Source organism: Rhinoderma darwinii, chromosome 1 (assembly GCF_050947455.1).
Source record: "Rhinoderma darwinii isolate aRhiDar2 chromosome 1, aRhiDar2.hap1, whole genome shotgun sequence".
Classification (NCBI taxonomy): Eukaryota; Metazoa; Chordata; class Amphibia; order Anura; family Rhinodermatidae; genus Rhinoderma; species Rhinoderma darwinii.
The window spans coordinates 324,141,481-324,285,659 of record NC_134687.1 but is presented as its reverse complement, the minus strand read 5'-3'; the positions used below and the strand labels follow the sequence as shown (position 1 = coordinate 324,285,659).

At 41.9% G+C, this 144,179-nt stretch overlaps 2 protein-coding genes across 2 annotated transcripts; one reads left to right on the top strand and one right to left on the bottom strand.

Annotated features, from left to right (window-relative positions):
* Positions 1 to 33,516: 33,516 nt before the first annotated feature.
* Positions 33,517 to 81,676, bottom strand: TSTD2 (thiosulfate sulfurtransferase like domain containing 2). Its single transcript, XM_075825631.1, has 10 exons — positions 81,533 to 81,676; positions 74,494 to 74,734; positions 70,945 to 71,267; positions 61,890 to 61,998; positions 60,566 to 60,688; positions 53,266 to 53,371; positions 51,496 to 51,611; positions 49,627 to 49,785; positions 43,618 to 43,756; positions 33,517 to 37,740 (listed from the first exon to the last, which is right to left on the bottom strand). The coding sequence occupies exons 1-10, from the start codon at positions 81,556 to 81,558 to the stop codon at positions 37,511 to 37,513; spliced, it is 1,572 nt and encodes a 523-aa protein (XP_075681746.1). The 5' UTR covers positions 81,559 to 81,676; the 3' UTR covers positions 33,517 to 37,510.
* NCBP1 (nuclear cap binding protein subunit 1) lies at positions 81,601 to 129,257 on the top strand. The gene is made up of 23 exons (XM_075825629.1): positions 81,601 to 81,840; positions 83,266 to 83,354; positions 83,605 to 83,705; positions 89,393 to 89,549; positions 91,167 to 91,274; positions 100,461 to 100,582; positions 100,894 to 100,963; positions 101,059 to 101,274; positions 101,954 to 102,051; positions 110,054 to 110,117; positions 110,238 to 110,348; positions 115,265 to 115,329; positions 115,682 to 115,744; positions 116,319 to 116,393; positions 117,344 to 117,447; positions 118,481 to 118,603; positions 118,727 to 118,829; positions 118,955 to 119,048; positions 119,206 to 119,309; positions 120,662 to 120,776; positions 128,243 to 128,365; positions 128,459 to 128,572; positions 128,667 to 129,257. Exons 1-23 carry the CDS (start codon positions 81,807 to 81,809, stop codon positions 128,778 to 128,780), a joined length of 2,367 nt encoding a protein of 788 aa, XP_075681744.1. The 5' UTR covers positions 81,601 to 81,806; the 3' UTR covers positions 128,781 to 129,257.
* Positions 129,258 to 144,179: the final 14,922 nt, after the last annotated feature.

The window sequence follows — 144,179 nt, the reverse complement described above, 5'->3', positions numbered from 1 at the left end:
AAACTGACGTTGCAAAGATTCGGCTTACCAATCTCTTTTATAGATAAAATAATAAACTCGATAGTGTTCCGAGGGGCGATAGACTGTGGAGACTGAACAACACGGTCCTAAGTGATCCTAAGCATTCCTCTGTGATACAAGAAAATATTCAGAATTATTTTTCACATACTGTAATTCATCACCAGAAATATCAGATAACTAATACCCCAGGTATTTTTCATTATTACTTATATTTGCTTCTTTTGGACACAGCCGGGTCTTTGATGCTGGGAGAGCATGGTGTGTTGTTGTTTGGCTTAGCAAGCAGGGTAGCCCGCTCTATGAATTATCAAGGGGTCACAAATAGGCTTCTACCTGGCTATACACGTTGCGCCTCATGACTTACACACTATCCCTCCATGTTTCACACACTTGCACCCCATTATTCATTTATTTTTATTGAGGCACTTTACTCATTACTGCCCCCTATATTTCACTTATATTATTACACTTGCACATACACTATTCATTTATTACTACACATCCCATGCACCACACACCACTCCCCTCAAGACTAGTGGGAGTGGCTATTATTATTTAACCCCTTAAGGTCGCAGCCTAGTTTGGGCCTTAAGGCTCAGAGCCCATTTTTTAAATCTGACATATTTCAATTTATGTGGTAATAACGTCGGAATGCTTAAACTTATCCAAGCGATTCTGAGATTGTTTTCTCGTGAAACATTGGGCTTTATGTTAGTGGTAAAATTTGGTCGATATATTCAGTGTTTATTTGTGAAAAATTGCAAAATTTAGAGAAAAATTTGAAAAAATAGCATTTTTCCGAATTTAAATGAATGTGCTTGTAAAACAGATGGTTATACCAGCCAAAATAGTTACTAGTTCACATTTCCCATAAGTCTACTTTAGATCTGCATAGTTTTTAGAGCATTATTTTATTTTTCTTGGACGTTACAAGACTTAGAACATAAACTGCAATTTCTCATATTTTTAAGAAAATGTCAAAAGCCTTTTTTTTAAGGTACCTGTTCAGTTCTGAAGGGGCTTTGAGGGGCCTATGTATTAGAAACCCCCATAAAACACCCCATTTTAAAAACTAGACCCCTCAAAGTATTCAAAATAGCATTTAGAAAGTTTTTTAACCCTTCAGGCATTTCACAGGAATTAAAGCAAAGTGGAGGTGAAATTTGAAAATTAAATTTTTCTTGCTGAATTTTAAATTTTATTCTATTTTTTTTCTGTAACAAAGAAGGTTTTACCAGAGAAACACTACTAAATATGTATTGTCCAGATTCTGCAGTTTTTAGAAATGTCCCACATGTGGCTCTAGTGCGCTCGTGGACTAAAACAAAAGCCCCAGAAGCAAAGAAGCACCTAGTGCATTTTGGTGCTTCTTTTTTATTAGAATATATTTTAGGCAGCATGCCAGGTTTGGAGAGGTGTTGAGGTGCCAAAACAGTAGGAATCCCACAAAACTGACCCAATTTTGGAAACTGCACCCCTCAAGGAATTCATTTATGGTTATTGTTACCATTTTGACCCCGTAGTTTTTTCACAGCGCGTATTTGAATTGGGCTGTGAAATTAAAAGAATGACAATTTTTCCAATAAGATGTAGTTTTGGCTCAAAATGTCTTATTTTCACAACGAATAAAATACCCCATTTTGTTGCCGAATTTGTCCTGAGTACGGCAATACCCTATTTGTGGTGATATACTGCCGTTTGGGCCCATGGGAGGGATCAGAAGGAAAGGAGCGCTATGTGTTCTTTGGAGCCCAGATTTTGCTGGATTGGTTTTCGGGTGCCATGTCGCATTTGCAGAGCCCCAAAGGTATCAAAGCAATGGAAACCCACCAGAAGTGACCCCATTTTGGAAACTACACCCCTCAAGGAATTCATTTATGGGTGTTGTGACCATTTAGACCCCACAGTTTTTTCACAGAATTTATTTGAATTGGGCTGTGAATTTAAAAAAATGTAATTTTTTCCAATAAGAGGTAGTTTTGGCTCAAAATGTCTTATTTTCACAACGAATAAAATACCCCAATTTGTTGCCCAATTTGTCGTGAGTGCGGCAATACCCCATTTGTGGTGATAAACTGCCGTTTGGGCCCATGGGAGGGATCAGAAGGAAAGGAGCGCTATGTGTTCTTTGGAGCCCAGATTTTGCTGGATTGGTTTTCGGGTGCCATGTCGCATTTGCAGAGCCCCAAAGGTATCAAAGCAATGGAAACCCACCAGAAGTGACCCCATTTTGGAAACTACACCCCTCAAGGAATTCATTTATGGGTGTTGTGACCATTTAGACCCAACAGTTTTTTCACAGAATTTATTTGAATTGAGCTGTGAATTAAAAAAAAATTAATTTTTTCAGATAAGAGGTAGTTTTGGCTCAAAATTTCTTATTTTCACAAGGAATAAAATACCCCATTTTGTTGCCCAATTTGTCCTGAGTGTGGCAATACCCTATTTGTGGTGATAAACTGCCATTTGGGCGCATGGGAGGGCTCAGAAGGAAAGGACCACCATGTGGCCTACTGGGAATTTTCTGGTGCTAAGTCATGTGTGCAGACGCCCCTGAGGTATCAGTACAGTTGAAACCCCTGAGAAGTGACCCCGTTTTAAAAACGACACCCCTTAAGGAATTCATCTAGAGGTGTAGTGAGCATTTTGACCCCACAGGTATTGTGTAAAAGAACATGCGCAACCGATGGTACAGAGTGAGATTTGCAATTTTCTATATATATGCCATGTCAGTGTCCGATATATTGTGCCCAGCATGTGCCACCGGAGACATACACCCCATAAACTGTAATGTGGGTTCTCCCAGGTATGGCAATACCCTACATGTGGCTGTTATTAGCTGCCTGGGCACACGGCAGGGCTCAGAAGGAAAGGACCACCATTTGGCCTACTGGAGCTTTTCTGGTGCTAAGTCTTGTATGCAGAAGCCCCTGAGGTACCGGTACAGTTGAAACCCCTGAGAAGTGACCCCGTTTTAAAAACGACACCCCTTAAAGAATTCATCTAGAGGTGTAGTGAGCATTTTGACCCCACAGGTATTGTGTAAAAGATAATGTGCAGCAGTTGGTGCAGAGTGAAATTTGCAATTTTCTATACATCTATGACTTTTCAGTGTCCGATATATTGTGCCCAGCATGCGCCACCGGAGATATACACCTCATAAACTGTAATGTTGGTTCTCCTGGGTACGGCAATACCCTACATGTGGCTGTTATCAGCTGCCTGGGCACGCAGCAGGGCTCAGAGGGGAAAGATGAGGAGGGGTAAGCTTTGCAAAGTGGATCAGAGCGAGTAAAACTGGGGTAAATTAAAAATAAAGGGATGGATGATAAATTTTAAAACACTCTTTCATACAGAGCTCTGGTTTTTCGGGACACGTGTCACATTTATATATTGTGTCCTTCCTTATCCCCCTCTTATAGCAGACTTTGCACCTCTTTTGACTTTTTCCCTTCTTGCCAGTTTGGGGAACTTCTCCTAAAAAGTGTTGCCCTGGTACGATGCGTGTGGCCTCGCTTCCAGAAGTACTGTAGGGCTTCAGGACTTGATCTGACAAGTCCACCCCTCCCATGTACCTATTGTAGTCCAGGATGCAGTCTGGTTTGGGGGTCTCTGTACTGGTACCTCGTACAGGTACATGGGTAACCCTGGTCCAGCAGTGGGTGCACCAAATCCCACACAATTTTTGTATTAACTCCCAGTAAGGGGGGGCATTCTGGGGGCTGAATACTGCTGTCCTTCCCTTCATATATCCTAAATTTGTAGGTATACCCTGATGCACTCTCGCACAGCTTATACATCTTTACGCCATACCTTGCCCTCTTACTCGGCAGGTACTCGCGGAATTGAACCGTCCCTTTAAAATGTACCAAGGACTCCTCAATAGAAATACACTTCTCGGGGGTGAATGCTGGGAAAACCGGGTACTGAAACGGTCTAATAGGGGTCTCCGTTTATACAAATGGTCAAAAACTGGGGCCATCTCGGGGTGGGCACGGCTCATTATCAGTATAATGTAAGAAGCAAAGTATTGCCACATTTTAATTTTATTTTTTCGTTTCCAGCTCAGTTCTGAAGTTGCTTTGAGGGGCCCATATATTAGACACCCTTATCAAACACCCCATTTTAGAAACTAGACCCCTCAAAGTATTCACAACAGCATTTAGAAAGTTTATTAACCCTTTAGGTGTTTCACAGGAATTTAGAGCAAAGTAGAGGTGACATTTAATTAATTTAATTTATTAGGCACCATGTCCGGTTTGAAGAGGTCTTGTGGTGCTAAAACAGTGGTAACCCCCCAAAAGTGACCCCTTTTTGGAAACTAGAGACCTTGAGGTATTCATTGTAGTTTTCTTGGGGTGCATGCGACTTTTTGATCAGTTTTTATTCTATTTTTAATAGGCGTGGTGACTAAAAAACAGCAATTTTACTATTGTTTTTATTCTATTTTTTTTTACAGCTTTCACCATGTGCTATAAATGACATATTCACGTTATTCTGCGGGGCGATACGATTACGGCGATACCAGATGTTTATAGTTTTATTTTATGTCTTATGGCGTTTGCACAATAAAATACATTTTGTAAAATATAATTTATTTTTTGTGCTACCATATTCTAAGACCCATAACAGTTTTATTTTTCCATCAGGAAAGTCGTGCGAGGACTTATTTTTTGCGTAACGAACTGTAGTTTCGATCAGTACCATATTTAGGTACATGCGACTTTTTGATCTCTTTTTATTCCATTTTTTGGGAGGTGAAGTGACCAAACAATTGTGATTGTGGTACGGTTTATTATTTTCTCTTACGGCGTTCACCGCGCGGGATAAATAACGACATAGTTTTGTAGTTCAGGCCGTTACGGACGCGGCGATACCAATTATGTATAGTTTATTTGTTTATTTATATATTTTTATTAATAATAAAGGACTGATAAGGGAAAAGGGGGGATTTTTACTTTTAGCACTTTTAAAACTTTTATTTTCTTATTTTTACACAACTTTTTTTTACTTTTTTACACTTTTTTTACTTTGTCCCACTAGGGGACATGAGGGCAGGAGGCTCTGATCGCTATTCTAATACACTGCACTACATACGTAGTGCAGTGTATTAGAGCTGTCAGCTGTTCGCTGACAGCAAGCTTAGTGGGTCCTGACTTTGTCAGGACCCACTAGGCTTCCGTCGATGGCGTAGCCAGAGTCCATTGTTAGGATTCTGGTTGCCATAGTAGCCATCGTGGCCCGCTATCGTGTAGCAGGCCGGCGATGGCAGCTTGACCCCTAAGAAGCCGCGATCGCTATTGAACGCGGCTTCTAAGGCGTTAATTGGCGGGGACCACCGCGATCGGTCCCTGCACACTAAGCTGTGATAGCCTGCTGTCGGAAACAGCAGGTATCACAGCTCAAACACGCGCCGGGAAAAGATGGCGCCGTGTTAACTCAGGTCAGTACTATTACTGAGCTGAGCGCGAACGATGCGCTCAGCAGGACGTAATAGTACTGACCTGAGCGCGAAGGGGTTAAAGCACCTGCTCACTCTCCTTCATCAGCGTTTCTGACCTGGCTGTGTCCATTTGTAAGTATGGCCTTTTTCGGTGTTTTTGTATATGTCCCCTTGTTTTTATCTGTTTTGTCTGCTTCAGACATTACCAATATGGCTACCTAAATTGTTCTTCCTGTCAGTGAGAAGAATATTTTCAAGCTTTCTATGAAACAAGAAGAGACCCAGACATAGGCATATACAATTGATTCATTCTGTCAAGACGGGGGGAATGGGATTGTCATACATTCATACGTATTACACCGCTAATTATTAATTACTGCAACATCCCTCTCAGTCTACTTGATATACGGAAGTAGAACATACTTTAATGTTGGGATGGGAAAAACGTGCCCTGTGGAGTCTCGCAAAAAGTTTGCACCTAGATCCCTTCTCTAGTGTTCTTCTGAAGCGTACGATACTGGTGTGGCAATACCTGCATGCCAAATTGAATTTGCTCAATATCCCTTCATTACACATTCTTTTAAATTTGGTTCCTTGCTATTTACACCAGAACTCTACATTAATACCTGATCCTTGGGATATCCCACATCACATTAAAGCCTCATCTTTACTAACTGACAACCCTCAGAGGAATGTCTCATTGGCATTTGATAAATTAGGGGTGAAGTCTCTGGATTTCCTCTTTAAACACACTTTTATAAAGAGTTGTGATGCTTTTCTCCACTCCTTGCCTACTCAGACTTCTCCTCAGCTCTGGCTGGATAAAACACTTTCTAATCCCGTTCTTCCTCGCAAGATCCTATACATCACATATAGCAACTTAATTTCCCTGATCTGCCCCCGACACCAGTTTACATGGCAAAATGGATGACAGACCTCCATATTTCATTGAAAGAATCCGAAACTAGATTTATATTGTCTAATGCATTAGGTTTTTCTTGGTGTACTAGAATACAGGAAAGCTCATACAAACTCTTAACTAGGTGGTATAAGACGCCTGTGGTATTGCATGCTATAGATAGTGCTGTTTCGGATTTATGCTGAAGATGCAATGCTTTACGGGGTACTTATCTACACATTTGGTGGGAATGTCCCCTTATTGTGCCCTTTTGGCAACAGATTGAGAGTAAGATCAACCACATATGCTCTATAAAGCTGCAACTAACGCCAGAGTTAATTTTGTTGTGGAAGCCCACTCCAGATTTTACCCCTAAGAAGCATTGCCTACCCACCTTGCTGATTACAGCGGCTAAATTGCTCATACCAGCGTTGTGGAGATCCACAGTACCTCCACAAATGCTTCAGTGGGAATCTAAAGTATCGGAACTGGGTCGGTTAGAGGAATTGGCGCAAATGTTGACTAGACAAAAATATCTTCGGATATGGCTTCCATGGATGGAACGTGATCTTCAACATTCTACTCCGGTTGTCTCACTCTTGAAGATATATCCATTGTTTCTCTCTTGCTTTTTCATGCGGGCCTGAAGTTCTGGGTGTTCATTATGCTTATATGCTGCATCATTCAGTGATGTTCGGATTTGTACATCTCAGCGGATACCACTTTACTGAGATTTTTGCACTTTTGACACTTCTAGTGTGGCAATGTAATTTGTTGAGTGCCTACTATTGTACTCGGAGTATTTTGCGCACCATTGCAATGTCTACAATATGCTTTGTACTTCTTATTATAACCAGATGTATTGGTAAGTAGCTGACCAGACTCTAGACCCTACTCCCTTCCCTTCCTTACTTGTCCTTACCCTTGTACCTTGTTCCCCATTTAAACAAAGAAGTTATGTAAACTTGTGCTTGTTCCAAATCATTTACTTGCCATAATGATAATTGATTTATGTCATTCTTCTTTACGCTTTCTCGCCTTGACTCCAGGTTTGGAGAATGTATTGATGTAATATCTATTCATTTATGCACTGTATGACCTTTATGTAACATGTAACATATGTTTGGCATGGATTTATATGCTTTTGGAAAATCTTTAATAAAAACAACTTTGAAATAAAAACAATTGCACCCATATAACATACCTAGGTGCTAAGTTAAATGGAGCCTACAAAAGCTTATTTGATTTAAACTATAAACCATTTATGGAAATGATAAAATCAGATCTAGAAAAATGGGACACGCTTCAAATTTCTTGGTTTGGAAGAAACAACATGATTAAAACTGTAATTTTACCAAAGATTTTATATATTCTACAGGTTCTACCCATAGATATCCCTCCGTCAATCTTCTTGAATCTCAAAAAAAGTATAACTAGATTCATATGGCAATCCAAGGGCCACAGAATTAAATACACGAGTCTAACTAGACATAAGAAATTGGGAGGCATTGGATTGCCAGATTTTGAAAATTACAGAAATGCGACCCATATCTATAGGGTGCTAGAATGGTATTGCACCCCTAAACAGAAATTATGGGTCGATCTTGAACTATATACTCTGGTAGATAAGATCGAGAAATACATCTGGATCACTCCATACAACAGATTCAAATTTTCGGATTTATTTAATCCCTTGACAAACCTATTAGGATTTGGCACAAATTAAATAGTAAACTTAAATTTATACCTAACATTTGTAATCTCACTCCATTTTCCTTTCTAATACCAAACAAATTTAGTTCATTATAAAAAAAAACGACCACACTGGATGATATGTACTCATTACAATCAGCAGGTACATTCTACCACAACAAAGAAGTGGTCTCTTTTCAGAAAACACGATAGCTACTCCCGAACATTTCTCTAGATGACCAATAGTATACAATATTAAAGGAAACGTTTACAATTTTTTAAACAGATCTACTTAAGTCTTAGTCTAAAAATGTTATATGGAATTTGTTATCTTTAAAAAAATTACTCCCCAAATCTGTTTCTAAGATCTACCAAAACCTGTTGTCAACCCCAGAAATACCTTTGAATATAGGTAAATGGGAAAAAGAATTAAAGCAAAGAGAAATAGTCAACAACATTCTTAAAAATTCCCATTCCTTCTCTTGTTCAACAAGAATACAAGAACTTAATTACAAGATTATTTCACACAGGTACAAGACCCGTGAACTGTTAAATAGAATTGATCCTAATTATTCTTCTACTTTCTGGCAGTGTAACAAAGAAGTAGGCAACTTAACTCATATTTGGTTTAATTGTGCTCAAGTCCAACCTTTCTGGGATAAAATCCAGACTATTCGGAGTAAATTCGGTGAGATCGGGGGGAGCCGTTGGTTCACACGGCTGCCTGGGGGTCTGACGAAGTCCCCCAGGTCCGACATCTTGGTACTCCTATGAAGCTCTGCCTCCGGCAGGGCTTCATAGGAGACTGTCAGAATCACGATATACTGCAATACATTAGTATTGCAGTATATTGTGCAAGCGATCTAACGATCGCTGGTTGAAGTCCCCTAGGGGGACTAATAAAAAATGTAAAAATTAGTTAAATAAAGCTTTTTTTTTTGTGTAAAAATTTTTTTTAAATTAAAAGTTTTAAAAAAAAACCTTTTCCCATTTTCCCCCTAGAGCATAGTAAAAAATTAAATAAACATAATTGGTATCGCCACGTCCGTAAAAGTCTGAACTATCACAATATATCATTATTTAACCTGCACGGTGAACGCCGTAAAAAAAAAAAATTGTAAACGCCAGAATCTCTATTTTTTGGTCACCTAATCTCCCACAAAAGTGAAAAATAAAAAGTGATCAAACTGTCACATTTACACCAAAATGGTATTATTAAAAACTACAGCTTATCCCGCAAAAAAATAAGCCCTTATACAACTTAATCGACGGAAAAATAAAGAAGTTACGGCTCTCGGAATTTGGCGAAACAAAATACATTTTCTTTTTTACACTTAGGTTTTTACTTGTAAAAGTAGTAAAATATAGAAAAAACTACACATATTTGGTATCACCGTAATTGTATTGACCCATAGAATAAAATTAACATGTTGTTTTAATTGTACAGTGAATTCCGTAAAAATGGCGCGCAAAAAACCATGGCGGAATCACTGTTTTTTTCATTTTCTACCCCACAAATAATTTTTCCCCGTTTCCTAGTACATTATACGGCAAAATAAATGGTGCTACGAAAAACTACAACTCGTCCCGCAAAAATCAAGCCCTCATAGTACTATATCGACGGAAAAATATGGCCTTTGGAAGGTGGGGAGGGAAAAACGAAAATGAAAATCTGAAAAAGGCCTGCGGCGTGAAAGGGTTAAAGACACTCTTACCATAGAACTTGTGCTTCTTAACGCATTCCTGCCGCAGCCCTTTTTCAGATTTTAATTTTCGTTGTTTCCTCCTCAGTTTCCAAAATCCATAACGTCTTTATTTTTCCGTCGATATAGTCCTATGGGGGCTTGATTTTTGCGAGACGAGTTGTTGTTTTTCGTAGCACCATTTATTTTGCCATATAATGTACTAGGAAACGGGGAAAAAATTATATGTGGGGTAGAAAATGAAAAAAACTGCGATTCCTCCATGTTTTTTTGCGCGCCGTTTTTACAGAATTCACTGTGCAATTAAAACAACATGTTAACTTTATTCTGTCGGTCAATACGATTACGGTGATACCAAATATATATTGTTTTTTCGATATTTTACTACTTTTACAAGTAAAAACCTAAGTGTAAAAAAGAAAACTTATTTTGTGTCGCCAAATTCCGAGAGCCACAACTTTTTTATTGTCCCGTCGATTAAGTCGTATGAAGGCTTATTTTTTGCGGGATAAGCTGTAGTTTTTAATAATATAATTTTGGTGTACATGCGACGGTTCGATCACTTTTTATGTCATATTTTGTGGGAGATGAAGTAACCAAAAAATAGAGATTCTGGCGTTTACAATTTATTTTTTTACGGCATTCACCGTGTGGGTTAAATAATGATATATTGTAATAGTTAAGACTTTAGACTTTTACGGATGCGACGATACCAATCATGTTTATTTATTTTATTTTTTACTATGCTATAGGGGAAAAATGGGAAAAGGGGGGTTTTTTTGAACTTTTAACTGTTACATTTTTTTTACACGAAAAAAACTTTAACTCATTTTTATGTTTTTTATTAGTCCCGCTAGGGGACTTCAACCAGCGATCGTTTGATCGCTTGTAAGATATACTGCAATCCTAATGTATTGCAGTGTATCGTGACTCTGACAGGCAACTATTAAGCCCTGCCAGAGGCCCCCAGGCAGCCATAGCAACCATCGCCTCGCGCCCCCCCCCAAAAATTGTGTTGCGGGGGGCGCGATGAGCTGTTAGAGGGGGTCATCCCCCCTCTTTCTAGCAATTTAAATGCTGCGGTCGCTATTGACCGCAGCATTTAACAAGTTAAACAAGCGGGATCGCGCTTGAGCGCGATGCCACTCCTTATCTGTAGTGTCGGATGTAACAAACAGCTGACACCCGCATCGTATGGAGTGCGTTCACTCCGTGAGCCCGTTCCATACTTCCCCTACCCGACATTGGCATATGGATACGTCAAATGTCGGGAAGGGGTTAATATAGACACCTCTTACAAAATACTAAATAGAAACTCAAGCGCTCCCTTCCTATTAAATGCTGCAAAAACCATCATTGCTAGGAATTGGAGGGAAACAGACACACCTTCCTTATTAGAATGGACAAAATAAGTTAATTTAATTCAATTGCTTGAAAAAACAAAATGGTCGATAGTTCAAAACATAGATACACAACAAAATTTGGGAAGACTGGACAAAATTTAAAGCCCCTTTAGTTTTTGAATTTATTATAAGGCAGGGTTCACACGACCTATTTTCAGACGTAAACGAGGCGTATTATGCCTAGTTTTACGTCTGAAAATAGGGCTACAATACGTCGGCAAACATCTGCCCATTCATTTGAATGGGTTTGCCGACGTACTGTGCAGACGACCTGTCATTTACGCGTCGTCGTTTGACAGCTGTCAAACGCCGACGCGTAAAAATACAGCCTCGTCAAAAGAAGTGCAGGAGACTTCTTTCAGACGTAATTTGAGCCATTCTTCATTGAACTCATTGAAGAGCAGCTCAAAATTTATGGCTGTCAGAGAAGCTTCGCAAAATGCGAGGAGGAGCATTTACGACTGAAACGAGGCAGCTGTTTTTTCCTGAAAACAGTCTGTCTTTTCAGACGTAAATGCCTGCTATCGTGTGCACATACCCTTATAAACACTAGAGATTATCAGCCGTCTCACATAGACTCACCATCTAGCAGCGATTAAACTTGTTGATGATTCTTGATTTAATACTTCTGTATCAGATATATCAATGTATACATATAATCTTGAATGCTTCATCAGAGACAAATATTTTATGTTCTCCTTTACTTTTTGTTGTTTGTAAGATATTTTAAATTTTATCCCAACCCCCCTTGCTTTGTATCCCCTCCCTTCCCTCCCTTTTATATTCAAAACTAAATAAAGAATTTATAAAAAACAAAACATTTATTGGGCTTCCCTGTAATGACATTTCATTGAAACCTGGGATATTTACACTGGCCCACGTTGCGAGCCCGGCTAAATGCCCTAGCCAGTTTTGCTGGACCCCTTGATGTCGTCCTACACCCCACTAGATCGGGAGACCCTGGAACTGGCCAGCACTCTAATTTTGTCTGGCAGCCTGGCCCTGCATGAAACCTCACTGTTGTTGGAGAGAGTGGGGGCCCAAGGGGGGTTTATACTTGTCCAACCCATAGAAAGGTTCGGTTGGTGGCCACCTGTGCTGCTTACCTGTGGGTCGCTAGCGCCAAACATAAAACCGGGGATTCCCGCTGCCTAACGCAGCCTGTACTGCCGTTTGGAAATAAGGCTGGCGGAGCTGTACTGTGGCTGAAAGGCCCCACTGTCCCGTCTCTGGACTGCATCTGCAGCACTGCTATTAGAGTTGTGACACGGCCCGAAGTATGTTGTGCCCCCGCTTCACCACTTCTAGCGTACACCGAAAATACGTCACTGGAAGCTTGGGGACCTCGACGCCACCACGAGGTGCATCAGCGGCTGAGTCTCTGGGCAAAGGGAAGGGTCTCGCCACCGCTGAAAGGTGATCAGGGTGAGGGGAGGAAAGATCAAGGGCCCCATTTCCCGCTCCCTCCCACGGAAGGTTGGTAATGGGAGACACTGCCTCTACCTCTCCGCCGACCCCTCTCCACACGCCGGGAATCTTTCTCTCTTTGGGACCTGCGGTCTACCGCCCACCACCACTCTAGCCCCAAAAGTAAAATTGAGTTGTTTTTTTTACCGGGCTACACTGTGTCTTTGTACCGCTTGCGGGCCATCATCTGGCAACGGGGTCTCTTCTGCAGGGGCTCCATCTCATCTGTTCTTGGAGTTGAAGATGCTGGATCCTTGATGACCTGACTCATTTTCCTTCTTTCTTGGGACTGCTGCAGGTAAGAAACTGAAACATTTCCGACTAATTCCGCTACCTGACTGCTATTTTTATGCTTTTAACTCTGCCCTTTCTTCCACCTCCACCTAACTCCCAGCCCCCTAAACTTCTCGCCTAAACTACCTGCCTTTCTTAACAAAAGATCTTTAAACCAACCTCTCCCTCTACCATGGCTTCCAGCACCATCTAAGCAGTCCCCTTACCTATACCTAACCCTGTTACCCCCTCAAAGACCCCTACTGGCTTTCTCCAAAAGACCCCTTAACAACCTCTTTGCTACCTTGGGTCGCATTGACCCCCCCCTTATGGTTCCTTATCTGGAGTTCCCCATATACATCACTCTTTGTTGATTGGCTATGGCTCAAGAAACATTATAACAAATCCTGATGTCCAAATGCTCCAAAAAATGTGTGCTCACACCTAACTATTGAAATGAAGGCTATAATCTAGGATTAACAGAGATTCTTTGATTGTAAACAAATGCTTTTTGGCATAAAAGGTCTTTTATCTTTGAAAGAACTTATCTATACTGATTGATTGATTTATTGATTGATTGATTGATTGAGTGTAGAACAGATGAACTTGATCTGAAACAACAGATTCTTATTGAGGCCCTTTTACATGGACCTAGGTAGACGAGCGTTCATACGAACGCTCGTTCCCGATTATTGCCCTGTGTAAACAGGGCAAAGAACAGCCGATGAATGAGCAAACGCTCATTCATCAGCTGATTGCATCTTTCATGCAGCTAAAAAAATGGTTGTTAGTCAGCAACACATCTCTGTGTACACATTCAAATGCATGCGTAGTAACAATCGTCCCCATACTAAACGATCGTTGCTCCATTTAAAGGGAGCAACGAGCATCGATCGACGAGCTGTATTGTAGATCGGTTCTTGATTTAAAAGTGGTAAACACGGGCGATATTTGCCTGTGTAAATCCACCTTTAGTCTTGGCTACAATGAAAGTTATCCACATAGTTATTATAATGACGATTTTTTTTTCTCATATGAGCTCCTATCAACACCAAAATATTTTGAGTGCCTTTGAAGAAATGCTGTGTAAACTGGAGGAGAAGGAGTTATCTTAGGAACATTGGGGCCAATTTTCCAATAAATGCCAGTTTGTGTTGAACGCCATATTTCTGAAGCCTCAGTGACATTTTGACAACACAAATGTGTAAAAAAAAAATTGCCCAGGGCTTCAGGGTCACGCCAACTCATTTATCACAGGTTTACAACATGTTTCCACTTAGTCAAGTACATCGTTTTCAGCCAACAGCAGATTCATCTGAAGGGAATGCATCCCGTTGAGGAATCTAGTGTATGCTGTTTGTACGGTGCATCGGTATTAATAAATCTCCCCTCTTTTCTCCTTGAAAAACTTTTAGATTTATAGCAGAGGTATATAAAAGAAATCACTGGCTTTCTTCCCTAAAGCAGGGAAATGAAGAACTTACTACACCCAAAACTTCTTGTTGATGGCAACACCAGAGGGGCCCCATATCATCAAGAGGCGAGGATGATTTTCAGGATAAGTGCATCAATCTTCAGATCTTTACTCCTCTACTTTTGAGTTAGTTAAATCACAACATAGCAGATATAGCTGAAAAGACTTGCATCTTGTGCCATTTACCCAGTGAAACAGCACATATTTCTGTGTATTGGCTATATAGAACTTTCAAATCTTAAAATGGATTTGAATTCTTAAAAAGGTATCAAACATTATTTACCATTACTCTTGCAGCACTTAGGAGTTGACAAATGTCCTTATGGTGAAAAATGCATATTACTCTCTATATTCTTTTTTATCATATGTTTTATTTTGGTTTTTCATATCTTGATTAATCTTTATTCTTTATTTATAACTTGGGTGTAAGAGGACATAGAAAAGAAGTGGAAGGGGTACAAGAAGATAAGAAATAAGTTTGTTTCTGCTGAACAATAAATTGTCATGTAATTAGCACATAGGTAAAAATATAAACACACAGATCCAGGTAAAAACATAGCTAAACACATCTTAAATGTCATTGTTGTAATTCTGGGGTGGGGAACCTTTTTTTTCTGCCAAGGGCCATTTGGATATTTATAACATTATTCACGGGCCATACAAAATCATCAACTTAAAAATGAGCCTACTATATTTGGGCAAACATTTAACCCCTTAATGGCCAGCCTATTTTAAACCTTAATGACCAAGCTATTTTTTTTCGTTTTTCCATAGTCGCAAGAGCTATAACTTTTTTATTTTTGCGTCGACATAGCTGTATAAGGACTTGTTTTTTGCAGGACAAGGTGCAGGACAAGTTGTAATTTTTAATAGCACCATTTTGGGGTACATATAATTTACTGATTAACTTTTAGTAACTTTTGTTGGGGCTAATAGAAAAAAACCCAGCAATTTCACCACTCTTTTTTTGTGTCCTTAATTTACGCCGTTTACCGTGTGGCATAAATAAAATAATAACTTTATTCAGCGGGTCGTTACAATTGCGTAGATACTAAATTTATATTGTTTTCTTATGTTTTACTACTTTTACACAGTAAAAACACAGTTTTTTCAAAATTATTTGTTTTTGTGTCTCCATATTTGAAGAGCCATACCTTTTTTTTTTTCCACCGATTCAGCTGTATGAGGGCTTTTTTTTTTTTGCAGGACGACTTGTAGTTTTCATCAGTACCATTTTAGAGTAAATGCTAATTTTTGATCACTTTTTATCAAATTTTTTTGAAGGCAGAATGCATAGAAAACAGCAATTCTGGCATTGTTTTTTATTTTTACAGCGTTTGCCGAGCGGGTTAAATAACATTATAGCTGTATAGTTGGGGTCATTACGGATGTGGCGATACAAAATATGTGTAACTATTTTACTTTATTTTTTTTCATAATAAAGCAGTTTTTTTCTTTGGGGTTTTTATAAATTTATTTAACTTTATTAAACTTTTTTTAAACTTTTTTATTAGTCCCATTTGGGGACTTTACTATGCGATTTCTCTTTTATAATACACTGCAATACTTCTGGATTGCAACGTATTATTGCCTGTCAGTGTAAGGGTATGTTCACACGACAGCGTCCGTAACGGCTGAAATTACGGGGATGTTTCCGCCTGAAAACATCCCCGTAATTTCAGCCGTAACGGCATGTGCAGGCGCTTGAACGCCGTGTCCATTACGGACGTAATTGGCGCTGCTATTCATTGGAGTCAATAAATAATGGCAACAATTACGCCCCAAGAAGTGACAGGTCACTTCTTTGACGCGGGCGTCTATTTACGCGCCGTCATTTGACAGCGGTGCGTAAATATACGCCTCTTGTGAACAGACAAACGTCTGCCCATTGCTTTCAATGGGCAGATGTTTGTCAATGCTATTGAGGCGCTATTTTCGGACGTAATTCGGGGCAAAAATGCCCGAATTAAGTCCGTAATAAGTGCGTGTGAACATACCCTAAAACTGACAGGCACCTGCTAGGTCATACCTCTGGCATGGCCAAGCAGGCATTAACTAGAGGCAGACCTGGGGGCCTTTCTAAGCTGCCATAGAAAGCACCAACACCCTGCGATCGCTATGGAGCGCCGCATCTAAGAGGTTAAACGGGTGGATTTCGATCCGCCCGCTCGAGCGACGACGCTCCAAGCTCTCAGCTACCAGAGGTAGCTGAGAGTATGGAGTTTTTCCTTTTCACTGCGCTGCTTATTTATTCTGATGCAGCGCCGTGAAAAGCCGTATGTATCAGAATAAAGGCCTTTAGTGGCCGCCGTGAAAAGTCGTATTGGCGGTTACTAACGGGTTAATTAACTCACTCCTAATGTGATGGTCAGAACTGCTTCTCTTTGGTGAGGCGCGTGATGTTAACTGGTATTGATGATGTTGCTACTGGGTCAGTAAGGCTGGGTTCACATGACCTATTTTCAGACGTAAACGAGGCGTATTATGCCTCGTTTTACGTCTGAAAATAGGCATCCAATACGTCGGCAAACATCTGCCCATTCATTTGAATGGGTTTGCCGACGTACTGTGCAGATGACCTGTCATTTACGCGTCGTCGTTTGACAGCTGTCAAACGACGACGCGTAAATTGACTGCCTCGGCAAAGAAGTGCAGGACACTTCTTTGCAACGTAATTTGAGTCGTTCTTCATTGAAGTCAATGAAGAGCAGCTCAAGATTTACGAGCGTCACAGACGCCTCGCATAATGCGAGGAGCTTTTACGTCTGAAACGACACAGCTGTTTTCTCCTGAAAACAGTCTGTCTTTTCAGACGTAAAAGGCACTTCTCGTGTGCACATACCCTTAGTCTGGAGCAGTCGACTCTTTGGTATGTTTTGAAAAGAACTGCTCACAGCAGAAAGTTGTTCCGACTTCCTTAACGCCAAGCGACAGATATATCAGTCGCAAGCAGGTGGTAGTTCCCGCATAGTGCCGGATATATACGTCGCTCTGATCGGGTTGGTACTGCCAGTGTACCCACGCGATCAGCAGCAGGAGCTCCAATTCCGGCAGTTAACCCATTAGATGTCGCTGTAAAAAGCGACAGCGGCATCTAATGTATTTGACAAAGGGAGGGAGCTCCGTCTGTCACCTCATCGACGCCCCCGCAAAGAAATCGCGGGGCACCATCGGGTTTCCATGGCAGCCGGGGGCCTAACAAAGGCCCCCAGGTCTGCCTTCAGCATCTGCCTATTAGGCCATGCCAGAGGTTTTACACTGACAGACAATAATGCTTTGGTATACTAAGTATACCAAAGCATTATATAAGCGATCAGCAGATCGCATGGTGAAGTCCCCGAGTGGGACAAAAAAAAAAAAAGTAAAACAGTTAAATAAAGTTTATGAAAAAAATAATAATAATTACAGTAAAAATAAAATAAAAACACTGTTTTCCCCCAAAAAGTAGTTTTATTCAGTACAAGTGTAGAAAAAAAGAAACACATACACATATATGGTATCACCGCGATCGTAACTACTCAAACAATAAAGTTAATGAACTAATTAATCTGCCGGGTGAACGGCGTACAAAAAAACCCAAAAAACAATAGCAAAATTCCTTTTTTCCTCCCATTCCCACCATAAAAATTAAAATAAAAGTTAATCAATAAGTCCCGTGTCCCCCAAAATACTACCAATAAAAACTTACACCTAGCCCCGTAAAAAACAAACCAACATATGGCTACATCGACGGCAAAAAAATAAAGTTACGGCTCTTGGAATGCGGCGAGGCAAAAACAGGACTTCCAGTAAAAAACAAAAATGTTTTCTAAAAGTGTCAAAATAAGTTATAAGTTACAAAAACAAAAAATGCTTTTTTTTCCTATAATAAGTCTTTTATTATAGGAAAAAAATGAAAATGTAAAAAAAAAGTACACATATTTGGTATCACCGCGTTCGTAATGACCCAAATTATAAAACTATAATATTATTTTTCCTGCACGGTGAACACCTCAAAAAAATAAAAAATTTTTTGGTCATCTCCCCTCCAAAAATATAGAATAAAAAGTGATCACAAAGTCGCATGTACCCCAAAATAGTACCAATAAAAACTAAAAACAGTCCCGCAAAAAACAAGCCCTTACACAGCTTTTTTGACTGAAAAATAAAAAAGTTATGGCTCTCAGAATATGGCGACGCAAAAAATAAATAATTTTATCGAAAAGTGATTTTATTGCGCAAAAGCCACAAAAAATAAAAAAAACGATATACATATGGTATCGCCGTAATCGGATCGACCCGCAGAATAAAGTAAAATGTCATTTATAGCGCACGGTGAACACTGTAAAAAAAAAAAAAGACAAAAAACATTGTCAGAATTTGTGTTTTAGTCACTTTGCTTGCCAAAAAAATCTAATAAAAAGTGATAAAAAAATCACATGTACCCTAAAATGGTACCAATGAAAACTACAGATTGTTCCGCAACAAATAAGCCCTCACACAGCTCCGGTGGAAAAAAAAAAAAAGTTCTGGCTCTCAGAATATAGTGACAGAAATTGTGCAGTGTCCAAAAGTGGATAAGATCGGGCGCCATTTATCAGTGCGACATCGAATTATTCATTTACCCCCTTATTATGCCCTGATGTACTCTGCCCAGCTTACATATACCCCCACATTATAAACTGAAATACCAGCAAAACCCCAAACACAACTATTACCAAGCAAAATCTGCGCGCCAAATGGCGCTCCCTCCCTTCTGAGCCCCACAGCGTGCCCAAACTCCAGCTTACATCCACATATATGATATTTTATATCCGGGAGAACCCGCTCAACATTGTATGAGGTATTTGTCTTCAGTGGTACAAACTGGGCACAACATATTGTGCATTAAAATGGCATATCAGTGGAAAATGTAAATTTTCACTTTGCACCATCCGCTGCGCAATAACGCCTTCGTGCACCACAACTTAATAGCATGTCGTATATGGAGCGGGCTCATGCTCCATATTCTGCAGGTGTCAGCTGTGTATTATAGCTGACACCCGGGACTAAGGCCTCATTTACACACGCGTGTCGTACGCACCTATATTAGTCTATGGGGCAGTGTAGACAGTGCGTGAATTTTGCACAGCGCGAGTGCGTTGCGTAAAACTCACGACATGTCCTATATTCATGCGTTGTTCGCGCATCACGCACCCATTGAAGTCAATGGGTGCGTGAAAATCATGCATGCCACACGGAAGCACCTGCGTTGGATGCGCGTTTTTCACGCATCACTTGTTATGTCCATGCAAATGACTTTATAAAACTGGTCCAAACAAGCACACACCAGGAAGTTCTTGAGTTTCCTCTGCGTGTTTGCCACAGTCAAAACTCCACCCAGACAACTGCAGGCATGCCGCGTGGGATGGACGTGGAGAGGCTGATCTGCCTTGTGCAGGAGAGGCACGAAATATGGCACACCCGTGCGGAGTCCTACCATGACCGCTCGGCCAAGGACGACGCATGGGCCATATAGAAAAGGCGCTGTTTAGCAGTGAATGGGAGAAAAGCAGGACCCGCGACCGCACTAGAATGGGTGAGTACATGTCTTTATAAACGATGCAATGTCACCCCTATTGAAGTAGTGTGTCCCTGGCTTGGTCTTTTGCTAAATGCCCAACTTTCGTTTTGTGTCGCTGCCGCATCACCGTGTAGAATGTACTTTGCTGTGTAGGGCCCGTCATGTAATTGAGGGTCGATTTGTTTGTGCGTTACCACAATGTGTGACCATGTTTTTGGTGTTCATCCTACAGTCCAGGATATTAAAACACGCTGGCAGAGCTGCAGGGACCAATTCCGGCGTGAGATGGGCGACAGAGGCCAAAGTGGGGATGGGGCATCCCAAAAACGGCCCTACATCTACACAAAGCATCTCATGTTCCTGAAGGATATCATGGAGATGAGATCGTAAGTAAATGTGCTATTGCCTGCGTAAATGTTTGTTTGCACATGTCATGTTCGCCATAAAGCATTTTGGGCAATGATGACTATTGGTTGCTCATTATATTTTTGCATTACAGAACTACTGACAATTTGAACGACACGGAGGAGGAGAGTGACCATCCCGAGTCCCTGCTGCATCCTCCCAGCAGTCGACTGGTGCCCCTAACCCCGGAGCCTACACCCCAGTAGAGTCGGCCCCTGCCGAACTCCCTCCGGCAGACAGAACCCCCCCCCCGCGCAACTACCAGCCAGACGCCGACGCAGTCAGCAGCCAACCGCTGGGGCCCAGGTTGATTCTCGGCTCCTAGAATTCCTGCGTCGAGCGGCCGACGAAGACGGCCAGGATTTTTTTGCCAGGGGAATAGTGCCACTGTTGCGGAGGGTACCAGTGGATAGGGTGGCACGCCTACACTCTGCCATTATTTCCCTCATTGATAGCGCCACACCCCCCCCCCCACAATCCTCACCACTGTTTCACTGCAATCGAGCAGTGGCGAGGATTCGCCGTGGCTTCCACAAGCTCCAATTACCCTGCCCCATACCACCCACCCCAAGCGCACGGCCACACCCATATCGACCTGGGCCTGCCTGTTTTTCCCCTGGTCCTCTGCCTGCCCGCGAGCAACATTTGCCACAATACAGCAGGGGTCCAGAACCCTTCGCTCCCCCTTTCCTTGGACCCAGTTACCAGGCCCATCATCAGAACCACTATGCTGGAGACGAACATCCTCAGCATCTCCATGGCCAGCATAGTGGTGCTGAAATGCCCGCGTACACTTCCCCGGGCCACCAATACCACCATTTATAAAAGTGGCTGTGGGCTGAGCCGACCAACATTCATGTTTGAATGCCTGCATAGTCTGCCCACATATGTTTTGCACCATGTTGGTGTGCCGTTTACTTGTTTTTGTTTGGTTCTTTTGCACCCCATTTTTGGTGTGCATTAAACATTAAAACGAAGGTGTTTACAGTTGCAATTGCGTGTTATTTTTTTAACCCCCTCATCAAAATGATTACCTAAAAAGTATATTACTGTACACTCACACACTGCTGAGCTTGGCCCAAAATAATTGCACACGTTCAATGAGGTATTAGTTCATCTGTAGGGGTTTGCCATTGTTTGTAACAGATGTGAATGTTGGCGTGCTGTGATGTGCCAATAGCCACAGAAAGGACAGTCGCGATTGGAGGAGAATTTAATTTTGGCGAACATAATTCATTCTCATGCAAACAGTTTCAGGACTGGCAAATGGCAAGTACAAACCCCAACAGATGTAAGCTCGCAACCCACGTCAAGGGTCCTCATGTATTGCGAGTCCCTAACACTACAAGCCCCTAACCTAAAACAACAAACACTGGCCACTTCGGACCTGTGGACACAATAAACAAAGAAATATGCGACCCTTTAAATGACATCAAGCCCCCATGGTGCGGCTCCTGATGGGCTCTCAAAATATGCAACCAAACTTTCCCGCACTCGGAGTCCGGATGTGAGAGATCTCCATAGTGGAATTGCCGGGACAGTGTTGCTTGTGGGTGCATGTGTTAGTATATATTCTGCATCAAAAGTTGCATCATGAATGCGGCAGAAGTTATGCAGAACTACGCACGCTTCTATGACACGTGTCACATTCTGCGGTGACAATTGCATTGTAGACAGAAACACCCGCCACCTGTTAGACATAATGCTAAAGGCACATTCCACACATCTTCGAGCTCGGCATAGGTGGAAATTGAACATGCGTTGACGCTCATCCAAGCCCCTACTTGCAAAAGGCCGCATTACTTGCCTTGTCAGGGCAAACCCCTCATCTGCAACTATGACATATGGGATTGGTGGGCCGCTGGAGCCAGGGAGGATGGAAGGTTCCGGCACCGCCAGTTGATTATTCCAAAGTTGTTTACCCATTCTGGATGAACAGAATATGCGGGCATCAGCAGAGCTTCCATACGAGCCTATGTCTACAATCGTGAAACAATAATTACTGTCCGCCAAGGCCAACAACACGATAGAAAAAAACTGTTTGTAGTTATAGTATCGCGAGCCACTGCGTGGGGGCTTCTTCACACGAATGTGCTTGCCGTCTAAGGCACCAATACAATTCGGAAATTGAGTTGCTCGAAGAAATCCGTCCGAAATTCGAAGCCACTGTTCTGTCGTGGGCTGAGGCATGACCGTGGTCTTTAATCTCTGCCACAGCACAACACAGGTGGGTGTCACAATGAAGGAAATGGTGGTCACTCCCAAAAGAAATTCAAAATGTAACGAATGGTAACTATTGCCTGTGGCCAGAAATCTAAATGCAAGATAAAACCGAAACAATAAACAACACGTTATGGCGGACTTGTAAAACATACAGCGTCCTCGAAGAACTAATTGCAACTGCACACATACCTCAAGGTCACAAGCAGTCGTTCCTCAGGGGAAATGCAGCGTCTCATGTTGGTATTCTGGTAGGTGATTCAAGTTTTTCGGGGTGACACCGTAAGTCCTCATAGAGTGTATGAAAGTGCCCTTTGGAGGTTCATTGGGCCACAAGTGGATGAACCCAAATCCGACGACTTCTACGCGGCTGGTGCTGCAGCATGGGTCGCCGTTCGCCAAAACGATGCAAAATCATCCACGCAAGCAGCACACGTGCCAGCGACTGAGAAGGCATAAATGTGGCTTGCAAGTCAAAACACGTGTCAACAGTTTAAACACACACTGGTGTTTCAGCAGAGGCTGCAATAAGGCGCACAACCTGTTCACCCAGCAAGCAGGGGTTGGGCCAGCCTGCCTATTTGTAGGCTGGCCTCGCATTAACTACCCCTGCGTTTTTAACACGCGTTTTAAACGCAGGTAGCGCGCGCGTTAAAAACGGAGCATATGCGCATGCCAAACGCAATTGCAACGCGTGCAATACACTGCGTTTTTCACGCGCGCAAAACGCACACGCTCGTGTAAACCAGGCCTAAAGGACAGGAACATCGATCGCGCTGTTACAGGAGCCTGTAAAAATGATATTATACTGCAATACATTAGTACTGCAGTGTATTGTACCAGCGACCTAATGATCGCTCGTTCCAGTCCCCTAAAGGGACTTTTGGGAGGTTTCCACGGTTTTGGTACCTCAGGGGCTTTGCAAATGCGACATGACACCCGAAAACCATTCCAGCTAAATTTGAGCTCCAAAAGCCAAATATTGTTCCTTCCCTTCGGAGTCTTGCCGTGGGTCCAAACAGCAGTTTATTACCACATATGGCGTAATCAGGACAAATTGCTTTACAAATTTTGGGGTGATTTTTCTCCTTTATTCATTGTAAAAATTAAACATTTCTATGTTTTTTCAGAAAAAAGTTGATTTTCATTTTCACGGCCTAATTACACTAAATTCAGCAAAAAAAACTGTGGGGTCAAAATGCTAACTATACCCCTAGAAAAATTCCTTGAGGGGTGTAGTCTACCGGACTTCAAAAAGCTAGAAATAAGAACATCACAATATTTGGAACAACTGGATAAATCGATTGCTGATATTAAAAAAAACAAATTCACGAGAGATATGAATGACTATGCCAAAAATGAAGTGTACAACTGGAATCAACGGGATTACAGCAGACAAGGAACAAAATCCATTCTTAAAAAATCAAGAAGGTTTAAAAGACGCAATGTGAGTCCCCATAGAGTAAGCTTCAGCTCAACAGAAATGGAAACCTCGGATGAAGCCATAGGAGGATTGGACGTGGACTTTCCAGCAAGCCATTACACACAAAGATCTAACTACAGAGAAACACTAAATATGTCAAAAAACGGGGAAAAAGGGGGGGCAGGAAACACAAATCCAGCGGTAAATTTCCCACCTCGAAAACTGAGGAATCAGAAGTACTAAAGTCTACAAACATGGACGTTATTAACTTGTCCTCTACTGTACTTACAAAGGCCCAAATAGAGGTACTGACGCTGGGTCTCAATTTCGTGCCGACCAGAGATTTTGACATCTTTACTACACTATTGGATATTAACAAGTTCATCAGGAACCTCACAATAAGGAGACATTTTACATCTCAAGTAGAAACGGACATACTCTCGGCAGCACCAGATGTCCCCCTTACAAAGAAAAATCCGAATGAATATCGACAATTCATGTTCCAAGAACAGATGACGCTTATAAATCTGGAAGAACTTGCATAAAATACTGTAAAAGAACCAATTTCAAAATTTAATAACTTCACGACATCCAATTCAGACTATTATCCCATCAAATCAAGGACTGAGTCTATGGACAAATTTCAAGCCATTATAGAAAAAGAATTATTACACTTACAAGAATCTATTAGAGGGGGCCAACATAGACACAATCTATCCATTGCACAAAAAAAAGCCATCAAGTCACTACAGGATAACAGGAATTTAGTTATACGCATGTCTGACAAAGGGGGTAGCGTGACAGTTTTGGATACGGATATATATGTCCAACAAATTATGGAGCTTCTTATGGATACAGAGACGTATTTAAAATTAGATCATAACCCAACCCAAACCTATCAGCTGGAATTAAAAGATCTACTAAACACTGGTTTAGATAAAGGGGTTATCTCCAAAAAAGAATTGGATTATATACTCACCGAGCATCCCATTATACCTATATTCCACGCACTACCCAAAACTCATAAGGGTATAGTCCCACCCCCTATGCGACCTATAGTGTCGGGCATTGGGTCTCTCACCGAGAGACTCTCAGAATGGCTCGATCTGTTATTACAACCCCTTGTGCAGAGGGTCCCTGGTCATCTTAGGGACACGAAAGACGTTCTCCAGATATTTTCCAAAAAAGTATGGGAACACAATTATTCCTGGCTAAGTTGCGATGTGATCGCACTATATACAAGCATACCACACACAATTGCGGTCAAAGCTCTCAATTTTCATCTATTAAAATATGGCACACATGATAAGCATTTACAGGATTTTGCGAGAAATTCCCTTATTTTTCTTATGTCCCACAATTATTTCAAATTCAATGGCCAGTACTATCTCCAAAAACGTGGAGTCTCCATGGGAGCTAAATTTTCACCATCAGTAGCCAACCTCGTTATGGCCTGGTGGGAAGAAATTACCATCTTTTCTATTTCTAATCCCTTCAACAAATACATACATTGGTATGGCAGATACATCGATGACCTCCTACTCATATGGGAGGGAGATGTATCTGCCATACAAGACTTTCTTACCTACCTCAATAACTTCAATTTGAGATTCACACATAAAATAGGCAGGAACAACATCAATTTCCTAGATTTAAATATAGTTGCCACAACTAACAGAGTGATACATTCTGAAATATATCAAAAACCTATTTCAGGAAACACCATATTACATGCTAGTTCGAACCATCCGAAACATACGATTACATCTATACCTGTAGGCGAACTCACAAGAGCAAAAAGGAATTGTAGCACAACACAGAGTTTTGAGAAAGAACAATCAAACATGAGTCAAAAACTGGCCAAAAGGGGGTACAAGAATTGGATGTTGAATAGGGCCAAGGAAATAGTTAGGACCAAGGATAGACACACTCTACTAATGGACAAAGAGTATGTAGCGACTAATACCAATAAACCAAACAAAGAAATTCCTACATTAAGTTTGCAATATAGCAATCAATTCTCCACCATCAGAAATATGGTACAAAAGTACATTCCACTATTGTATGATGACGACAAACTAGAAGATATATTAAAACAAGGGTGCAGAATTGTAGCACGAAGAGGACTAACAATAGGGAACACATTGTCCCCCTTACTACTACCATCCAATACAACTAAAACCACATGGTTGGAGCAATTGGGTTTTTACAAGTGTGGATCCCACCCTTGCAAAATATGTAATTATACGAGAATAGTCCAAAAATTTGAAAACTCTAGTGGACAACAGAGTTATCCCATCAAATCATACATTAACTGCAACAGTGATTTTGTAATATATATAATAGAATGTACCAGTTGTAACCTGAAATACGTAGGGAGTACCACCAGGAAATGCAAAACAAGAATCCTAGAACATCTTGGTTACATTAGGAACCCGGCAATTGTTAATATATCGAATGCTGCACGACATTTTATTACTTGTCATGACAGGAATACTACATACCTAAAAACATGCGCCATTGAAAAAATCAAACACACGGCTCGCGGAGGAGATCTTAAAAAATCACTCCTAACACGAGAAGCCTTTTGGATATTTAATTTACAAACAAGGTTTCCGCACGGACTTAATTTGAGAAGAGAGCTAATGTTCCTATATTAATCAAAAATTAAAAATGGATAAAGAAATTCCCTAAGGGTATAATAAACCGGAAAAATCAATTTAAATAATACATCCCTCATGACTTATAGGGAGACGAAACTTGTATATCATTGATTTTCAAATAAAGTGGGAGTGTTTCACGGGAGAGGGTGCACGCAATAAGGAGTCCTTCCTTCTTGCTCGACTGCAGATGTTCCATTGGAAAAGAGAATAAAAGTGGATGTAATTTGTTATACAAAATTCAGAGGGTACAGTTTTACCAAACTGAAAATATATTCAATGTATGTTGTAGCATACGGGATATGAGCTATTTTTAAGTTCATTTCTCCAATGGCAGGATTGTCAATTTCCATATCTCTCTATCTAGTATAGACTCAGTTCACATAACGGCTCCATATCTGTACGATAAACATACTATAAACATGAAAATCTATATATATATATCGCGTTCAATTAAAAATAACAGCTACTCATTAACAACTATTTCATATCAATCAAGTGATGGTCAATATTAAATGACAATTTATATAAAAAAAATAAACGTATATGCACAAAAATATTTAGGCAGCAACATTAAATATAAGAAAGATATGAATTACAACAAAATCATATATAATTACGCTTATTACTAAATTCTGTCCTATATAGCTACGTAAACATGACATAGCAATGTTCTGTATAGAAATCAATTTATATGCATATATAGAGTTTCTTCCACTACCTTACAAAGAATATCATGCTGTGGTACTACAGCAATAAAAAATATTAACATATTTTATATTCTTAGATGTAATATCTATGATATATTCATTCATTTTATTATGTTAGTTATCTTCAGATCCCAACATATCACTCGTTGGTATTTGTAAGCCCAATTTTAAATGTTTCTTTTTTTCTCATGTTTTTGGCTTTCCTATTTAGATTGATTGTTTTTATACATAATTGTTTAACTTTGAAACAAGATGTAACATCGGTATTAATTCATCACCCATTCACATACAGGCACTAAAGCCCTACTTCTATTCAATGTGGAGAGATTGAACCACGTTTTTCACGCGGTTCTGATGTAAGCCAGTCTGTTTTCCCCTTTCTCACATCGGGGTTCTTTTAAATAAAAAGATAATGCAGCAAAAGTGAAAACACAGCAACCAAGCTAATGTTGCTCGCATAATAATTCTTTTTTGTAATAACAACAGAGCAACTATTCAGAATTCTGTGTTTTCAATACAGACTGACATATATAATGATTTAAAAGACAGGACAAACTTTCCTGTGTTTTAGAAACACACAAGCTGTTCGCAATTATTCAATCCAGCTGGCCTCCTAGCTCCACCCAGTAAAACACAATATATAAGTCCATATCCCTGGGCCTTAGTGTGTGAATGGATGCCATGATTAAGAGCACTAGTCGTGCTTGAAACGCGTAGGCGCTGAATACCTACACAATACTGCCTTGATGCCTGAATGCACCTGATATCGAATTTTAATTTTTGATACAAATAAAAGTGGGACCGAGATCCTTTTTAAATCACATATCTGCAGCGCTGGATCAAATTCTTTCCAAATCTACTATTGTTTGCCGCGGACCGTCGCGGAGATCCGGGCGAGGCGAAGGTGTCGGGCGCTGGAACGGTGAGCTGGAGGCTTCCTCCCCTTTACTCTACAAAATGGGGTCACTTTTGGGGGGTTTCCACCGTTTTGCTCCCTCCAGGGCGTAGCAAACGCGACATGGCACTGACATGACATGGCAAACTCCAATAAATATAGAAGAAGACTTGTTGGGTCAAGATGCTAACTATACTCTTAGATAAATTCCTTGAGGGGTGCAGTTTCCAAAACCGTGTCACTTTTGGGGGATTTCCACTGTTTTGGCACTACAAGACCTCTTCAAACCCGACATGGTGCCTAAAATATATTCTAAAAAAGGAGGCTACAAAATCCACTAGGTGCTCCTTTGCTTCTGAGGCCGGTGCTTCAGTCCATTATCACACTAGGGCCACATGTGGGATATTTCTAAAAGCTGCAGAACCTGGGCAACAAATATTGTGTTTGCTGTTCGCTGGTAAAACCTTCTGTGTTACGGAAAAATTTTATTACAAATGAATTGCAGCAAAAAAAATAAAAAATTGTCAATTTCCCCTCTACATTGCTTTAATTCCTGTGAAACGCCTAAAGGGTTAAGAAACTTTCTGAATGCTGTTTTGAATACTTTGAGGGGTGCAGTTTTTAATATGGGATGACGTATGGGGTCTATCTAGTACATAAGGCCCTCAAAGCCACTTCAGAACTGAACTGGTCCTTTAAAAATAGCCTTTTTAAATTTTCTTGAAAATGTGAGAAATTGCTGGTAAAGTACTAAGCCTTGTAACGTCCTAGAAAAATAAAATATTAAAAAACTATGCAACTATAAAGTAGACATATGGAATATGTGAAATAGTAATACCACACAAAATGGTTACTATCTGTTTTACAAGCAGATACATTTAAAATTAGAAAAATCATAATTTTTGCAAATTTTCTCTAAATGTGTTTTTCACAAATTAGCAATGAATTTATTTAATTTTTCCACTAACATAAAGTACAATATGTCACGAGAAAACGATCTCAGAATCGCTTGGATAGGCAAAAGCATTCCAGATTTTCCCATTAGGGACATTTAGGACATATCCACAGGATATGTCATAAATGTCAGATAGATGCAGGTCCCACCTCTGGGACATGCACCTATCTCTAGAACGGGGCCCCCTAAACCCCAGTCTTCCACTCTGTAGGGATGCACAATGCATCGAAACGGTTTTGATGCCGTGCACCCTCAAACGGTTCGATACCGTTATTTTATGTATTTCGATACTAAGCTGTGCGGCCGCACAGCTTAGCATAGTAACACATGAATGTTAATGTGGGGCTGCAGCTGTGTAATACAGTCATTGCCCCGCTCCTGAGTCCTGACGTGTGTGCGCGCGGTCAGCATGATGTGATGCGACCAGCTCTGCACTTATGAGCGGCGGCACTGAAGGCAGAACATGGCGGGCTCACTGCAAAACACCTCTATGTTCTGTCTTCGGTGCCTGCCCGACGCTCATTAGTGCAGTGCTGGTCGCATCACCTCATGCTGACCGCGCACGCGCTTATTGTTAGGGGCGGGGCAATGGCTGTATTACACAGCCACAGTCCCGCTGTAACGATGGAGATCAGGGAAACTGCTCATCTCCGCCGCTATTCCCCTGAATGCAGCAATCAAAGCTGACCTTAGCATTCAGGGGAAAATGGGAAGGGGGGATGCCCTTTGGATCGTAACACAGGGATTTCCTGTGACGCGATCGAGGGCATACAATATATGGCCAGACAGCCCAGGGTCCATTGAAGGACCCCAGGGCTGTCTGACCATATTTCCTGTTAGGGCATACTTAGGTATGCCTAACAACATTAACGTTTAAAAATAAAAAAGTAAAAAATAAAATAAAGTAATGTTAAATAAAAAAATAAAAAAACACACAGACATACCAATAAACATTAAAAGAAGTCTCAATACATAACATATACACATATTTGGTATCGTCGCGACCGTAATAACACATTTATAGCGTCATGTTTACGCGGTTATAAAATAAAAAACTGCTTTCTTTCACTTATGTTCACACTGAGTTTTTTTGCAGGCGGAATTTCTGCCTCAAAATTCCGTTTGGAAGTTTGAGGCAGATTTTCCTCTCCCTGCACACTGATTTTCGCTGCGTTTTTCGTGGTCATAAAATGCCGCGAAATATGCTTTCTCTGCCTCCCATTGAAGTCAATGGGAGGTCAGAGGCGTAAACGCCCGAAGATAGGGCATGTCGCTCCCTTTTCCCGCGAGGCGGTTTTACCGCTCGCGGGAAAAAGACGCCTCCACCTCCCATTGAAATCAATGGGAGGCATTTTTGGGCCGTTTTTGACGAGTTTTTTGGCGCGGTTTCCGCGTCAAAAGACTCTGCGTGAACTTGGCCTAAGGCCTCGTTTACATGAGCGTGATATACGTCCGTGCGACGCGCGTGCTTTTCACGCGTGTCGTACGGACCTATGTAAGTCTATGGGGGCATGCAGACAGTCCGTGAGTTTTGCTCAGCGTGCCTCACATCAGAAAATAGAAGAACTTTTTTTATTATTATTGTTGGCAAAAGTATCGTTTTGGTATCGAGTATCGCAATACTACAGGAAATATCGGTATCGAAGTCCAAATTATGGTATCGTGACATCCCTACCTCTCTGTGTTTCGGCTGTTTTCCGACCATGAAGAAAACAGCGTAGCTGCGCGGTTTCAGTAACTCCCATAGTAGGGAATGGCAGTTATGGAATCAGCGTAGCATGCGAGTTACGCTGTTTCCGTAACTACTATTCAGTTCTATGGGACTTACGGAAACAGCGTAGATCAGCAAGATACGCTGTTTTCTTGTTCATGGTCAGAAATCACACGCTTCAGCCACAACACACATAGGTAGAACGGGGGTTTAGGGGGCCCCGTTCTAGAGATAGATTTGGGACCCAGAGGTGGGACCCGCATCTATCTGACATTTATGACATATCCTGTGGATATATCATAAATGCCCTTGATGAAAAAAAAAACTTTTAAGTCGTCATCTGACCTCACTTCGAGCGAGTAGGGCGGGCGGACAGAGCCAAGGAGGGAAAGACACGGCAGCAGCGGCGGTCAGGGTGATGGAGCATGCTGTGACGGGAGTGGACCAGTCCGGTCGCCTGACCTCACGGCACTGACTCAGGTCAGGTGACTGGACTGGTCCACTCTTGGGTTGGCACGCACCGACCTCACTCAGATCGCTGCCGCCATACTTGGCTCTGTCTGCCCTTATCCTGCTCCTAAATGCGAGTGAATAAGGTGGAGAGTGCCAAGTACCGAATGATGTGGCGGCAGCGCGGTCTAAGTGAGGTCGGGCAGGACTGAATGATCTGGGGACCAGATGTTCCCCACCCCTGTTGTAATGTATTAACGTAAAAGGTACATAAATGTATCTCGTTTATTGGTGAAGGATTTCAGTTGATCGTGGTACGCTGTGTGTTTTCAGGTCTAAGAAATGGTTCTACTCTTTTCGAAGGGTTTGATCATATTTATCTCGTTCAACCATGCTAGTATTGTAGGTGCGTCTGTAACTTTCCAGTGTCTAGATATTAATACTTTGGCTGCATATAGAATATGAGGTATTATTGAGGTGTGATTTCAATGTTGATGTGAAGTATCCAGATTGAGCAATATAATTTTTGGAGTGAGGATGACTTGTGTTCGCAATAAAAGTTTAATAATCTTTTGAAGATTGTTCCAGAACCGGTGAATTATGGAGTAAGTAAGCCAAATGTTTATTGGATTATCAGGTTCTGTAAGGCAATCGCCAGCATAAAGGTGATTGACTTGGGTCAATTTTATGTAATAGTTTTTTGTTTTTTTTATACCATTTCGAAATATATTTTTAATGTAATTATTGTATTTGAGAGGATATTGCGATGCAATGAGTTCCTTTTAACAGGTCTACTCAGTTGTGAATGTTTTAATCAGTTTCTCATTTTTTAATGTACAATAATATATCCTGGTAAGATGCCAAAAGTTTATACATTTCCTTGTTTGAGTACTTTGGAACATAAGCTTGAAGAGGAGATTAATTCCTAATATGTCAGGCAGGTACAGGATGATTGAATCCTTTAGGGCATGCCCCACGTGGCGGATTTCCTCCGCAACTGTCCGCATCAATGCCGCACCTAATCCGGGTTGCGGATTACGGCTGCGGATCTGCCCAAAATGTGCAGTAAATTGATGCGGACTAGCTGCTGCGGACTGCGGAAAAAGTGCTTCCCTTCTCTCTATCAGTGCAGGATAGAGAGAAGGGACAGCACTTTCCCTAGTGAAAGTAAACGAATTTCATACTTACCGGCCGTTGTCTTGGTGACGCGTCCCTCTTTCAGCATCCAGCCCTACCTCCCTGGATGACGCGGCAGTCCATGTGACCGCTGCAGCCTGTGATTGGCTGCAGCCGTCACTTAGACTGAAACGTCATCCTGGGAAGCTGGACTGGAGACAGAAGCAGGGAGTTCTCGGTAAGTATGAACTTCTATTTTTTTACAGGTTGCTGTATATTGGGATCGGTAGTCACTGTCCAGGGTGCAGAAACAGTTACTGCCGATCGCTTAACTCTTTCAGCACCCTGGACAGTGACTATTTACTGACGTCTCCTAGCAACGCTCCCGTAATTCCGGGAGCCCCATTGACTTCCTCAGTCTGGCTGTAGACCTAGAAATACATAGGTCCAGCCAGAATGAAGAAATGTCATGTTAAAAAAGCAAGACGCATCCGCAGCACACATAACATGTGCATGACAGCTGCGGACTTCATTGCGGAATTTAGAATCTCCATTGAAGTCAATGGAGAAATTCCGCCATGAGTCCGCAACCAGTCCGCCACTGCTCCGCAACAGACAGAGCATGCTGCGGACACCAAATTCCGCTCCGCAGCCTATGCTCCGCAGCGGAATTTTACGCATCGTCTAAACGAACACTTCTAAATTTAAGTGGAAGTCAATGGAGAAACGGCTCCGCTGCGGATTAACGCTGCGGAGTGTCCGCAGCGGAATTCAAGTGAAATTCCGCCACGTGTGAACCCAGCCTTATAATTAAGTATTGTTGATCTTGGCATTTGTAGAGAGGTAATGATTTGTTTAGGTATAATGTTATTGTTGTTTGTTAGGTAGTGTGCAGGAAGTGTGGCTGCTATTACTCTCTATATTCTAAACTTGGAGAACAGGACCAGGGAAATTCAGCATTTCGTATTGTATTTTAGGGTGGCTGAGGCTTCAAACACCCAAATACATATCACAAATGCATTACAAAGTCATTAATAGCCTTAAGAGACGTTAGGTTAACAACAGTTTGTTTTAATTAAAAAACATCAAGTATAAGCATTGCACAAGTGGAAGGCAGAATCAAGCAAGTACTCTTTATAGCATGATAATAACTTACAATCAGTACATTAAAAAATTCACCCTAGCATTAACATCTGTTTTAAAGTCAAAAGAAAAGGATGAAATATTTTCCGTTCCCTAACAATTCTTAACCCCTTAACGACATTGCACGAACATGTACGTGGCAGCTGTTAAGGGGAAGTATGGAGCGGGCTCACGGGCTGAGTGTGCTCCATACTCAGCAGGTGTCGGCTGTGTAATACTGTCGACACCTCACCGAAATGGGCGTAATAAAAAATCACTTTGATTCCGCCCGTTTAACACCTTAAATGCCGCGGTCAGTCGCGACCACAGCATTTTAATTGTTAGAGTAAGGGGGCAGCCCCCTCCGACGTGCCATTGCCCCCCCCACTACGCAAATGCTGGATGCCGATGGTCGTCATGGCAGCCTAGAGGCCTAATGAAGGCCCCCAGGTCTGCCATCTTTGTGCTCCTTTGAAGCCCTGCCTATGGCGGGGTTTCGAAGGAGACAGTCAGTATAGCGATATACTGCAATATTTTAGTTTCAGTTAAGCTAATACAATTATAGCCTATTGATGACAGATAATTTACAGGCTATACTGGTATCTGTTTAATGAATACGGCATGGAAAGGATCATGAGAGATCATCCGAGAAACTGATAACATTATAATCTATGGTGGCGGATGCCACTGCTAGGCATCCATGACAGCCTCTGATTAACGTATACATCAGGAACTTTTCCCAGCGTACATAGGCAAAAAACGTGATGTGAACATAGCCTAACTGTAAAGAGCAGATAAACTGCTGACCTTTTCTTAGGGCAACAATCTGTTTTTTAAAAGCAGTGGTGTACTGTATATGAATGGAGAAAATACCGTATGTGATGTTACTCAAATAACGTCAGAACTAAAAAAAAGTTATCAAGATTTAAACTGTGAAATGTTGTTACAAGTGGAACCAAAATCTGCACACTGTAAAAAACAACAAGGCACTTGCATACATTGTCAAAGATAAAAACTGACTGCTGCTTTCTTTGCTATTGTTTGTGTCCAGGGGAAACCATCTCCAATGACAAAGTGGGTAAAACAAGAATGAATCTTCATTGTGTTCATTTTATAGTGGTTTGTCTGCAAAGTTATCACATAAAATGTAATTGATAAAACCCCAGCAACCAATTAGATGTTTGTGTTTATCTTCTAAACCAGCAATTCCTAGTTAGAAGTAGGTGCCTATTAGTTATATAGGTTGTATACATGCAATGCCCTTAGATAAAACTTGTAGGTTTTTATTTAAAAAATTCCCATTGAAACAATACAGAGTAATATAAATCCATACAGAGTGCATTGTCTCCAAGCACATTACATATGTCCCTCCAATAGATGACGTATAGTAACGTTTTTGTGAAGGTTATTTTTTTTCACACACTTCATAATTTCCACAACATATGGTACAAATGTTTCTAGAATCCATGAACAATTATTTAGGAGAGACTTTTAAATTTGACCTATGCTGTATTGTTAAATGATCGCTTGTGCAATTATATATTTATACATTTTACATACATCTTTTATGCTAAGAACGCAGAAGCATAAATGTGTTTTTCTTGTATAATAGATAAGGCATTGGTAATTAATTTCGTTGGTACAAAGCACAATTCCTATTTACCAACAAATATTGGCTGCTTGTTTCTACCACAAGGACGAGGGCAATCTGTAGGTGGCACCTTGTCAGGTCAACAAGAGACATATATGGATCAGTATTACATCAAATAAATAAGGTCCTAGTAGGCGGCAGCTAAATTGAAATTGACCAAATACCCCTGAGGATGCCATCTCGATGAAACATTTCGGGTGGGCTCTGTTAAGTGTTTATAATCACACTACATGTTCTGTGTCATGAATACTGGGGTAGCGATCTGCAGACGTTCTCGACCAATTCCAAAGTGGAGGTAGCGCTCGCGTTCTATTTCTATACAAGTTCTCTATTCCCAGAGCATCTAGTGGTATTTAAAGTGTAGGCCAAGTGAATTTAATAAAGGATATAATTTTTAGTATGAGTGTATGTAGTTAATTAAGTGTGGTACAGCGGGAAAATAGGGTTTGTTGCCTATAGGAAAACTGTAGCAGTCAATATACCTAATTTAGCACCTAGAGGTAACACCATTGTACAGGTATGTCGGAGGTGGAACATTGTGCTGTATTAAAGCGGAGAACTGTAGCCCAAGTATATTCCAAAAATGCTCCAAATCATGTATACTGCTGTTTTCTTATCAAACTGTTATGGTAGGTACATTTTAAATGACAAACATGTGCAGATATTTTGCTAGGATTCGAACAATACTTGTATGGTCCTGTATATTGCTTGTATTGCCCTATATTTTGCTAGGATTAGAAGAACACTTGTTTGGCCCCGCGTAGGGCAATAATAGTTTAAAACTCTAATCTGAAATGTTTACATTTTTCTACCTCATCACTGATGGCACTCAGTTTCTATGTTAAAAAAGGACTATACAGTTTCCATATGAGCACATTACTGACTTTTATATTTGTTAATAGTCATATAGGAAAACTTAATTAGATGTGCACAATCAGCGATGTATTGCTTTGATTAAACCTAATCTTGCTACAATCGTCTCCCTGCAAAACTGTCCAGATTATATAGGAGGGTCAATCTAAAGCTACGTATGAATGCGAATAGAAAAATTTGTTTTGAAACCTTTGTCAACCTGATGAAAGTTGTGAAACACACGCCCAAGTGTCCCCTGGGGTGAATTCTCCCATTGCACCATGTCTGCTACAGGTATTTGATTTATAAAAGTATTACTTATATTCATTTGGGGATTCATTCTGGACATATAGCCCAGTTTGGATGAGCCAGTATTATTAATATTAAACCTAATACTCTTGCTTGACTGGTTACGATGGTGGATTTTTCCCCAGGATGTTTTTAATTATGCTTTTAGTATGTATTTCTTTTGGGGGATATATTAGTTTATTTGCATGTAAAATAAAGATTGATACTTTTCTAGACTATTGATTTTGTCACATCATTATAAGCTTGGACGATATAGGTCTAATTAGTGTGGATTTTTGTCCTGTTGCTTTGAATATTGGTAATGTTCGGAAAATATTTAGGTTAATAATTTGACTTAAAATATATAAAATTTCTATACATGAATAATTAAAAGGTATTATTGTTGGGAAGTGAGATTGTATGGAGACTCACTGCTGAATATCTTTGTCTATATTGAAGACATGCATATACAAGCTTCGGAGCTTTCACAACCGCTGTTATTTGCTGTTGAAATTACAAGCTGTCATCGGTACTACGCAAAGAACTTTTCATTTTCTGCCTAGTCTTACGAGATCCAACAAAGAATTGCAGGAATGACGTCCTTATTGGGTCAAATTATATTTTAAGCTGGTGCCATCATATTCATACACATTATATGCAGCCCTGAGAATAAGCGGCTCCAACCTGTTATTGAATAGATCTGCTTATATATTAGTTGGACTGATACACATCGTCCATTATGTGAATTAACTTGTTTAACGAATGCATTATTACATGGTAAACATATATTTATTTTATGGTTATTCTTAAATACTGTAATAAACCTGATTTAGTTACCTGTTTATGGCTTTGTAAATGTATTAAATAAGATACTATTCAGAAAATTGTGCAAACTTGTTAAAGCACTTACATTTATTCCTAACTTTCCACAGTGCTAAGATTTTAAGTAGATCAACTAATTATATTTTGATTTCCTCACATTAAAAAAGGCATGTTAATATTTATGCACATGGCAAAACCACTTAATAAAGCTGCAGTAAAGCCTTAAATTGCCTCTGTAGCTCTGTAACTTTGACTGGCATTTCATTTTTGTACAAAAATTGACTTGAAGACCCAGTGATCAAAGACACTTCCAGTTAGACCTTTTCTATCGGAATCTTGGGTCTCATTTCTGTGCATTCACATTCTTCTTTGATTTGTTGCTTGCACAAATCAGTGTGTGTCTTGATCCCTTTCTCTTGGCAGGTAGGACAGCATGCAGTGAGGCCTTCCTCATGACATATCAAGCAGGTCAGGACCAACTGGCAGCATCGAGGGGTGGAACATAATTTGTACTTGTCCCATGCAGTGCCACAGTAACGACAAGCTAATCAAAGAAATGGACAAAGAAGATTCAAAGTTAGTCAAAAGGACCATAGAAAAATACAAGTTACAGCCTCGTTTTAAGAAAGAAACATATTCGGAAAAGTCAAGCAATGACTGTGAAAGACCATCGAATTCTCACTTGTCTTGTCAGAATATTCTAACCAAAAACCCCTACAGAAATTTTTCTAGAATGAATCTATTCTTACCTACAAACCTATATACAGTACTGCTAAAGCTAGCAGGCACTACATTTTACCACAAAGTTGAGATTTTTGTCAGAGGATGCCAATCTTGTTGAAATCCACCACCTATCTCATGTCTATGGTGCCTGCCTTATGGACCCCTTAAATGTACTTTGAGGAAATAAAATAAAAAAGTCCAATAGGCTGGATTTTAACCTGCACGATTTTTGTCCCCTGAGAAATAAAATAGCTCTAGATGGTAGCCACTAATTCCCCAGTGCTCAGATGTTTGGCAGCCACTTATTCCCCAGTGCCCACTGAAATAAGCATGCACGGTCAGCCGAGTGCATGTGAATGGGTTGTGTTGCAAATCTGGAATGGAACCATTTTAGAAAAAAACGTCAAAGGGATTCAGCAGTTCTATCTCAACTGATCAGATATTAAATGCCATATCTAATCCAACATTCTATGTTTTTGGTGGACAAAATAGGATTTTTGTACTCACCCAAAAATCTATTTCTTGTTGTATTCTTTTGTGGGCACAGCACCATGAGTATGGGCCCTTGCCACAAGTAGATTGACACTAGGTATGATCAAGTCATGTCTCTGCCCAGGCAGGCCATACCCTTCCACAGACACTGCCTTAATCAGTTTGTACAGTAGCAGAAGATAAAAAACAAAACATGTCCATGGTCCTGAGAGAAAACCAACCAGCAGTCAGAACAACAGGTCCTCGGCTTGTAACTGCCTTGCAAGCGAGCGGGATTGGTGTACCCCAATGAATACAATGCTAAAAAGATTTTACGGTGAGTACAAAAATTATGTTTTAACGTTTATATCATTGAGGGACACAGAACCATGGGATGTACTAAAGCAGTCGCATAGGGTGGGAAGAAAACAAAATGAAAAAGCATAGCCATGCAAGCTGTCTAACACACAGCAGTCTGCAAAACCTTGCGACCCAGACTGGCCTCAGAAGAATCTATAGAATAAATCTGGGAAAAATATGGTGAAGGTGTGCACTGAAACCCAGGTAGCAGCTTTGCTGACCTAAGCAACTGAAGCTTGATGCTTGACCACCCAGGAGGCACCAACAGCCATAGTAGAATGGGCAGTGACCCTAAGGCGAGATCCTTTACCCTTGGACTGATAGGCCTTCAAAATTACAGAACAGATCCAATGCACAATGGTGGCTTTGGACACAGCCAGTCCCCTGCATAGTCAGTCCTTCAGTACGACCAAAACAACTTCGCAGCCAGATAAATGCGGAATGCTTTCGCCATTTCAAGGCAATGCAAAGACCGCTTCTTTGGATAAGTTAAGATGGGGAGGAGCAGAAAAAAAGGCAGAACAATCTCTTCATTGATGTGGGAGGCCAAGACGACCATCGGGAAGAAGAATTGGAACAGGCCAGAAAACTACCTTATCTCTATGAATGACCAAAAAGGGATACTTTCAGGGCAAGGCAGCCAGTTTAAAAACCCACCAAATGGAATTGATGGCCACAGAAAGGCAAATTTCCAGGAAAGGAGACTAAGCAAAATATCCATCAAGGGTTCAAAAGGAGCAACCTGAAGAGCCACCAAAGGACTAAATTGAGATCCAAAGGCTCAGCAGGATGCTAGAATGTAGGAACCCGCTGCAGGAAAAGTCTACACCTGAGAGTGAAGGGGCAGAGTTCGCTGAAAAATTATGGAAACCTGACCTTAAAGGGATGACCAAACAAGTCCCAGATCAAGGTCTGACTGTAGAAAGGACAAGATCCTAGAAGTGGCACATACCATAGGATGGAAGTTTACACCAGGAGAGGAATGTTTTCTACCTACGGTTGGCTGATGTTTTCTGGCCTTCAACATGATCTGGTTGACTGGCTTAGAGAGGCCCCGGGCCCTAAGAACCTCAACTTCAACAGCCACAACATTAAATGTATCTCATGTAAAGAGGGGTGAAATAATGAACCTTAGGAAATAAAGTTGGGTCAAGATGAAAGACTTCACTCTTGAGCATCCTCGCCAGGAACCGTAAAATAATTTGAGAGGACTCTAACAGAGCCGATCGACTCCTGGTGCTGCCTTGGTGGTTCAGATCGGCAACCCCCGTAAAATTATCCTGACCGAGTGACCCTGGATAAATAGAGTCCAATAAGAAAGGGCCAGGAAGATTGCCCTCAGGTCCAGATGGTTGATGCATAAGAAAGGCCCCTGAGTCGACCAAGTGCCCAGAACTGTGTGGGACCCAAAAAACAGCTCCCCACTGGACAGACTGGCATCTATTGCCACTGGATGGACCGTCCCACTGAGATGGTCGGCAAGGTGTTCCACAAGTACAACTCCTGATGAATCGGAGAGGGCAGTGAAATCAACTTGTCCTGTGACCAAATCGCTCCCTGGATCTGAAGTGTAATTGCGAATAAGTAACTGCCTTGAAGGTCGATATTAGCCTTCCTAGCACCTGCATAAAAAGCAGATGGAAGTGGGAGTGTTTAGTCAAAGAAGTACCTCTTCTGCCCAAATGATCTTGATCTTGTCCCCCAGGAGATCGACTCTCGGCGACCTGGTGTAGAAGTTCATTCCCAGAAACTGCATGTTCTAAGATGGTACCAGGGAGGATTTTTCTTCATTGATGATCCAGCCAAACCTTTTTAACGGGTCAATAGTGATCCGTCTGGAGGGTGCTTCCACCAGATCATCACCCATTTCATGTTAAAACCTTCGTACGCAGATTAAGTGGTTCAGCACCATCAGATCCGGGATTAAACAGACAGACGTATGTTTTTGGTACTGTGATGAGATTTGAGAAGAAAACCCTGAAAACATTCTGCCAGATGAACTGTAACGATAACCTTCTGCATGAGTAGGGCGCAAACAGCCTTGGAAAAAGATTGAAGGGTGATCTTCCTCCCAAATCCTGACATCGTCAACATGGGCTAACCATGTCTCCTGAAAGGAAAGCAGCCCCCCTACTCAGACAGCCAACACTAGTGGGGAAACACCTTCAGATTAAAGATGTCTTGGCCGATGAGGGCTCTGGACCTTAGGGCACTGTAGCCGACCAGGTCCGCACTAGAAGGAAATGGCGTCCGGGCTCGGGAGAACAGGCAGTCCTCTTGACTGGTTTCTGAGAAAAAAAAAACGAACTCTCGGAGAAGGCAGTAAGAAAGGAACGAAACCTCTGACTACCACCAGTTGCCACGGAAATAAATTCCAGATGTCATCCAAAAGGTCTGCTACTGAAAAAGGAAAGGCCAACGAGGACTTTTTTTGAAAGCCCGATTAGCTGCCTAAGGGCTAGGTCACACAGAGTATTTTGCCGCTGTTTTTGACGCAGAAACCATGTTGGAAACAGTGCCAAAAAAGACCAAAATCGCCTCCCATTGATTTCAAAAGAAGCGACATTCCCTTTCTTCGGGCGTTTTAGTCTCCTACCTCCCACTGAGATCAATGGGAGGCAGAGAAAGCGGTTTTGGCAATGTTTTTTTGCCCGTGAGGCAATTAATGACCGTGGCCGAAAAACGCCACAAAAACCGCAGCAAATGTTCTGCCGGCAGGTAAAAATCTGCCTCAAAATTCCTGAAGGACCTTTGAGGCACATTTTTCCGCCTACAAAAAAAAGGGGACTTAGAGTTCAGCCCAATGGAACCCCGGATGGCAAAAAAATTTGCCGAAGCACGGGCATTTAAGTGGTTTGAGTCAAGGGGAGCCTCAGAAAAAAACGTTGAGGCATGTACTGAAACACTAGGTTAGCCATATCCTGTTGCGATGCATCATCCGAGATAGAATAATGCAAGTGTTTACTTCAAACCGAGCAAACCTTACTCACCCAGATGGATGCGAAGGCTGGGTGCAGGGCAAAATCTGCAGCCCAGAATGCAGACTTGGTCTGGAGAACCAGATTCTTGTCAAGAGGATCACCGAGTGATGCCGCATCTGACAGTGGGTTGGTGGTACCCTTAGACACCGAGAAATAGACCATTTAGAGATCAGTTCTTCCTGAAAAAGAAACAGAGTATTAATCCGTTTTTAAAACAGACGCCTATTAGTATGTTTCCATTCCTTGCGCAAAATCTCCTTTAACTCGCTTTGGTTTCTAGAAGGGTTCTTCTTCCTGAGAAGGGTTGATGGGATCATCTTTTACACGAAAGGTGTACCTGACAGCGCGTATCAACATCTGCATGGTCGATGTCAGTTGTGATTCCTGCTCAGATTCTGAATCCAAATTGGAGCATACACTAGAGACGGGTAACTGATCCTGGTTGGAAGCAGTTCTTCCATTTATGACTCTAACAGGGGACCTGTGACGGCAACCTGAAGAAGAGCGAGACTTGTGTCTAGTACTTCTGCACCTCTTATGTGATGTGGTATCCATGGAGAGGAAGGAGGGTCATTGAGTTTGGCCGCTATCTGGAAAGGTAAGGACGTCAAGACGCAACCATGTTTTGGGATAGTCTAAAAAGAACCTGGCCCATTCAGGGGGTGAAACATGCTGGGGGGGTCGGCATTCTGGGGGGTCCTGGAATGCAGACACTGTGGGCAGAAAGGGGAAGGTTGTTATTATGACCGGCACAGATACGGCAGGGTCATGTCCACCTGCGTTGCCTGTCTCATGTAAAAAACACTGTTATGGCCCCTGATCTCAAGTTCCCACAATTAGAGGGAAAACAGCAACTGCTGAATAAAAATAAGTGACCCCTTTGAAGAAAAAAGAAGGATTCAGCCCTACGGGACCCCTGGTACTGCTTGGCTCCTGAGAGAAAATAAATTCTGGCACGAAGAATCTATGGGAGGCAACGCTGCGGAATGAGCAAGTTCTGCCTCTACAGAAGCTTGCGTTTCCAAACGGCCGTCCCGCTTTTAATTGCCGCACTTCTAGAGAGGACTCCCTCCAGGTAATTTGTACCAAGGTACCAGCCTGGCCATAGGACACTGAGGGAAAGAGCAGCACATCAAGGCACTCGTTCACTTTACTGCTTGAAGTGAGGACAACGGCAGTGCTGCAATCGTTAGGAGACATAGCATAATGCAACATTTTACAAAGTATTGTCCCCCTCACCGAGATATGGACTCACTACCCCAATTTAAGGGCATGCCCCCATTAGACAGGAAGAGTTTATAAAGCCCTAAGATAGAATCTCCCAGAGGGGGGACACCCACAGAGCCAGACATTGATGTAGGGTTTCCCCCTTTATAATAAAGGGTATTGCCCCGTGTCTAGATTGGGTCTTCAGAGGGGGGGGGCACCCTGGGTGTAGGGGGATTTCATATTCACCCCCCGAATTCTTCAGGTGTGTGCAGGGTCACCTCTTTAGTAACCGCAAACCGATAGTGGGGTTACTGGGACACCTGGTGAGAACTGCCTCGTTTCCCAGCACCCACAGGGGGTTGACGAGGCTGTAAACAGGCCGACAACCCACCTGCAGCTACAGGAAAGAAAATAAATTAAACTAAAATGTCAAAAAAAATAAGCAGACCTGATATCTAAAAATTGATTAAGCCAGTGCCTGTGGAAAGGGTAGTATGGTCTGCCTCGGTGGAGTCAAGACTTTCTCCTACCTATTGTCAGCTTTCTAGTGGCAAGGGTGTTGTGTCCCCCAATGATATAAACCTATTGTATTAACAGTTCTGTCTCATTGCCATAAAGATGGCATGCTGTCCTTGCAATACATCTGTGATTAAAGTCTTCCAGAAGTAAATACTTACTAGATATGATGTCATCATTAGAAGATATTGCGTAGCGTCCATCAAACACAAACAGTTTCCCTCTAAAAAATCCATCTGGGAATTGTTCCAAGTATTTATGGATGCCTCCCTTAAGTTGGTATACTTGTTTGCACACAGCCTATTGTAGAAATAAAAAAAACTATGAAACACACAATTTAAGTAAGTTAGTTGAAAATTAACCGCTATAAAAAAAAAAAAATAATATTACATGATCCACAATTACTGGATAATATAACTTGTCATAAAACTTAAGGCCCAGTTTGGTGCAACTTAAAATTCCAAAACTGCATTATGAGCCGTTCCGTAATGTAAAGTTATTATTAGAATCACTGCCTTTACAAGCAGGAGTATGGCTAAGGGATAACCACGTTTCCAGCTGCCTTCCTTTAAGGCACCATCAGTAAATTACAGGTGCAGTCTGGATTCAGTGAATGGGGTCCTCCCAGGTGCGGTCACAATGCCAATCAATACATTACAAGAAACCTCTTGATGGGAGCAGTGGGGAATCCCCATCACTCTCCACTCTATAACTGGAACCAGCACGCTTGTGAAGGGAGAACCTTGATCATTATATTAGGGAGTGCCAGGCATAAATCATAGTTTTAAATAGGGCTGGGCGATTACCCAAATCAAAATCACGATTAATTGATAACCACGATTAAGATTAATGAATGACTATTTAGGTCCCACCCATTTTTGCATGCCACGCCATTGAATTAATGTGTCCCGAGCCTGCTGTATACTACGGTATATAATATACTCCGACACTGCCCCCACACAGTATATTGCCCCCATAGTGCTCGCCAAACAGTATAATACCCCATAGCTGCCCCCACAAAGTAGAATGCCCCTATAACTGCCCTCCACAGTATAAAGCCCCCATAACTGCCCTCCACACAGTATAATGCCCTCCACAAAGTATAATGCCCCATAACTGCCTCTACACAGTATAATGCCCCATAACTGCCTCTACACAGTATAATGCCCCTAAAACTAACTTCCACACAGTATTATGCCGCTATAACTGCCCTCCACACAGTATAAAGTCCCCCATAGATGCCCCCTCACAAAAGACGTCACTGCCTTGCGTCTGGCGATACATAGTGAATGGTAGAAACCTTAACTGGTTTGGAAATTGAGATTGAGGAAATCCAGACCAAGATTAAACAGGATCTATCAAATGAGGCGCTGGAGAAACTGAACACTGACCTCGACAAAGAATTTCAAAAATGGGAGCAGGAAATTTGCTCAATTAAAACCACTAAATTCCAGAGAGATACTAATGATTTTCAACAAAATAGAGTCTATAAGTGGCGACGACACAGGACTCATTCACTCTCTCGTTCGAGGTCGGGTTCAGTTTCTTCTGCGGCCTCCAATGAGGAGCTTGTAAGGGGTGGACGCAATGGAGACATATCCCAGAACCCTCAAGAGATAGCCTTCCCTAGACGGAATAGGGAGAGACAAGCCACGAAACGGAAAACGCCATCTGCATTCCAGGGCGGGAAGAAATACAAGAACAGTCTAGAGGTAATCAACTTGTCTTCACATGTCCTCTCTGACACACAGCATTTCGTCTTAAGTAAGGGACTAACCTTCTCCCCAAGTAACCCCTTTGACTTCTTCACAGCACTAAAAGATTTACACCTATTCGCACGCAAACTGATTTTAAAAAAACTACACAGCAGGGGTGAAAGAGATCTGGGACTAAATAGCGATGTGGAGCGCGAAGCATTACTGGCCCTTGAGGACTTATTACTTGAACAAAGCCCAGAACAAGGTACGTTCCCACGATCTATATTACCACGTTCAACGAGATTTCCCCCTTTGACGATCTGTCCACAAGTGGAGATTTTTACTAAATTGGTAGTAAGTGACTTTAAACTCATTTCAACCAATAGACATTATGATAATCTAACAATCTCCCAACGGACTGCCTTGAAGGAATTACAGGCATATGACGATGTCGTATACAAGGCAGCGGATAAAGGGGGAAATATCGTTATCTGGCCCGTTACATTGTATGAAAAAGAGGTCTTTAGGCAACTTAGGGATAAACAGACATACTCTAAAATGACATATAACCCAATAGGGGCCTTTTCCTCTGAATTAGGACAGATCTTGAACTTGGCTTTTGAAAAGGGAATAATTTCTAAAAAAATCCTTGAAGGTTTAACTGTGACTTACCCCAAAATCCCGACTTTCTACTTGCTGCCGAAGGTTCACAAGGACCTGACAAATCCACCCGGAAGACCGATTGTGTCGGGAATTGGAGGTCTTTGTGAACCAATCTGTAAGTTCATCGACTATTACTTGAAACCGCTGGTCGAATGCTTGCCCTCATATGTAAGGGACACCACAGACGTACCTACCCATTTGGACGGGATCACCTTAGAGCCGAACATGATCCTGGTAACGGCAGATGTGGAGTCCCTCTACACTTCCATCAGACATGAGGATGGAATTGAAGCTGTCCGCCTCTTCCTGGGGATGAGCAACTGGGACAGCCAAACTTGTGACTTGATTGTGGATTTACTAAGGTACATCCTGACTCACAATCTTTTTGTGTTTAGGGATGTATTTTACTTACAGAAACAAGGCACTGCCATGGGGCGGCGTGCGCACCGTCATATGCTAACCTGTTTCTCGGAGCTTGGGAGAGGCAGGTTTTGCATGGTGACGGGGCCCACGCCGTGGACCATGTGCAGTGCTGGTTGCGGTATATTGACGATATACTATTCATCTGGCAGGGGACGGAGGAAATGCTTCTCGGTTTCATGCAAGAACTGAATGTCAATGACCGCAATATCAAATTGACGTATGTGGCCAATATACACAAGGTCAACTTTCTGGACATATCCATCGAGGCAGATACCCACGGGATACTGCAGATGGATGTGTTCAGAAAGGAGACATCTACTAACTCTTTACTACACGCCACATCGGCACACGTGCATTCCACTTTTAAGGCTGTCCCGGTTGGTCAGTTCCTTAGGATGAGGCGGATTTGCTCTTCAGATGCCAGCTTTGAGAGGCAGGCTAGGGATTTAAAATCACGCTTCCAAGAAAGAGGGTATAGTAATAGATGTATCAAGAACGGCTACAGACGGGCTAAAAATATTGACAGGACGACACTTTTACACCCTGTTAAGACCGGGACTAAGGACAAGAACGTGGTTAGATTTATTTCAACTTTTAATAACCAATGGGAAACAATGCGGTCAATATTAAAGAAACATTGGCCGGTCCTGCAGACTGAACACGCCTTTTCAACCCCACTGCCAAAAAAAAAATCCCCAGATGACGGCTAGGAGGTCTAAAAACCTCAAGGATATCCTCATCAAAAGTCACTACGTGCCCAAACAAATGCACCCTTTCTCAACCAGAGGCCCTATTCAGGGCTGTTACCCATGCGGTGACTGTGTGGCCTGTGTCAATGTGGTTAGATCAACCACGTTCACATCTACAGGTGGCGAACGAACTTTTAAAATTCTGGACTACATATCATGTAATACTAGTTACGTGGTTTACTATGCTACATGTGGTTGTCCTAAAGTTTATGTGGGCCTGACCACCAGACAATTGAAAATTCGCATCAGAGAAAACGTTAGGGACATAATAGCGGCAAGGGAAATTGAGGACCTAACATCACTCAAAACCATCCCCAAACACTTTAAGCTCTGGCACGGGGGAGACCCTAAGAGCTTTAAGGTTAGGGGGATTGACCGGGTACACTGTGGTGTCAGAGGTGGAGATGCGAAGACAATGTTGGCCCAAAAAGAATGCAGATGGATTTCAGTTCTGAACACCATGACGCCTATAGGTTTAAATGAAAACTTGAGCTTTGCAGCCTTCCTGTGATATTTCTACCGGTTTTTATTCTTTTAACTTTTTAATATGATATTAAAGTGCTTTCTGTCTTATTTTAGATTGTGCCTAGATCTGAATACCTATTAAAGTTCGGTATCTCTGTCCTATATATATGCCACCAACGTGAAGTCCAGGACGAATCATGGATAGAAGAAGCGTTCACTCCATCTTCACTCTCCTTAGTATTTTTTACAATATACTCTCTATTACTAATGTAATTTATTATACTTTACATGCATATATGTACTTATGTTATTATATATGTACTTATGTTATTGAGTCTTTTAGTCATAACACTATTGTGGTTGTCTGTGCTTTTTTGTTGTTGCTTTTTATATTATTCTATTTTACTTTTCATATTTTATTATGTATATATTTCTTATTTGTGCTTTAATATGCACTCGTACACTTCCTTTATTTGCATACTCTGTATTGCCTTATTCACTGTTTGTTTGTTTTTTTGTTTGTTTCTTATATAACGTAAATTGAATGTTATGGTCATATCATTTAATTTAATTTATGAAATTGATGATTACACTTTATTATAATATTCACTGTATACAACAAAAATTCCTTTATATTATCTAATGTATATGCACTTGCAATATGTATTTATTTATTTAATTATTTATTTGTATTATTGATCATGTACAATAACACTTGTGTATTAAATTTGAATACAATTAATGAGATTTATATCCTAAAATCTACTCACAATGCACTATGTCTCGAGATTTAGTTAGTCTTTTTATTTTTCAATTTATCCACTAGATGGCACTGTTTAGGACCGATTATAAGAGTGAGTAACTTTGTATGTATAATGGATTCATGAAGAGAGTTGCAATTCTGGGGGGTCTTTCTCCTTTTAATTACCTTTCACATACACATACTCACTTTCCTACTGGGATCGTTAGGTAGAATAAGTAGATGGGACGCCGATTCCTGCCGATGGGCTGTCTTTCCGGCTCTGCGCCTGCGCTGTTTCCCTGGTGACGCGTCCCGGGATTCGCGCATGCGCAGTGAGATAGTGACGTTCATTGGCAGTGTATCCCTGTGCGTCATCCCTGGGCGCCACCACTGTCAATTAGGCGCCGCTCATATCGGCGCCTGATTGGCTTACTATGATTAAAGGACAGCGAAGACCTTTACTTAAACTAGGCACAACCATAATACCGGCACCCCTTGAGAAAGCTATAAGCGAAACGCGCGTCGGGGCGCACTTCCACACTCTGGGTCACACGATTCTCCTCAATATGGGTAAGTGCATTTACTGGATTCATAGGGACACTTGCTATTTCCTTAGGAACACTAGTTCATTTAGGCAAACGGTCTAATGGTCTGGTCTGCTGTACTCTTTGTATTTACATCTTATTATTTATAAATTTTTATAGATATACCCTGTGTAGGAGTAATTTTGATTATCAATTAAACCTGTATACTCTTATGTGACTTAATATTCCGTTCAATATTGGTAACTGTGACTTAGTCAAGGATTCATTTTTAGATTCTCTGTTTTTTGTTATTCTGTGTATTTATTATCAATAAAGATGTGTAATTTCTTCATATGTGGATATATACGGACTCTTTTTCTCTGGTTTATTATGTATTGTTAGAGTCTTTATCTCTAATTGTGTTAAATGGGTGGTTGAGATTTTTTCTCCCACCTTTATACCTATGTCCTGTGAGACTTCGCGTCTAATCATAGTGAATGGTAGAGCAGGGACCTTACGGCCACCTGCTCTACCATTGGATTCAACCGTACCTGTGTCCTGAAGATGCAGATACAGTTTAAACCGGGAAAACGAAATGTGCAAGTTTATGTCGGTTATTTGCGCTGAATTTCGGTTTCCGGTTTTTTCTTTTATTATTAATTGCCAAACCCTAGTTTCAAAGGGTCATTACTTATAGGAGAAAATCGACAAAATATGCACACATGGTAATGAGAGCAAGTATGGTAGAATCTTTTTTTATTTTATTTATAAAATTTAAGCCGGTGTTTTGTTTTTTACCTGAAAAACAATGTTGGACTTTTGAGGCCTTGCAACACCAGCTTAAATTAGCAAAATAAAGGATAGCTTTATAAACGGTGGATAGCTAAAATTAGGAAGAAAATGTTACCTTTGACCTGAGATAAGCAGAACCGCGTTCACAGCGAATTCCTCCAGTACAGTACATTAACACCGTTTTATCTTTAAAAAAACCCAGATTTTGATCAACATAGTTTGGGAAGTAGCTGAATTTCCTGATGTCTGGAGCTAGGCAGTTCTGGAACTGTCCCTAAAAGGAACACACAAGTAGAACATTTGTTTAGTTCTTGATGTCTCTTGTCATCATAAATAGAAAGTTTGAGTTACAAGTACACATTATCGGTACAATACATTTTATAAATTGTTCTTCACAATAATCTCCAAGTGTAAATACACAAATTGATCATTGATAAATGACCAAAGGACATAGTTGTGGGGGAGGGAGAAGAGCACCACCACTGGCACCAGCAACAAAAGATAATAATAAACTTTTAATGCAATAATAACAGGGCAGCAGACTCTTTTTGCATGGAGTGGTTACCACTATTTTATGGGAATTCACTGTATAAATTGATATAAATATAATTGTGCTCCCACAATATGAAAAAATTAGAAGGTTCACTGAAGTGACAGCTGAGTAAAATATACCTTTTAATAGTAACTCGTTTTAAAAACAGGGGTAACACACCACTGTGAAATGAGCCCCACCGTGAAAATGAAAAAATTTATTAAACAAAAAACACTGAGTCATTACGATAAATATATCTCAGTGTTTGTAACAATGTTTTACTGGAACCAGCATTTATCCTGGGCACAACAATAGTACAAACCCCAAAGTGCACCAGTGTGTTACCCCTGTTTTTAAAACGAGTTACTACCGTGTTTCCCCGAAAGTAAGACAGTGTCTTACTTTCTTTTTATCCCCAAAAGCCCCACTATGTCTTACTTTCGGGGTATGTCTTATATTGGAAAAAAATTGTCGAATTATTTTTTATTTTTTTTTCACAAACTTTATTTAACTGTTTTACATTTTTTTTTTTAGTCCCACCAGGGGACTTCACTATGCGATGTGCCGATCGCATATATAATGCTTTGGTATACTTAGTATACCGAAGCATTATTGCCTGTCAGTGTAAAACTGACAGGCAACCTATTAGGTCATGCCTCCGGCATCGCCTAACAGGCAGATGCTGAAGGCAGACCTGGGGGTCTTTGTTAGACCCCCGGCTGTCATGGAAACCCGACGGCGACCCGCGATTTGTTTGCGGGGGCGCCGATCGGGTGACAGAGGGAGCTCCCCCCTCTGTCAAACACATTAAATGCCGCTGTCACTATTGACAGCGGCATTTAATGGGTTAAACTGCCGGAATCGGCGCGCGCTTCGATTCCGGCAGTTGCAGCAGGAGCCAGGCTGTGTATAACAGCCGTGCTCCTGCCGCTGATGGAGACGTATGGAGAGGGGGGCGGCGCGGAAGTGGGCAGGAGGCGGCAATACCCCCGTGTTTCCCCGAAAGTAAGACATAGGTCTTACTTTCGGGGTACGGCTTATATTAGCCGACCCCCCTGAAACCCTCGATACGTCTTACAATCGGGGGTGTCTTACTATCGGGGAAACACGGTATTAAAAGGTATATTTTACTCAGTTGTCACTTCACTATTTTATGGGCACAGCACTGAAAGGAACATATGGGCAATTTTCTGTGATTGGAACTATTGTATCAACACTAATATGTGACTATTCTATTTCTTAAACCACTTGTTCACCATGCACGACGACCACAAGGAGTGTAAAGGTAGAAGTACTTGTCAAGCTGCTCTTCCCTACACATTCTCAGGGCTTGCAGGGAAAAGCAGCTTATGTTTGATTTTTGTCTAGTATCATTTTGTGTATATCTGGTACAGCAGAAAGTGCATCACACTTGTAACACTGCAATCCAAATATTTTGGTATAAATACTTACAATTTTGCTTTCATAATAGTTGCGGCAGTCCAATAAAATTGTGTCCTTTTCCCCTTGTGCAGCAGACAAATACTGTTCCAGTCTTTTATGAAACTCCTCTGGAGTTAGATGTGTAGCTAATGTAATAAAAAACAACATTTTAAGTGAGCAAATGTCTTTTTAAAAATACCCTGCAGTGTTTTTAAAGAGGCTCTGTCACCACATTATAAGTGCCCTGTCTCCTACATAAGGAGACCGGCGCTGTAATGTAGGTGACAGTAATGCTTTTTATTAAAAAAACTATCTATTTTCACCACGTTATTAGTGATTTCAGCTTTATGCTAATGAGTTTCTTAATGAACAACTGGGCGTGTTTTACTTTAGACAAAGTGGGAGTCTCTCCATTCATTTACACAGCGCATAGGGATCCTGTTAGATCGCTGTGTGCTGTCTTATACTAACACATTAACAATACTGAAGTGTTTAGACAGTGAATAGACATTCCACGGGATGTCTATTCATAATCTCTGCACTTCATTAATGTTTCTGTGGTAGTTACAGCAGAGCAAGGCTAATCCCGCGAGATTACGCAGTAAATGACAGGTTACAACGAGATTACGCGTCCTCTGCTGTAACTACTACAGAAACAGTAATGAAGTGTAGAGATTGTGAATAGACATCCCGTGGAATGTCTATTCACTGTCTAAGCACTTCAGTATCGTTAATGTGTTAGTATAAGAAAGCACATAAGGATCTAACAGGATCCCTATGCGCTGTCTAAATGAATGGAGAGGAGTGCATGACGCTGATTGGTCACTGATTGGTCAGCGTCATACACTCCTCTGTACAACGCATTGGTCTAAAGTAAAACACGCCCAGTTGTCCATTGAGAAACTCATTAGCATAAAGCTAAAATCGCTAATAACATGGTGAAAAGTTTTTTTAATAAAAAAGCACTGCTGTCACCTACATTATAGCGCCGATCTCCTTATGTAGGAGATAGGCCACTTATAATGTGGTGACAGAGCCTATTTAAAGGCTGAGTTCACATGTTTCGGATTAGTCGCAGATTTTCATTGCGGAATTTATCCTTTATAATGTAAAAGTGTGAGATCTGCCTCAAATCCTCAACGTGTGAACTCAGCCTAAGTCATTATATTTCGAGTTACACTATAAACAGATTTTCAAGTTTAAATGTAACTATCAAGAATAGATAATTATTTGTAAGTAGTAATGTCCTATTGTCACAAACACTGAAGTGTCTTCTATTCAATGAGGTATGTTCACATGGTGAGGATTTGCACCGTGGATTTTGAACATAATTGTCAGGAGAAATCTGCAGCCGAAACTCAGCAGTGATTTGCCAATCCGCACATGGATTAGCTCAATTGATGTTCAAAGGGCTTATCTCCAGCTTTCCAGTGTAGAATCCACATCAATACTGAGCATGCTGTGGATTTTTAAATCCACGGCACGGACATTACTCGGTGCAGATTTTTTCCGGAGCATGTCAGTGGGGTGTAAAATACCCACATTTACATGCGTAGCCAATGGAATCCACGCCTAAATCCTGACAGAATCCACAATGTGTGAACATACCCTTAGAACAGATCACAAGAGATGCAAGAGTTCAAGGAGATCTGCTCATCTTTTGCACAAGGCCAACAGTCAATACAGAGCTTGTTACCAGATAACTACATGTAGAGGTCAAAAGCTTTTATTTCCCAGGCGGCATACCAGAACATATCAGATAACTGGAATTTGCTGGACTTCTGTAATTCATTCACATACCTGTTTCTTTATAACTAATTATCTGTGGATCAACACCCATTGGCACAATTTCATGGAAAACCCCAACACGAAGATCAGGAAAACATCGGGCTCCTCCATCACTTCTCTGCACAAAAATGTGAAATAAATAATTTACATCTAAATAAAACTGACAGAAATAATTATTACAGTGGAATTTAAAGTAGAGTAAAGTTGATTCCAAATTGCAGATTCATTAATTGCATGCACAGCCACAGGGTCAGTGGAGGTCCCAGTGATCGCACTTATATGACATGTCTAACTGATGTTCATTAGCCCTTCCAGTCCTGCGGCATAATAGTACGTTGTAGTGTGCGGCCAGTGATGGTGTGGGCACAGAAGCTGTACCCGCGGTTTCACTTGCGGATACCAGCAGGAAAAATACCCCACTGTAACTGAAGGATCGAAGAAAACTAATACCATCAATTAAACACTTTAGATGGCGCAGTCAATAGCGACTGCGGCATTCAAGTGGATTTACAGAGGGGAGTGCTCCCCCTTCAAGCACATTGGCGCGATCACGGTGTACCGAGAGGGTGTAATGGTCCCCAGATCTACAATGTACAAGAGCTTATTAGGCCCTGACAGGCATAAAAAATTGCCATACAGAAGTATAACTATGTATTATAGAAAGGATCAGGGGATCACATGGTCAAGTCCCATAGAGGGGCTAAAAAAAAAAAAAAAGAAGTTTAACCCCTTGGAGACACAGCTACTTTATTTATTTTTTTCATTTTCCATCGTTGCATTCCAGGATCCATAGTTTTGTTTTTTCCATCGACATAGTGATATGAAGGCTTGTTATTTGTGGGACAAGTTGTAGTTTTTATTGGTACCATTTAATGCACCATATAATGTACTGGAAAACTGAAAACAATTACCTCCATTGTTCTATGGGTTTTGTTTTTAGTGTTCACCATGTGGTAAAAACGAGATGTTAACCTTATTCTGTGGGTCAATATGATGTTGCCATTCCAAATTGAAATCTTTTTTCATAATATACTACTTTTACAAAGTAAAAACAATTTATTAAAAAAAAAAAATTCTGCGTCGCCACATTCTGAGATCCATAACATTTTTTATTTTTCCGTCGCTGGAGCAGTTATGAGGGCTTGTTTTTTTTTTTATAGGGAAAATTGTTATTTTTATTGGTACCATTGTGGGGTACATATGACTTTTTTATCACTTTTTATTCCATTTTTTGAGGGAAGTAGGGCAACCCCAAAAATTTTTTTGTTCAAAGACGTTCAACCGGGATGTTAAATAATGCGATATTTTACTAGTTCAAACTTTTTTGTATGCTTCAATACTAAATTAGGTTTACTTTTTTATTGCTTACATTATTTTTTGTGAATTATGGGAAAAGTTTTTATTTGTAACTTTTGTTTAACCTTTTTTAACTTTTTTTTTTTAGTCCTTTTAGGGAACTTTACCATGTGATTGCTTGTTACATCACTCATGCAAAACACATCAATGCTTATGTATTGTAGTATATTGCTTTTATATGTGCTCTACTCAAAGCTTTGCCTCTGAAATGGCTTAATCCCTTGGCGACACACGATGTACTGTTACTCAAATGTCGCCAAGGGGAAGTATGGAGCGCGCTCACGGGCTGAGCACTTCATACTCAGCGGGTAACGGCTGTGTTATACAGCCGACACCTCACTCCATCGGGCGGAATAAAAGATCACAACCGCGGCATTTATATAGTTAGAATCAGGGGGGCACCCCCTCAAAACACACTCCCCAGCAATCGGCCGGTGATAATGGTCGTAATGGCAGCCCGGCCGCCTAATAAACGCCCCCTTGACTGCCAACTTTGTACTCCTTTGAAGCCCTAATAAGGGACTAATAAACAAAGTAAAAAAATGTTAAATAAAGGTTTTTTCTATGATAAAAAAAAGGTATTAAAAGTTCAAAAAAAAAAAAAAAAACCTTCACATTTTTCCCCTAAATCAATGTTAAAAAAAATAAAAATTAACACAACTGATATCGCCGCGTCCATAAAAGTCAGAACTATCACAATATAGCATTGTTTAACCCGTTTGGTGAACGCCGTAAAAAAAAATATTATAAAACAAGCAAATTGCGTTTTTTTGGTCACCATAGCTCTCCAAAAAAATTTTTATAAAAATTGATCACAAAATCGCATATACCCCTAAATTGTATCGGTGAAAACTACAGCTCACCCTGCAAAAACTAAGCCCTCACATTGCCAAATTGACAGAAAAATAAAAAGGTTATGGCTCTGAGAACATGGTGACACAAACACTTTTTTTTTCAGCAAATAGTTTTTTTTTTAAAAGTGGTAAGACGTAAAACAAAACATATAAATTTGGTATCGCCGTAATCGTATCAACCCATAGAGTAAGGTGAATATGTAGTTTTTACCACCTGATGGACATCGTGAAAACAACCCCCCAAATAAATACACAAATAATTTTTTTTCAGCTTCCCAGTACATTATACGGTACAATAAATGGTGCCATGACAAACTACAACTTGTCCCGCAAAAAACAACCCCTCATACAGCTATGTCGACTAAAAAACAAAGAGGTTATGGCTTTTGGAAGGCGGGGAGGAAAAAACTAAAATTAAAAAACTAAAATTGGCCGTGTCTCCAAGAGGTTAATAGTAGGGCACAGATGGCAGACCTGGAGGCCTTCAATAGAGCTCCATCTAGCCACAGCAACCGATCGGCACCCAGCGATTTTGACGCTCATGACCACGGTATCAGAGGTTAAACGGCCTGGGATCTGAGTTGTCTCAGATCCTGGCCTTTGCAGGCAATGTCAGCTGTTTTAAGCAGCTGGCACCCGCCACGTATGGTGCGGTCTCAGCTTTTGAGGTAGCGCACATCCCATGTAACTGTATGTTGGAAAATGTTAACATTGATGTCTGGGAGTCTGCAGGTATAACGACTAATTAGTCTCTCTATAAAGAATCTACCTTTCGTTTGTTTGAGGATTTAAAGAGGCTCTGTCACCACATTATAAGTGTCCTGTCTCCTACATAAGGAGATCGGCGCTGTAATGTAGGTGACAGCAGTGCTTTTTATTTAAAAAAACAATCTATTTTCACAACGTTAGGAGCGATTTTGGTTTATGCTAATGAGCTTTCTTAATGCCCAAGTGGGCGTATTTTTACTTTCGACCAAGTGGGCGTTGTACAGAGGAGTGCATGACGCTGACCAATCGGCATCATGCACTCCTCTCCATTCATTTACACTGCACTAGCGATATAGATATATCACTATGTGCAGCCACATACACAAGCCCTAACATTACTAGTGTCCTGATAATGAATACACATGACCTCCAGCCTGGACGTCATGTGTACTCAGAATCCTGACACTTCTGACTCTTTTTTTGTGAGATTCCGGCAAGTGAAACTAAATCTCGCGAGATTACGGAGCTCAACGAGATTTCGTTTCACTTGCCGGAATCTCACAGAAAGGATTCAGAAGTGTCAGGATTCTGAGTACACATGACATCCAGGCTGGATTTCATGTGTATTCATTATCAGGACGCTGTAGTAATGTTAGGGCTTGTGTATGTGGCTGCACATAGTGATATATCTATATCGCTAGTGCAGTGTATATGAATGGAGAGGAGTGCATGATGCCGATTGGTCAGCGTCATGCACTCCTCTGTACAACGCCCACTTGGTCGAAAGTAAAAGTACGCCCACTTGGGCATTAAGAAAGCTCATTAGCATAAACCAAAATCGCTCCTAACGTTGTGAAAAAAGATCGTTTTTTTAAAAATAAAAAGCATTACGGTCACCTACATTACAGCGCCGATCTCCTTATGTAGGAGATAGGACACTTATAATGTGGTGACAGAGTCTCTTTAACTTCTTGTTATGGTATTCCTAGAACAGATTTCTATAAATATCTATGTATCAGACACGCACTTTCGTCAGTGGATAGAGTCACCCCGCTTCTACCACGTCAGGCTGTACTCTTATTTGCTAATAAGCTCCCTAAGGTTAAAGGCATCTTTTTATTTTACGGCCTATTATCTACCTATACCCCTACAGCCAAACTTTCATACATGTACACATGGGATATGGATTTAGGGCTAGATATCTCCTTCCAAGATTGGTTTAAAGCATTGGCTTGGGTGAGAAATCTTCTAAAAGTTTGATACATTAGGAAATGTCTCGTGGAATTGCTTTCCGTTGGTACCTTACACCTGTACATGTCGCTAAAATGTCGAGCTTGGCTTCGGAGTCATGTTGGAGGGGATATCTAGCAAAGGGTACTTATATGCATATGTGGTGGGAATGTCCAATGGTCACTTCCCTATGGTTGATTGCTTTTCAGCTTATCTCACAAAATTTTAAATCTAAGATAACGGTTTCACCTGGATTGGCTTTATGCTTTCTAGGTGTGGACCTCCTTCCCCCCTCTGGGTGCATTGTTGCATCACACATTATTATGGCCGCTCGCCAATGGAAACAGGCCGACCCTTTGACTAAAGCGGAGTTAGTTAACCAAATTTAATTCTCTTATCATATGGAGAAGTCACGGCCTTTAAGACCCTGTCGATAGTCAAATTAGAAAGAATGTGAAAACCTTGGAGCGAATTTGCCATACCCTCAGACTGAACCTTCCCTCCCTCTCTCTAGATGACTCTGCAGCCAGATAGGTATTTTGTCGGTTGCCCTTATACCTTATACTGCCTTATCCTTTAGCCCTATAATTGGCTACATGTAAATCTATGTAAATCAACGCTGCTCTTTTCTCCTGTTTCTATTCTTTGTATATTATACCAAAAATCCCTGTGATGTTTGTTGTGTTTTGTAAATGATATTCTATGTCTATGTGCGACGAGGAGATCCACATGTTGAGAAACCTCCCCGTCAATGAAAATATGATGTACCCCAAAATGGTACCAATGAAAACTACAATTTGTCCTGCAAAAAATAAGCTCTCAGAAAGCTCCGTTATCCTTAACCCTTTAAGGACACAGCCTTGTGAACACACACAGACTGAGAGCCCTCTCTAAAGAATCACCAGTCTGTGTGTGTACTCGTGGGAGGGAACAAAGCACAAGTCGCCGTGACACTGTCCGTACCTGATTGGACAGTGTCAGAGCGAAGACATCACGCCCCCTTGCCATTTAGTTAGATAGAAACGCCCCATTGACAGTTCAGGGGCTTATTTACATATCGGGCGCCAAATATAACGGCACCGATATGTAAATATCAGAGGAAGTTAGAAAAATTATTTTACGTGAGACAGGGTTTGTGAAGCCCTGCCTATTACATGCTGCACATGTATGGGCAGGTGAAAGGTGCTCTTTAATGTGGATTCACACCGAACCCAATCCACAGAAAAATTGCTTACTTGATCACTCTGGGGTCACGTGTCTAATTTCTATACAGGGAAGCTACAATCTTGAAAAAGCAGATGTCTCGAATAAAGTGGTCATTCAGAAATGTATCAATTCAGCACGGTTTTTAAGATATCAGCTAGCTGTCATTCAATAGGCACCTTACATGTTAATTTTCAGAGGATAAAAATCTATCCTGATCATGTGATTAACACATTAGGTTCCTATTGAATTGACAGAAAATGTAATGAAAATTTGTATGTCTTTTTTTTTTTAAATACAGAATAACTTTACTTTGCTTAAACCGGAATACCCCTTTGAGGCTCAAACTAAGCCGCGTCCCTAAGGGGATAAACCTATAAGCTCAAAAACCCTATATTTTAACAGCAATAACTTTGGACGTCAATGGTTCCAGGAAAATGAAAGGAGTTCCTTGAAGTGGTTCTTAACATCAGCCCACATTGTATTCCACAAATAGAAAGAGCTTACTGCACACCACCCCCATTGAACGTTATAAGCAATTTGTATGCAGTAAGCCCCCCCAGATGTGGCACAGAATTTTGGACATAAAATGGAATGGTGTTCAAAAGTGGACATTGTGCACGTAAGTAATTAGCCTGTGCTACAGTTCCTGTGCTTTGTCACCACGCAATACATATAGATAGATTTCTACTACATATAAGCATCCTTAGGGTCCTTTTACACAGACCAATATGGGCCGTAAAAACTAGCACCGATCAAGGAGACAGCTTTTTGATTGGCGCTTGTTTGCTCCGTTTACAAGGAGCTATGATTGGTTCAGTATCAGAGCGTGCGATCGTTACTACAATCGCTCGTCCCCATATATTTCGATCATGTCAGCAGCATATCGCCGTTTACACAGGGAGATGTGCTGTCAACAACGATAATATTTTCTGCTGCATTAAATAGTAGTCTACCACGTGCACGATCATCACGGTCTGCCATGAGGGATTCCAGGACTGAACTAGCCTGGAGAGCTTCCCTGTGAATTGATGGGGTTATCTTCTCGTTCTCTCTACTACATACGGTAACCTGGGTTGTGAGCACCTCAACCCACATGATACATGGTTTTATTTGCGGTTGTACATTGCTGATAATCTTGAACCAGTAGGACTTATTAAAGCCAGCTCTGTTGCATTATTTCTTACAAGTATTGATCTTGTTTCTTGACTATTTCTTTTTGACTACTAGTTTTGTTCCCTGATGAACCTGACAATTTCCACAGCAAACACGTTCGAACACAATTTATTATGTCTATCTTTTTAAATCAATCATTGCCACCTCTCTAGACATACTGATTTCTTTTTCATCATTCACAACCTCCGCCTGGTGGTTGTGGTATATTTTTGTATGAGTATATCTTTTTTCTGGGTATCATTTTTGCTTTTTCTTCATTTGTGCCTACCCATTGTTGTGCACAGTTTGAAGTTTTTGCACTTTTTTGCTTTTGCCACTCTATGTCCCACTGTACTGGATATCCACTATAAAGAATCGGCTAGGCCGTTAATATGGTATCTAGGGTACAGGCTGGAGTTGTCCCTTGAGTAGGGGCGTTACTCTGACTAGGTAGGGTGACCCAATAGGGTATACCAGGGCCAGTTGTTTTTCTTGTTCTCTCAACTCAATAAACCCTCTCCCCTCACCCTTATTTTTTGTATCATTATTTGGAAGGATAAACATTGTCCATTTTTTATCCTAATATATTAAAGGTTACGTTTTACCGTGTAATTTTTTTGATCAGCTGATTTTTTTTCTGGGATTTCTGTGCTGCATTAAAGGTGCGATCAGCCGATGAATGAGCGTTTGATCGTTCATCGGCTGATCGTTGCTTCACTTAAACAGGGCAATGATCGGGAACATTCGTTCATAGGAACACTCGTTTGCTCTAACATTGGCCCGTGTAAAAGCGCCTTAAATCTTACCTTAAAATCTTCCAAGCACATTTGCTTAAACAAAGGGTGTGAGAGCATTGTGTACATATAAAGCTTGGTGGAAACTTTGCTTCCTCCCACTGTTCCATTAATTCCTTCCGAAGCTATGCGAATCTAAACAGAAAAAAAATGAAACAATCACTAAATAAATACAAAATACTAGAGACAGGATCTTCATTTAATGTGGCAGTATACACCCCTAAGACACCTTTCATCCCCAAAAGCTAGAAGAGCCACTTCCAACTGATTCATGCACATGGGCAGAACCGTTAGGGTATGTCCACATGTAGCAGACTTTTTCAGCTATATATTTTGCCGCATATCTGCAGCGAATTTGCTGTTACATGCAAATTTTGCTACAAATTTTATCCTATAAATTGCAAAGGGTAAAATCCGCATCATTTTCGCAAGGGAATGAGCTTGTTGTGTATTTAAAAACACGCAGCATGCTTTAATTTCGCATTGATTTTTTTCGCTTGTGCAGATGGGAGTTTCAAAAGCTCATCCACATGTATTGCACTGTAGGTTACAGCAGAGTTTTCACACCTAAAATCTGTGACAATTCCACCACGTGCCCTAATACAGCATCCAGTCTATGGGCCATACTGAACCCCCATATGCAATGTCATATAGACATTAAAAAAAACAACAGAGAAAAAAATCATACCATGTTTCATCAGATGTCGTATGTATGTAGATATTCTACACTAGAAGCATTATTTCTAGGGAAGAATACCTATGCAATATGGTCCTTGTGGAGGCACCATACAGTGGTGGCACACAGTTGCAGCTCCATAGTATGGAGCCGCAAGAACAGTACAGGCTATGTGCACACTGTTTTGTCAAGCGCATGAGCCCTAAGGCCCAGGCTACAGAGTAATTCGGGCTAAGCCTACCTGTCAAAGGATCTTTTTCCCTAACTATGTGAATGGCATCATGTGACAATAATGGCATATTGATGTATCATGCAAAGGTTGCAATTGACAGCAACACTTGCATGACCCAGTTTTGTTGTCAATAAGTAACACATTTTTTACTTTTTTTTAGGTGTGTAACTTTTAAGGTACTGTCTAGTCCTGGCCTAAAAAAACAAAAAAAAACTACTGTAATGTGCTCTAAGAACTTTTTCAAATATAATCTATTTGCAGATAGTGTATAGGAGTAAATGAGCAAACTGAATGAAATCTGGTCTTGTACACTCAGCTCATGCTACTAGATGACTTTCATTCCAAGCAGATGGTAAATAGCAGTACATTTAACCCTACCGTTTTGTACACCATATCATTGATAGTGCGGCAATACGGAAACCACTTACTTTTCCTGTGAGATGCAGCAGATCACACAAAGTTCTTTGCCAGTCACAGATCCACTGCGGATCACATATATCACAATAGCAGTAATAAAGAAGGACTTCCCCTGGCTCACTGCAAAATAATAATAACAACTAAATAAAGTCAAACTTTATTTAAGTATGACAACATCTTAAAGGCCAAGTACACCTTTGAAAACCTTTTTTATTTTGTTTTATAAAAATGTGTATTTGGTGTAAATGTGTTTGGTACAACTTTCTAACAAATTTTTATGTTATTAATTAGTATCTACAGAGGGCAGTGTGTGGCATTATCTACAGAGGGCAGTGTGTGGCAAAAAATGTAGAAATGAAATGTTTCCGTTTTTAAAACCGACAGGGAAAAAACGGATGCATAACGGGTCAAAATCGGCCGTTAAAAACGGAAACACGGCCCGGAACGGAAACAGAACGGATGCAAAACGGCCGAGAAAAACTGACCAAAACCCTCGGACCCTGTCGTGTAAATAGAGCCTAAGGCCTAAGGCTCTGTTCACAACTGCGTTGGGATCCCGTTCTGACGTTCCGTCTGATCTTTCCGACAGAACGGGACCCTGAACAGACACAAACGGAAACCAGATTGATTTCAATGGTGACGGATCCGGTGCCCATGGTTTCCGTTTGTCTCTGTTGTGCACCGCAACCGTCGTTTTGCCGGAAGCAATAGCGTAGTCGACTAGCAACGGAAACCATGGGCACCGGATCCGTCACCATTGAAATCAATGGTGATGGAAACGGAAACCTCTGGTTTCCATTCGTGTCAGTTTGTGTCTGTTCAGGGTCCCGTTCTGACGGAAAGCTCAGACGGAACGTCAGAACGGGACCCCCAAGGCAGATGTAAACAGAGCCTTATTCACACGACAATGAAAAACGTCAGTTTTCAGAACAATCATGTAATATGGGTGTATCCACACGGCCGTTTTTTTTTTAACGGCCCGCGAATAATGGCCGTCAAAAAATAGGACATGTCCTATTTTTTGCCATTTTCACGGCCAGACGGCCCCCATAGAAGTCAATGGATCAGTTTTTAACAACTGTCAATACATAGAACAACCGACAAAAACGGATCTGTGACATAGGGATTGGCAAGGGAACTACTAGTTCCCTTGTTGGCTATCGGTGGCATACTCACCGAAGCAGCGCTGTCTTCTACAGGTGTGGTCTTTCGTCTTCACGGGTTCTGCGAAGGTGACATGATGACGTCATCGCGCCGCCTTGGCAGATCCCGTGCAGACGAGAGACCACACGTGAATAAGACGAGAGACGGCGCTGCATCATCCACAGGGGGCTGTGCGGCATCATCCACAGGGGGGCTGTGCGGCATCATCCACAGGGGGGCTGTGCGCCATCATCCACAGGGGGGCTGTGCGCCCTCATCCACAGGGGGGCTGTGCGCCCTCATCCACAGGGGGGCTGTGCGCCCTCATCCACAGGGGGGCTGTGCGGCATCATCCACAGGGGGGCTGTGCGGCATCATCCACAGGGGGGCTGTGCGGCATCATCCACAGGGGGGCTGTGTGCAATCATCTCCAGGGGGGCTGGATGCCATCTACAGGGGGGGGGCAGTGCGCCATCATATCCAGGGGGGCTGTGCGGCATCATCTACAGGGGGTCTGTGCGGCATCATCCACAGGGGGTCTGTGCGGCATCATCCACAGGGGGGCTGTGCGGCATCATCCACAGGGGGGATGTGCGGCATCATCTCCAGGGGGTCTGTGCGGCATCATCTCCAGGGGGTCTGTGCGGCATCATCTCCAGGGGGTCTGTGCGGCATCATCTCCAGGGGGTCTGTGCGGCATCATCTCCAGGGGGTCTGTGCGGCATCATCTCCAGGGGGTCTGTGCGGCATCATCTCCAGGGGGTCTGTGCGGCATCATCTCCAGGGGGGCTGGATGCCATCTACAGGGGGGGGGCAGTGCGCCATCATATCCAGGGGGGCTGTGCGGCATCATCTACAGGGGGGCTGTGCGGCATCATCTACAGGGGGGCTGTGCGGCATCATCTACAGGGGGGCTGTGCGGCATCATCTACAGGGGGGCTGTGCGGCATCATCTACAGGGGGGCTGTGCGGCATCATCTACAGGGGGACTGGATGCCATCTACAGGGGGGGCAGTGCGGCATCATCTACAGGGGGGCTGTGCGCCATCATATCCAGGGGGGCTGTGCGGCATCATCTACAAGGGGGGCTGTGCGCCCTCATCCACAGGGGGGCTGTGCGCCCTCATCCACAGGGGGGCTGTGCGGCATCATCCACAGGGGGGGCTGTGCGGCATCATCCACAGGGGGGGCTGTGCGGCATCATCCACAGGGGGGGCTGTGCGGCATCATCCACAGGGGGGGCTGTGCGGCATCATCCACAGGGGGGGCTGTGCGGCATCATCCACAGGGGGGGCTGTGCGGCATCATCCACAGGGGGGGCTGTGCGGCATCATCCACAGGGGGGGCTGTGCGGCATCATCCACAGGGGGGGCTGTGCGGCATCATCCACAGGGGGGGCTGTGCGGCATCATCCACAGGGGGGGCTGTGCGGCATCATCCACAGGGGGGGCTGTGCGGCATCATCCACAGGGGGGGCTGTGCGGCATCATCCACAGGGGGGGCTGTGCGGCATCATCCACAGGGGGGGCTGTGCGGCATCATCCACAGGGGGGGCTGTGCGGCATCATCCACAGGGGGGGCTGTGCGGCATCATCCACAGGGGGGGCTGTGCGGCATCATCCACAGGGGGGGCTGTGCGGCATCATCCACAGGGGGGGCTGTGCGGCATCATCCACAGGGGGGCTGTGCGGCATCATCCACAGGGGGGGCTGTGCGGCATCATCCACAGGGGGGGCTGTGCGGCATCATCCACAGGGGGGGCTGTGCGGCATCATCCACAGGGGGGGCTGTGCGGCATCATCCACAGGGGGGGCTGTGCGGCATCATCCACAGGGGGGGCTGTGCGCAATCATCTACAGGGGGTCTGTGCGGCATCATATCCAGGGGGGCTGTATGCCATCTACAGGGGGGCCGTGCGGCATCATCTACAGGGGGGCCGTGCGGCATCATCTACAGGGGGGCCGTGCGGCATCATCTACAGGGGGGCCGTGCGGCATCATCTACAGGGGGGCCGTGCGGCATCATCTACAGGGGGGCCGTGCGGCATCATCTACAGGGGGGCCGTGCGGCATCATCTACAGGGGGGCCGTGCGGCATCATCTACAGGGGGGCCGTGAGGCATCATCTACAGGGGGGCCGTGCGGCATCATATCCAGGGGGGCTGTATGCCATCTACAGGGGGGCCGTGCGGCATCATCCGCAGGGGGGCCGTGCGGCCTCATCCGCAGGGGGGCCGTGCGGCCTCATCCGCAGGGGGGCCGTGCGGCCTCATCCGCAGGGGGGCCGTGCGCCCTCATCCGCAGGGGGGCCGTGCGCCCTCATCCACAGGGGGGCTGTATGCCATCTACAGGGGGTCTGTGCGCCATCATATCCAGGGGGGCTGTGCGCCATCATATCCAGGGGGGCTGTGCGCCATCATATCCAGGGGGGCTGTGCGCCATCATATCCAGGGGGGCAGTGCGCCATCATCTACAAGGGGGGCTGTGCGCCATCATCTACAGGGGGGCTGTGCGCCATCATATCCAGGGGGGCTGTGCGCCATCATATCCAGGGGGGCTGTGCGCCATCATATCCAGGGGGGCTGTGCGCCATCATATCCAGGGGGGGCAGTGCGCCATCATATCCAGGGGGGGCAGTGCGCCATCATCTACGGGGGGGGGCAGTGCGGCATCACATCCAGGGGGTCTGTGCGCCATCACATCCAGGGGGTCTGTGCGCCATCACATCCAGGGGGTCTGTGCGGCATCACATCCAGGGGGTCTGTGCGGCATCACATCCAGGGGGTCTGTGCGGCATCACATCCAGGGGGTCTGTGCGCCATCACATCCAGGGGGTCTGTGCGCCATCACATCCAGGGGGTCTGTGCGCCATCACATCCAGGGGGTCTGTGCGCCATCACATCCAGGGGGTCTGTGCGCCATCACATCCAGGGGGTCTGTGCGCCATCACATCCAGGGGGTCTGTGCGCCATCACATCCAGGGGGTCTGTGCGCCATCACATCCAGGGGGTCTGTGCGCCATCACATCCAGGGGGTCTGTGCGCCATCACATCCAGGGGGTCTGTGCGCCATCATATCCAGGGGGGGCTGTGTGCGATCATATACAGGGGGCAGTGGCGGATTATCATTAGGGCGTTTCGGGCGGTCGCCCGGGGCCCAAGGCTGCCAGGGGGCCCAAGGCTCCTATGACCGCCCGAACCCCCTCATGCCCAGTGGCGTCGCTAGCACCGGAGGGAGCCCCGGTGCCAGGACCGCACCTGTCAGGCGAGGGGAGCTTTGCTTCTACTTAGCAGCCGTGGTCTGTGCTGCTTTAGAAGCTCCCCCTCCAGCCCCCCTTCCCTGCTCTAAACATCTCTCCTCTGCTGCTAGATGTCGGGACATGGGGGAGGGGAGACTGTCGGCGGGCTCTGTGCTGTGAGCAGGAGAAGAGCTGCAGTGAAGACATAAAAGGTAAGTGCATGTGTGTTTAATGTCCATATTCATGTATGTTTAATGTCCATATTCATGTGTGTTTAATGTCCATATTAATGTATGTTTAATGTCCATATTCATGTATGTTTAATGTCCATATTCATGTATGTTTAATGTCCATATTCATGTGTTTACAAGGTGTACTTTGTGTATAATGTGCCTACTCGTGTATAATGTGCCTACTTTGTGTATAATGTGCCTACTCGTGTGTACTTTGTGTACTATGCATACTTTGTGTATAATGTGCCTACTTTGTGTACTTTGTGCATAATGTGTGTACTTTGTGCATAATGTGCGTACTTTGTACTGTGCGTACTTTGTGCATTATGTGTGTACTGTGCGTACTTTGTGCATAATGTGCGTACTTTGTGCGTACTTTGTGCATAATGTGCGTACTTTGTGCATAATGTGCGTACTTTGTGCATAATGTGCGTACTTTGTGCATAATGTGCGTACTTTGTGCATAATGTGCGTACTTTGTGCATAATGTGCGTACTTTGTGCATAATGTGCGTACTTTGTGCATAATGTGCGTACTTTGTGCATAATGTGCGTACTTTGTGCATAATGTGCGTACTTTGTGCATAATGTGCGTACTTTGTGCATAATGTGCGTACTTTGTGCATAATGTGCGTACTTTGTGCATAATGTGCGTACTTTGTGCATAATGTGCGTACTTTGTGCATAATGTGCGTACTTTGTGCATAATGTGCGTACTTTGTGCATAATGTGCGTACTTTGTGCGTACTTTGTGCATAATGTCCTTACTTTGTGCATAATGTGCGTACTTTGTGCATAATGTGGTACTTTGTGTACTGTGCGTACTTTGTGCATAATGTGCCTACTTTGTGTACTTTGTGCATAATGTGCGTACTTTGTGCATAATGTGGTACTTTGTGTACTGTGCGTACTTTGTGCATAATGTGCCTACTTTGTGTACTTTGTGCATAATGTGCGTACTTTGTGCATAATGTGGTACTTTGTGTACTGTGCGTACTTTGTGCATAATGTGCCTACTTTGTGTACTTTGTGCATAATGTGCGTACTTTGTGCATACTGTGCGTACTTTGTGCATACTGTGCGTACTTTGTGCATAATGTGCCTACTTTGTGCATAATGTGCGTACTTTGTGCATAATGTGGTACTTTGTGTACTGTGCGTACTTTTTGCATAATGTGCATAATGTGCGTACTTTGTGCATAATGTGCGTACTTTGTGCATAATGTGCGTACTTTGTGTACTGTGTGTACTTTGTGCATAATGTGCGTACTTTGTGCATAATGTGCGTACTTTGTGTACTTTGTGCATAATGTGCGTACTTTGTGCATAATGTGGTACTTTGTGTACTGTGCGTACTTTGTGCATAATGTGCCTACTTTGTGTACTTTGTGCATAATGTGCGTACTTTGTGCATAATGTGGTACTTTGTGTACTGTGCGTACTTTGTGCATAATGTGCATAATGTGCGTACTTTGTGCATAATGTGCCTACTTTGTGTACTGTGTGTACTTTGTGCATAATGTGCGTACTTTGTGCATAATGTGCGTACTTTGTGCATAATGTGCGTACTTTGTGCATAATGTGCGTACTTTGTGCATAATGTGCCTACTTTGTGCATAATGTGCGTACTTTGTGCATAATGTGCGTACTTTGTGCATAATGTGCGTACTTTGTGCATAATGTGCCTACTTTGTGCATAATGTGCCTACTTTGTGCATAATGTGCCTACTTTGTGCATAATGTGCCTACTTTGTGCATAATGTGCCTACTTTGTGCATAATGTGCCTACTTTGTGTACTGTGTGTACTTTGTGCATAATGTGCGTACTTTGTGCATAATGTGCGTACTTTGTGTACTTTGTGCATAATGTGCGTACTTTGTGTACTGTGTGTACTTTGTGCATAACGTGCGTACTTTGTGCATAATGTGCGTACTTTGTGTACTGTGTGCATAATGTGCGTACTTTGTGCATAATGTGCGTACTTTGTGCATAATGTGCGTACTTTGTGCATAATGTGCGTACTTTGTGCATAATGTGCGTACTTTGTGTACTGTGTGTACTTTGTGCATAATGTGCCTACTTTGTGTACTAGTGTTTAGGTAGTGTTAGCAATAGTTACGGCGCGGCAGGGTGGTGGTGGAGAAGGGGGGCCCAAGTTTGGGTAACAGCCCAGGGCCCATGGTCTTCTTAATCCGCCACTGACAGGGGGGCTGTGCGCGATCATATAGAGGGTGGCTGTGAAACAATCATGACAATGACCTTCCTTTGGGTGTTTTCAGGGGGTTGGGACAAAAGAAAGCCTGACAAATGAAATTCGTCAGTTTTTTTAACGGCCATGAAAAACAGATGCAAAACGGATGTCAAACGGCCATTAAAAACGGACAGACGGACTGGAAATGGATGAAAATTTGGAGACACACTGATGCAAAACGGCCATGAAAAACCGACAGTTGATCAGATTTTAATGGCCATTTTTTTTCACTGTAGTATGAATATAGCCTGATGCTCTGAATATAAAGCAAGTCAAATACAGTAAGGCCTTGTTCACACAGAGTTTTTCGCAGGTAGAAAATTCTGGCTCAAAACTCCGTCTGGAATTTTGATCTGTCTGCACTCCGTTTGCCGCGTTGTTTTTCGCACAAACCAAATGAGGGCCGCGGGCAAAAACACCCTGAAAAACGCTTTCTCTGCCTCCCATTGATGACAGCAGGAGGTCAAAAACGTAAACGCCCAAAGATAGAACATGTCGCTTTCTCGCTTTCTTTTACCGCTCGCGGGAAAAAAACGCCTCCCATTGAAATTAATGGGAGGAGTTTTCGGATGTTTTTTTGGCGCGTTTTCCGCGTCAAAAAACTCAGTGTGAACAGGGCATAGTTCACATCTGCGTTGGAGGCCACCTTGCAGACCCGGCCAAGATTACTGAAAAAATAGCGCATCATACTGCGTTAATGCTTCCAGTAAACCAACGTACACCCCTTCAGAAAGCCGACAGAACCCATTAAAATCAATGGGTTCTGTGAGTGGTAACCATTGTACAATGGAATCGTTGCTTGCCGTTTTCCCTTGTTTTGCTTCTCTGACCGAGCTGTACAACGGAAAACCTCAAACGCAGGTGTGAACATAGTCTAAGAAACCTAATGACGTCCGCAACAACCCTTTCACTGCCACAAAAATGTTCACAATTTATAAAACATATACAAGTTAGACCTTAGTTATAAAATAAAAAAATAATATTATACAGCCATACTTATATAATTTTATGAAAGTAGACACAAAATCACGCAGCCGCGCATCATACGGGGCTGACACACTGAGCTGTTAAGTGCCTTTTGTGCACGCAAAACGCAGCGTTTTTTGCGTGCGCTAAACGCACACGCTCGTGTGAATCCGGCCTAAATGTGACAATATCAACCACATCTCTTTGACTGGTAAGAGGGGTGATAACAAAGAATAGCTCCTATATCACCCACTGGGGTCACTGAAAAGCTGGAGAGGGGACCTGCCAATCATCGGGCAAATGGGCGTTCACAGAACGCTGGTTCCCGATAATTGCCCTGTGTAAACAGGGCAACAATCAGCTGATGAACCAGCAAACGCTCGTTCATCGGCTGATAGTATCGTTTATGTTGCTGAAAATATTATCGTTGTCGGCAGCACATCTCCCTGTGTAAGAAATGTACGGGGACGAGCGATCAGAGTAATGAGTGCTTGTCCCCATACATAGCTCCTTGTGAAAGGAGCAAACGAGCGCCGATCAACGAGCTGTCTCGTTGATCGGCGCTCGTTTACACGGCACTCGTTGGGCCGTATAATAGGACCCCAACAGGCTGTGATCTTTCTTCCTGATGTCACTTGCCGTTTTATCCCTTATATAGACACAAATGCAGGAAGTAAAACGTGTCATCCTGCTCCCCAACTTCAAATGAGTGCTATACCCCAAATATTGCACCTAGAAATTGTATCTGCTCCTGGTATCATTTGAAACCTAAAATTCTGGGCTTCAATATACCAAGATCCAAGCTCTACTCCGAATATTTTAGTTGCGTCAAGTGTTTAAAGTCATGACGTATTAGGCTGGATTCACACGAGCACATTACGTCCGTAATGGACGTACGTATTTCGGCCGCAAGTCCCGGACCGAACTCAGTGCAGGGAGCCGGGTTCCTAGTATCATGGTTATGTACGACGCTAGGAGTCCCTGCCTCGCTGCGGGACTACTGTCCCGTACTGTAATCATGTTTTCAGTACAGGACAGTAGTTCCACGGAGAGGCAGGGACTCCTAGCATCGTACATAACTATGATGCTAGGAGCCCGGCTCCCTGCACTGTGTTCGGTCCAGGACTTGCGGCCGAAATACGTCCGTCCATTACGGACGTAATGTGCTCGTGTGAATCCAGCCTTACAGTGAAAGGGTTAAACAAATTTGAATACACTTCTTGAATCTTGTATTACCTAGTTAGCTCTTCGGTCTTGTAATAATTGAGAAGTGGTAACCAGTCAGAAACCTTATGATTGCTCCAGGACATTGGAGGTAAGGCATCAGTGTTATTGGATTCAGTGCGTGACAAACTGCTGGCAGCGGTTGTTACCATTTTTTCTAAAATGTTTGCAGTTTGGTGTAAAACTTCAGTAGCATGTTGTGCAGCTACATGTTTATGAACAGTTCTCAGGTCTCTAAAGTCTTGTCCGCAGCACTTCCACTTGATACAACCATCTTGAGCGGTCTGAGGCGATGCGCTTGTTGATTGTAGTTCTTTAACAAAAAGAGCAAATGCCTGCGGATGAAGAACACTGCTGGAGGCCTTATTCGTGTCAGTTACAGATTTTAGATTTGCTTCTGAAAACAAAACTGTGTCAATCGAGTTATATACACACACAAGAGAATAAACCAAACTAAGGGTATTTCGCTGCGTTTTTTTGCCCACAGCGCTCAATGGCCGCGGGCGAAAAACGCAGCGAAAATCGGTATGCAGGCAGAGCAAAATCTGCCTCAAAATTCCAAACGGGATTTTGAGGCAGATTTTCTGCCTGCAAAATACTTTGTGTGAATCCAGCCTAAGGCTTTGTTCACATCTGCGGAACCCTTGCACAACTGAGACAAACAGAAACCATTAGGAACGTATCCGTCACCATTGAAATCAAAGGTGATGGAAACGGAAACCCATGGTTTCTGTTTGTGTCTGTCAGGGCTCCGTTCCGACGGAACGGGACCCTGGCGCAGATGTGAACGAAGCCTAATGTGTACAGTCTCGTACTGTTCACACCAATAGTATTTCTGTATGCACAAGGTTGAAGGGAGAAGTCATTCAGGTTTTTTTGACGCGGAAACCGTGTCGGAATCAGCGCCAGAAAACGGCAGAAACCACCTCCCATTAATTTAATTTTGAGGCAGATTTTTTCTGCCTACTAATTCCTCTGTGTGTACTAGACCTACAGTTAAAATGAAGTCCGGCCAAAATGATCTGATATGTGATATAGACTTCACTAATATAATCTATATATACATAGCTTACATTAGTGAAGTCTGTGGTCTCAAGCCACCAGAAGGGAAGGGCGCTCATAGGTCTTAGGCCCTGTTCACACAGTTTGTTTTTTTGCCGTTTTTTCTGCCTGGAAAAATCAGCTCCGGTTTTTTTTAAGTGGTTTTGCACCACATGCAGTATTTTGTCGCAGTTTTTAGGCGTTTTTTTCCCTATTTATTCCACAGACAGAGGGAATAGCCGCAAGCGTTTTTGCCGGAAAACGCATAAAAGAACTTGTTTATTTCCATCTCCATTGATTTCAATGGGGTTTTTGAGGCGGAAAACGCCTCAACATAGGGCATGTCGCTTCTTTTTCCTTGCAGGAAAAAAGGGCCTCCACCTCCCATTGAAATCAATAGGAGGCAATTTCGGCCGTTTTTTCGCCGCAGTAAAAAATTCTGTGTGAACAGGGCCTTAGGTCGGTCTTCACACACAGCATTTTAACGCATTTTCGTTGGCATTTTTCACAGCTTTTAATGCGTTTTTTTGGGAGAAAACGTTGCGGCCGATGTTACTTTAACAACATTGCGCACCCAGATGTGCCATTACGTCCAAGTGTGGGGGGTGATGTTTGGAACGCGCTCCATAGGCTGCGGGTGTCGGCTGTATTTTACAGCGGACACCTGGGACTAACAGCCAGGAGGAGCTATAGCTAGGAGAAAAGCCTCAGGGTTAGGGCTTATTCAGACGAACGTATAATACGTCCGTGCTATGCGTGTGATTTTCACGCTCGTCGCACGGACCTATGTTAGTCTATGGGGCCATTCAGACTGTCAGTGATTTTTACGCAGCGTATGGTTGCTGCGTAAAACTCACAACATGTCCTATCTTTGACCGTTTTTCGCGCATCACGCACCCATTGAAGTCAAGTCACGTGTTTTCTGTTTACAAACATAAAAACAGAGTGTCATAATTATGGCGGCTGCGTGAAAATCACGGAGCCATGCACCATATTCTGATGACACATGGAGATTTTATGGACCTTTTGCGCGCGCAAAACGCACACGCTCGTGTGAATCCGGCCTTAATCATTCTCACTTTACAAACTATTACATTTCATTCTAACGACAGCCCGCATACAAGTGCCCACAAGGGGTGGCCCGGCCCCTATACGGTCTTACCAAGCAGTGATCCAACATATTAAAGAGGCTCTGTCACCACATTATAAGTGCCCTGTCTCCTACATAAGGAGATGGGCGCTGTAATGTAGGTGACAGTAATGCTTTTTATTTTAAAAAAACGATCTTTTTTCACAACGTTAGGAGCGATTTTGGTTTATGCTAATGAGTTTCTTAATGCCCAAGTGGGTGTATTTTTACTTTCGACCAAGTGGGCGTTGTACAGTGGAGTGCATGACGCTGACCAATCGGCATCATGCACTCCTCTCCATTCATTTAGACAGCAGAATCGCGTTCTTACTAGAACATGATCTGCAGCCACATACACAGTGATTCTGCTTGATTAACATTAATCCAGTGTCCTGATAATGAATACACATGACCATCCAGCCTGGACGTCATGTGTATTCAGAATCCTGATACTTCTGACTCTTTTCTGTGAGATTCCAGCAACGGATACGAAATCTCGCGAGATTACGGAGGTAAACGAGATTTCGTATCCGTTGCTGGAATCTCACAGAAAAGATTCAGAAGTGTCAGGATTCTGAGTACACATGACGTCCAGGCTGGATGGTCATGTGTATTCATTATCAGGACACTGGATTAACGTTAATCGAGCAGAATCGCTGTGTATGTGGCTGCAGATCATGTTCTAGTAAGAACGCGATTCTGCTGTCTAAATGAATGGAGAGGAGTGCATGATGCCGATTGGTCAGCGTCATACACTCCACTGTACAACGCCCACTTGGTCGAAAGTAAAAATACGCCCACTTGGGCATTAAGAAGCTAATTAGCATAAACCAAAATCGCTCCTAACATTGTGAAAATAGATCGATTTTCTATATAAAAAGCATTACTGTCACCTACATTACAGCGCCGATCTCCTTAGATAGGACACTTATAATGTGGTGACAGAGCCTCTTTAATAACATTATGCTATTTTGGTCAATTCTCCATAATCTCAGATACAAGGGACCGCTTTGATAAGATATAGGCACCTTGGCTTTCTTCTGTTTACCCTCCCAACTTTCGGTACCATGTATCCCTATAGCGGCCCCTTTGGTGGGCTTTTTTCTATACCTGAGATGAAACATTACTGTTCTCCCTTTATACCCAGGAGCACCTATGGTGAATATATTTGTGACCCTTTTCAGTGTTTATAACTAGCCCTTCTTTTCTGTCATTATTCGTTCTTCTTTATTTTATATTGTGCCATCAAACCCTGTATTCCTTTTGTATTGCTTCTTGGTCAAAATGTACGTTGATGTTTTTGCAATGTCTTTCATTCAATAAATATCTTTGAAACTATAAGAATGCCAAGTTCATTTTTATGGCGTGTAGGCACAAATTCAATCACATACCTTCTTTTTTGCATACATGTACTTCTTTCTTGTGTTCACATCTAGTCCTGCTTTTAGGGTGTTCTCTGGTGTGGGTGCGACAGAGCCATTCAAGTCTACATCAGGAAACTCCAGGTCACAGCCGTCCAAGTCATGGCAAGAGAAGATCTCTGCTCCGGTGCAGCAGGAAGACAAGGCCATTTTTCTCCAAAAATACAATATTTGGTCAATAGAAAAGAATCTTTTTAAGGCACAGATCCCTCTGAGAACAGAGAATTGTTGGCTTGTTACATTTAAAACAAAATATACAGATATAAAAGGATGTGTTTTTTTTTAGATGTATGGGATTTCACAATACTAGTCTACAAGTTTGGAGAATAGAGATGGATAGGGCACCACACGCACGGGACTGGACTTGGATGGTATCACAACATAGGTGAACGTACCAGCTGCATGCCTACCCTGCCTGGCACTAAATTGTGAATGAAGCAGCTGCTGAGGAAAGCATGCCCACCCTCCAGGAAGTCCATAGCACTTAGGGATCGTCTGCAATTCCCATTTCTTCTACACATCCAGTCTGCTTTCGCTCAGCCTCTTCTAGAGCTCAGATAGGGAGCAGTCACACCTGACAGACCTTGCTGCAGAAATTTCTGCAACTGAAAACCAGAATGGAACTTGCAGGAATTCATACAACTGCTTCAGAAACAACCTCCTTCAGATGAATGGGACTGGTTTTCAATTGCAGAAAATGTCTGCAAAAAAAAGCTTGAGATAGCTGTCTGCAGACAGTTATTCCTCCCAAGTCCCCCACACATGTGCAAGCTCAGCTCGGATTGGTCAAATGTGCATGTGAACGTAGCCTTAAAGAGGCTCTGTCACCACATTATAAGTGCCCTGTCTCCTACATAAGGAGATCGGCGCTGTAATGTAGGTGACAGCAGTGCTTTTTATTTAATAAAACAATCTATTTTTACCACTTTATTAGCGATTTTAGCTTTATGCTAATGAGTTGCTTAATGCCCAAGTGGGCGTGTTTTTACTTTAGACCAAGTGGGCGTTGTACAGAGTGTATGACGCTGACCAATCAGCATCATGCACTCCTCTCCATGCATTTAGTCAGCGCATAGGGATCCTGTTAGATCGCTATGTGCTTTCTTATACTAACACATTAACAATACTGAAGTGTTTAGACAGTGAATAGACATTCCACGGGATGTCTATTCACAATCCCTGCACTTCGTTACTCTGTCTGTGGTAGTTACAGCAGAGCAAACGTAATCTCGCGAGATTACGCTGTAAATGACAGGTTACAGCGAGATCACGCTTCCTCTGCTGTAACTACCACAGACAGAGCAACGAAGTGCACAGATTGTGAACAGACATCCCATGGAATGTCTATTCACTGTCTAAACACTTCAGTATTGTTAATGTGTTAGTATAAGGCCACATTTACACGAACGTGATATACGTCCGTGAGACTCGCGTGCTTTTCACGCGGGTCGCACGGACCTATACAAGTCTATGGGGGCATGCAGACGGTCCGTGGGTTTTGCTCAGCGTGAGTGCGCTGAAAAAAACTCACGACATGTTCTATAATTCTGCGTATTTCGCGCATCACGCACCCATTGAAGTCAATGGGTGCGTGAAAACCACGAAGGAAGCACTTCCGTGCGAACTGCGTGATTCGCGCAAGAGCTGTCAAACTGAATGTAAACAGAAAAGCACCACGTGCTTTTCTGTTTACAAACATCCGAACGGAGTGTCTTAGACATGAGCGAACCGAACTTTACCGCGTTCGGCCGAACTCGTTTTGACCGAACCCGGCAGGAGACAGTCACTGTGCAGGGTGCTGAAAGAGTTAAACTGGTTCAGCACCCTGGACAGTGACTTCCGATTCCAATATACGTGAACGTGTAAAGAAAAAAAAGGTCTGACTTACCGATAACTCCCGGCTTCTTCCTCCAGTCTGACCTCCCGGGATGACAATTCAGTCCAAGTGACAGCTGCAGCCAATCACAAGCCAAGCACAGGCTGCAGCGGTCACATGGACTGCCGCGTCATCCAGGGAGGTGGGGCCAGATGTCAAGAGAGGCGCGTCACCAAGGCAACGGCCGGGAAGTTCTCGGTAAGTACGAACCTCTTTTTTTTTTAAACAGGTTACTCGATATGGTGATCGGAATGCACTGTCGAAGGTGCTGAAAGAGTTACTGCCGATCAGTTAACTCTTACAGCACCATGGACAGTGACTGACGTCGACTAGCCTCATCTCTATGATGGCGGCTGCGCGAAAATCACACAGCCGCGCATCATACACGGATGACACACGGAGCTGTCAAGTGCCTTTTGCGCACGCAAAACGCTGCATTTTTTGCGCGCGCAAAACGCACACGCTCGTGTAAATGAGGCCTAAGACAGCACATAGTGATCTAACAGGATCCCTATGCGCTGCCTAAATGAATGGAGAGAAGTGCATGACGCTGATTGGTCAGCGTCATACACGCCTCTGTACAACGCCCACTTGGTCTAAAGTAAAAACACGCCCACTTTGGCATTAAGCAACTCATTAGCATAAATCTAAAATCGCTAATAAAGTGGTGAAAATAGATCGTTTTTCTAAATAAAAATCATTACTGTCACCTACATTATAGCGCCGATCTCCTTATGTAGGAGATAGGGCACTTATAATGTGGTGACAGTCTCTTTAAATAGTGAGAAACCCGCTGCCAGATACCACTGGCAGCAGCTTATCCATTTGCAAACAAAAGATAAAATTTGAGCCTTCTCTCCCCTGACATCTGCCATCGGGTGGAGAGTGGGGGTGCCACCATACACATAAGGCTCCGTTCTGAAGGAGCTTTCCTTCCGTTGGAACGGAGCCCTGACTGACACAAACCGTAGGTTTTCGTTTGCATCACCAACGGTTTCTGTTTGTCTCCGTTGTGCAAGGGTTCCGTTGTTTTGACAGAATGAATACCGTAGTCGCAGATGTGAATGAAACCTTAGGCCCTGTTCACACAGTTTTTTTTTTTGCAGGCAGAAAATTGTGCCTCAAAATTGCATCTGGAATTTTGAGGCAGATTTTGATCTGCCTGCACGGCGTTTACCGCGATTTTCGCTGCGTTTTTCGCCTGCGGCCATTGAGCGCCGCGGGCAAAAATGACGCAAGATACGCTTTCTCTGCCTCCCAATGATGTCAATGGGAGGTCAGAGACATAAATGCCCGAAGATATGGCATGTTGCTTCTTTTTCCCGCTCGCGAGAAAAAAACCGCCTCCGCCTCCCATTGAAATCAATGGGAGGCATTTTTGGGCGTTTTCCAATGCGGTTTCTGCGTAAAAAAAACCTCATTGTGAACAGGGCCTTAGATAGTCGACAGTATTTTGAGCTCAGCAAAGGGGAGGAGGTAAGAATTTGCTTTAGAACTACGTCTTTCAGGATTGAGCCTATTTTGGCCTTCAGGACCACAGATTTTTTTTTCTGTGTTTGTGTCACCGCATTGCTTTTTCTTTTTTTTCCCCCAAATACAAAACTGTAAGAAGGCTTGTTTTTTGCGTTATGACTTGTATTTTTTAATGGCACCATTTTGGCCATGAGAATCCATGAGCTCTCGTGTACACTGTAGTGCTCTACTCTGGTTGAATGTCATGTGTTGCTCTTTGATAGAGTCAAGGGACCTGCATTATTTTAGTGACCACCATGAGCTAAATACACAAACAGCAAATATATCTCTCATCTGTAATAATAGTTTGCTACAATGTATTAGTCTGGCGTCTAGGCTGTTCAGCTCACAGAGCATTGTCTAGACCAGGGGTCTCAAACTCGGCCGGGTAAGTGGGCCACATATAGAAAAAATGGGAAGTTGACAGGCCGCATTACTTTCAAATTTGATACAATACAAAATTATTGTTAATCAATTAGTTATTTGAACTACTATAACTGGTTCCCGACCGCTGGCTGTATCTTTACGGCCAGCGGTCAGGGTCCTTAAAACCCGAGCCATAGACTTTTTACGGCTCGGGTTTTAACTTGCTGCCCGCGCGATCGGGCTGCTGAATGTCCGGTTTCCGGCTGTCCGTGACTGCCGGGGACCCTGAGGAGAGGATAGAAGCAGCTTTCACTGCTTCTGTGTTCTCCGATGTCTTTTTACACAGCGTTCAATGAACGCTGTGTATAGGAATAGAGACCGCAGCAGCGGCGCTGTCTCCTTTCCTCCCGGTGATCATGTGACTGGTCACAAGATCGCCGGGTGCCGTTACTGACAGACTGCTGCTGGGTCTTACTAGACCCAGCACAGCCCTATTAGTGACAATCGTCACTATGAGAGGGCTGATTTCCCCTGTAACTGGGGCTGCTGTGCAGCTCTAGTTACAGTGGAAAAACATGGTGTAAAAGAGAGAAAAATATATAATGTTCCCCAAAGGTCTTTTTTTGACCTTTGAGGGACAGACCATAGTAATAAAACAATAGTAAAGTAAAGTGCAAAAAAAAAATAATAATACACATAAAATACCCACCCCAAAAAAAAACGTTCCCCCCCCCCCAATCATTGTTGTAACGCTAGCGCTGACCCAATTACCCTAATATAGACATGTAATATATAAAAATTTACGGTAGACAATGACGATCACAAATAAAAGGTCTATAAAAGGTACATTACTATAACAATACTACATTACATTACTATATTAATACTACATTACATTACTATATTAATACTACATTACTATAACACTACATTACTATATTAATACTACATTACTATAATACTACATTACTATAACAATACTACATTACTATAACAATACTACATTACTATAACAATACTATATTAATACTACATTACTATAATACTACATTACTATAGCAATACTACATTACTATAATACTACATTACATTACTATATTAATACTACATTACTATAACACTACATTACTATAATACTACATTACTATAACAATACTACAGTACTATAACAATACTATATTAATACTACATTACTATAATACTACATTACTATATTAATACTACATTACTATAATACTACATTACTATAATACTACATTACTATAACACTACATTACTATAATACTACATTACTATAATACTACATTACTATAATACTACATTACTATATTAATACTACATTACTATAATACTACATTACTATAACAATACTACATTACTATAACAATACTATATTAATACTACATTACTATAATACTACATTACTATATTAATACTACATTACTATAATACTACATTACTATAATACTACATTACTATAGCAATACTACATTACATTACTATAATACTACATTACATTACTATATTAATACTACATTACTAAACACTACATTACTATATTAATACTACATTACTATAATACTACATTACTATAACAATACTACATTACTATAACAATACTATATTAATACTACATTACTATAATACTACATTACTATAGCAATACTACATTACATTACTATAATACTACATTACATTACTATATTAATACTACATTACTATAACACTACATTACTATATTAATACTACATTACTATAATACTACATTACTATAACAATACTACATTACTATAACAATACTATATTAATACTACATTACTATAATACTACATTACTATAATACTACATTACTATAGCAATACTACATTACATTACTATAATACTACATTACATTACTATATTAATACTACATTACTATAACACTACATTACTATATTAATACTACATTACTATAATACTACATTACTATAGCAATACTACATTACATTACTATAACAATACTATATTAATACTACATTACTATAATACTACATTACTATATTAATACTACATTACTATAATACTACATTACTATAGCAATACTACATTACATTACTATAATAATACTACATTACTATAATAATACTACATTACGATAATACTACATTACTATAACAATACTACATTACTATAACAACACTACATTACTATAACAACACTACATTACTATAATACTACATTACATTACTATAACAATACTACATTACTATAACACTACATTACTATATTAATACTACATTACTATAATACTACATTACTATAGCAATACTACATTACATTACTATAACAATACTACATTACTATAACAATACTACATTACATTACTATAACAATACTACATTACTATAACAATACTACATTACATTACTATATTAATACTACATTACTATAATACTACATTACTATATTAATACTAATACTACATTACTATAGCAATACTACATTACTATAATAATACTACATTACGATAACAATACTACATTACTATAACAATACTATATTAATACTACATTACTATAATAATACTACATTACTATACTACATTACTATAACAATACTACATTACATTACTATAACAACACTACATTACTATATTAATACTACATTACTAGAACACGATATACTGCAATACATTGGTATTACAGTATATAGTGCTGGCGATACAAGGATCGCAGGTTCAAGTCCCCTAGAGGAACTAATAAAAAAATTTTTTAAATCAGTTACGTTTTTTTATGTACAAAACAAAATTAAAAGTGAAGTGAATTAAAAGTCGTTTTAATTGCACAGTGAACGCTGTAAAAACAAAGAGCAAAAAACAATGGAGGAATCTTGTTTTTTTTTTCACTTTCCACCCCACTAAGAATTTTATTCCCATTTCCTAGTACATTATACGGTACAATACATGGTGCCATGCAAAACTGCAACTCATCCCGCAAAAACCAAGCCGTTGTAGGGCTATATCGACGGAAAAATAAAAAAAGTTAAGTGCATTTTGGAAGGTGGGGAGGAAAAGATTAAAATGAAAATCTTAAAAATTGCTGCAACGGAAGGGGTTACATTGAAAAAATTACGTTGTCACACTATGAAGGCAAGCTATTCCTATCACGTTTGTAACTGCCATTTCTGACAGATCCCGCGCTTTACAGCCTCTCAGATACCTTACGCCGGCAGTTCAGTTCAACACTTTTTACACACTCCCTCAGTCACTAGCCCTACCGGAAGCTCTCTCGCTCGACCACCATAGACACCACATTCGATGGCAAGAGCGTCTCTCCGTACAACTGCTTTTGTGGAGTAACCGGAAGCGGTTGTAGCCTGGCCTAAAGCGTGCGAGCGCTTCTCTCTGGTGCCAGAGGAGTAAGTTCCAGCAGCCGTCGAGCCAATCACAAAGCGAGTGTCTATAGAAGTCTCGCGAGATTCGCACCTCGTCGGCGAGTTCTCATTAAATTGCCCGTACCTCAGCGTGTAAGGGAAAGAATTTGCAGCGACCATGTCCCGGAGGAGGCACAGCGACGAGAACGATGGTGAGAAGAGAATCTGCGTAATTCCTGCGGCGGTTTGGAGCCGCGGCGGCATGGCTGGGGATACGAAACCCGGTGTAACCGGGAATAGTACATACCTATGTAAATAGGCATCCGTGGTACTGCAAGTGTCAGCGGGCCCTGCTATCTTTATGGTGTTTGTGTCAGCCCCCCCACCCTTTCACGGTTGTTCTGTGGAGCTGAACTGTATTGCGTCTGCCCTCTTGATCCTGCTCTGGCCAACGTGTTTTCTACTAAACCTATGGTCTCTTGTACCATTTCTTCGTCTTTTTTTTTTGAAGACTATAGTGTATATGAAACTATTCTAACGCTGCTTACATAGAGCTTTGGTTACAATAGCGGGAAATGTTATTTAAAGATACATTTTAAAACCATTGGTTGGTCAGAAAGCCCGTATGCAACCAGTTATGATCCAGCTCTTGACACCTGGCATGTGCACCGTCAGTAAAGAGCCGATATCTGCTCTGGAAACGAGCGTCGATCAACAAGGCGCTCTTTTCACCAATGTAATGTATGGGGACGAGCGCTTGTTACTACGATCGCTCATCCCCGTACATTTCTAGCGCGTCTCCCTGATTGCATCGGAAGATGTGCTGTCCACAATAAGGGTATGTGTACACGACCTATTTTCAGACGTAATGGAGGCGTTTTACGCCTCGAATTACACCTGAAAAGATGGCTCCAATATGTCGGCAAACATCGGCCCATTACTTGCAATGGGTTTCACGATGTTCTGTGCAGACGAGGTGTCATTTTATGTGTCGCTGTCAAGACGGCTCGTAAAATGACGGCCGCGTCAAAGAAGTGCAGGGCACTTCTTGGGACGTAATTGGAGCCGTTTTTCATTGACTCCAATGAAAACCAGCTCCAATTTACGTCCGAAAAAGACGCCGCGAAAAACGCGTGCACTTGTAAAAACATCTGAAATTTAGGAGCTGTTTTCTCCTGAAACAGCTCCGTCATTTCAGAAGTTTTTGGCGTTGTGTGCACATACCCTAATTGCCTTGGGCAATAATCTGCAATGAACGCTCGTTTGGCCCAATTATTGGCCTATGTAAAACTACCCTAGCGCTCCTGTGTTTTATAGTTGGGCTCTTTGATGCTTTCTAAAATGTTCAATTAAAAATGCCTCCCCTCCAAGTGCTGGCTATCTTCTACATAATGCGTGGCGCAAAAAAAATGCCACCCAACCTACTGTAATGTAGTAGGTGACCACCACACTGGTCTCCCCAGGAGAGGGGAGATGTGTTGTGGTCACCACTAGAGTGGGCCTATTACTAGGTTGCTGCCTGAACTCGCTCGTCTGCTGCTTGGAGCTAGCGACAATGCTCCTTTACGGAGTCTGGTTGTGTATGGGTTGAACAATAAATGTCCTGAACTCTTAAGTATTACTCTATTTTCTTACAGAAAGGCAACCTCACAAAAGGCGAAAAACTTCTGAACCCCTTGATATAGAAGATCGCCTTGAATCCCTGATATGTAGAGTCGGGGAGAAGGTAAATGTTTTTGCCTGCATTGGATGTATTTAATAGTAGAGAAATGGTTTCTGGGCAAAATTTGCAGCTTTAAAGGGAATTTAGGAACGTAAAAAAAAAAAAAATTGCCCCAATCCGCGCACACTGTAGCAATATGACTAAATTCTAAATATTTTAGTTATGCGTCTAAAATGAATCCAGTTTGTAATTTTATTTGCATACTTAATCTAAATCAACCTGAAATGCGGTTTCCTGTTTGTTTTAACCTTAGAGTACTGCGTCACTCGAAAGCAACCTAGAAGGGCTGGCTGGTGTTTTGGAAGCTGACTTGCCAAACTACAAAAGCAACATCTTGAAAATTCTTTGTGCAGTGTAAGTGTACATTTGTATGTCATGTATATTAACTGGTACATTTTTAAACCATTTCTTATAAATTCTTAAATCAGGTATGACGAAAATACTGTAGACTCTAGGAGCCAGGTAAACCAGTTCATGGGCCAACCTGAAAGCCATAGTGGCTCCGTAGCGATATACAGCGATAGTGAAGAAGCCATGAAATTGTGCACCAGTAACATATACATAGATGCATTGACTACCTGCTCCTGGGAATTGTCCTTAGACTAAGCACTCTTAGGGCCTTTTTTACATGGGCCAATGATCGGGCAAACTAGCGTTCATATGAACGCTTGTTCCTGCTCTCCTGTGTGCTGTGTATAGCAGACATGATAGCAGTCAGGCTCCACCCAGTAGCTCAGAGGAAACTGAGAATTGGAGAGCGCCTGCAGAGGGGAAATCTGCTAAAAATGCAGAATACGAATCATATAATGACGTGACCAATTATTTTGAATAGTCACCTGAAATGTTAGGTACGCTATTGAGCCTGTACGTCTCTCACTCGGCTTTCCTCGGAAAGCCGATCAGAATCGTAGCGGCGCATCGCTCACCCGAGCACTTCTGCCGCCTTGTTTTAGCGATCGGTGGGGGTCTCCGTGCTCAGACCCCCACCAATCAAAACTTCTGACGTGTCACTTTGACATGTCAAAACTTTTTTTTATGAGTTTAGTTACCCTTTAACTAATAGAATGTTAACGTAATCACAGCTGCCCTATTGTTGGGGGCTGCCATATTGGAGAGAAGTGCTTCCTACGTGTATAGTCCGGTGGTGCACAACCATGCAGCCTGTGAAGTTGTTTTGTGTGGCTGGCACTGTTATGAGGGGCACGGTGCGGTGTGGTCAACATTACTGGGGGCTACTGTTTCTGGTACTGTTAACCCCTTCAGGACCAAACTCAGATTGACCTTCAGGACCAGCCCCATTTTTTTCAAATCTGACATGTCACTTTATGTGGTAATAACTTGGGAATTCTTTTACCGTTTTCTCGTGACATATTGGACTTTGTTAGTGGATAAATTTGGTAGATTGTAAAAACTTAGAATTTTCGAATTTCTGCAAGAATAAAGGAGAAAAAGCACCCCAACATATGTAAAGCAAGTATATGTTGCATAAGTGCACAGAAGAGAAGGAGCGCCGTTTGGATTTTGGAGCGCAGATTTTACTGGAATGGTTCTCGGTGCCATGTCGCGTTTTTAACGCACTGGAGGGACCTAAACGATGGAAACCCCCCAAAAGTGACCCCATTTTAGAAACCACACCCCTCAAGGAATTTTTCTAGTGGTATAGTTCACATTTTGAGCCCACAGGTTTCTTTCTGAATTTATTGGAATTAGTCTGTGAAGATGAAATTCTACTTTGTTTTTCTGAAAAAACATACATTTTTCTAAGTAAAGGAGAAAAAGCACCTCAACATTTGTAAAGCAATTTCCCCTGATGACGGCAATACCCCATATGTGGTAATATACTGCTGTTTGGACCAGCGGCGGGGCTCAGAAGGGAAGGAGTGCAATTTGGGTTTTGCAGCTCGGATTCTGCTGAATTGGTTTCTCGGGGCCACGTCACATTTGCAGAGAGCCTGAAGTACCAGTACAGTAGAAATTCCCCAGGTGGGATCCCATTTTGGAAACTATAGCCTTCAAAGAATTAAATTAGAGGTGTAATGAGCGTTTTGATTCCTCAGGTGTTTCATAGATTTTATTAGAATTGGGCCTTGAAAATATAAATATATATATATATATATATATATATATATATATATATTTTCAATTTTTTTTCCAGTAACGTAGATTTAGCTCATAATTTTTCATTTCCACAAGGAATACAGGAGAAGACACCCCAAAGTTTGTTACACAATTTCTCCTGAGTAGGGAAGTACCCATATGTGGTTGTAAACGGCTATTTGGACACACTGCAAGGGTCTAAAGGGAAAAAGCGCAATTTAGTTTTTGGAGTGGAGATTTTACAAAATAGTTTTTCTGGTGCCATGTTGCATTTTGCTAAGGTACCAGTACAGTGAATACCCCTGAAAAGTGACCCTATTTAGGATACTAAACCCCTCAAGGATTTTATCTAGAAGTGTAGTGAGCATTTTGACCTCAAAGGTTTTGCAGAAATTAATACGGGGTAGATGTTGCAGATTGAAAATTGCCATTTTCCGTGCCCAATGTGTTGTGCTCAGATTGTGCCACTTTAGACAATCACCCCATAAATTGTTAAGTGGGTTCTCCAGAGTACAGTAATACCCCATGTATGTTGATAAACTGCTGTTTGGGCACACTGCCATGCCCAGAAGGAGCGCTATTTGTCTTTTGGAGCGCAGATTTTGCTTGGTAGTAGTTTTGTTTAGTGTTTTACTGGTGTTTCAGTTTATAATGTGGGGGCATATGTAAGCTGTGAGGCGTGCATCCGGGTATAGGTGGGCTGGGCGGAGTGCACCAGGGCATAATAGGAAGAACCAATCCTTTATGTACAGGCCAGATTTTTGGGTTCAGGAGTCGCACTTCTAAAGGGTGTCTGTGATATTGTACCAATTTATCTGCACTCCAGCATTGCCTAATGTTTGACTTCACTAGCCCCATATGTAGCACAGACCCCCAAAATGTAATAGTTTCCGCTCCATTTACAGAGTCTATCAGTGGGGGCTGCAAATGATAACGTGGGGTTTTAGGTGAAGAACTGCTGCACATATAAATTAGTCTGGGCCGTCGTTCTGCATTATTGCGTTCCGTGTATCATAGCTTTTTTATTTTTCTGTTGACTAGCTGTGAGTGCTTGATTTTCATGGGACGAATGAATGATTTTGTGGTACATTTATTTATATATATATATATATATATATATATATATATATATATAGCAATAGAAAGCAGCAGCACTCACTAGAAACGCATGTGTAGGTGCCAAGCAAGTCGTCCAGATCCAAGGACAAGGCAGTATGTAAAAATAGAAATCTTGCAGCACTCCAAAAGTGTGAAAAAAAGTGGTTTTATTCAGCCAACAAACAGCGACATTTCTGTCCTACAATAGGACCTTTATCAAGCATGCTTGATAAAGGTCCTATTGTAGGACAGAAACGTCGCTGTTTGTTGGCTGAATAAAACCACTTTTTTTTCACACTTTTGGAGTGCTGCAAGATTTCTATATATATATATATATATATATATATATATATATATATATATATATATATATATATATAGGCAGTTTTTATGAAATTTTTTTTTTAGGACGTTAGACCAAAAAACAAATTTTCCAACTTTTTTTTATAAATTAACGACATTCTCTGTGCAGCATAAACCACATGTTTACTTTTTATTCTCCGGTTCGATGCGATTATGGCAATACCAAATTTGGCAAATAATGTTTTAGTGTCACCATATCCTGAGGGCCATAACTTTTTTTAATTTTATTTTGCTTGTCGATGGAGCTGTGTGAGGGCTTGTTTTTTGCGTGTCGAACTGTAGTTTTTATTGGTACCATTTGGAGTACTTGCGACCTTTTTTTGATCACTCTTTATTTTTATTTTATTTTTAAACGTGACCCAAAAAAATTCTGCCATTGTTTATTTAAAAATGTTCACGTTGGTTACCGTGCGGCATAAATGATGTTTTTACAAGTCCAGCCGATACGAACGTGGCAAATCCTATTGTGTGTAGTTTTTTTTTTTTTTTTTCTTTTAATTTCAGAGCTATTTTGATTGCACGAAACATTATTATTTTTTATTTTTTTTTACACTTGCTAGGGAACTTGAAGATCTGACCTTCTGATCCCCAGTACAATACTCTGCACTACTTATGTATTGTATCTGTCATTTTACAACTGACAGTCCTATTACGTCCTGCCTTAGGCAGAACCTAATAGGCTTCCGTATCTGGCAACCAGGAAGCCGTTGCTAGGCTTCCTTGTTGCCATAGCAACCATCGGCACCCCACGATTTTTAGCGGATGGTCAACGGGGTGCAGAGGGAGCCCCCTCCTATATAACAGCTGTCACCTGCTGAAGATGAAGTGCGCACAGCTCCTGTGTCTGCTTCATCTTCAGGGCGTTACTGCACGCCCATTTGCGGGAACGCACCGCTAAAAAGGAGCTACAGTAGCGCCCATTTGCGGGAAGGAACTAAGAGGGCATAAATATATATGTAGAGGAATGATCGAGGCACTCACCGAAACTGGCAAAAAATTCGTTCTTTATTACAAAAGAGGATCTAGGTCAGGATGTGGAAATACCCTGACTGACACTACAGAGATGAGATGGGGTGGTGGCATGGCCATGCATGCATGTTGTTCTCTTCATTGTAGTTTATGGGAGTTGCGATACGCCCCCAAATGTGAACCCCCACATGTCGGACGTTTATGGCAAACAAAACACTACCTCTGGCTGGCACTGCCCTAGTATTGCCACATACCCTAAACAACTTGATACTATGAACACCACAAACTGGGTATGTATACTGGCACAATGAGAAATACTGTAAGTTGCAAAAATAGAAAACTATTTGTTGACCTAAACTTCACTTACATAATTAGAAACACTTAAAATGGAATTGTTCTACTCTATCCAACAATCTTAGGGGCTGCGACTGTGATATGTGGATAAAATAAGCCCTTGTACAAACCCTATTCCCTCAATACAAAAGGCTGCTATGCAATTCTGTAATATCTATGCTGAAAATGTAAAACAATACGAAGAATTTTGCATCAATAAAGCAGTAAGAATGCAAAGCTGAATATACCAATGTTTGGGGACAGTGAAGGAAAAACTGCCGATATGCCATAAATGTCTCAGATGGGGATACCTCATTAAGTTTTATTGTGGCCCAGTCTGACCTCGAGGCCCTCAGACCAGAAGTGTGTGTGTTGTGGCAGCTGATATGATTGGGAGTGAGTTGACAGAGAAATGTTATAGACTAGTACAGTTTCTGGAAATGTATGGAGTACAGCCCTCTCCTCCTGAGACCAGGAAGATGCATAGAGCTTGATCGGTGTGTACAGTGTTGCTCCAGCAGTACAATAGTGCTGTCGTTACATAGACTGCCCTCTGCTGCTGACCTGTTCCCAGTCTACAAAGCAAAGCTGACAAGGGAGCTGTAGAAACCAGAAAATGTCAGCCTATATGGTTTGCTGCAGTGGCCAGTGTGAAAATGGCAATATTTATATGAATAGTCACGTACAGAATACTAAGGCCCTGTACAGAGTTTTTTTGCCGCAGAAACTGCGACAAAAAAACGGCCGAAATTAACTCATTGATTTCAATGGGAGGTATATGGTTTCCCCCCCGAAAAAAGACACTCCCTATCTTGAGGCGGTTTCCACCTCAAAAACCCCATTGAAATCAATGGGAGACGGAAATGCCTTTTTCGGCAAAAAACGCTTGCGGTTTTTCGTTTTTGTCTTTTGAAGAAATAGGTAAAGAACCTCCTTTTAAAAGAAAAACGCCAAAAAACGTGTCGTGCAAAACCACTTAAAAAAAAAAACCAAAAAAACTGGAGCTGTTTTTTTTTTTCAGGCAGAATTTGTATTCACATACCCTTTAAAAAAAACGAACCTGATTTAAACAATATGTAATTTTCTGTAGATACATATAAACAGAAGTTATGAGAGCTTATTAAACTGTACTTTGTTTAATTGGATAATTGTTTTATTTGACTTCTATTTATAAAATGCAGTGCGCGCTATCTGCCTGAGAAGATGACTGTTTACACTACACTGGTGGGCCTGCTGAATGCAAGAAACTACAACTTTGGTGGAGAATTTGTAGAAGCCATGATCCGTCACCTGAAAGAAACCATAAAGTCCAATTGCTATACGGAGGCCACAGACCTTGTAAGAATCCTTGCCTTATTTTCTGGCTTTTTTTTTTTTTTTTTAAAGTATTCAGTGTTTTTCTAGCAGAGCTGGACAGATCCCAGCAACTAGGTCGCTATGTTGACCATGTCCTTTCAGCCTGCCATTTGATTGTCCTAAGCAGAAGAGCTACTGATGAGAGCAGCACCGCTCAGACTCCTGGTGAAAAGGCATACTGTACTTGCCTACTTTCTGGGAGATCTCTCAGCTCCCTGTTGAGCAGTCAAGTCTCCTGTAATAGCTTCAGACAGTTGCCACTAGGGGCAGCTCTCTGCATATACAGAGCAGTTTGTTTCCGGTTCCTAACCTTTTAGGGGCTGCGCCTTTTATTGGGGTTTAAGGCCTGCTGTATTTACACCTCTTAGTTGTCTAAGGCATCATGCCATAGCCGTGTACACAGCCCGTGATTACGGAACTGACTGCCGCGGACTGTCATCCATGGGCCGTCCGCAAATCACGCACCGTGCACACATTGATTTTCAATGAGCCTGGCCAATGCACGGACCGTGGAAACCACAGTCGTGTGCAAGGGCCCATAGAAATGAATGGGTCCGCAATTCATCCGCATTCTTGTGGATGAATTGCGGACGCAAAAACACGTTCGTGTGGATGAGGCCTAATGCTGTCCGCAAATACGGTTTGTAGTGCATCCATAGTTCATCCGTATTTACGGATCAGCAAAAAAAACAAAAACAGGGTGGAATCATGGGTAATCTCCTGGCGTCGCATAGCAATGCTTCCACAATTACGGATGCACATCTGTAGCAGTCTGCAATTATGGAAATGCCCATAGACTTCTATGGGGAGTTCATGCCGCAATTGTGGACCAGAATAGGACATGTTTCTATAATTTGTGTATCGTTTCTACGGCATGGACGCACAGCCGTAAATATATGGAAAGATGTCCGTGGCCCATAGAAATGAATGGGTCTGCAATGTCATTAAGCGTCAAAACTTCAGTTGTGTGCATGGAGCCCTAGCCCTATCTATTCACACCCTTTTTTTTTTTTTTTTTTTTTTTTTTTTTTTTTTTTTTTTTGCAGGCAGATCAAAATCGGCCTCAAAATTCCTGAAGAAATTGTGCGGCAGATTTTTAACTGCCTGCGCGTATTAATCCGTTTTTTTTTTTTGCCGTATTTTCCGCCCAAGGCCAATGACGCAAACTCAAGGACCGGGGGCAAAAAACACAGCGAAAACTGCTCAGAAAAAAGTACCATGGGTTTTTTTTCCTGCCTCCCATTGGTTTCAATGGGAGGTCAGGAGGAAACCGTTACGAGAAGGGCCAAAAGCCGCCTGGGGAAAGAACGCCTCTGCCTCCCATTGTAATCCATGGGGGGCAATTTTTGTGTGTTTTTTTTTTTTTTTTTTTTTTTTTTTTTTTTTTACACTGATTCCGTCGCGGTTTGTGTCAAAATCTGCGCCAAAAAAAAAATCTGCTGTGTGAAGGCCTTAGTTCAGGTTTTCTTTTTTTAATTCTTGTAGCCAAAAGTCAGCTTGTGTGTTTTTGGAAACCAAAATATATTTGTAAGCAGAAGTTTTCCATGTGGTAACAACTGTGCTCTAATCTTTGTTTCTTTCTTCTCTACCAACATAAAGGTTCGCTTTTTGTGCGATCTTGTGAATTGCCATGTTATTGCAGCCCCATCCATGGTAGCTTTTTTTGAAAATTTTGTTGGGGTCACACAGGAAGAAGAAATACCTCAGGTAAAAAATTTCAGTACGGCACATAAATTAAGTTACAATTTGTGTTTTAAAAGCGCTGTACACAATTAGGACAAGTCTTTTTCAGTATTGTGTTTTGTTACTGAAATGTCTATATGGGTTAATGCAGAAGCACAGTATTTCCTACCAGACATCGTCCATGTGGTAATTTGTTCATATCGTGGGAAATCTCCCTTATTTCTTGACAAGTGTGTGCAAAAAAACCAAACACACATACTATGGGGAGAAATCTTTTATTGCAGGCTTTCAAAGAACATTGTAATCTAAGAAACTTGTTGACCTAGGCAGAATTAAAGAAGTTTTCCAGTTTTATGCAGATAATGCTTAAAGTGTAGCTAAATGTTTGACAAGCTTCTGACATGTCATAGTGACATGTCAGAAGTTTGGATTGGTGGGGGTCCGAGCACCGAGACCGCCAACAATCGCTAGAACGAAGCAGCTGAAGGTCTCGTGTGAGCGCTCAGCTGCTTCGTGTCTGTTCAGCTTTTTCCGGAAATAAATGTATCTGTGTACGGACTCAATAGAAAGTCTATGAGCCAGTACTCCGATACATCGGCTTTCTGGAAAAAGCCGAACAGACACGAAGCAGCTGAGCGCTCACACGAGTTCTTCGTTCTAGCGATTGGTGGGAGTCTCAGTGCTCGTACCCCACCAATCAAAACTTCTGACATGTCTCTATGACATGTCAGAAGTTTGTCAAACATTTAGCTACACTTTAATCACTATATGAAAAAGTTATATAGCTTTCTCATTGGGTGACAAATCCTACGTAAATGCTGTTGCCACTAGGAGGGGTGACACTAATAAGTGTTAGGCCTACAGTGTATATGCCTCCTCCCACAGGCACTGAGCTAGTGAATCTTGGCTTCGTGTCTGTTGGAGACAGACACCACTGATAGAGCAGGCTGACCTCTTCTACTTTCTTTTCCTTTTTTTTAAATGTTTTTTTTAACATATCGGACGCTCACTTGCTCTCCATAACTGCACCACAGGAAGTAAGGGCTCTGCCTCTAATTGGGACCGGAAACAACACGAGGTTACATAGCCCCGTTCCGCCTTCCTCCCCAGTGTGTTTTTTTTTTTTTCTCTTCTGCATTGGATTTCAAGTGGTTGCTGCCGGCTGGGCTGGTGTCAGTCGGTTAGCCTACGTTGAAAAAGAAATCACAAGGCAGTGAGTTGTCGTGTCTCCCCTTCACTTTAAAACACTGTTCCCATCTTCCTGGAACTTGGGACCCCGTATCCCTCTCCTGCACCTTCGGGTAAAGCTGAGGTGAAAACAATGTGCCGGATGTGGTCCTCTCTGAGCTCCCCCACCCTGTCGCTGATCCAGGGTAACAGGAATCCCTCTGCTGTCTTAGTGTGCGTTCCACAGTGGAATGCACGCGTACGTCTCTTCCGGAGTGACGTACTTCCGGTTGCGGACGTCGGAAGTGTCATGACGGTGCCCTGTTAGCAGTGTACGCATGGAATAGGCTGCAGTTGCAGAGCTTCCAACAGGAGCAGAGGAGGAGCTTGTACTGATTTGGTGGTCATCATAACACTAGTACCGGTGATCCAGTTTAAAGGTCACCTGGACATGAGGCATCATTCTCTCAGGTAGGACTATCTGTATCACTCCTATCTTTCCTGCACCATGTCTGAGAAACCCGGTGTGGTGGAGCCTAGCATGTTTCCCAACCCAGTAAGTATTCTGGTTACGGGAATATTTGTATGGGGATTGGTTACTTCACTATTCCCCTCAATGTTTCAGTGTGCGACATCTAGGAAGCCTAACGGAGAACCCCTAATGTATTTTTTTCCGGGAGGAGCAACCATTTATGTAAGAGATTAAGGGAATGGTCAAGCAGGAGATCCAATCCTCTTTGGCCTCCTTCTCTCAGGCATATTTTCCCTCTGTCCCCTCCCACACTTAAGAAAAGGAAAATTGTAGTAGAAGAGGATTCAGGGTCTGAGGGGGGTAGTTACCTTCCTTCCCTCTCTATCGGGTGATATCCCAGAAAAAAGGGGAACTGCTGGGACCCTCTGCTCCACAAAAAGGAAAATGTATTACTTTTCAAATGAATATATGAAAGAGCTTCTTAATGCAGTAAGGGGCACTATTTGGATAGACGAGAAAAAAAACTTGTACAATCCAGGACTAAATGTTTGCTGGACTATGGGCAAAAAATAAACTATTTTCCCATCCATGAGAATCTTCAAGGACTCATTGAAGATAAATGGGAAGTTTCCTGAAATAAAAGGGGCCAGCGGAATTTAAAAGATTTCCACTGGATGAAGACACATTAAAATAGATGGAAGTACCAAAAATTTACATCCAGGTTGCTAAAGTGGGAAAAAAAAGACTATCCTGCCCTTTTAAGATTCTTCTGTTAAAAGACCCACTAGTTAAAAAGGCTGACAGCCTATTGAAAAAGTCACGGGAAGCTGCTTCTGCCCTACTACAAGTAAATATTGGGGCAATCTGTCGCAGGATCCATCTATAGGTGGTTAAATCGGTTAGATGTTCACCTAAGGGAATAGACCCTCTAGAGAGGACGTAATTGCTTCCATTCCGTATCTAGCTAAAGCAACAGGGTCCCTAGCTGATGCGTTGGCTGAATCCATTAGGATTGCTTCTAGAGTAGGAGTGCTTTCTAATACAACTAGAAGAGCCCTCTGGCTAAAAATGTGGACAGGGGACCCTCTGTCAAAAACAAAACTCTGCCATCCGCTCCAAGGGGAATATGTTTGGGCTGCTCCTAGATTACATTTTGGAGAAAGCTTCCGATAAAAGGAAGACCCTTCTGGAACCTAAAGTTCCAAACAAAAAGCAGTCATTTCGTCTCTTTCGTGGTCAGTCACAAAATTATAGATGGAAAGGCAAAACTGGTAGATGGAGCTACCAAAAAGGTGGAAAAGGAAGAAATCTCTTCCTTAACCAAAATAAACCGTACCAGAATAAACAATGACGCCAAGATTGTTGGGGGGGAAGAATCTCAACACCTAGTACAGAGGAAAGAGATAACAAAGAACCGGTGGATTCTTCTATAGAGTTAAAGATAGACTTATCTCCTATCCCTCCAGAAATATGGTTGTCGCTTGTCTTCAAGATGCTTCACAAAAAATAGCACTAAGAAGGTCTTCAGAAATTAACACAGGAAGTTATTTCCCTTGTCCCTCCAATGGAAAGCGGATTAGGTCACTACTCCTGCCTCTTTCTAGTCAAGAAACCCAACTCTTCCTACAGGACAACCATTAATATCAAACCCTTAAACAGATTTATAGCTTACCACAAGTTCAAAATGGAATCTATAAAATCGACAATACCCCTGATAGGTCAAGGTTTTAGGATGGCTACAATAGACCTACAGGATGCGTACTATCACATCACTATTCATTGGAAATATCAAATTCCGAAGGTTAGCCATACTGTAAAACCAAGGTAGTGCATTACCAGTTCAGGGCCCTTCCATTTGGGATATCCTCAGTTCCCAGAATATTCTCGAAAGTGACGGTGGAGATAGCGGCCTTCCTCCGGCTTCAAGGTATTCAGATCATTCCTTATTTAGACGACCTGCTTAGTCTCGCGGCTTGCCTAAAAAAATCACGTCATCCAGACACAGAAGATCCTACAGAGTTTGTGTTGGATTATAAATATTTTAATAAATCAGACCTATTCTCTTCAAAAAGTTTTTTTTTTTTTTTTTTCTAGGGATTCTCCTAGAGTCCCACAGACAAATGTATTTCATCCCACAGGAGAAGATAATTTAGTTGAAACAAAAAATAAGTTATCTATTACAACAGAGGCAGATATCCATACGGATGGCGATGTCAGTCCTATGGTCCATGACCTGTATCCAAGCTTTTAGCGTGGTCTCAAGCTCACTCCAGAGAATTGCAAGACCTACTATCGCAGTGGAACAATCTCCTCTTTCCCTAGACCGAAAGATCTTACTGACCAGGTCAGTAAAAATCTCTCCTGTGATGGTTGGAACCCATTGGCACTAGTAACCTGTGAAAACTATAACTACGTATGCAAGCAAAAGGGGGTGAGGAGCAACACTAGAGTGAGGGTCTTTTCAGGGAGTTTGGCCAAAATAAATAATCACTCGTCAAATTTCAGGGAATTGGGAGCAGTCCTGGAATCCCTGAAGGTAACAACATCTTATACAAAATTCTCACGTGAGAATTTATTCCGGCAATATGACGACCATTGCATACCTGAGACATCAGGGAGGTACCAGACAGAAAAACCTGCAGATCCTAGCGGGCCAAATGTTTTCTTGGGCAGAGCCTCCGCTATTATCCCTCTCCGCTCTCCACCTCAAAGATTCCTCCAACATCCCGGCAGATTTCCTAAGTCGAAAAGACTTCGATCCAACCAAGTGGTGCCTAAAACAGAAAGTCTATCTCCACGTAACCCAAAAATGGGGATCTCCGGAAGTGGACTTATTTGCAAACCAGAAAAACTCAAAAGCTCTTTATTTTTTTTATTTTTTGTGCCTAAATCCAGGGGAAAACAGTTTAGGGGTGGATGCATTGGTTCACAATTGGAAATTCTAACTTGCTTATGCTTTTCCTCCGATTCCCCTACTACAAAAGATCAGGCTAGGGTAAACAGAGGTGATCTTAATTGCCCCCCCCCCCCCCCCTCTGGCCAAAAAGGGCTCAGTTTGGAACAGTCTAAAACTAGCAGAACCATGGATACCACCAATATGTCAGAATCTCCTACACCAGGGACCAATCCTATATACAGACCCACAAAAGCTTCAACTAGCAGCCTGGCTTCTGAAGCCGCCATCCTAAAATGAAAAGGTTTGTCTGAATCTGTAATAAATACGCTACAAAAGAGTAGAAAAGAAGTGACCAATGCAGTCTATAATAAAACTTATAATAAATTTCTTTCCTGGTGTGGGAATGAAAAACCAAGTATTCTTCTTCCCAACATAGCAAAAGTTATGGACTTCCCACAAGCAAGTCTTGAAGTGTTTAAAACGGTCTGCTAAAAATCTGCACGAAGATTTTTCGTACGAGCCTTCAGGCTATCTTTAAAGAAGATGATTTTAGTTCCCACCTGGGACCTAAATATTGTGTTTAAATGGACTAACTTTACCTCCATTTGAACCTCCTACTGAAATTAGGAGACTATTTTGGAAAACAGCTCTTCTAGTGGCCATTACTATGGCACGCAGAATAGGAGAAATTCAAGCCCTTTCCATAAGAAAACCAGAGCTGAAAATTTATGTAAGACCAAATCACTTTTCGTCCAGAACCCACCTTTCTACCCAGAGTGGTATCAGAATTCCACATGTACCAAGACATTGTACTTCCATCTTTCTGTCAAAACCCTAAAAAGTAAGAAGTTCCAGTCATTAGATGTACGCAAAACTGTACTAAAATACTTAGAATTGACATTCTTGGAGGACAGATCAACATTTCTGGGGGTCAAATAAAGGCAAAAAAGCTTCCAAAACTACCATCGCAAATTGGATTAAGAATGCAATCATAGAAACGCATCAGATCCAAAATCCTTAATCCCCCAGAAAATCTGAAAGCTCACTCTACCAGAGCAATGTCTGTATCTTGGGCGGAAAGAGGTGATGCTACCTTGAACCAGAACTTCAAAGCAGCTACTTGGTCTCCCGTCCATACGTTCATTAACCACTAAAGACTTAATTTGGCTTCCGTTGAAGATCTTTCCTTTAGGCAGGAAGGTTCTTTGACATAGTCCCCGCCCCCCAATACGTTATAATTTGTTAACCATTTGTGAACTCTCCTGTGGTCCTGTCATGGAGGGTAATTAGACTTACCGGTAATTCGGTTTCAATGAAACACTCAGTGACCGCACCCTTTGTCTCACCCCCCCCCCATATTATTTTTTATAAGTGATCAATGTGATTATGAAAGACTAAGTATGTTGAATCACTATGCCATATGATAATTTGAAAGACACTGGGAAAGGTGGAGGGGCTATTTAACCTCTTGTGGGGTTTCCTGTCCCAGTTAAAGGCGGAGCCCTTACCTCCTGTGGTGCTGTCATGGAGGGTTTCATAGAAATTACCGGTAATTCCAATTCTAATTTTTTTCACGCAATAGACTCACTGTTGAGGCAAGGAATCATTGTACCTGTTCCTCCAGTTAATGTCACAGCAGTCGCCTACCTCAATCACTTAGGCACAATGTAGAGTTCGGCAGGACTGCCAGAAACATCCAAGATACTGGAGTGGGCAGGAGATTCATGTTCCTGCTCTCTCAGCAGTGGATTATCTCCGTTGCGAATGCATCGACCCAGGGGAGTGGGCCCTTCATCACGAGGTGCTTGAAAAAATTTGTTCCAAGTAGGGGAAAGACTGACCTTCTGGAGTCTTGACTCTATTGACAAGTTCCTCTCCATTTCCCGATCTGGGGATCCCGAGGTGTATGCGGTCCATGCTTTGGTGGCCCCATGGGATCACTTCATCCTTATTTACAGGTTTCCACCTCTTCCCAAGCTCCCCAGTAGAATTGGGGACAAAGGAATTCTAGCCATCTTTGTTGTTCTTGACTGCACCGTTGTTGGTACGCTGACGTGGTGGTGCGTTCCTTTGCACTTGCCTTTTCGGTACGATCTGCTTGGAAGCTGCCTTCGGCCTGAATTCATCACCACGCTTGGATAAACTATTTGCAGTGGTGTGAGAATCGGCATCTTCCTTCCTTGGTCTTTTCCTTGCCTAGGCTTCCAGAAGGGTTGGATCGTGGTCCTAAAGGGCTTTGTCCATTCTCTCCAAAAGACCTCTATCGTCTAAATCCGATGTCTACCTTTATTACAGGGGGATGCCCACATTGTGCCCCCTTATGTTCTGCTTCTCCTAATGCTTCTGTACAAACTGACTAGCTCACCGTCTGTAGGAGGGGTAACTTCCTTTTTTTTTCCGTTTTAATCTTTTTCGTTCCACGCTTCCTAGTGGCAAAACAGTTTCCCCCCAGTGGAGTGGACTATTTCTGAGAGTTCTCCAAAAGTACTATGTTCTAATACCCCTTTTTTTTTTTTTTTTTTTTTTTTTTTTTTTTTCTCCATAAATTCCCCCTAAAGTAACTGTCGTTTCAGCAAGCTTTTGAAATATCCATAGTGATATGACATAAGTTTTGTCCATTGGGGGTGGGTCTGGGTGCCTAGAATCCCCCACACCGATCAATATAACGAAAGGGCAGAATCTCTTTGTTTTAGCGATTGTGGGGGTCTCGGCACCAAGACCCCCCCCCCCCCCCCCGGCCGTTTAAAACATGACTTGTCATTATAGCCATGTCAAAAGTTTTCTGAAATGTTAGGCTGGGTTCACACACCCTATTTACGGACGTAATTCGGGCGTTTTAGCCTCGAGTTACGTCTGAAAATACGGCTCCAAAGCGTCGGCAAACATCTGCCCATTCATTTGAATGGGTTTTACGATGTTCTGTGCCGACGGTCACTTTTTTTTTATTTTAATAAGACGCCCACGTCAAAGTGCCTGTCATTTCTTGAGACGTAATTGGAGCAGTTTTCTATTGACTCCGTGGAAAAACCGCTCCAATTACGTCCGTAATGGACGCAGCGAAAAGCGCCTGCACATGCGATTACGTCTGAAATTCCGGAGCTGTTTTCTCCTGAAAACAGCTCCGGAATTTCAGCCGTAACGGAGGCTGCCGTGTGAACATACCCTTACTCTTTAAAAAAAAAAAAAAAAGTTCTATTCTTTTTTACGGTTTTTGCTGTATATTTTTTTTTTTTTTTATTCTTCCACATGGTGGAAAGTATTACAAATTAAATAATAATTTGACATGTTTTCCTATGATGGCCACCAGAGGGAGCACTTCCCAGCATTACAGCAAGGTGAATAAGGCAAAGCAGCCCTTAGAATGATGATAGTGAAGTGAATGACTTTTCAGTTGACCGGTTCACACGGCGTGTATTTGACACGTTTTTGTTTTTTTTTCTCACATTTTACGTGCCAAAAACCGCATCAAGTCACTTGATTACCAATTATGTAAATAAAAAGCGTAAAGTGCGCTGCTACACAACGCGTTGTGTAAATAAAGGAATGTCGAGTCAATCGGAAAGCGAGCGGTTTGTTTTTAAGCAAGCGTTAAAAAAACGTGTTGCGTAAAAAAGAACAGTAGTGGGTGTGTGTGGCGTAGTTTCATGTTTAGGGGGAATTGAGAGAGTGGGGGTCTGTGAGAGCGACAGACAGACACACACACCTTACCTGCAGTGCAGCCGGTCTTCATAATGGCGCCTGCTATCTCCCTACAAACCAGCTTCTATGCTAGGTCGCTCTGCACTGCGCCTGCGCAGTACAGAGTGAGCTAGGAAAAGCAGAGGACACAATGAATGGGAGACGTTCATTGTGTCCTATGCACTGTGCTGCCGTATTCCATCTGTGTATGTGTCATTAAGAGACACATACACAGATTAAATAAAACATGGCAGCCCCCAGTACAGTAAAAGTGTTGATGATAAAAAAAAACATTGTGTGAAAAATTAAATAGTCAATATAATAATTTATAAAATAGAAACACATAAATTAAAAAAAAAAAAAGAAATCATGACTGTCCCTTTAAAAAAAAAAAAAAAGTGGTTTGGGCTTAGTGGAAGGGTGTGGCCACACTTGGCTGTAAACTCGTGGAAATGTATAAACCGCTAATCTTTGTCAATCTGCCCCTTTGTGTTTTCAATTACTCAACATTTGCAAGATATTTGCGGTCAGAGTAAGAATTATTTTGTTTACGTTCCGAGGCTGTAAGTGCATACCTAATTCTGCGTTCAGCTGAGATGTGGATACACATTTATTCAGTCTAGACCATGCTCTGTGAGCTAAATACATAAGCCGCAGCTTCACAAATATCACTGATGGTTTGCTATAATGTATTGTTCTGGAATTAAGGACTAGATGTGCAGCCGCCTCATGTAAACCAGTGTTCTCAATCACCGCAAACAAATATCTTAAATGTATACATTAAATTATTTTAGAAAGTTGTATAACTAATTATACAGTGATTTAAGCCTTATTTGCATAAAACCAGAAAACCCCTTTAAACCCATAGGCCTATAATAACCTGAATAATACATTTATTGCATGCTGCATAGTAGACGAAGGCAGCGTTTGTCTTTTTGGAGTGACGTTCTTCTACCCATAGAACATTTTAATTTCACCATATTTTTATCTATCTTAGGTTCGTTCTGATTGGTATGTGTTTGCGATCCTTTCTTCCTTGCCTTGGGTTGGAAAAGAGTTATATGAGAAGAAGGATGTGGAGATGGACCGTATTTTATCACAAATTGAAAGCTACCTCAAGTAAGTCACTCCTAAACCAACGCACAGATTTAGTCCAAAATATGGACCCTACTGTTTCAGCTGCACAAAAGATAAAGATGCATCCCCTTATCTTAAACGATTAGTCTTAAGAATTACACTTATGGCATATGCATGGTACCCATGGGAGATTATCTGTAACTAAGTCAGCAGCCGGCCGACCCGAAAATCACGGCCGTGCACACGGCTACGGTCGTGTGCATGAGGCCTAACCGTGCGCAGTTAAACTTTGCTGCAAGAAGGAGAGGTCAGATTTGTGTCTAAAAAGCTGATACATTTCTTGCCCTTTTTAGGCAACGTCAAAAGATCCATTTGCCAATGTTACAAGTATGGTCAGCGGATAAGCCTCACCCACAAGAAGAGGTAAAGTGTGTGTGTGTGTGTGTGTGTGGTTGTGGGTTGCGTGTGTTGCTTTTTCAGGCCATACATAAGTTCTTAACTATTTTTTCTCTTTCTAGTACCTGGATTGTCTTTGGTCCCAGGTTCAAAAGTTAAAGAAGGATCGCTGGCAGGAGAGACACATATTGCGCCCATACCTTGCTTTTGATAGCATATTGTGTGAAGCTTTGCAACATAATTTACCACCGTTTACACCACCACCGCACACACAGGATTCTGTATATCCCATGCCAAGGGTCATATTCAGAATGTTTGACTACACAGATGCTCCAGAGGTAACGTGTGTGTGTGTGTGTCCATGTATTTTTGTAATTTTATTTAATATTTTTTTTCGTTTTGTTTGGTTAAAGGGGTTATTCAGGACTTTTTTTTAAATTGTCAGCAGGGCAATGGATGGCATTACATAATAAAATAACATACTCTCCTCCTGAAGGCCCCCCCCCCCCCCCCAGCAATGGGGTCTACTTTGCTGCCGGTACGGTAAGGTCCTGCAGCAGTCACATGCCGCTGCAGCCAAACGCTAGCCTCCGTGGTCACGTCCCGCTCATTGCAGCATCACTACTGTGCTGGAGAGGGGAGCGCTTCAAGGGGAGAGTATCTGTTTATTTGTGTAATGCCACCCCCTGTCCTGCTGCCAATTTTGAAAAATCCCAGATAACACTTTAAGGATAAAATGTACCAGCATTGATGAAAATACAATGGTCTAACAAACTCTAAGGTACAGTGAGGACGAGTATGTTAAATGAAAAAGAAAAGGCGGAAGGAGATATTAAAAGAACAGATTATATTTTATACCACTTGGATAACTTACAAGTTGGAAAATTTAAATAATGGTACCATGTAACACTTGTAAAACAAATTATCAGTGTTTTTACTAAAATGTTGTCAGTGCATGAAAAATGTAATTTCTATTCTGTTCATTTGAAAAATAGTAATCATTACTTGTCGTTTTAGGGTCCAGTAATGCCTGGAACTCATTCTGTAGAGCGATTTGTTATAGAAGAACATCTGCACTGCATCATTAAATCCCACTGGAGAGAGAGGCAAACGTGGTAATTGACTTTATATTTTCCTGTACAGCCGTGTGTGTGTGTGTGTGTCTTTATATATATATATATATATATATATATATATATATATATATATATATATATATATATATTGTGTGTGTATTCCTAATGGTGTTTTGCTGTTTTTTTGTTTTTTTTTTTAAAACCTACTGCTTTTTATTTGAGAGCAGCAGTTTAAGGGGGTAGTTTACAGTTTATTAGACATTCTCCTTTGAAATGAAGGGACTTGCGTAACTTGTTTTGTGTGTACCGGTGTTTCTAAAATGGGACAGTCCCCCCTCCAGCGTGCCTGATGCTTTGTTCCCTGTGTGGATAATCAAATCGGTGTCATACAGTTCTCTTCCTAGGCCAGTAACACCGCATGATCTCCCGAATGAAGCTAAGATCACGCTGGGCTGGGAAGAGCACTATGACGCTAATTGGATGGCGTTCTACACAAATTACCCTGCCCAGAGAGGAAAAAGTATAGCCAAATTAGCATATTTAGAAAAATGCACAGAACTTTGCAAATAAACGGTTTAAAACACAATTTACACTGTAGTTATCAGCATCATAGCGCCTATTAGATTAGTTAGGAGATGGGGAGTTAATAAACTGGACAGTCTTTTATACACCCCTCAACATTGAAATTCCAACACCAAGAAGGGTAAATTGAGGAAGTAACAGATGCCTGCAAATGATCAATTTTTCAAGCACCTACCTCCAATATGTGGGAGGGGCATGAAAGCAAATTTTTTTTTTTTTTTTTTAAGCCATGAAACCTGAAAAATCGGATTAAGTGGTGTGGGATGTGGTGCCTCCTGTTCGCCGACATGCCAGTTATCGCCACTTGTCGGAAACTGTGAGGGACAGAATCCTTGAACTGAGGGACCTTAATTTATCACTTCGGCAGATTGCTACGTGCCTAGGCCGAGATGTCAGCACTGTTGAACGTTGCGTGTCCGGGAGGTTGGGAGAAAAACGACGAACGGGAATGACCAAGAGGTGCGCGAAGGCGTATCTGCACGGACGGATCGTCTGATTGGAAGAATGTCGTGATCCATTCTGTACTGCAACTAAAATTAGACGTCGCATCTCAAGCATGAGGCAGCATCCGTGTTGAGACCTAGTCAGAAGGTGTTTGCACAACAATGGGCTACGAGCCAGACGTCCAGCTACATTCGTTCCATTGACCACACGCCACCGTTCTCAAAGGCTATCATGGTGCCCAACAAGATGGCAATAGAGGCTGGAATGGAGGTCTATCCTCTTCAGTGATGAGTCCCAATTTTTCTCGGACACAATGATAGCAGTAAGTTGGTCTGGAGACCACGTGGGCAACGCCATTAAGAGGCCTTCACAAGGGAAAGATACACTGGTCCTACTCCCAGGATTATGGTGTGGGGTGGCATAATGTACGGTAGCCGGAGCCCTCTATTCTTCAGTTCAAGTACACTAACAGCTCGATGTTACGTTGATTTGGTCAGTGAACCAGTGGTACAACCATTTCTCTATAGTATCCCAGAAGCAGTTTTTCAACAGGACAATGCCAGGCTGCATATTGCTTGTGCTACTGTGATCAGGGTGGGTGGCCTAAACGTGCTACCATGGCCTATAGCGTCTGCGGAATTGTCTCCCATCGAGCACATCTGTGCTGTCATTGGTCGGTAATTGCAAAGGGAGCTGCGCGCAACCAATCTTGATAATCTGCATGCCATAACATTCCTTAGACAGCCATTAATAACCTCATTGATAGCTGTGTGTGTGTGTGTGTGTGTGTGTGTGTGTGTGTGTGTGTGTGTGTGTGTGTTTTCTGCGCGTGGTACTCCTACTCTATACTGAATCAAGCAAGTTGTTTGGATTATTTTGTATCTTTTTTTATTCTATTTTTTTTATCTTTTACACATCATTAACATGTCTATCGATCCTGTGATTTCTACAATTCCAAAACTTTTCCTTCTTGCTGTTGCAATTTCAATGTTAAGGAGTATAAAATCTGTTAAAAAAAACCCAAAAGGAATCCGCAAAAATTAGAAATGAAAGGCAGGTGGCTAAAGATGGCAAAACAAATCTGCAAAACTTCTTAAACTATATAAATGCGAAAAAGAAAAACAAAGGTCAGAACATATAGGGACCCTTAAATAGTGTTATTGGGGAGTTAGTCACGGGCTCAAGAGAAGGCAGAGTTACTAAATGGGTTCTTTCTTCTGTTGTATATACAGAGCTAAAGAGCAGCTGATGTAGCCGATGCCAGTGTTAACCCCTTCCCGACATTTGACGTATCCATACGCCTAAGTCGAGTAGAAAGTATGGAACGAGCTCCCACAAAAAATTAAAAAAGAGGTGATCAAACCGTCGCATTTACACCAAAATAGTATTAAAAACTACAGTTTTTATCCTGCAAAAAATAAGCCCTCATACCACTTAATCGACGGAAAACTAAAAAAGTTATGGCTCTCGGAATTTGGCGACACAAAATAAATTCTCTTTTTTACACTTAGGTTTTTACTTGTAAAAGTAGTAAAATATAGAAAAAACTATATCCATTTGGTATCGCCGTAATCTTATTGACCCACAGAGTAAAGTTAACATGTTTTAATTGCACAGTGAATTCCGTAAAAACGGCGCTCAATAAAACATGGATGAATCACTGTTCTTCTTTTTTTTTTTTTTCATTTTCTAGCCCACAATTATTTTTTTTTTCCCGTTTCGTAGTACATTATATGCCAAAATAAATGGTGCTACGAAAATCTACAACTCGTCCCGCAAAAATTAAGTCCTCATGGCCAATATAGACGGAAAAATAAAGACCTTATGGCTTTTGGAAGGTGGGGAGGAAAAAATGAAAATCTGAAAAAGGGCTGCGGCGGGAAGGCGTTAACCATTCAATTAATATACTGAATTGTCTGAATGTAGATATCGTCCAAGCTAAGTTTAAGAAAATGTGCACAAGGCTCTGGGACCAGATGGGTTACACCCAAGAGTTCTTAACCCCTTCCCGCCTCAGCCCTTTTTCAGATTTTCATTTTCGTTTTTTCCAGGGCTTAATAGGTGCACAAAGATTGCGGACCTGGGGGCCTTCATTAGGCCCCCATGCAGCCATAGCAACCATCGCCCCACCGCGATTGCGTTGCGGGGGGCATGATGAGCTGTTAGAGGGGGATCACCCCCTCTTTCTAACGATTTAAATGCTCACTCAGTGAGCCTGTTCCATACTTCCCCCTATCCGACTTTGGCGTATGGATACGTCAAATGTCGGGAAGGGGTTAAAGAACGTAGTTGTTGTTTCTAACCCTTTTTCATAATTTTTAGAGATTATCTAGAGACTTATATAGTGCCAAGGGAATGGAGTGGGGAAAATGTGCCCATTTTCTCAAAGGGTTCTAGGTCTTCCCCAGGGAATTATAGACCAGTAAAAGTAACGTCCATCGTGAGAAAATGTATCGGGGGCTCTTCTAGGATTATATACAGAAGCATGTAACTGAAAATAGTGGCAGCCAGCACAGTTTTTTTTATGAAGGACAGAAGTTGTCAAATCCAACCTAATTTTGTTTTTATGAAGTGGCGAGTAGAAGCCTCGACAGAAGGGCCGCTGTGAATATAGACATTTGACACTGTCCCTCATAGACGTCTAATGGGTAAATTAAGGTCCATAGGTCTAGAAAACCGTTTTGTTGTTGGATTGAAAATTGGCTCGAGAGTTGTGGTCAAGGATTCTTACTCTGAATGGTCATCGGTTATACGTGGGGGTACCCCAGGGTTCAGTGCTGGGACCACTATGAAACTTATTAATGATCTAGAGGATGCGATTAATAGCACTATTAATGTTTTTAGACACCAGATGTAATGACACCAAGCAATGTAGTACAGTTCAGTCTATGGAAGACGTTAAACAAAAAGACAAACCGATATAGACAGTGTTTTGGGCATCTACTTGGCAAATCCGGTTTAATGTAGATACATGTAAAGTTTTATGCATCTGGGTTCTAATAATCTGCATGCATCATATGTACCAGAGGGAGTGAAACTGCGAGAGTCACTTGTTGAGAAGGATCTGGGTGTACTTGTAGATCATAGACTAACAGCATGCAATGTCAATCAGCTGCTTCAAAGGCCAGCAAGATATTGTCGTGTATTAAAAGAGGCATAGACTCGCGGTACAGGGATGTAATATTACCACTTTACAAAGCATTAGTGCAGCCTCCTCTAGAATATGCAGTTTAGTTCTGAGCTCCAGTTTATAGAAAGTATACTGTGGAATTATAAAAAAATAAAATACAAAAGAGCAACTATATTAAAAAGGGGCATGGAGGATCCTGGGTAAGAAGAAAGATTCAAATTACATTTATTATGCCTTGAAAAGAGATGACTAAGGGGGGACATGATTAACTTGTATAAATATATAAATGCCCCCTATAACAAAATATGGTTAAAACCCCCTTAAAAGATAAGAGGGCGCACCCTCCGTCTGGAGAAAAGAAAGTTCAATCTCCAGAGGCGACAAGCCTTCTTCACTGAATCTGTGGAATAGTCTACCACAGGAGCTGGTCACCGCAGGAAAAGTAGATGGCTTTAAATAAGGCTTCGATAATTTCCCAGAACTAAAAAATAACTGCTCCTGTGTCAATGTGTGGCATTTTAGTTTCATCCCATCCCTTGGTTGAACTTGATGGACATGGTTAGGTCCAGAATTATTTGGACAGTGGCAAGTTTTGGCATTTTAGCTGTTTAAGCCCATATTAATTATATAACTGTATATTCCATATGTTTTGGTAAAGTGCAGACTCTCAGCTTTATTTTGAGGTTATTCACATCCTAATTTGAGGAAGGGTTTAGGAATTACAGCTCTTTTTTTCCCAACTGTCCTAGGTGTGGTAGGGAACCTGGCACGTTGATACACGTGGCAATGTGTACAGCTGCGACCGTTCTGGTCTGTGGTAGTGGACATTATTTCTTCTGTATATCGGGTGTCAGTACATTTTCACTCCTTTTGTATGTGTCCTAGGGTATGTGGAGGATATTTCTGCCTCTGAACATGTTAACCTGGCCGTTTCTCGTATGCTCTATATGGCAAGGAAACTTATTGCGCAACAATGGCTGGATGACCGCCTATGTTACCGGAATTCTGTAACAGTCACGTGGTTGACACGCGTGGACAGATATGTCTACACGGCTAGAAATGTTAAACATGCCTTTGATAAAATATGATCTCCATGGGTAGAAAGCCTGAGTTCATCAGCGGGGGTTGCAGCTGGGTTACAGTCTAGTGTGAGGTAGATGGGTGGATAATGTACGCTGCTTAGAGGAATCTGGTTGATCTTGTGGGGATTATGTTAAATCGTATTTGCATGTGTCCTAGATATGAATATGGTATTCTGTATATTTGACACTGATCTCGATGCTGATTATTATGTATTCATAAACAAGCATACTTTGGAAGAAGGGGGGTGGGTGTTGTCAATGTGTCGCAACTGTTGTGTTTTTGTTGAAAATAAAAAATTACTTTATTTAAACAAAATATAAAGAATTACAGCTCTTTAATATGTAGCTTCCTCTTTTTCAAGGGGCCAAAGGTAATTGGACATCTATCTCAAGCTATTTAATGGGCTATTCCCTCGTTAATCCATAAATTCAGCAGGTAAAAGGCCTGACTGTAATTATAGGTGTGGAATTTGAATTTGGAAACTGTTGCTGTGAACCCACAACATGAGGTCAAATGAGCTCTCAATGCAAGTGAAACAGACCATCATTAGGCTGTAAAAAAAAATGAAGAAATGCATCAGAGAGAGCACAAATGTTAGGAGTGGCCAAATCGACAGTCTGGTACATTCTTGAAAAAAAAGCGCACTGGTGATCTCGTGAACGCCAAAAGGCCTGGACGTCCACGGAAGACAACAGTGGTAGATGATCGCAGAATCCTTTCCATGGTGAAGACAAAACCCCTTCACAACATCTACCCAAGTGAAGAACCCTCTCCTGGAAGTAGGACTATCAGTATCTAAGTCTACCATAAAGAGAAGATTTCATAAGAGCAAATACAGAGGGTTCACCACAAGATGCAAACCATTAATCAGCCTCAAAAATAGAAAGGCCAGATTAGACTTTGCCAAACAACATGTAAAGAAGCCACCCAGTTCTGGAACAGCATTCTTTGGACAGATGAAACTAAGATCTACCTGTACCAGAATGATGGGAGGAAGAAAGTATGGAGAAGGCTTGGAACGGCTCATGATCCAAAGCACACCACATCCTCTGTAAAACATGGTGGAGGCAGTGTGATGGCATGGGCATGGATGGCTGCCAAAGGCACTGGGTCACTAGTGTTTATTGATGATGTGACTGAAGACAGAAGCAGCCGGATGAATTCTGAAGTGTTCAGGGATTTACTTTCTGCTCAGATTCAACCAAATGCAGCAAGGTTGATTGGACGTCGCTTCACGTTACAGATGGACAATGACCCAAAACATACTGCGAAAGCAACCCAGGAGTTTAAGGCAAAGAAGTGGAATATTCTGCAATGGTCAAGTCAATCACCAGATCTCAACCCGATCGAGCTGCTTAAGACAAAACTTAAGGCAGAAAGACCCACAAACAAGCAACAACTGAAGACAGCTGCAGTAAAGGCCTGGCAAAGCATCACAAAGGAGGAAACGCAGCGTTTGGTGATGTCAATGGGTTCCAGACTTCAGGCAGTCGTTTCCTGCAAAGGATTCTCTACAAAGTATTAAAAAAAAAACATTTTATTTATGGTAATGTTAATTTGTCCAATTACTTTTGAGCCCCTGAAATGTGGAGACTGTGTAGGAAAATGGTTGCAATTCCTAAACGTTTCACTGGATATTTTTGTTCAACCCCTTGAATTAAACCTGAAAGTCTACACTTCAATTGCATCTCCGTGGTTTCATTTCAAATCCAATGTGGTGGCATGCAGAGCCCAAATCATGACGATTGTGTCACTGTCCAAATAATTCTGGACCTAACCTTTTTATTATTTTTTTTATTTATTGTAAACTATGTAACCCAGACAAACCTCTAAAGAACTGCAGGCATTAAAGTTGAATGTACACTATTCCACAATAAGTCACTGGGAATTTTTTTTCCATCTATGGGAGAGTTGCAAGGCTCATACCACCGCTGACCAGAAAAAAAACTAAAGGCTTGTCTTGCATTTGCCAAAAAACATCTAGATGACCCCCCCCTCACATTACTTTTGGGCTAATCTGTGGAAGACTTAGCCGAATTAAAACAAATTTGCAAAGAGGGCCAAAATTCCTCTGCGGCAATGTAAAAGACTCATAGCAAGTTATCAAACGTTTGGTTACTGCCAAGGGTGGCTCAATCTATTTATTAGGTTTAGGGACGTACTTTTTCACAGCACTGTATAAAAACCTAAAAGTCCTTAAGTATCTTGTCCACGCTACAATATTTCTATATGGGTATAAATCTCAACTAGAGACTAGAGTAGAACACAGAAAATAATGTTCATGTAAGTATAAAAGCTGTGGGCTATCTGACGGGTAACAACTACTGACAGAAAATAAAGTGTGCACTATTATACAAGCCGCCTTTACTGTGAGAACTGTGAATTTATGGAATAGTCACCGCAGGAGCTGGTCACCTTAGCTACAGTAGATTTTAGAACAAAAAAAATATTCGCTCCTATGTATAGAAATTTTTTACTTCCCCTTTCCCATCCCTTGGTTGAACTTGATGGACATGTGTCTTTTTCAACCGTACGAACTATGTAACTTGGCCACAATAAGGTTAAAGGTCGTATGTCCCTTTTTAGGGCAACCACCTTTCGTTAGGCAGTTCCCATAGAGAGGCAACCCCTTTCAAGTAAGTTCTGCTCGGCTTACTAGAAAAATAACTCCTCAACAATCCACGAATATTGGGTGGTGAAGTCTTTACTCTAGTGACCAGTGACCTTAATACTAATGTAGTGGGGTATGTTTGCTGTGGCTACCTTTCTAATATGACTACCTAATGTGCTTTTTTCCTTTAGTGCTGCACAGCTTCTAAGCTACCCTGGAAAGAATAAGATTCCCTTGAACTATCACATTGTTGAGGTATGTACACGTAGTTTGGTAAATAAAAAGCTACAAAAACCATCTTACCCTGTTTTATAATCGGTGATCATTGCGATGTTCTAATTTTACACAATTTCTATTTCTTGCTCCGTACGCTAGGTTATCTTTGGAGAATTGTTTCAGATTCCGGTTCCACCACATATAGAGGTCATGTACACTACATTGTTAATTGAGCTTTGCAAGCTACAACCAGGATCATTGCCGCAAGTAGTATCCTTTTTTGAAGTAGAATTAGATTGTGAGCTAGTTAGCTCTTTATTAACAACTTGCAAAAAATGGTTTCGCCCCATAAAATATTAAATTATATAGAATACTTTTTACTGTGACAAGGTACCATAACCAAAAGAGTAATAAACGCTTTGATGCGAAGCGCCTGTCAAGGTCTGGGTTATTTATTATAGTTAATATGGCTTGGTATTTGCTCATGTGTGTTTCATTGTATTGAGTTAAAGAAGCACTTCTGCAAATTTTTTTCTTTTCCCACATATAATGCTAACTCATCAGCAATATTCTAGCGGTGTCATTTGTTTCTTCCCAGCTCAGTTGCATCCATTCTTAACACTTTCATTATGGGCAGCTGTCCTGTGGTCCCCAGTCTGACCATAAATATAGACCTTGCTCTCCTGTGTAGACAGGAGGTCAGTCTCTACTGTGTGGCTGACTTCCTGTGAACTACATGATTACATAATCTCTTATAAAATCCCACCTGGCAGCTCTGAGTTGCTGCCCTTCCCCACCAAGCTCAACTCTCCTTGTTCCTCTCTATGCCTCTCCATGCATAGAGTGCTGCAGAAGATATCATTGCAGTGATATGAGTCCTTATAATGATTAACTGCAGAGTTCTAAAACTCCCCTGATTCTCACTGTCTGCACACACCACTCACAGAAGCAGCATCTCATAGAAACACACTGGACTCTATTCTAACTGTGCTCCCTTGTCTCCTGCTAGCAAGAGCTGGCAAGGAGGAATCTTTAACAAGCAGGAGGCAGAGTAGACAGGCTGATACTTCATCACAAAGGATACACTAAAATTTTGTAGTGTAAGTTAGGGGACAGAAGTTCTATGTCACTGATCTATCACTTGCTGTCCTAACCTAGGTCGCAGAGCAAGTGCAGTGTGATCGGACTGCCCCATCTAAAGCCAGAGGCATAAAGGGAAATGTAGGCTGTATAAGGGGAACCATAACCGAGGGGAAGAAGGAACCCAGGTGGCAGGCCCCCATAAATATTACATCAACTAAAACCGGTATACACAAGAGCCTCTACACTATTCTACAATAATAGCCTATGATGCACGAGAAATAAAGACTGCATCTTTTACTTAGTTTTTTTTTTTTTCTTGTCCGTGTCATTGAAAAGCACAGATGACCTTGGGTATACCTGCTGCAACTTGCAGGTGGACACTGAGTAAACTCTTTTTAGCTCCTTCCATCATGCTATACACCTCTTGCAAACTGTTTTAGCTCGAGGCCCGGAAACCACAATCGGCAAGTTTATCAATGCTTGCCCATTTCCATTATTGTGAGCAATGCCGTTTCTATCCCTTTGTGTGTTTTTTACCCCCAGAATCCTGTTCTGTCCTTTCTGCACTCCATTCTAGATCAAGGCCTTGGCCTAGCTTCTCTAAAGGGCTGGGTCTCTGCCCTTTCCATCCTTTTTTCACCGAATGTTGACCTATGTCTTGCCGGATGTTTTCCGATTTGCCCCCTACTTTTTTATTTTTTTTTATTTTTTCCTCTTCTTTGGTATCCCACTGAGCCCCGGGATCTTAACCTGCTCATTGGGAACTTTCAGGCTTCCTCTTTTAAGCCATTGCATGACCCTTTGCTTCTCTTATACTGGAGGGATGCATTCCTTGTGGCCATTACTTCCATCAGATGGGTTTTGGAACGGGCCGCACTGTCCTGTAAGTCTGCCTTCCTCGTGATCCACAGAGTCTAGGTGGTGGTCTGCCTCTGTCCCATCCCTTCTCCTGAAGATGGTCTCTGTCTTTCACAGCAATGAGGGAGGGTACTCTCTGTCTCAATGTGGTTAAAGCAGTATACATCTTTCTGCTGTAACGGAGTGTTCAAATGCTCTAACTCTCTATTTGTGATTCCCACAAGGGTTTGCAGGCTGCCATTGCTCGCTTGATCGGTCTGTGATTATGGGAACCTATCTGTCCAAAGTTAAGGTTTCTCCTTTTCGAGCTGCCAAGCTTCAATCTTTCAGGTTTGCAAGGCTCCCACCTAGGCTTTGAAGGGCGTGTGAAGGGTCTGTGAAAAAAATAGGACATGTCTTGTTACGTTTTTATATTGTTTAATGTGTATAATCTTAACCCCTTCCCGACCACCCAACGTAGATTAACGGGCTGCAGAGCTGGTCCTTGTGCCTGCAGCCCGTTAATCTACGTTTTCTCCTAACAGAGCAGACAGGCACTCCCTGCAGCCCGGCATCACCCAGTACAGCAGCCTTAGTACTGGGGGGAAACATCAGGTCAGATCACAGCGGTGATCCGAACCGATTAACCCCTTAATTGCGGCAGTCAATAGTGACCGCCGCATTTGGTATAGCAACATCGGCACCCCGCTACACGATTGCCGGGGCCGATTGTCGCGGGTGGCGATTGCTATGGCAACCGGAAGCCTAAGAAAGGCTTCGGGTCTGCCATCTATTGAAGGCGATTACGTCCTGCAAGAGGCAGGACCTAATTTGCCTCCTGTCAGTGTGAAACTGACAGGTATATTACCCTGCAATACATAAGTATTGCAGGGTATTATAACAACGATCCAATAATTGGATCTTCAAGTCCCTAGAAGGACTAAAAAAAAAAAGTTAAAGTTACAAAAAATGTACAAAAGTAAAATGTCAAAATAATAAAATTTGCCGTAATGACCTGAACTATAAACATATAATGTAATTTATCCCGCAAGGCTGACTGCCACAAAAAAAAAATTAAAAGACTATACCGGAATCGCTATTTTTAGTCACTTCAGCTCCCAAATAATTTTCATAAATATGGATCAAAAAGTCGCATGTACCCAAAAATTGTACCAATAGAAACTACAGTTCCGCAAAAAACAAGCTCTCACACAGCTTTCCTGATAGAAAAATAAAAAAAGATGTGGCTCTTGGAATATGGCGACAAACTATTATTTTTTTAAAAACGTGATTTTATCGTGCAAACACCATAAAACATAAAAAACCTATATACATATAGTATCGTAATCGCATCAACCCACAGAATAAATTAAATGTCATTTATAGCGCACGGTGAACGCCGTAAAAAGAATAAAAAAAACAATAGAAGTTGTGACGGCCTAATTCCACTAAATTCAGCAAAAAACCTATGGGATCAAAATGCTCACTATACCCCTAGACAAATTCTTTTTAAGGCTGTAGTTTCCCAAATGTGGTCACTTCTGGGGGTTGTCCACTGTTTTGGTCCCTCAGGGGCTTTGCAAATGCGACATGACACCCGAAAACCAGTTGAGTAAACTTGAGCTCCAAAAGCCAAATAGCGCTCCTTCGCTTCTGAGCCCTGGTGTGCGTCCTAACAGCAGTTTATTACCACATATGGGGTATTGCCGTAATCGGGAGAAATTGCTTTACAAATCTTGGGGTTCTTTTTCTTTATTGCTTGTAAAAGTGTATAATTTCTACATTTTATTGAAATTTAGATTTTAATTTTTACAGACTAATTCCACAAAATTAAGCAAAAGACCTGTGGGGTTAAAATGTTCACTACACCCCTTGATGAATTCCTTGAGGTGTGTAGTTTGCCAAATGGTGTCTTTTTGGAGGTGTATCCACTGTTTTGGCACTACAAAACCTCTTCAAACCTGACATGGTGCCTAAAATATATTCTAATAAAAAGGAGGCCCCAAAATCCACTAGGTGCTCCTTTTTGGTTCTGAGGCCTGTGGTTCAGTCCATTAGCACACTTGGGCCACATGTTGGGAATTTCTAAAAACTGCACAATCTGGGTAATATATATTGAGTTGCGTTTCTCTAGTAAAACCTTTTGTTACAGAGAAAAATGGATTAATAAAAGACAATTTGTAAATTTCACCTCTACATTGCTTTAATTCCTGTGAAATACCTAAAGGGTTAAACTTTCTAACTGCTGTATTGAATACTTTGAGGGGTGTGGTTTTTAAAATTGGCTGGCTTATGGGGGTTTCTATATATAAGGCCCTCAAGCCACTTCAGAACTGAACTGGTACCTATAAAAATAGGTTTTGGAAATTTTCTTGAAAATGTGAGAAATTGCTGCTAAAGTTCAAAGCCTTGTAACGTCATAGAAAAATAAAAGGACGTTCAAAAAACAATGCAAATATAAAGTAGACATGGAATGTGTGAAATAGTAACTATTTTGTGTGGTATTACTGTCCGTCTTTCAAGCAGATAAATTAAAAATTTGAAAAATCATAATTTTTGCAAATGTTAAAATTTTGGTGTTTTTCACAAATAAGCAATGAATTTATTGACCAAATTTTTCCACTAGCATAAAGTACAATATGTCACGAGGAAACAATCTCCGAATCGCTTCAATCGGTAAAAGCATTCCAGAGTGTTTACCACATAAAGGGACACATGTCAGATTTGAAAAAAATCGGGCTGGTCCTGAAGGCCAAAATGAGCTCGGTCCTGAAAGGGTTAATAAAAACATTTTAAAAAAACAAAATGTTTTTAAAGAGGTAGTTTCATTCGAGACCATGCATTTTTAGATAAGAGCATGAATCCCTAGCAAACAGCTGTGAGGGAAAATGTAGCGTGACATTACTCGAGCCCACCAGAGTGCGAGCTGGTCATGGGTAGCGGCACTTTGTTCTGGCTCAGAGGGGAATCCCGAATGGTGGACCTTCCTCTCTGATGTCCATTTAATAGGCATGTAGAAGAGTTGCCTTCATGAGACAAACTATTTTATGTGTAGGTGGCTTATGCTGGTGAAGGAAGCTGATATAGTCCTTGATAAATTTGGCTTTTCCGATCTCTTATAACCCTTTTTGTCCACTAATGCTTGCTTTGTCATTTCGTCATGGTGTAGCTAGTTAATTCCGTTCCGTTTTTAAAATGTTCAGGTGTAGTATGTTTTTGTTTTACCAACAATTTTTAGCATATTTGTATTCTTTAATGACAAACAGCTTGCCCAAGCCACGGAAATGCTGTACACTCGCTTGGATACAATGAATGTGACTTGTATTGACAGGTAAATCGTGTGTGTGTGTGTGTGTGTCGCTCCAAGTTGATGTGAAACAAAGATGTGGTTTATTATTCCATGTTTCAAGGACCTATATCTATAGGACCATTGGATCGAGGTCCGGATTGCATAGCACCAACATATAGAAATACGAAGTGCTGCTTTTTTTCTTCTACCCTGAGAGATATATATAGATATATATATATATGTGTGTGTGTGTCTTTTTCTGCATATTCTGGAATGACTGTGCTACGTGATAATTTCTGTAAACCTGCATATGTGACGTGCAATTCTCGATTTTAACATGTTTTAGAAATGTAAACTTTTTTTTTTTTTTTTTTTTAAACTTTTTTTCTTACAGGTTCATAAATTGGTTTTCTCACCACCTGAGTAACTTTCAGTTTAGATGGAATTGGGAAGATTGGTAAGTGCTTTATTAACAAACAAAAAAACATGGCCACTGACGGTCCTGCCAAATGCTGATCATAAAGTTGACCCAGCTGTATGTTTAGATAGTTTTTTTCAATAAATGTAAACCTTTTTATTCTTTTCTTTCTGCCCCATCATAAACTATACTAAAACATTGCAGGCCCTTATGCCCCATGCACATGACCGTTTTACATCCATGTGCTATCAACAAATGGCACACAGACCCATTCATTTCCAATAGTTTCATCCACATGACCGTGGTTTCCACTGATCTGTGGGACAGAGCTGCAAGACTTAGAGAATATCCTATTCCTGTCCGTGTGGCTCAGTCTCGCCCGCGATGTGAAAACCTATAAAATATACCCAAGTAATGCGGAGGAGACATTTGATGTCACATGGACCTTTAAAAAAAAAAACTAACAACTAATCCATTGTTTATGGTCCATAAATTCCAGTCGTGTGCATGTAGTCTTATAGTGAAGGTTTCTCTTGAACAATCCCTTTTAAAGTCTTCTATGCATAACAACCGTTTTACTATATCTGGTTATTAATGTCTCTTTGTATTTCAGGGCAGATTGTCTTTCACAGGACTTGGATAGACCTAAACCACAGTTTGTTCGGGAAGTCTTGGAAAAATGCATGAGGTAGTTGATTGATCTAGCACCAGCGAATAAAATATATTGCTTAAAATGTAACTTGAACGTATCCCTTTCATATTTGAAACCCATAAGTACCAAGCCTATTTTCATGTTAATTTTTTCACCCCCTGCGTTTCTTTATTTTTCCGGTCGACATGGCAGTAAGAGGGCTTGTTTTTGCAGGAAGAGTAATTTTTATTTTTTTCTATGGCACTATTCGATGTAACATACTATTGCTATGTTGTACTCTATATTCATGAGCTGCCAACCCGCCGCTGATTGACCGCTTTCTCCCTATACACGGTATGGGGAAAAAGTGGTCAGTGGATGGGTCTAGCTGCAGCTCATCACTATGGGCTATAAGTGATTTTTAGAAAAACTGCTGATCATGGACAAAGTAATACAACTTTGGATTCGGGGTCACTGGCACTACTTTATGCTGCCCACAGATAGGGCAGCATAAACCTGGAGACAGATTCCCTCTTAATATTCGAATTGACTGACAACTTTTATTTTTTAAAGGGCTAATTTACACTGGGCAATTACAATTGATTTTGTTTCTAAACCATTATTGACCAGTGTAATATAACTGTTGCAACAGAAAAACGCAATTTACTGGCACATATAAAACTGATCGCTGTTCCTCTCTAGTTTTCCAATGCTCTGTATTTTCCATTGAAGTAGTTGTGGCTAAACTGCCATGTCATAGGGTTTGGGTCTTTTTAAAAAAAACTGCAGGAAACTCTAGGTATACTTTTTTTATTTTTTTTTTTTTTTTTTTTTTTTTAAATGCAAAAGGTAAACGAGATTTTTACAAATATCATTCATGTTTTTGTAATCTCCTGGATGCTGCAGGTTTTTCCACTGCTGTAGTTTTCCTGTGAATCTTTTCTCAAAGTGTGAACTCTGCCTTGATATGTGTTTCACCACCTGTTTTTGTTTATGAATATCTTTAGACTTTCTTACTACCAATGCATATTGGATATTGTACCTTCCGCCTTTTCTGCATTGTACCCAGCTGAGCCGAAATGTGTATTCAAATATGGAGAGGAGAGTAGCAGTAAGTTGCTATTTCTTTTTTTTTTTTTATGAATCGGTCTATTCTTTATGTATGTACGGCTTATGACTATTTTAGTTTAACTCTCTTAGGGTATGTGCACACACACTAATTACGTCCGTAATTGACGGACGTATTTCGGCCGCAAGTACCGGACCGAACACAGAGCAGGGAGCCGGGCTCCTAGCATCATACTTATGTACGATGCTAGGAGTCCCTGCCTCGCTGCAGGACAACCGTCCCGTACTGTAATCATGATTACAGTACGGGACAGTTGTCCTGCAGCGAGGCAGGGACTCCTAGCATCGTACATAAGTATGATGCTAGGAGCCCGGCTCCCTGCAATGTGTTCGGTCCGGTACTTGCGGCCGAAATACGTCCGTCAATTACGGACGTAATTAGTGTGTGTGCACATACCCTAAAGCTTTATGTGGAAATAAGACCCTTTCGAATGTCCATGTTAAAGTTTACCTCCCTCCTCTCTATCTCGCTCTCTAGCTCGCGCGCTCTCGCAATTTGACATGTCAGAGGACACACTTCAAGTAGCTCAGAAATCCAGGGACCTTCAGACTAAAATCACATTAAGTATTACGTAAGCCACGGCTTTTGCAGGCAGGTGTCAGCTGTATAAAACAGCTGGCACCCACTGCATATGGTGCGGGTTCAGCTCCTGAGCCCATGTCAGATTGCTGTGACGCACATCTGCCGGCGTTAAGCCAATGTAAGTGAAAGGCAAACATAATTTTTCAATAAGGCTTACGTTCAGTATATGGGAAGTCTAGAGGAGAGTTGTTAAATGTTTGTCAGGTTTTTTTTTTTGGTTTTTTTTTATGCAAAAATCTTGGTGTAAATGCACACCAGCCATGAGGTGAGCAAGTTTCGCCAAATATATCATGGCATGTGCTCCGTTTTGATAAATTGTGACAATTTGTTGTATTTTGAAAGACTCTTTCTATAGATAAGTCTTTGTTGCTGTCTGTGTTCTTAAAATAACATTTGTACTGTATAATGTGTGCATTTTGTGTACACACTTTAGGTGCCCTGCCTGGATATGCCATTGCTATTCACTTGACCGATTCTTTAAAAAAAAGGGCAGTCAGTGAAGATATTTTTAATATTTTAAAAGATGTACAAAACCCTAACCAAGATGAAGATGATGGTAATGTGTTTTATACTTTTATCTATTTTCTTGTTTTAATAAAAAAAAAATATGTTCATTCTATCTTGACACAAAGTACAATTTACACTGTGCAAATAAAAACTGCATGTTATTTTCTTTCAGATGAAAGAACAAGCTTTAATCCACTGAAAATAGAGGTGTTTGTTCAGTCCCTGCTCAACTTGGCCTCAAAATCATTTAGCCATTCATTTAGTGCTCTCGCAAAGTAAGGAAAATGACTTCTTTCCTGTTGCTTGGACAGCACCAACATGTCACATCGCTGAACAGACTGGACTTGATATCTACCAGCTGTTATTTATGGGCACTAATTGTACATGATTTTTATTTAAGGTTTCATGAAGTCTTTAAAGCTCTGTCTGACACTGAGGAAGGGAAGCTCTGTATTCTGAGAGTTGTTTATGATGTCTGGAAAAATCATCCTCAGGTGGGGTTTTACAGATGGCTCTTTGGTTGTTCTCAAGGTTATAATTCAAATCCTCTATATGACCATAAGAGTTGAAAAAATAACCATTTGATTTAAAAATAAAAAACATGCTACTTTTAGATTTTATTTTTTTTTAAATGTTTTTTTTCCAATGCAGATGATTGCAGTACTGGCGGATAAAATGATCCGAACACAAGTTGTAGATTGTGCTGCTGTAGCGAACTGGATCTTCTCCCCGCAGTTATCACAAGACTTTACTAGGTAAGTCAATCGGAGAACACTTCCTGCTAAGTGCATAAAGGGGTTGTCTCATATGAGCAACTTTCTTCAGAGGAGTTCTTGTGCTTTCAGTGAAGGGAAATCTTAGAGAACCTTTCACCTCCCCATACATGTGCAGCATGTAATGGGGAGGGCTGAACAAACCCTGGGGCACTTTACTTTTTTTTTCTACCTCCCTCCGTTATTTAGATATCTGTGCCGTTATATTTGGCGCCCGATATTTAAATAACCCCCTGAACAGTCAAGGGGGCGTGTTACTATGGCTATGACACTGTCCAATCAGATATGGGCAGTGTTACAGCAAAAGTGAGGAGAGCGTGTGCTCTCAGCTTTCAAGATTAGTCTTCTGGCAAGGGGGCGTGTCACTGCTACGGACAGTGTAAGACCTGTGGAGTGGAGAGTGCGCTCATCTCTTCAGCTCTTGCGAGAGATCAGTTTTGTATTGGCTGCCGAACTGGCAAGGGGGCGTGTCTCTGCTACGGACTGTGCAAGCGCTTCCCAGCTCTTACACTTTCCGTAGCAGTGACACACACCCTTGCCAGTTTGGGTGAAAAGACTGCAATCGCACACTCTTTCCTAGCTCTTTCTATGGCACTGTCCATATTTGATTGGACCGTGTCACAGCCATAGTAACACGCCCCCTTGACCATTCCGGGGGTTTGTTAAATATTGGGCGCCAAATATAACTGCATGATACCTAAATAACGGAGGCAGGTAGAAAAAAAAAAATTAAAGTGCCCCAGGGTTTGTTCAGCGCTCCCCATTATATGATGCACTCACTGCACATGTATGGGGAGGCAAAAGGTTGTCTTTAAAGCACACCATTCTCTATATCATAGTAAGCATTGTTGTGTATTGCAGCGTGTGATGCAGAAACAGGAAAGCACTTTCCACAATCTGTTGCTGAAAAGTAAGGTCCCTTTGGTATGGTCTGCACAGAGCCTTTATCTCAACACCATTGGGATAGTGACAAAGAGCCAAGGTCCAAAGCCCAACATCGGTGCTTGACCACATTAAAGCGTTTGTTTCTAAAATCTAATTGAAAGCCTTCCCAAAAAAGTGGGGACTGTTTTAGCTGCAAATCAGAGACCAATCCCATATTACCCATAACTTCAATGTTCAATAAACACAGATGTATGTGATTATCTGCTGTCCACATACTTTTAGCTGCATTGTGTGTACTTCGTCCTTTGGTGTTGTCATAGTGTAGCATGCAGATGGGCAAACTTTTATTTTATTAGACCATTCTTATATTATAGTCCATAAGTGTTACTCTACTTGTGCAAAACTTTTTATTTTAAGTGCGTTTTATTTTTTTTATTTTTTTTGTATAGGTTATACATCTGGGAAACTCTACACTCCACAATTAGAAAAATGAATAAACATGTCCAAAAAATTCAGAAAGAGTTGGAGGATGCTAAGCAACGGCTCGCCAAGCAGCACAAACGGGTAGATAACCAATTAATCGCATTACTCCTTTTTGTTTGGGTTTTTTCTTTTCCTGGCACTTGTACTTAAAGAGGCTCTGTCACCAGATTATAAGTGCCCTATCTCCTACATATTGTGATCGGCGCTGTAATGTACATAACAGCAGTGGTTTTTATTTTGAAAAACGATAATTTTTTGAAGTTATGAGCAATTTTAGATTCATGCTAATTAGCGAATTAGTTTCTTAATGACCAACTGGGCGAGTTTTTACTTTTTACCAACTGGGCGTTGTATAGAGAAGTGTATGACGCTGACCAATCGGTGTCCTACACTTCTCATTGTTCCAGCCCAGCATGATCCACAGCACAGTGTGATTGTGCAGTGAAAGAAGCTGGGCTGGAACAATGAGAAGTGTATGACGCGTCATAAACTTCTCTGTACAACGCCCAGTTGGTAAAAAGTAAAAACACGACCAGTTGGTCATTAAAGGGAATGTCATAAATTTTATATATATATATATTGCTTTTAGTATGATAAATAAAATGTATTTTAATGTGTTCTACTTTTTTTTTTTTTTCTTTCCTTTTACTTCTCTATGGGGGCTGCCATTTTTTATTTTTTTTTTCATTTCTGTATGTGTCTATTAACGACACATACAGAGATGGAATACGGCACATACATCCCCATAGAGAATGCGAACGGGAGCCGTTCCATTCACTGCAGCGTACGCCGTCTGTGTGGGAACGGCGCATGCGCCGCTCCCACACAGACCAAAACGAAGCTAGTTAGCAGAGCAAAATCCGGCGCCATTTTCATGTGGACCGGAAGCTGCTGCCGGACAGTCAAATGACTACTTCCGGCCATATGTTCAAGGAATAGGAGCAGCGGCGACAGGAGCAGGTAAGTTATGTTAGTGTTATACTGTCTGATTAGCACTGTATCTAATCCTCCTACACTGTGCATTCGCTCAGAAAATGGCGGCACACCGTGTAAGAGGTTTGAAGATTTGACCCCCCCCCCCCCTCCTCCTGGCACTAGCCAGAATAAGGGAGGGGGGATTGTGTGAGGACACTAGAGTGTGTCTACCCCAAATTTGCAGCATAAAGCAATGAGGTTGCTTTACCACATTGACCATGCTGCAATTTCGGGAACTGCTCCCTCTAGTGACCAGCCCATGGAAATGTTATAAATTAGAATCTAATTTATAATATTTCCTGACTTGTGAAAAAATTAAAACAATGTGTAATCAATTTAATTAACTAAAAAAAATATATATATATATATATATATATATATATATATATATAGCAACCCATTCCTTTTTAAGTCATCCTGTGCCATGTATGCTCTCCTTGAACAGCCGTTTAAGGGACCATACTGCTGTGAAGGGTGTGTGAGAATTGCCCATTTGGAAGCCCAGATTCCGGATCTAAGTGAGCAACTTTCAATGCTGCGGGTAATTGACAACATGGAGAGGAGTTTTCTGCTCACTGAGAACCACTCACTGGGGCAGATGCAGGGGAGGATAGTAGCATGGATGTTCAGGCTGATGAAGCAGCTAGCTGGGTAACAGAAGGTAGAGGAAAGCGTGTCAGGGAGACTAGTCCTGATCTGGAACACCCCAACAAGTTGGCGAATGAGGGGGACGTCCGTTCAGGGGGAGCACTGCTGCAGCTAGACACCTGCTCTAGCAACCAGGGGAATGTCTGCTCCTGTAAGGAGGAGAATCTGAGCATAGGAAAGGCTAAACAGGTCCTGGTAGTGGGAGACTATTGTTAGGGGAACAGATAGGGCAACCTGTCCCGAAGACCGGGAATGCCAAATAGTTTGTCTTTCGGGTGCTCTGGTTCGCCGGATCTGGTTGACCGATTTAGTGGGAGGGGCTGGTGAAGACCCAGCGGTCATGGAGCACCTTGGCACAAAGTTAGAGGTAGGTGAAAGAAAACAAGATTTCAGGGACTTGGGTAACAAGCTCAGGGCAAGGACCTCAAATGTAGTATTTTCATAAATACTACCTGTGTCGCACCAGAGCGAGAGATTTAAGGAGGGACGTGGCTAAGGAATTGGTGGTAGGAAGAGTTCGAATTCTTGGGGAACTGGGCCGACCTTTTCAGTTGGCTAGACTCTACGGTAGGGGGGAAAAGATGGCTAGAAGGTTGGAGGAGTGTTGAAACTGGGAATGGGGAGGACAGCATGGCTAGTGAGCTGGGGCTGAGAAATTAACATAGGGGTGGAATAGAGGAATGGGGTAGAAGAAAAGTGCTATGGATAAACCTATAAAGTGCATGTATACTAATGCCAGATGCCTCAATAACATGATTTAGGAGTTAGAGTTGATAATGTTGAAGGAGAATTGTGACATAGCTATCCTCCAGCCATGTCTCACTTATCCTACTATGACTGGGCTGTTAATATGCAGGGTTACAGTCCATTTAGGAATGATTGTACTAATAAGAAAGGGGGAATGCTTTTTCTTATATGTAAAATCCTGCCTAAGGCCCCATGCACACGACCGTAGATTTAGACCGTAATTGCAGACCCATTCATTTCTATTGACCACTGACACCTTTACGTATGTTTGTGGGAAGGTGTCTGGGTTGTAGAAAGCCTCCACAAAAGATAGGACAGGTCGTGCCTGTAATCGCGGACCATGATGTGGCCTAAAACCCATCCTGCGTGATATCTATAAAGGAAATGATCATGTGGGTTCCCTATGGGTGTAAATAAGGGCAGGGAGAAAGAACAAACCCCTATCAGTATTTCGTTATTCTAAATCTCCAAGTATAATGGAGAAGCATAAAATCAACTAATAAAGCAAATAGATGATCATTATTATGGGGGACTTTAACTACCCTGATATAAACTGGGGGGCAGAAACCTGCAGGTCCAACAAAGGAAACCGTTTACATGGGCTAAGGGATGACCTTCATGTCCTTAAAAATACAAAAGGGAAAAACCCTTTTTAAATAGGTCCGGTTTTAAATCTATTAGTTATGGGAATAAACTAGCTCAAAACAGGATGAAACCGATGTGGTTAAATAAAACCATAAGGGGGGAAATAATTGATTAAGAAAAAAGCGTTCAAACTACTAAAGCAAGACCATAGTGATGTGGCATTAAATAATTGTAAAGAAAAAAAGTTGTCTAAAAGACAAAGCAGCAAAGATTGAAACAGACTTGTTACCAAGGGGTTTAGGGTCCGTTCACACGTTGCATAAATACTGAGTTTTCTGCAACGGAATTCGTTGCGGAAAATCCGCAGCATGATACAGTAGCAGCAAAGTTGATGAGCGAGAACAAATCTCATACATTCGCTGCGTAAATAGTGAACGGAAAAACCGCTAAAATTTACATTCGGTGCAGAGTTTTATTCAGCATCATCTCCATTGTATTTGCGTTAACGCTGCTGATTTGTTGCGGGTTTTCCCTATTGATTCAATGGGGCGGTAAAACCCACAACAAATAGCTGTTGCGTTTATTGCGGCGGACCGCCCCTGCAACCAATCACAGGCTGCAGCGATCTCCTGGGATAAAATGTCATCCCAGGAGGCTGGCTGAATGCTCAGCAGTTTTCTGCAGCGGTCATTCCGGGCGAAAAACCACCACAACTTAGTGCAGTTTTTTGCCCAGAATTCCCTGCGGCCACCGGAGCGTGTACCGTGGCCCGGTACCAAATGATCCGTGGCCCAGTGGTTGGGGATAACTGGTTTAGAGTAGTTTCAGTATTTGCAGATGATACTTCGCTCTGTAAAGTAATCAACACAGAGGAGGATAATGTAACTACAGAGGGATTTGGGGAAGCTGGAGGTTTGGGCAGAGAAGTGGCAAATTAAGTTTAATGTGGATAAATGTAAGGTTATGCACTTGGGCCGAGGAAACAGATTTTACAATAATGCATTAAATAGTAAAACTTCAACTGAAAAATATGGTAAATCTCCCTAAAAAGTCCCTGCGTCTTATAGTCTGCAGTTATGGGACCCGGCATCACCGGGCGCCATGACCACTTCGTTACTTAACCCCATGACGTTCCGGCACATCATGCAGCGGGGGGGGGCTTGTGATGTGTGGAGTTCGGTCACGCACTGAGCCCGCTCCATATACTGCAGGTGTCTGCTTCTGATACGCTGCTATAACGGCCATAAAACACATGTATCCCCTATGCGCAGGATAGGGGATACATGTGTGATTGAGAATTAACAACCAAGTTGTCATCCCTAGATATGTCAGCATAATTTCTAAGGTTTAGTACTTACGGCATACCCGTGTGAAGGGTTTGCTATACTCGATCCACCTATCTACTTTCAGTTTTAAATATCTCGTTGTGTACTTGTGTTTTTATATTTTGTATTTCGGATGTAACAATAAAATTATATTTCTTTGTGTACTTATAGTTTCTGACTCCTCTTTCCTCATGGTTTTCAATGTGTGATTGAGAATGGGCAACGAAAGTTACCAGGAGCGCTGCATGAGAAGCTTTGACTTCCGCATTCTGTGTCTGGCAGCTTCATAGAGATCAATGGGATTCTTCTGCGCATGCGCGAGCGGCTCTCCATTCTCTATGGAGCTGTGGAACAGATAAGCCGGATACAGAACCCGGAAGTCCAGGCTTCTCATGTAGCGCTTTGGGTGATTTTCGCTCCCCTGTTCTCCTTATTGCTGGGGGTCCCAGCGGTCGGACCCCCAGTGATCTCACATGTATCCCCTATTCTGTGGATAGGGGATACATGAGTTTTATGGCAAACCCCTTAACTAGTCAAATGCCGTAAATAGCGACCGCGGCATTTATAGGGGTTTTTCTTATGGAGGACATTTGACATATCCAAAGGATGTTATAAATGTCAGATAGATGCAGGTCCCACCTCTGGGACCTGCACCTATCTCTAGAACAGGGCCCCCTAAACCTCGTTCTAGCTTTCTGTGCTCTCCCGGCCACTTGATTTCATGTGGAGTTACTGAAACAGCATAGCTCAGCGAGTTAGTGTTTCAGTAAGGCCTCATTTACACGAGCGTATTATACGCGCGTGCTTTTCACGCGTGTCGTACGCACCTATAATAGTCTATGGGGCTGTTTAGACGATGCGTGAATTTTGCGCTGCGTGAGTGCGTTGCGTAAAACTCACGACATGTTCTATATTCTTGCGTTTTTCACGCAACACGCACCCATTGACTTCAATGGGTGCGTGAAAACAACGCATGCCACACGGACGGTCCTGCGTTGCATGCGCGAAAATCACGCAAGAGCTGTCAAAAGGATGAATGTAAACAGAAAAGCACCACGTGCTTTTCTGTTTACAAACATCCAAACGGAGTGTCAAATTAGAGATGAGCGTACCGAACTTCACCGGGTTCGGCCGAACTCGTTTTGACCGAACCCGGCAAAAAATGTTCGGGTACGCGACGTCAGGAGACAGTCACTGCCCACGGTGCTGAAAGACTTAAACTGTTTCAGCACCATGGACAGTGACTTTCGATCACAATATACATATACGTGTAAAAAAAAACAGAAGTTCGGACTTACCGATAAGTCCCGGCTTCTTCCTCCAGTCCGACCTCCCGGGATGACAATTAAGTCCAAGTGACAGCTGCAGCCAATCACAGGCCAAGCACAGGCTGCAGCCAATCACAGGCTGCAGCGGTCTCATGGACTGCCGCGTCATCCTGGGAGGTGGGGCCGGATGACAAGAGAGGGACGCGTCACCAAGGCAACGGCCGGGAGACCGGACTGGAGGAAGCAGGCAGTTCATGGTAAGTTTGAAAGTCTTTTTTGATTCACAGGTTGGTGTATATTGTGATCGGCAGTCACTGTCGAGGGTGCTGAAAGAGTTACTGCCGATCAGTTAGCTCTTTCAGCACCTTGGACAGTGACGGGCGTCGACTAGCCTCATCTCTATGATGGCTGCGCGAAAATCACGCAGCCGCGCATCATGGATGACACACGGAGCTGTCAATTGCCTTTTGCGCACGCAAAACGCAGCGTTTTTTTGCGCGCGCAAAACGCACACGCTCGTGTAAATCCGGCCTAACTCCCATAAAACTGAAGAGTAGTTACGGAAGCAGCGTAGCTCACATGCTACGCTGCTTCCGTAACTGCCATTCACTACTATGGGAGTTAGGGAAACGGCGTAGTTACGCTGTTTCAGTAACTCCACATGTAACCAAGTGGCCGCTGGTTCAAGTCCCCTAGGGGAACTAATAAAATGTGTAAAAAATTATTATTTATTTTTTCGGAGTGTCAAAATAAAAACTTTTTCCCCAAGCACAATGTACAAAATAAAGTAATTTCGTCCCGCAACAAAATAAGCCCTTACACCGCTCAATCTGTATAAAAAAAAGTTTTGGCTCTCAGAATGTGGTGAAACAGAAAATTATTTTTTAACAAATAATTTTTTCCCTATTTTCTGTTGTCTAAAACCTGGATGAGTCTTGTGGTCAGGTGCGTCTTATAGTCCAAAAAATACGGTACCTTTAGCAACCAGTGCCAGTCAGCTGCTGCCAAGGCAAATAAAATCATGGGATGCATCAAGAGGCATAGATGTATAGAGGCAAAACTATGTTCTTGTCATAAGCAAGTCACCAGTCAGACCACATACGGAATATTGTGTACAATTTTGGGCACCTGTGTATAAGAAGGACATGGCTGAACTAGAACGGGTGCAAAAAAGGATGACCAAGGTAATTAAATGAATGGGCGGATTGCAGTACCAAGAAAGGTTATCAAACTTGGGGCTAATCAGTTTAGAAAAAAGACTTCTTGGGGACGATCTAATTGCAATGTACAAATATGACTGGACAGTACAGAGATCTTTCTAATCTTTTTACACCTAGGCCTGTAACAAGGACTAGGGGGCATCCTCTACCTCTAAAGGAAAAACTGTTTCATCAGTCACAGATGGGGATTCTTTACTGTGAGATTATGGAACTCTCTGCCACCGGAAGTTGTGGTTGATTCTTTGAACAAGTTCAAGAAGGGCCTTGATGTCTTTCTTGAAAAATATAATATTACAGATTGAGTACTAGATTCTGGAGATGGGATGTTGATCCAGGGATTTATTCTGATTGCCATGTTTGAGTCCTGGAGAAATGTTTCCCCTAATGAGCCAATCGGCATCAACCTCATGGGGGCTTTTCCTTAGGTCCATTAAGTCCAACCTATAATCCTACCGTGTTAATTCATACTGTCTTTTTTTTTCAACCTTATCAACTATGTAGATGTGCTACTCATTATGAATCTGAAAGCAGCCTGTCTTTGATGAGATGTAGGCCGCTGATATTAGAATGTTTCAGCATTGGTGGGCCTCATTCAGTTTAGCACTTAGGTAATGATGTGAAAACCGTTCAGGAAAATTAGTTCTTCAAATGAGCAGATAGATCCAAATAAGGAATAACTCAAAATAGCAAACATAAATACCAATATAAATATGACTGAAGTGTGGATTAAATCCATTCGACTATGATCTGAATGATAGATTTGTGTTTGTTTTTTTTAGAGAGATAATGACGATGACAGTGGAAGGGAGGATGGACCGCTGGAGGAGCAAATTGAGCGTTTACAAGAAAAAGTGGAGTCTGCTCAAAGTGAACAAAAAAACCTTTTCCTTGTAATTTTTCAGGTATTGTATAAAACAAATAAAAAGAAATAGAAAGTATTAAAAAGGGACAATTTAAATTTTTATTTCTCTGAATTTAACGTTCTTTTCTTTCAGCATTTTATTATGATCCTCACAGAGCACTTAGTCCGCTGTGAAACAGGCGGCATTGATGTGATTACTCCATGGTATAAGAACTGTATAGAAAGACTTCAACAAGTCTTTTTACAGGTTGGTACTTGATTTACAAGGTTGATTTGTATTGAGATGCTGAAATGTAGTGACAATGACACATTTCTCATGTTGCGTTTCTGTCTTTGTTTAGCACCATCAGATAATCCAGCAGTACATGTTGACTTTGGAGAACCTCTTGTTCACCGGAGAACTGGACCATCACATTCTGTCTGTCTTCCAGCAGTTCTGTGCATTGCAGGCTTAAATGGTAGCTCAGTTGGAGGTTTGTGTCTCCACAGTTCTGCAATACAGAGCGGGAGACTTCTGAGGAAAGGACTTTGCCGATGCTTTTATCGAAGACTCGATTGTTGATATGATGAAAATCAACTGGTTGCAGACTTTTTGTAGTATTTAAAATATCTGGCTTCAGATTGGAAACAAACTATGAAATAGTCGTGAAACAGTTTTTTGTTTTGGATTAGCCATGATGCTTTCGCTCTCATGCTCTACCTATTTGTAGTTATTACCATAGGATATTTTAATGCTTTGCTCGGTCTTGTAATGTGAACTAAGGAGTCGAAGGGGATATTACTAGCCATTGTCTTTATTTTTTTTTATTTTATTTCTTCCTTAAATTGTGCAATTTTTGCTTGCATTTTTTTTTCTCCCTCCCATCAAATGTATTTTTGTTGAAAGTGTCTGAATTTAAATACAAAAGATACTTTTCCTTTTTAATTTCTTACGTTTTGCGTGCTTTGCCTTTTTTAACTAGCAATTGCTTAATAGGTTATCTGAATTAGGCCGGATTCACATCGTTTTGCGCACGCAAAAAACGCGGCGTTTTGCGTGCGCAAAAGGCACTTAACAGCTCCGTATGATGCGCGGCTGCGTGATTTTCGTGCAGCCCCATCATTCTGACACTCCGTTTGGATGTGGTGCTTTTCTGTTTTCATTCATAGTTTGACAGCTGTTGTGCGAATCACGCTCGTCCCACAGAAGTGCTTCCGTGTGGTGCGCGTGATTTTCACACACCCATTGACTTCAATGGGTGCTTGATGTGCGAAATACGCACAAAGAACGGACATGTCGTGAGTTTTTCGCAGCGGACTCGCGCGCGTGATTTGCACGGACGTATATCCCATTCGTCTGAATAAACCCTTAGGGTGGATTTACACGCGGCAGATTTTGTTCCAGAATTTTCTGCGACTGAAAATCTGTTCCATTCATTTGAATGGTGCAGACATCCATGGGCTTGCTGCAGAAACAACCCCATGCAGATGAATGGAACTGATTTTCAGTTACAGAATGCATGTTAATCCACCTTTTTTCTTTTTAAATTTTTTTTATTCTGGTTAATAAGCTAAGCAGCAGCACTCTGTCAAGCAGCAGCTGCAAAAGCAAATTGGATTTTAGAGTGTTTAAAAAAGAGAGAACCTGTGATTCAAATGTAATATTATGCCTTGTGAGGCCACATCTATATAATATGGAATTCAGTTTTGGCCTCCAAATTGTAAAGAGGATATCGGAGCGCTGGAGAAGGTTCAAAGGCAGGCGACTAGATTATTAAAAGGCATGGGAGGTGTCTTACAATAAAAGGCTAAAATTGGGCTTGTTCAGCTTGGAAAAGACTCCTCAGAACGGCGTGTGAAAAGATGTTCACACGGCTGCTTTTGCTTGGTGGGTTCTCCCGCAGAATTATTCCTGCCATTGGCAGGAAGGTTCCTCCTCCCATTCACTTTAATGGGAAGTTTGGGCAGGATGCTTTTGCGGAAACGTCTGGCTCCCATTGAAATGAATGGGTGGTGGAATTTTACAGCGGATTCTGCTGCGTAAAAATATCCTAAGGTGATTTTATTAACCTGTGGATGTGTGGTCAATACAGAGAACTAGCACATAATCTGTTCTTTCCAAGGACTCTACAAGACCTGGGACCTTCATTGTGTCTGGAAATAAGGCGTTTCAGACATCAATATAAGAAAGGGTTCTTTACGGTAAGTAGTCAAACTATGGAATGCCCTACCCCAAGAGGTAGTAATGGCAGATACTATGCCAGCATTTAAAAAAGCTAGATGATTTATGGATGACTAGCATTGAGGGTTATAATGAATGACGTGTAATTTATTGCGGTTGAACTTGCTGGACCGGCTTTTATTTTTTATTTTTCAATATGTAACATAATTTGGGGTTACCTGACTATAGTCAGCCATAAATGATAGTCTATAAGTTTTAAATTAAAGTTTGTAGTGTGGTGATGGGTAGCAGGGAAGCTCCTGGTATTTGCAAGGCTCAATGAAGGGCAGCCTTTAGTGCTGCAATGAAACATGCAGGTGATCATATAGTATGTGTGGCTTTTTTCTTTTGTTTTTTTTTAATAGTTCAAATTGTATACTGATTGATTTTCATATAATATCTTCATGGGGATCGCTCCTCCAATTTCTTAGTTCCCCTGCTACCCTTAACCCCTTCTCGCATTTTCACGTACATGCACGTCATGGGAAGGGTCACATTACCACTTTTGGATGTACATGATGGTGATCGCGTGGGCACAGAAGCTGTGCCTGCACGATCACCCCGGGAGCCTGGCTGTGACTGTCAGCTGGGCTCCCGCTGCAACGGCTGAGATTGGAGAAACCTTCAATCCTAGCAGTTTATAACCCCATAATGACCAAGGTAGTTTGGACCTTAACCCCTTTAGGACACAGCCTGTTTTGGCCTTGTGGAAACAGATGATTTTTGCAAATCTTACGTGTTACTTTGTGGTAATAACTCCAGAATGCTATTGCCTATCCAAGCGATTCTGAGATTTTCTTGTGACACATTGTACTTTGTTAGTGAAAAAATTTGGTTGCTAAATTCAATATTTATTTGTGAAAAACTTCAAATTTTAGCAAAAATTAGCATTTTTCTAAATTTAAATGTATTTGCTTGTAAAACGGATAGTAATACCACACAAAATACTTACTAGTGAACATCCCCCATATGTGTACTTTGTTTGCATCATTATTTTTCTAGGACGTTACAAAGCTTAGAACTTTAGCAGCAATTTCTCATATTTCAAGAAAATTTCAATAGGCCATTTTTTCAGGGACCAGTTCAGTTCTGAAGTGGCTTTGAGGGCCTTATATATTATAAAGTCCCCATAAATCACCCCATTTTGAAAACTGCACCCCTCAAGGTATTCAAAACCACATTCAGGAAGTATTTAAACCCTTTAGGCGTTTCACAGGAATTAAGGCAAAGTAGAGGTGAAATTTACAAATGTAATTTTTTTTTTTTTTTGCCGATTTATTCATTTGTAATACAATTTTTTTTATTTTTTTAACACAGAAGGTTTTACCAGAGAAACGCAACTCAATATTTATTGCCCAGATTCTGCAGTTTTTAGAAATATCCCACATGTGGCCCTAGTATCCTAATGGACTGAAACACCGGCCTCAGAAGCAAAGGAGCACCTAGTGGATTTTGGGGGCCTCCTTTTTTTAGGAATATATTTTAGGCACCATGTCAGGTTTGAAGAAGTCTTGTGGTACCTAAACAGTCGAAACCCCCCCAAAAGTGACCATTTTTGAAACTACACCCCTCAAGGCATTTTTCTAAGGGTATAGTTAGCAATTTGACAGGTTTGTTTTTTTCGCAGAATTTAGTGGAATTATTCTGTGAAGATGAAAATCACCTTTTTTTTTCCTTTGGAAACATAGCATTTTTTCCTTTTTACAATGAATAAAGGAGAAAAAGCACCCCAATATTTGTAAATCAATTTCTCCCGATTACGGCAATACCCCATATGTGGTCTCAAACTGATGTTTGGACCCACAGCAGGGCTCAGGAAGGAAGGAGCGCATTTTGGAGCGCAGAATTTGCTGGATTGGTTTTCTGTGCCATGTCTGGTTTGCAATGCCCCGGAGGGACCAAAACAGTGGAAACCCCCGAAAAGTGACCCTTGAGGGGTGTAGTTTCCAAAATAGGAATTTTTCTAGGGGTATAGTGAGCATTTTGACCCCACAGGATCTTTTTTAGAGCTAAGGTGACCAAAAAAAAGCGATTTTTGGCACTTTAAATTCTTTTTTTTCTTACAGCATACACGTGCGCAATAAATTACGTTTTACTTTATTCTGCCGGTCGGTGCGATTACGGCGATACCATATGTGTAGAGTTTTTGGTTTTTTTAAACGTTTTTCAGCGTTTGCACAATAAAATTACGTTTCTATAAAATAATTTATTTTCTGAGACACCCTATTCTGAGCCGTAACTTTTTTTTTTTAATTTTTTCGTCAAAGCTGTGGGAGGTCTTGTTTTTTGTGGGACTGGTTGTAGTTTTTATTGGTACTATTTTGGGGTAAATGCGACTTTTTGATCACTTTTTATTCTATATCTTGGGAGGGGTGGTGACCAAACTATAGCGTTGCTGACATAGTTTTCCGTTTTATTTTGCGGTATTCACCATGCGGAAAAAAATAACATAGTTTGGGTCGTTACGAACACGGTGATACCAAATGTGTACTTTTTTTTTTTTTTAACGTTTTTCATTTTTCCCTATAATAAATGACTTATAGGAAAACAAAAAATTGTTATTTTTACACTTTTATAAAACATTTTTATTAACTTTTTTTTTTTACTTTTTACACTTTTTTTTTACCAGCATCTCTGATCACTGCTAGAATACATTACACTACCTAGGTAGTGTAACGTATTCCAACTGTCAGTGTGGCGTCACAGTCACTCTGACAGTAACTCTACGAGGGCCAGCCAGAGGCTGGTCCTCATAGGCTTCCATACATGGCAGACCCGGAGGCCGTTGCCTGGCCTCCGGATGCCATCACAAGCATCAGCAGCCCCCACAATTGCATGGGGGCTGCTGATGTGCTACAAACCCCCTAAATGTGGTGATTGCAATCGAGCACCACATTTATCGGGTTAATTGCCGACATCAGCGGCGATGAGCCGCTGATCAGCTGTCCCCAATAGCTGACACTCACTCCAGTGTTGCCGATCTCCCAGTTCCCGATGCACACCTTGTCGCCGACAGTGTGCATCGGGAGCGACACAGGCTTCCTGTCACTCTATCAGGACCAGCCGAAGATATGCTAGAAACCCCTAAAATTCGGCGATTGCAACAGATCGCCGAATTTAAGGGGTTCATTTCCCAAAATCGGCGGCAAAGGACCGCTGGCCGGTAAGAGTGGAGTGTCAGCTGTCGGCAACAGCTGACTTCCCGGTGCACACTCTTGCAACTATGTACAGTTACTTACTGCTGCTTCCATTGCTGCTCTCCCCTTCCTGGTCTCCAAAAATCAAAGTTTTAATAATTTTTTTTTCTTGAAAATCAAGAAAAGTCCCCCTATGGCCTGCACTTTTATACAGAAAGGAATTATATAGTGCCACTTGTGTCAGGTATACGGACAATTTTTTTATACCAGGTTCTTGTTTTTCTGAGGGCATTGTAGGGTTGCAGAACCTGGTCCGAAAGATCCACCCCTCCTATGAACTGGTTGTAGTCCTGGATGCACACAGGCTTGATGGTCTGCTCTGTGGTTCCTCGCACTGGGACAGGGCTGGATCGGTCTGCATGGAGAGTGGTCTATACAAGGACATCACGCTTGGCCTTGTATTTGACCAGCAGCAAATTGTCACTGCAAACAGCCCTGTATTCCCCTCGGCGCACTGTATGATCTACAAAGTCCTTGGGGAGACCCTTTTGGTTTCTCCTAATTGTGCCGCATGCTGCGGTTCCTCTAGCAGCAAGGCACTTCAAAAGGGGGACACTATTATAAAAGTTGTCAATATATAGATGGTATCCCTGGTCCAGTAAGGGGTGCAGCAAATCCCATACTATCTTCTCACTTATTCCTAGGACAGGGGGACAGTCTTGGGGCTTTATTGCAGAATCTTTTCCCTCATAGATTCTGAATTTAAAAGTGTATCCAGACACTCTTTCACACACTTTATACAGCTTCACCGCATACCTAGACCTTTTGTTGGGCAGGTACTGGCGGAAGTGTAGCCTGCCCTTGAAATGAACCAAGGATTCGTCCAATGCAATGCATTTTTGTGGGGTGTAAATCTCTCTAAATTTTGAATTGTAGTGGTTCACTACAGTTCTAATTTTAAACAGTGTCAAAACTGGGGTCATTATTGGGTGGGCATTCCTCGTTGTTGTAATGCAGGAACCGTAGCAGGAGCTCGAAACGAGCCCTAGGCATGGTGAGGCTGTAAAGTGGGCAATGGTGTAGCATATCCATGCACCAATAGGAGCGAATAATGGGCTTTTTTGTAATGCCCATGTTAAGTAGTAGGCACCAAAATTTCTGTATTTCATTTGCATTGGTAGGGGTCCATATTTGGGGCCTAATATTTACTATTAGGGGCAATCCACGCATGGGCATCTGAATTTGGTTTGTGCTTGCGCACTAACCCTAGAAAGTCTACGGGGGGTGGGTATCACTAGATGTGTCACTTGAGGATGACTACATCAAAAATTTCACCATCTCCACTGTCAAAATCTGACTGCACAGAATAAGGCGTACGCCTCTTCAGCAGTGAACACCCGCTTTGTCATTGTAATAGTTTTTAACTCCCTGAACCTCTAACCCTAAGTAAGCCCTACCTAATGCTAAATTATTTTTAACTAGCCCTGACCTAGTACCCTTAACTAGTACCTAACCTTACACCACGTACACTCTAACATGCTAGTCTGATACTATCCCTAACTAATTTACTATCCCTGTCGCTCACTAACGAACGTTTTTATATTTTTCATTTTTACAAGAACAAAAAAAAACACAGAAAAACCCCACCAAAGAGGTTTCACACGCAGTCTGGCTGACTGAACTGATTCAGTGATGTCTGTCACTGGGCAACAGACGATACTGATGGGGCAAAAGGATTTGCTGATGGAGCACAGGAGGTGACTGGTCAGCATGGGGTGATGGATCAGGCTGTGGGGGTGACTGGTCAGCACAGGGGGTGACTGATCAGGCTGTGGGGGTATATTTAGTTCATAAATAAACTTAGAATCCGTCTCTGATCTTCTCTCAAAACCGACAGAGGAGATCAGAAACTATAGAAAAAGAAGTCCTGCCTGCGTCACACTAACTGTGATTGGTCTGACTGCACTGACAAACCTATCACAGCGATCGCCGACAGGGGACCACTGTCATTGGTCCCCTGTTGGGTAGCTCTGTTGCTAAGCTGTCTCGGACAGCAGTTTGCAGTGAACTGTCACCTCGTCCCGCGGCGCTGTGACAGTTTAACTGCATCACGTACATGCACGTTGGAATGCGCTAACCAGCTGCATTCCCTGACGTGCATGTACGTGAAAATGCGGGAAGGGGTTAAATGCCGCAAGCAACAGAAGCATTTAATTGTTTTGACAGGAGGGGTCTCCCTTTGTCACCCATCGGCGGCCTGTGATTGGTGGCTTGCCATGGCAACCGGGGGCCCTAACTGGCTATGCCTCTGGCCTTAATTGCCTGTCCATTTTACACTAACAGGCAAAAATGCTTTGGTATTTAGAAAATTTACTTACCTGAAATTTTTGTTTCTTGGAGTCCAAGACAGCACTTTCACAGGCGTTAAAGTCTATTGACTGCCAGATAGAAGAGACGGATAATAAGCAGTACATGCAAAAAAAACTATTAAACAATCAAGCGATCAGCCTTCCCCCTAAAAAGCTCCCAGAGACCAGAATGAAGATTCATAGGTGCAAGCAGTAAAAAAAATATTTCGTGGGATATTGTGCTGCCTTGAACTCCAGGAAATGGAGACCAGACCTGCTGTGCAGCTACCTAGGCTAGCTCCCTTACCTGTGCAAAACATTATAAGCTAGACCTTTCATCCAGTAGAGATTTAGCCTTTGGCCGCAAGCAACTGAAATCGGTAGTCCCACCCTAAACCATCTCATTTGGTATTCTGCTGTTGTGCTGTCACGGGGGACGAAATGGAAAGTAAGAATTAGTTTTACCGGTAATTCTGTTTCCATGAGTTCACCATGACTGCATACATTCACATTCTTAGTGGTATGTGACTTTAACATACACATAGGATTAGCAAGTTCCTTCCGGTGTAGTGATATGGTACACACTGTTGGGAGGCTGGGAGTGGAGCCCTTTTAACCTCTCTCAGTTCCTGTTCTTAGAGGTCAAGGGATCATCCTCCTAGTGTGCCATCATGGTGGACTTTAACCCCTTAAGGACGCAGCCTAGTTTTGGCCTTAAGGCTCAGAGCCCATTTTTCAAATCTGACATATTTCACTTTATGTGGTAATAACGTCGGAATGCTTAAACCTACCCAAGCGATTCTGAGATTGTTTTCTCGTGACACATTGGGCTTCATGTTCGTGGTAAAATTTGGTCGATATATTCAGTGTTTATTGGTGAAAAATTGCAAAATTTAGAGAAAATTTTGAAAAAATTGCATTTTTCAGAATTTAAATTCATCTGCTTGTAAAACAGACGGTTATACCACCCAAAATAGTTACTAGTTCACATTTCCCATATGTCTACTTTAGATTGGCATCGTTTTTTGAACATTCTTTTATTTTTCTTGGACGTTACAAGGCTTAGAACATAAACAGCAATTTCTCATATTTTTAAGAATTTCAAAAGACCTTTTTTTTAAGGTACCTCTTGAGTTCTGAAGTGGCTTTGTGGGGCCTATGTATTAGGAACCCTGATAAAACACCCCATTTTAAAAACTAGACCCCTCAAAGTATTCAAAACCGCATTTAGAAAGTTTTTTTTAACCCTTCAGGCATTTCACAGGAATTAAAGCAAAGTGGAGGTGAAATTTGCAAATTTCATTTTTCTTGCTGAATTTCAAATTTATTTTTTTTTCTGTAACACAGAAGGTTTTACCAGAGAAACACTACTAAATATGTATTGTCCAGATTCTGCAGTTTTTAGAAATGTCTCACATGTGGCCCTACTGCGCTCGTGGACTAAAACATAAGCCCTAGAAGCAAAGAAGCACCTAGTGCGTTTTGAGTCCTCTTTTTTTATTAGAATATATTTTAGGCAGCATGCCAGGTTTGAAGAGGTGTTGAGGTGCCAAAACAGTAGAAATCCTGTAATAGTGACCCCATTTTGGAAACTACACCCCTCAAGGAATTCATTTAGGGTTGTTGTTACCATTTTGACCGCACAGTTTTTTCACAGCACGTATTTGAATTGGGCTGTGAAATGAAAAAAATGACTTTTTCCAATAAAATGTCATTTGTGATCAAAATTTCTTATTTTCACAGGGAACAAAATACCCCATTTTGTTGCCCAATTTGTCCTTAGTGTGGCAATACCACATTTGTGGTGATAAACTGCCGTTTGGGCCCATGGGAGGGCTCAGAAGGAAAGGAGCGCTATATGTTTGTTGGAGTCAAGATTTTGTTGGATTGGTTTTCGGGTGCCATGTCGCATTTGCAGAGCCTCAGAGGTATCAAAGCAATGGAAACTCACCAAAAGTGACCCCATTTTGGAAACTACACCCCTCAAGGAATTCATTTATGGGTAATGTGACCATTTAGACTCAATAGTTTTTTCACAGAACTTATTTGAATTGGGCTGGGAATGAAAACAAAATTATTTTTTTCAAATAATATGTAGTTTTGGCTGAAAATGTCTTATTTTCACAAGAAACAAAATACCCCATTCTGTTGCGCAATTTGTTCTGAGTGCCGCAATACCCCATTTGTTGTGATAAACTGCCGTTTGGGCCCATGGGAGGGCTCAGAAGGAAAGGACCACCATTTGGCCTACTGGGGATTTTCTAGTGCGAAGTCATGTATGCAGAAACCCCTGAGGTACCAGTACAGTTGAAACCCGCAAGAAGTGACCCTGTTTTAAAAATTACACCCTTAAGGCATTCATCTAGAGGTGTAGTGATCATTTTGACCGGAGACCTACACCCCATAAACTGTAATGTGGGTTCTCCCGGGTATGGCAATACCCTACATGTGGCTGTTATCAGCTGCCTGGACACACAGCAGGGCTCAGAGGGGAAAGACGAGGGGGGATAAGCTGTGTGGAGTGCATCAGGGTAAGTAAAATTGGGGTAAATTATAAACCAAGGGATTTATGATAAATTTTAAAACACTCTTTCATACAGAGCTCTGGTTATTCGGGACACGTGTCACATTGATATATTGTGTCATCCATTATCGCCCTCTTATAGCTGACTTTGCACCTCTTTTGACTTTTTCCCTTCTTGCCAGTTTGGGGAACTTCTGGAAAGTGTTGCCCTGGTACGATGCGTGTGGCCTCGCTTCCAGAAGTACTGGGTGCCCCCCCTTCTTGGTCCCTAAATATTAGGTTCTTAATAATCACCTCTTGAAATTCCAGGAAAGTTCCCGTCTGGCCTGCACATCGACGTAGCATGTACGCATTGTACAAAGCCATCTGTATGATGTGCACGGCCAGCTTCTTATACCACACCGCATAGCGCTGTAGGGCTTCAGGGCTTGATCTTACAAGTCCATCCCACCCATGTACCTATTGTAGTCCAGGATGCAGTCTGGTTTGGGGGTGGCCTTTCCTTCATATATCCTAAATCTGTAGGTATACCCTGATGCACTCTCACAGCTTATACATCTTCACGCCATACCTTGCCCTCTTACCCGGCAGGTACTCGCGGAATTGAACCCTCCCTTTAAAATGTACCAGGGACTCATCAATAGAAATACAGTTCTCTCGGGTGTATGCTTGGGAAAACCGGGCACTGGAACGGTCTAATAGGGGTCTCCGTTTATACAAACGGTCAAAACTGGGGTCATCTCGGGGTGGGCACGGCTCATTATCAGTATAATGTAAGAAGCGAAGTATTGCCTCATTTATTTATTGTTTTAGGTTCCAGTTCAGTTCTTAAGTTGCTTTGAGGGGCCCATATATTAGAAACCCCTATGAAATACCCCATTTTAGAAACTAGACCCCCTCAAGGTATTCACAACAGCATTTAGAAAATGTATGAACCCTTTAGGGTATGTTCACACGGCCTATTTACGGACGTAATTTGGGCGTTTTTGCCCCGAATTACGTCTGAAAATAGCGCCTCAATAGCGCTGACAAACATCTGCCCATTGAAAGCAATGGGCAGACGTTTGTCTGTTCACACGAGGCGTATATTTACGCGCCGCTGTCAAATGACGGCGCGTAAATAGACGCCCGCGTCAAAGAAGTGACCTGTCACTTCTTTGGCCGTAATTGGAGCCGTTATTCATTGACTCCAATGAATAGCAGCGCTAATTACGGCCGTAATTGACGCGGCGTTCAAGCGCCTGCACATGCCGGTACGGCTGAAATTACGGGGATGTTTTCAGGCTGAAACATCCCCGTAATTTCAGCCGTAACGGACGCCCTCGTCCCTCGTGTGAACATACCCTTAGGTGTTTCACCAAAATTTAGAGCAAAGTAGAGGTGAAATGTACATTTTTTTTTTGGTTAGAAAATCCTCTTTATACCATTTTTTTTATAACACAAAAGGATTGATCAGTGAAACGCAAATTAATACGTATTGCCCAGATTCTGCAGTTTTTAGAAATATCACACATGTGGCCCTAGTGCGGTAATGGACTGAAACACCGGCCTCCAAAGCAAAGGAGCACCCAGTGGATTTTGAGGCCTCTTTTTTTTATTAGGCACCATGTCCGGTTTGAAGAGGTCTTGTGGTGCCAAAACATTGGGAACCCCCCAAAAGTGACCCCAATTTGGAAACTAGACCCCTTGAGGAATCCATTGTAGTTTTCTTGGGGTGCATGCGGCTTTTTGATCAGTTTTTATTCTATTTTTAGGTGGCGTGGTGACTAAAAAAACAGCAATTCTACTATTGTTTTTTTTTTGTTTTTTTTACAGCGTTCACCGTGCGCTATAAATGACATTCACTTTATTCTGCGGGGCGATACGATTACGGCGATACCAGATGTTTATAGTTTTTTTTTATGTCTTATGGCGTTTGCACAATAAAATACGTTTTGTAAACAATCATTCACTTTTTGTGTTACCTTATTCTAAGAGCCATAACGTTTTTATTTTTCAATCAATAAAGCCGTGCGAGGACTTATTTTTTGCGTAACGAACTGTAGTTTCGATCAGTACCATTTTTAGGTACATGCGACTTTTTGATCTCTTTTTATTCCATTTTTTGGGAGGTGAAGTGACCAAAGAATTGTGATTGTGGTACGGTTTATTATTATTTTATTTTACGGCGTTCACCGTGCGGGATAAATAATGAAATAATTTTGTAGTTCAGGCCGTTACGGACGCGGCGATACCAATTATGTATAGTTTATTTGTTTGTTTTATATATTTTTATTAATAATAAAGGACTGATAAGGGAAAAGGGGGGATTTTTACTTTTAAATCTTTTTTATTTTCTTCTTTTTACACATCTTTTTTTAACTTTTTTTTAACTTTATTACTTTGTCCCACTAGGGGGCAGGAGGCCCTGTTCGCTATTCTAATGCACTGCACTACATGCGTAGTGCAGTGTATTAGAACTGTCAGCTACTCACTGACAGCAAGCATAGTGGGTCCTGACGTTGTCAGGACCCACTAGGCTTCCGTCTATGGCATAGCTTTTGTTTCGTGTCCGGTTGCCATAGTCACCATCGCCGGCCGCTATCGCGTAGCAGGCCGGCGATGGCAGCTTAACCCCTAAAAAGCCGCGATTTCTATAGAACGCGGCTTTTAAGGGGTTAATCAGCGGGGACACAGCGTAACGGCCGTTACTCCCGAGACGTACTATTACGTCATGGAGCGCGAACGATACAGCTGCCATGACGTAATAGTATGTCAAGGAGCGGGAAGGGGTTAACTGTTTTTATTTGTTATGAAGATATAAAAAAAAGTGAAGTTTAACAGTAAAAATAAAATACATTTTTTCCCATAAAAAGTGGTTTTATTTAATAAAAAAGTGCAAAATAAAAACTTGAAAAATACGCATATGGTATAGCCACGATCATAGCGACATGAAAAATAAAGTTAACACATTAATTAAACCGCACAAAAAAAAGCACAATCGTTTTTTTTCTCAATTCCCCCCCCCCCCGCCAAAAAAAAAAAAAGGTATTAGTTAAACAATAAGTCCCATGTAGCGATAAACTATATCTCGTCCCACAAAAAACAAGCCTAAACAACAAAACACCAGTACCTTTTAACAGGATGCAAAATTCTGGTGAGAAAGGCCCCATGCACATGACCGTGCCGATTATCACAGTCCATGATTACGGGCATGGCTGGCCGCGGACAGGTCATCCGCATTATAAAGTATGGGAGCACTGTCCGTAAAATAAAAAAAATAGGACGTCCTATTTTTTTTTTTTACGGAAACTTTCTACGGCCTGGACACATTCCCGTAAAAATATGGGAAGGTGTCCGTGGGTCATATAAATTAATGGGTCTAATTACGGATAAAACCTACGGTAGAAGAGGTCTGTCACAGTAAATCCCCATGCACACTAAGTAAATCCAGCCAGTGGGTGTTGTACCAGCCGTATTGTACTTTCCTCCATCATTTGCTAGTTTAATAAAAGCATTGCAATTTTAAAGCGTACTTCTGGTTTTAAGGTTTTTTTTTTGTTTTTTTTTTTTTTTTTAATAGGCGTTGTTAACGGAGGGCAGTTTTTGCATGCATTTTTTTTATTTTTAAGCCAAAACTGGAATTGGATCCAGGAGAGCAGAACTAGAAGGTCTTCCACTTTTTATTCTCTCTCTCTCTCTCTTTCTCTCTTTCTCTCTTTCTCTCTTTCTCTCTTTCTCTCTTTCTCTCTTTCTCTCTTTCTCTCTTTCTCTCTTTCTCTCTTTCTCTCTTTCTCTCTTTCTCTCTTTCTCTCTTTCTCTCTTTCTCTCTTTCTCTCTTTCTCTCTTTCTCTCTTTCTCTCTTTCTCTCTTTCTCTCCGCCAACTTGGTGCCTGCATTAAAGACAGCTGTCTTACATGGTCACCTGTATAAAAGACTCCTGTCCACAGCCTCAATTAATCAGTCTGGTCTTGCCCATTTTGTAGAGGATAGAGTCAAAGAGCTTTCTAAGGATGTCAGGGACAAGATCATAGACCTGCACAAGGCTGGAATGGGCTACAAAACCATAAGTAAGACGCTGGGTGAGGAGACAACTGTTGGTGCAATAGTAAGAAAATGGAAGACATACAAAATGACTGTCAATCGACCGATCTGGGGCTCAATGCAAAATCTCACCTCGTGGGGTATCCTTGATCCTGAGGAAGGTGAGAGCTCAGCCGAAAACTACACGGGGGGAACTTGTTAATGATCTCAAGGCAGCTGGGACCACAGTCACCAAGAAGACGATTGCTAACACATTACGCCGTAATGGATTAAAATCCTGCAGTGCCCGCAAGGTCCCCCTGCTCAAGAAGGCACATGTACAGGCCCGTCTGAAGTTTGCAAATGAACATCTGGATGATTCTGAGAGTGATTGGGAGAAGGTGCTGTGGTCAGATGAGACTAAAATTGAGCTCTTTGGCATTAACTCAACTCGCCGTGTTTGGAGGAAGAGAAATGCTGCCTATGACCCAAAGAACACCGTCCCCACTGTCAAGCATGGAGGTGGAAACATTATGTTTTGGGGGTGTTTCTCTGCTAAGGGCACAGGACTTCTTCACCGCATCAATAAGAGAATGGATGGAGCCATGTACCGTTAAATCCTGAGTGACAACCTCCTTCCCTCCACCAGGACATTAAAAATGGCTCGTGGCTGGGTCTTCCAGCACGACAATGACCCGAAACATACAGCCAAGGCAACAAAGGAGTGGCTCAAAAAGAAGCACATTAAGGTCATGGAGTGGCCTAGCCAGTCTCCAGACCTTAATCCCATCGAAAACTTATGGAGGGAGCTAAAGATCCGAGTTGCCAAGCGACAGCCTCGAAATCTTAATGATTTACATATGATCTGCAAAGAGGAGTGGGCCAAAATTCCATCTAACATGTGAGCAAACCTCATCATCAACTACAAAAAACGTCTGACTGCTGTGCTTGCCAACAAGGGTTTTGCCACCAAGTATTAAGTCTTGTTTGCCAAAGGGATTAAATACTTATTTCTCTGTGCACAATGCAAATAAATATATCTAATTTTGACAATGTGATTTTTTTGAATTTTTTTTTTTTTATATATATAATCTATCTCTCACTGGTAAAATTAACCTATCCTAAAAATTCTAGACTGTTCATGTCTTTGACAGTGGGCAAACTTACAAAATCAGCAAGGGATCAAATACTTATTTCCTTCACTGTATATATATATATATATATATATATATATATATATATATATATATATATATTATAATATTTGTGTTCCATTCAGGATTCTGTCTTATAGAATATATGCAAGATCTGCAACAAATCAGACCTGTGTGAACAAGGCCTTAAGCTATGGCATTATCTACCCTCACAACAAGCGACGTCTGAATTCAGACGACTTTGTGCAACCTCGTATGTGAAAAACTGAAGTTTCTCACGTCCGAGTTGCATCGGTGCGGGACGTGTTATCACGGATCCCTCAGACGAGTCTATGGAGGGATGCGTGAAAATGCAAGAAAATACGTCATGTCCTATTTTTTCACAGACCGTTCACACACCCCATTGAAATAAGTGTGTCTATGTGACGGCCATAGTTTTAACGGCCGTCACACGCTCGTCTGAATGAGCCCTAAGAAAGAGGCAACCTC

Coding starts and splice junctions, on each gene's coding strand:
- TSTD2 (XM_075825631.1), bottom strand. CDS start 81,558: ATGGTGGTCGAGCGAGAGAGCTTCCG. Junction 51,612..53,265: donor AATTAGTTATAAAGAAACAG/GTATGTGAATGA, acceptor TTATTACATTAG/CTACACATCTAACTCCAGAG. Junction 43,757..49,626: donor CTGCTTATCTCAGGTCAAAG/GTAACATTTTCT, acceptor TTTCTACAATAG/GCTGTGTGCAAACAAGTATA.
- NCBP1 (XM_075825629.1), top strand. CDS start 81,807: ATGTCCCGGAGGAGGCACAGCGACGAGAACGATG. Junction 89,550..91,166: donor ATACGGAGGCCACAGACCTT/GTAAGAATCCTT, acceptor ACCAACATAAAG/GTTCGCTTTTTGTGCGATCT. Junction 100,583..100,893: donor CAAATTGAAAGCTACCTCAA/GTAAGTCACTCC, acceptor TGCCCTTTTTAG/GCAACGTCAAAAGATCCATT.